This window comes from Mobula birostris, chromosome 3, assembly GCF_030028105.1.
Source record: "Mobula birostris isolate sMobBir1 chromosome 3, sMobBir1.hap1, whole genome shotgun sequence".
Taxonomy (NCBI): domain Eukaryota; kingdom Metazoa; phylum Chordata; class Chondrichthyes; order Myliobatiformes; family Myliobatidae; genus Mobula; species Mobula birostris.
This window is the reverse complement of record NC_092372.1, coordinates 181,330,535-181,474,713: the sequence shown is the minus strand read 5'-3', so window position 1 is coordinate 181,474,713 and position 144,179 is coordinate 181,330,535. Positions and strand designations below refer to the sequence as shown.

Genomic DNA, 144,179 nt, shown 5'->3' with positions numbered 1-144,179 from the left:
CTTTGCAGATGCTCCCGTGCCGAACAGCTGAAAGCTGGACACTATAAAGTACCGGATCAGCCGAGAGTAAATTGCCTCTAATCACCAAGGCCGAGGGACACAGGAAAACAGGGAACCAAAGGGAAACAGGGAGTCAGTGGTCCGGATCGTAACATAAACAAAGTAAATTTAAAGAGACCCCAATCCGGACCATGACATCAACCTTCTATGCTCCAAAGAATAAAGATCTAACTTGTTCAACCTTTCTCTGTAACTTAGGAGATGAAACCCAGGCAACATTTTGGTAAACCTCCTCTGTACTCTCTCAATTTTATTGACATCTTTCCCATAATTCGGTGACCAGAACTGCACACAATACTCCAGATCTGGCCTTACCAATGCCTTATACAAATTCAACATTACATCCCAACTCCTATACTCAATGCTCTGATTAATAAAGGCCAGCAAACCAAAAGCTTTCTTCACCACCCTATCCACATGAGCTTCCATCTTCAGGGAACTATGCACCATTATTCCTAGATCCTTCTGTTCTAGAGCATTCTTTAATGCCCTACCATTTACTATGTATGTCCTATTTTGATTAGTTCTACCAAAATGTAGCACCTCACATTTTTCAGCATTATATCCATCTGCCATCTTTCAGCCCACTCTTCTAACTGTCCTAAATCTCCCTGCAAGTTTTGAAAACCTACCTCATCATCCACAACACCACCTATCTTAGTATCATCTGCATACTGACTAATCCAATTTACCACCCCATCATCCAGATCATTAATATATATTACAAACAACATTGGACCCAGTACACATTCCTGAGGGACACCGCTACACACTGTCCTCCAATCTGACACACAGTTATCCACCACTACTCTCTGGTGTCTCCCATCCAGCCACTGCTGAATCTATTTTACTACATCCATATTAATGCCTAACGATTGAACCTTCCTAACTAACCTTCTGTGTGGAACCTTGTCAAAGGCCTTACTGAAGTCCATATAGACAAAATCCACCATTTTACCCTTGTCAACTTTCTTAGTAACCTCATAAAAAATTCAATAAATTCAACAACCTTTCCTGAAAGACACAAAGCCCAATCCAGTGCAAAATGCCGTGACATAGCTCCCCAAAACAGTAGAGATCATACCCTGTCCCCCAGGCGCTATAAAGGCCAACCTATCCGGTGGTCTCCTAATTATCTGAGACCTCTGTACCTCCTCACCTAACTCGTCAGGCTCAGATGCTACTGGTGATACTTAGGGTCTACTTGGTGAGTTCTCCCTCGATCTATCACTCATGCCCCCCTGCAACTGGGAGCCCTCTGTCCCATGTCCAGGCCCTGCTTCCTCTCCTTCAGGGTCTTGCTGTAACCCAGGCTGCCCACTAATAGCACCCCCCCCCCCACCACTTCACCTGTCTCAGTGGGAGAAGGGCCAGGAGTCTCTGCCTCAATCAATGGGGAGTTAGCGAACGGCAGCATGTACCACACACCCAGATCATCATCCTCTAAATCAGTATTCCTCTCGTGTGCGGGGCCCGGCTCAGCCTCTCTTGCTGTGGGCCCTGCAGTCGCCTCGCGTTTTCGCAGAGTCCTCTTACTAGGTGTAGGCACCAATTTGGGCTCTGAGTCCACCTGCACCTCTTGCCCCAGGGGCAACAAGTGGTTCCAATGGAGGATCTTGACAGGCCATTCCTATCATTTGGTGTCACCCAGAAAACTGGTAGCTTTGGCATCTGACTCTCCACTACATAGGGTGTGGCCACCCAGCGGCCAACCAGTTTGTGCTTTCCAGGTAGCCCCAAATTCCTTATGAGGACTCTATTTCCCGGCAGGAGCTGGGAGAACCTCACGTTTTGATCATACCTCCTCTTATTTCCACGATTCTGTTTGGCGGCCATGACCCTAGCAAATTCAAAAGTCCTTTTCAGCTCTCTCTTCATATCAGACACATGCGTCAGATAAGGCTTTGGCAGTAAGTTGGCCTCGTCAGTCCCAAAACAAAGGTCAATGGGCAACATTGCCTCGCGCCCAAACTTCAGGTAATATGGTGAGTACTCAGTAGCTTCACTTCGAGTACAGTTGTAACAGTGAACCAGATGCCCAATATGTTGACTCCACCTGCTCTTCATGCTGATCTGCAGGGTCCTGAGCATGTCTAGCAAGGTCCGATTAAACCTCTCAGGCTGGGGATCTCCCTGCGGGTGATAAGGCGTGGTCCTCGACTTCTCAACTCCAAGCATGCCTGGTAACTCATAGATGAGTCTGCTCTCGAAGTCCCGTCCCTGGTCACTATGTATCCTCCTGGGAAGGCCATGATAAACAAAATACTTCTTCCATAACACCTTTGCGACTCTAGTCACCCTCTGGTCTTTGCTAGGAAAAGCCTGAGCATATCTGGTGTAATGATCCGTGATGAATAAGGCATTCACCGTGTTGCTAACATCGGGTTCTCTGGACAGGAAATCCATACACACCAGGTCCAGGGACCCTGCACTCTGCAAGTGGGACAAAGGAGCTGCCTGTGTAGGCAGTGTCTTCCGCCATATGCAGCAAATGCAAGATTTAAAGTATTCTTCGAACTCTGACATCAAAAGTACAAACATCAAAAATGCAGAGGGACTTAGGAGTCCTCATGCAATACTCCCAGGAGGTTAATTTACAGGTTGAGTCTGTGGTGAAGAAGACAAATGCAATGTTGGCATTTATTTCAAGGGGAATAGAATATAAAAGCAAGGAGATAATGCTGAGCCTTTATAAGACACTAGCCAACCGCATTTGAAGTATTGTCAACAGTTTTGCGTCCACATATCTCAGAAAGGATATGTTGTCACTGGAGAGAGTCCAGAGGAGGTTCACGGGGATTATTCCAGGAAGGAAGGGGTTAACATATAAGGTGTGTTTGACAGATTTGGGTCTGTACTCACTGGAATTTAGAAGGATGTATGAAGATCTCATTGAAACCTACCAAATGTTATAGAACACAGAACATAGAATATAGAACAATACAGCACAGTACAGGCCCTTTGGCCCACGATGTTGTGCCGACCCATAAACCCTGCCTCTCATATAACCACCCCCATCTTAAATTCCGCCATATAGCTGTCTAGTAGTCTCTTAAATTTCACTAGTGTATCTGCCTCCACCACTGACTCAGGCAGTGCATTCCATGCACCAACCACTCTCTGAGTAAAAAAAAATATTCATCTAATATCCCCCCTTGAATTTTCCACCCCTTACCTTAAAGCCATGTCCTCTTGTATTGAGCAGTGGTGCCCTGGGGAAGAGGCGATGGCTGTCCACTCTATCTATTCCTCTAAATATCTTGTATACCTCTATCATGCTTCCTCTCATCCTCCTTCTCTCCAAAGAGTAAAGCCCTAGCTCCCTTAATCTCTGATCATAATGCATACTTTCTAAACCAGGCAGCATCCTGGTAAATCTCCTCTGTACCCTTTCCAATGCTTCCACATCCTTCTTATAGTGAGGCGACCAGAGGACACAGTACTGGTATGGCCGAACCAGAGTTTTATAGAGCTACATCATTACCCCGCGACTCTTAAACTCTATCCCTCGACTTATGAAAGCTAAGACTCCATAGGTTTTCTTAACTACCCTATCTACCTGTGAGGCAACTTTCAGGCATCTGTGGACATGTACCCCCAGATCCCTCCGCTCCTCCACACTTCCAAGTATCTTGCCATTTACTTTGTACTCTGCCTTGGAGTTTGCCCTTCCACAGTGTACCACCTCACACTTCTCCAGATTGAACTCCATCTGCCATTTCTCAGCCCACTTCTGCATCCTATCAATGTCTCTCTGCAATCTTCGACAATCCTCTACACTATCCACAACACCACCAACCCTTGTGTCGTCTGAAAACTTGCCAACCCACCCTCCTAACCCCACATCCAGTTCGTTAATAAAAATCACGAAAAGTAGAGGTCCCAGAACCGATCCTTGTGGGACACCACCAGTCACAACCCTCCAATCTGAATGTACTCCCTCCACCACAACCCTCTGCTTTCTGTAGTCAAGCCAATTCTGAATCCACCTGGTCAAACTTCCCTGGATCCCATGCCTTCTGACTTTCTGAATAAGTCTGCCGTGTGGTACCTAGTTAAATGCATTACTAAAATCCATGTAGATCACATCCACTGCACTACCTTCATCTATATGCTTGGTTACCTCCTCAAAGAACTCTATCTGGCTTGTTAGACATGATCTGCCCTTCACAAAGCCATGCTGACTGTCCCTGATCAGACCATGGTTCTCTAAATGCTCATAGATCCTATCTCTAAGAATCTTTTCCAACAGCTTTCCCACCACAGACGTAAGGCTCACTGGTCTATAATTACCCAGAATATCCCTACTACCTATTTTGAACAAGGGAACAACATTCACCTCCCTCCAAATCTCCGGGACCATTGCCGTGGACAATGAGGACATAAAGATCCTAGCCAGAGACTCCTCGCCTTGTGGAGCAGCCTGGGGAATATTCCATCAGGCCCCGGGGACTTATCTGTCCTAATGTATTTTAACAAATCCAACACCTCCTCTCCCTTAATATCAACATGCTCCAAAACATCAACCTCACTCATATTGTCCTCTCCGTCATCAAGTGCGCTCTCATTGGTGAATACCGAAGAGAAGTATTCATGAGGACATCACTCACTTCCACGGCCTCCAGGCACATCTTCCCACTTTATCTCTAATTGGTCCTATCTTCACTCCTGTCAAACTTTTGTTCTTCACGTAATCTAAGAATGCCTTGGTGTTTTCCTTTACCCTACTCGATAAGGCCTTCTCATACCCGCTTCTTGCTCTCCTCAGCCCATTCTTCAGCTTCTTTCTTGTTACCCTATATTCCTCAATAGACTCATCCGATCCTTGCTTCTTAAACTTCATATATGCTGCCTTCTTCCACCTGACTAGATTTTCCACCTCACTTGTCACCCATGGTTCCTTCACCCTACCATTCTTTATCTTCCTCACCGGGACAAATTTATCCCTAAACGTCGACCACATGTCCATAGTACATTTCCCTGCAAAAACATCATCCCAGTTCACACCCCCAAATTCTAGCCTTATAACCTCATAATTTGCCCTTCCACAATTAAAAATTTTCCTGTCCTCTCTGATTCTATCCTTTTCCATGATAATGTTAAAGGCCAAGGAGCGGTGGTCACTGTCTCACCCACTGAGAACTCTGTGACCTGACCCGATTTGTTACCTAATACTAGATCTAGTATGGCATTACGCTAGTTGGCCTGTCAACATACTGTGACAGGAATCCGTCCTGGACCCACTTAACAAACTCTGCCCTGTCTAAACCATTGGAACTAATCAGACGCCAATCAATATTAGAGAAGTTAAAGTCACCCATGATAACAACCCTGTTATTTTTGCACCTTTCCAAAACCTGCCTCCCAATCTGCTCCTCGGTATCTCTGCTGCTACCAGGGGGCCTATAGAATACCCCCAATAGAGTAACTGCCCCCTTCCTGTTCCTGACTTCTACGCATACTGACTTAAAAGAGGATCCTGCTACATTACACACCCTTTCTGTAGCTGTAATGGTAACCCTGACCAGTAATGCCACCCCTCCTCCCCTTCCCCACCACCCATCCCTTTTAAAGCACTGAAATCCAGGAATATTGAGAATCCATTCCTGCCCTGGTGCCAGCCAAGTCTCTGTAATGGCCACTACATCATAATTCCATGTATGTATCCAAGCTCTCAGTTCATCACCTTTGTTCCTGATGCTTTTGGCATTGAAGTACATGCACTTTAGCCCTTCTACCTTACTACCTTTACACCCTTTATTCTGTTTCTGTTTCTCTTTCTGTTTAAAGGACTAAAAGGACTAGATAGGATGTGGAGAGTTTAAAAAGGAGATAACCCTATACAGCGGGCAGCGGGGTGAGTGGTAGCAGAGTGTAGGGCTTTGGCTTCAATGGGCTTCGGCGGTAAACGGGAAGAGGCGAGAGCGAGGCACCAACTCTTTTTTTTCTCCCTCCCCACTTCATGAATCAGCCCAGACAGACAGGAGTAGCAGGGCTCTCACAGCTAACGGTACGAGCTAAAGTTTTAAAAAAGTTCATCTGTTTGGCAAAGTAAGTGGGTGAGCAGACTTATTTTTCCTTGTTTCATTCCTGTAGAATTAGGTAGCATGTCTGCAGGGTTAGTGCTTTGTTCAGGGTGTCAGATGTGGGAATCCTGGGAGTCTTCCAGCCTCCCTGATGGCCACATCTGCACCAGGTGCACCGAGATGCAGCTCCTCAGAGACCGTGTTAGGGACCTGGAGCTGCAGCTTGATGACCTACTGCTTATCAGGGAAAGTGAAGAGGTGATAGACAGGAGCTACAGGGAGGTAGTCATCCCTAGGCTACAGGGGTCAGAAAACTGGGTCACTGTCAAGAGAGGGAATGGAAATGCCCGGATAGTGGAGAACACACCTGTGGCTGCCCCCCTCAGCAACAAATATCTTGTTCTAGATGCTGTTGAGGGGGATGACCTGACAGGGGACGCCCATGGTGACCAGGTCTCTGGCACTGAGCCTGGTGCTGTTGTGCAGGAGGGAAGGAGGGAGAAGAGGAATGTGGTAGTCACAGGGGATTCCATAGTCAGGGGAATGGACAGGAGATTCTGTGAGGCTGATAGAGATATCCGCATGGTGTGTTACCTCCCAAGTGCCAGGGTATGGGGTGTATCGGATCGGGTCCAGAATATTCTGAAGGGGGAGGGCGAGCAGCCAGTTGTCTTGGTACATGTTGGTACCAATAACATAGATAGGACAAGGGAGGAGGTCCTAAAGAGAGATTTCTGGGAGTTAGGAAAGAAGCTGAGAAGCAGGACCTCCAGGGTAGTAACCTGAAGATTGCTACCTGTGCCATGTGCTGGCGAGGGCAAGAATAGTAGGATCAGGCAGATGAATGCGTGGCTGAGAGACAGGTGTAGGGGGCAGGGCTTCAGATTCTTGGATAATTGGGATCTCTTCTGAGGGGAAGTATGACCTGTTCAAAAAGGACAGGTTACACCTGAACCCGAAGGGGACCAACATCCTGGCGGGAAAGTTTAATAGAGCTGTTAGGGAGGGTTTAAACTAATTTGGCAGGGGGATGGGAACTGGAATGATAGAGCAGAGGAAGGGGAAAACAGAAATAAATCTAAGATAGTGAGCAGTAAAGATGTCAGGAAAGACAGGCAAGTGATGGGGCAAATTTGTAGCCATTGGGATGAGATGCAGTGCAATAAAGTTGCAGTGAAATCAAAGTGAAAAGTACCAAATACTGGTCTTAAGGTGTTATACTTAAATGCACGCAGCATACGGAATAAGGTGAATAATCTTGTCGTACAGCTGCAGATTGGCAGGTATGATATTGTGGCCATCACTGAGACATGGCCAAGGGATGTGTGTCTCTGGGAGCTGAACGTCCAAGGATACACGGTGTATCGGAAGGATAGGAAGGTAGGCAGAGGGGGAGGCGTGGCTTTATTGGTAAGAAATGATATTAAATCATTAGAAAGAGGTGATATAGGATCGGAAGGTGCAGAATCTTTATGGGTTGAGCTAAGAAATCGCAGGGGTAAAAGGACCCTGATGGCAGTTATTTATAGGCCCCCTAACAGCTGCAGGGATGTGGACTACAAATTACAACTGGAAATAGAAAAGGCTTGTCAGAAGGGCAGTGTTATAATAATTGTGGGGGATTTTAACATGCGAGTGAATTGGGAAAATCAGGTAGGCACTGGATCTCAAAAGAGAGAATTTGTAGAATGTCTGCGAGATGGCTTTTTAGAACGGCTTGTTGTTGAGCCCACTAGGGGATCGGCTGTACTGGATTGGGTATTGTGTAATGAACCAGAGGTGATTGGAGAGATTGAGGTGAAGGAACCATTAGGAGGCAGTGATCATAACATGATTGAGTTCACTGTGAAATTTGAAAAAGAGAAGCCGAAATCTGATGTGTCGGTATTTCAGTGGAGTAAAGGAAATTACAGTGGCATGAGAGAGGAAATGGCCAAAGTTGACTGGAAAGGGACACTGGCGGGAAAGACGGCAGAGCAGCAGTGGCTGGAGTTTATGCAAGAAGTGAGGAAGGTGCAAGACAGGTATATTCCAAAAAAGAAGAAATTTTCGAATGGAAAAAGGATTCAACTGTGGTTGACAGAGAAGTCAAAGCCAAAGTTAAAGCAAAGGAGAGGGCATACAGGAAGCAAAAATTAGTGGGAAGACAGAGGATTGGGAAGTTTTTAAAAGCTTACAAAAGGAAACTAAGAAGGTCATTAAGAGGGAAAAGATGAACTATGAAAGGAAGCTAGCAAATAATATCAAAGAGGATACTAAAAGCTTTTTCAAGTATATAAAGAGTAAAAGACAGGTGAGAGTAGATATAGGACTGATAGAAAATGATGCTGGAGAAATTGTAATGAGAGATAAGGAGATGGCGGAGGAACTGAATGAGTATTTTGTATCAGTCTTCACTGAGGAAGACATCAGCAGTATACCGGACAATCAAGGGTGGCAGGAAAGAGAAGTGTGCGTAGTCACAATTACGACAGAGAATGTACTCCGGAAGCTCAATAGTCTAAAGGTTGATAAATCTCGTGGACCAGATGGAATGCACTCTTGTGTTCTGAAGGAAGTAGCTGTGGAGATTGCGGAGGCATTAGCGATGATCTTTCAAAGGTCGATAGATTCTGGCATGGTTCCGGAGGACTGGAAGATTGCAAATGTCACTCTGCTATTTAAGGAGGAGGCAAGGAAGCAAAAAGGAAATTATAGACCTGTTACCTTGACATCGGTGGTTGGGAAGTTGTTGGAGTCGATTGTCAAGGATGAGGTTATGGAGTACCTGGAGGCATATGACAAGATGGGGAGAACTCAGCATGGATTCCTTAAAGGAAAATCCTGCCTGACAAACCTATTACAATTTTTTGAGGAAATTACAAGTAGGCTAGTCAAGGGAGATGCAGTGGCTGTTGTATATTTGGATTTTCAGAAGGCCTTTGACAAGGTGCCACACATGAGGCTACTTAACAAGATAAGAGCCCATGGAATTACAGGAAAGTTACATACGTGTATAGAGCATTGGCTGATTGGGAGGAAACTGAGAGTGGGAATAACGGGATCCTATTCTGGTTGGCTGCCGGTTACCAGTGGTGTTCCACAGGGGTCCATTTTGGGGCCACTTCTTTTTACATTGCACATCAACGATTTGGATTATGGAGTAGATGGCTTTGTGGCTAAGTTTGCTGATGATACAAAGATAGGTGGAGGGGCCAGTAGTGCTGAGGAAACAGAGAGTCTGCAGAGAGAATTGGATAGATTGGAAGAATGGGCAAAGAAGTGGCAAATAAAATACAATGTTGAATTCATACTCCAATTTGAGAGGGAGAAGCATAAGTCAGATGTATTGTTATCACAATGGAATAAAGGGAATTACAGGTGCATTAAAGAGGAGCTTGCCCAGGTGGATTGGAGTAGGATACTCGCAGGGATGATGGCGGAGCAGAGATTGTTGAAGTTTCGGGGAATAGTTCACAAGGCTCAGTTTAAATATGTCCCAAAGAAGTTGTTCTCAAATGGCAAGTGTAGGCAACCATGTTAGGCAAGGGAAGTTGAGGACTGCATAAAAGACAAGGAAAGGAAGAAAAAGTGAAAGGGAAGTTGGATGATTGGGAAACTTTTAAAATCCAACAGAAGGCAACAAAAAAGCTATAAGAAGGGAAAAGTTGCAATATGAGGGCAAACGAGCCAATAATATAAAGCATGATACTAAAATAAAGAGTAAAAAGGAAGTGAGAATTAATACTGGACCACTGGAAAATGATGTTGGTGTGGTAGTAATAAGGAACAAAGAAAAAGCAGATGAACTTAATAAGTACTTCACATCAATGTTCACTGTGGAAGACACTAGAAGTGTGCCAGAGGTCTGTGAGTGTCAGGGAGCAGGATGAGTGCCATTGCTATTAAAAAGGAAAAAAATTGCTAGGCAAACTGAAAGATCTGAAGCTGGATAAGTCACCCGGACCAGATGGACTACATCCCAAAGTCCTGAGAGAGGTTGCTGAGGAGATAATGGATGCATTGGTCATAATCTTTCAAGAATCACATGATTCTGACATGGCCGTGGAGGACTGGAAAATTACATATGTCACTCCACTCTTTAAGAAGGGAGAACGGCAAAGGAAAGGAAATTAAAACCAGTTAGCCGAACTTCAGTGGTTAGGAGATTGTTGGAGTCTGTTACTAAGGATGAGGTTTCGGGGTACTTGGAGACTAATGATAAAATAAGTCAAAGTCAGCATGGTTTCTGTAAAGGGAATTCTTGCTTGACAAATCAGTTAGAGTTCTTCAAGGAGATAACAAACAGGGTGGACAAAGGAGTGGCTGTGGACGTCATTTACTTGGATTTTCAGAAGGCATTTAATAAGGTGCCGCACATGAGGCTGCTTAACAAGATAAAATCCTTTGGCATTACAGAAAGATATTGGAATGGATAGAGGAATGGCAACAGGCAGGAGGCAGAGAATGGGAATAAAGGGGGCCTTTTCTAGTTGGCTACCGTTGAGTAGTGATGTTCCTGAGCGGTCAGCATTGGAACCGCTTCTTTTCACATTGTTTGTCAATGAATTGGATGAATGGAATTGATTGCTTTGTGGCAAAGTTTGCTGAAGATACAAGAATAGCTGGAGGTGTAGGTAATGCTGAGGAAGCAAGGAAATTGCAGCAGGGCTCAGACAAATTGAAAGAATGGGCAAGAAAATGGCAGATGGAATACAGTGTTGGGAAATGTATGATAATGCATTTTAGTAAAAAGAACAACAGTGCGGGCTATTATGTAAATGGGGAGATGGTTTAAACATCAGAGGTGCAGAGGACTTAGGAGTCCATGTTGAAGACTCCCAAAAGATTAATTTACAAGGTTAATTTACAAGGTTACAAGACTCCCAAAAGGTTAATTCACAGTTGAGTCTGCGATAAATCTCCTGGACCAGATGGAATGCACCCCCGTGTTCTGAAGAAAGAAGCTGTGGGGATTGCAGAGACATTAGCGATGATCTTTCAAAAGTCGATAGATTCTGGCATGGTTCTGGAGGACTGGAAGTTTGCAAATGTCACTCCGCTATTTAAGAAGGGGGAAAGCAAACAAAAATGAAATTATAGACCTGCTTGCATGACATCGGTGGTTGAGAAGTTGTTGGAGTCTATTGTCAAGGATGAGGTTACAGAGTACCTGGAGGCATATGACAAGATAGGTAGAACTCAGCATGGATTCCTTAAAGGAAAATCCTGCCTGACAAACCTATTACAATTTTTTGAGGAAATTACAAGTAGGCTAGTCAAGGGAGATGCAGTGGCTGTTGTATATTTGGATTTTCAGAAGGCCTTTGACAAGGTGCCACACATGAGGCTACTTAACAAGATAAGAGGCCATGGAATTATGGGAAAGTTACATACGTGTATAGAGCATTGGCTGATTGGGAGGAAACTGAGAGTGGGAATAAAGGGATCCTATTCTGGTTGGCTGCCGGTTACCATTGGTCTGTGTTGGGGCCGTTTCTTTTTACATTGTACATCAACGATTTGGATTATGGAATAGATGGCTTTGTGGCTAAGTTTGCTGACGATATGAAGATAGGTGGAGGGGCCAGTAGTGCTGAGGAAACAGAGAGTCTGCAGAGAGCCTTTGATCGATTAGAAGAATGGGCAAAGAAGTGGCAAATGAAATACAATGCTGGAAAGTGTATAGTTATGCACTTTGGCAGAAGAAATAAATGGGCAGACTATTATTTAAATAGGGAAAGAATTCAAAGTTCGGAGATGCAATGGGACTTGGGAGTCCTCGTACAGGATTCCCTTAAAGTTAACCTTCAGGTTGAGTCGGTGGTGAAGAAGGCAAATGCAATGTTGGCATTCATTTCTAGAGGTATAGAGTATAGGAGCAGGGATGTGATGCTGAGGCTCTATAAGGCACTGGTGAGACCTATCTTGGAGCACTGTGGGCAGTTTTGGTCTCCTTATTTAAGAAAGGATGTGCCGATGTTGGAGAGGGTACAGAGAAGATTCACTAGAATGATTCCGGGAATGAGAGGGTTAACATGTGAGGAACGTTTGTCCGCTCTTGGACAGTAATCCTTGGAGTTTAGAAGAATGAGGGGAGACCTCATAGAAACATTTTGAATGTTGAAAGGCATGGACAGAGTGGATGTGTCAAAGTTGTTTCCCATGATGGGGGAGTCTAGTACGAGAGGGCATGACTTAAGGATTGCAGGGCGCCCATTCAGAACAGAGATGCGAAGAAATTTTTTTAGTCAGAGGGTGGTGAATCTATGGAATTTGTTGCCATGGGCAGCAGTGGAGGCAAAGTCATTGGGTGTATTTAAGGCAGGTATTGATAGGTATTTGAATAGCCAGGGCATCAAAGGTTATGGTGCGAAGGTGGGGGAGTGGGACTAAATGGGAGAATGGATCAGCTCATGATAAAATGACGGAGCAGACTCGCGGGGCTGAATGGCTGACTTCTGCTCCTTTGTCTTATGGTCTTATGGTCTTATGGTCTTATGGTCTAAATAAGGCAAATTCGATGTTAGGATTTATTTCAAGGAGAATAGACATAAAAATAAGGAGATAATGTTGAAGCTTTGTAAGACACAAGTCAGGCCGCACTTAAGAGTATTGTCAACAGGTTTTGGTCCCATACCTCAGAAAGGATGTGTTGTCATTGGAGGTAGTCCAGAAGAGGTTCATGAATATGATTCCTGTGGTGGGGTATCCAGAACTAGAAGGCACAGCCTGAAAATTGAGAGCGGCCTTTTAGAATGGAAGTAGATCAGAATTTTTTTGGGCAGAGAATGATGAATCTGTGGAATGCTCTGCCACAGAGGCCACTTGGAGACCAAGTCTGTGGGTATATTTAAGGCAGAAGTTGATAGTTTCCTGATTGGTCAAGGCATCAAAGGATATAGCAAGAAGGCAGGTGTATGGGATTAAGTGGGATCCACGATCAGCCATGATGGAATGATCTAATTCTGCTCCTATGTCTTATGGTCTTATTGCCTTTAGGAAGTCATTTGACAAGGTCCCGCATGGGTGGCTGGTCAGGAAGGTTCAGTCTCTTGGTATTCAGGATGAGGTAGTAAAGTGGATTAGACGTTGGCTTTATGGGAGATCCAGTGAGTGGTCGTAGAGAGTTGCCTCTTTGACTGGAGGCCTGTAACTAGTGGAGTGCTGTAGGGAATGGTGCTGGGTCTTTTGTTGTGTGTTATCTATATCAATGATCTAGATGATAATTTGGTAAACTACATCAGCAAATTTGCGGATGACTCCAAGATTAGGGGTGTAGTGAACAGCGAGGTAGGCTATCATGACTTGCAGAGGGATCTGGAGCAGCAAGAAAAATGGGCTGAGAAATGAGAGATGGAATTTAATGCAGACAAGTGCAAGGTTTTCTACTTAAGTAGGACTAACCAGAGTAGGCCTTACACGGTAGGGCACTGAGGAGTGTGGTAGAATACAAGTCCATATTTCATTGAAAGTGGCATCACAGGTAGAAGGGGTCATAAAGAAAGTTTTTCGCACATTGGCCTTCATAAATCAATGTACTGAGTACAGGAGTTGAGATGTTATTTTTAAGTTGTATAAGAACTTCGTGAGGCCTAATTTGGAGTATCATGTGTAGTTTTGGTCATCACCTTCAGAAAAGATATAAACAAGGTTGAAAGATTACAGAGAAAATTTACAAGGATGTTGAGGTCTGGAGCATCTGAGTTATAAGGAAAGATGGAATATGGTGGGACTGTATTCTTCAGAAGTTTAAGAAGAGATTTGATAGAGATATACAAAATTATGAGGGTTATAGACAGGATAAACGCAAGCAGGCCCACTGAGATTGGGTGGGACTACAGCTAGAGGTCATGGTTTAAGGGTGAAAGGTGAGAAGTTTAAGGGGAACCCAAGGGGAAAGTTCTTCACTCAGAAGGTCATGAGAGTGTGGAATAAGCTGCCAGCACAAGTGGTCCATGTGTGCTTGACTTAAACATTTGAATAAGTACCTGGATAGCAGGAATGTCAAGAGCTATGGTCCTATGCAGGACTTTTGGAGTAGACAGTTTCATTGGTTTTCCACATGGACTAGATGTGCTGAAGGGCCTGTTTGTGTGCTGTATTTCTCTATGACTCTATGACTGTACCAGGCCACGATGCAGCTAGTCAGGATACACTCCACTGTGTATCCACAGAAAGTTTTAGATGACATGCCAAATCTACGCAAACATCTCAGAAAGTTGAGGCACTGTTGAGCCTTCTTTTTGATAGCATTTACGTACTGGTCCCAGGACAGCTCCTCTGCTATGATAACTCCAAGGAATTTAATGTTACTGACACTCCCCAACTCTGAACCTTTAATGAGGACTGGCTCATGGATCTTTGGCTTCTTCCTCCAGTAGATGATAATCAGCTCTTTGTTTTGCTGACCTTGAGTGAGAGGTTGATTGCGTGGCACCATTCAATCTCCCTCCTGTATGCCCATTCATCACCACCTTTGATTCAGCCAACAACAGTGCTGTCAACAAAAATATTTAAATATGGCATTGCAGGGCAAATATTCAGGTTTCCTGGGGGGGAAATATTGGTGAATGTAGTGGCGAAGCATATTGCTGAATGGCAGGCTTTTCTATTATTCGAGGTCGAAATAGACACACATGGTTATTATATTGATACTTATTTATTTCTGCCATGTTTGTTTTTATTTTATGGATAATTTTATGTTTTGTAAGCTATGAGTTACATAATTCCAACACTGACTCAAGGGTTCGGGGTGGAGAAGATGCTATTGCCAATCCAAAATTACCACAGATACAGACTACTCTTCTTATCAGCCAGTTTTATTCTGCCTTATCAAACATCATCCCACAAATAACTCCTTACTTAGAAATTATCTCTGATTGTGTTTCAAGGTAGGGCCTTGATTATGCAACTTCCAAGTGCTTCATTGCAAAAAGGGCTAATTGAGGAAAAGACAGCCTCCACTTCCTCCAACTGTACTCGAAATGAAGCCAGGAGGTTTCACATGAAGTATATTAATCCACACCTCTTATATTCATGCCAAATCATTATATATACTAACAGCATCAATACTTAAAAGACACTTCTCATCATAGGCTTCTAATCACAAACGCAATCCTTTTCCATCACCTCTGCTTCTATTAGCAAGTCAATTTTAGATTTCATTTGTTATCTGGCCCTGAAACCTTCTCAGAGGCCTTAAAGAATTCTCTGTAGATTACATCAACCACATTGCCCTCATTAACAGTTAAGAGATGTTGAGAGGACGATGGACCAAATGTGAGCAGATGGGACTGACTCACTGAGCAACACAGTTAGCGTTGATGAGTTGAGCTCAAGGGCTTGCTTCTAGGCTGTATGATTCTAATGACTCGGAGATTATAATACACCATTACCTCTTTGGAAAATGCATGACATTGATCAGACAGTATATCTGTAAGAAATCCAAGCTAGTGATTCCTCAATAATCCCTGGCTTTCCAAGTAAAGAATAAAACTGTTCTTAAGTTTTTTTCTCCCCAATAACTTACTAGTTATGATATTAGATTTATCATCATTGTCATTATGTGCCATGTCGTGACATGGGTGATCATGGAATTTGACCACAAGAGTTCCTGACAAATTTTTCTACAGAAGTAATTAGCCATTGTCCTCTTCTGGGCAGTGTCTTTACAAGACGGATGACCCCAGCCATTATCAATACTCCTCAGAGATTGTCTGCCTGGCATCAATGGTCGCATAACCAGGAACTGTGATATGCATCAGCTGTTCATACGACCATCCACCACCTGTACCCATAGCTTCACATGACCCTGATCTTCCTGGTCTTTATTAAGAAAGAAGGTGGAACAGTACAGTGCAGGGACAGACCCTTCGATGCACAATGTCTGCATAGTTCATGATGCAAATTTAATAAAATGTTCCCATCTTCCTGCATACCATCTATACCCCTCCATTCTCTGTCTGCTCAGGTGAACAACTGCCATAAACATTGCTATCATTGGTGCTTCCATCACCTCATCCACCATTCTCTGTGTATAAAATCTTGCCTTGTAAACCTCTTTTAAGCATTCCCTTTCTCAGAGTAATGCTGTGCCCCTCTAGAATATGATATTTTCATGTTGGGAAAAAGACTCTGACTATCTGCCTATGTCTCTCAGTATTTTATGTACTTCTAACATGTTGCTCCTCTGCCTTCAGCAATCTCCATATAGCTATAATGCTCTAGCTCAGGCAAAATCCCAGTGAGTGCCCACTGTGTCCTCTCCAGTATAGTCGTATTCAGTACGGGGCAATATTTAACAAGAAGGCAAAGGTGATGAATATGAAATGAAGCAGCTTTTGTTTCTCTGTCTGATTTAGTGCTGTAAGTTTGTCTCAAATGCAGTGTGAAAGCCTCTTGGTCCTCGAGACGGAGGTCTTGGAGAAGTGACTTGGAAGATTGTAACATTGGAAAAGTGAGTCCCTCGTCTCCGTTCTCATTGTTGCAGGAGTGACCTCTCTCTCCCTCGCTGGTGAGAGAAATCTGGAAAGCATGCAGCAAAGCTTCACAAGGAATAGTTAAGTGGACTGGAGAGCTTTAGTTATAAATAGAGGCAGGATTGGATTGGGCATCTTTTTCTATGGAGTGTAGGAGTCTGAGACATAATGTTAGAGAGGTTTTTAAAAGTACTGAGGGACATAGATAAGGTGAAAGTTCACCATCTTTTTCCCAGCATCAAGGAGTTTTAAGTCAAGGACATAGATTTAAGGTGGTAGCAAATTTTTCACACAGAAGGTAGTGGACATATTGAATGAGCTACCAGAAGATGTGGTAGAGGCAGGCAAATGACATCATTTAAGACATTTCGAGAGGTAGTGGACAAGAAAGGTTAAGAGGAGATGGGCTGAACACAGGCAACTGCGACTTGCTCAGGTAGGCAATTTGATTGGTATGGACAAGTGAAGTGACACAGAAATCTTCTGTCTGTGTTCTATGACTAAACTACTCTGAATGCAATGGGTATAGATATGTATATTAAGCGAGTGGGCAAAAGACTGGTAAGTGGAATTTAATGTGGGAAAGTATAGAAGTCATGCAGAGCGGGAAATCAAAAAGCAGATATCTATCTAAATGGAAAGTGATTGCAAGTGAATGAACTGAAGAGAAACCTAGGTGTTTTGCTGCATGAACAACAAAATGCTAGTAGGCAGGATTTGCAAAAGTCTTGGCTTAATTTAAGGACTCTTGTTGTGGACATCACTGAATCATGACTGAAGAATGGTTGTAGTTGGGAGCTGAATGTCCAAGGTTACACATTGTATCGGAGGGATAGGAAGGTAGGCAGAGGGGGTGGCGTGGCTCTACTGGTAAAGAATGGCACCACATCAGTAGAAAGATGTGGCATAGGATCGGAAGATGTTGAATCCTTGTGGGTTGAGTTAAGAAAATGCAAGGGTAAAAGGACCCTGATGGCAGTTATATACAGGCCTCCCAACAGTGGCTGGGAGGTGGACCACAGATTACAACAGGAATTAGAGAAGACGTGTCAAGGGGGCAACGTTATGACAGACATGGGAGAATTTAACATACAGTTCGATTGGGAAAATCAGGATGGATATCAAGAGAGTGAGTTTGTTGAATGCCTAAGAGATGGCTTTTTAGAGCAGTTTGTCATTGAGCATACTAGGGGATCAGCTATACTGGATTAGGTGTTATGTAATGAACCAGAGGCGATTAGGGTGCTTAAGTTAAAAAAACACTTAGGAACCAGCGATCAAAATATGACTGAGTTCAACTTTAAATTTGATAGGGAGAAAGTAAAGTCTGATGTAGCAGTATTTCAGTGAAGTAAGGGAAATCAATGTGGTATGAGAGAGGAGTTGGCCAAAGTAAATTGGAAGGAGCTGCTGGCAGGGATGTCAGCAGAGCAGCAAAGGTGTGCATTTCTGGGAAAAATGAGGATAGTGCAGGGCATGTGTATTCCAGAAATGAAGAAATACTCAAATGGTAAAATACTACAACCATGGCTGACAAGAGAAGTCAAAGCTAATGTAAAAGCAAAAGAAAGAGCATACAACAAGGCAAAACCTTGTGGGAAGATAGAGGATTGGGAATTTCTTACAAACCTACAGAGAGCAACTAAAAGAATCACTAAAACGGAAAAGATGATATATAAAAACAAGCTAGAAAATTAAAGTGGATAGAAAACACATTTTCAAGTATATAAAAAATAAAAGAGAGATCAAAGTGGATATAGGACCACTAGAAAATGAAGTATGAGGGGAAAAAAATGGGGGACAAGGAGATGGAGCAGATGAACTAGATGAGCATTTGCATCTGTCTTCAGTGTGGAAGACACGAGCAGTGTGCTAGATGTTGTAGTGTGTGAAGGAAGAGAAGTGGGTGTAGTTACTATTACAAGGGAAAAAGATACTCAAAAAGCTGAAGGACCTAAAGGTACACAAGTCATTTGGACCAAATACACTGCACACTAGGGTTCTGAAAGAGGTAGCATTAGACATTGTGGTGTCATTAGCAACGATCTTCCAAAAATCATTGGACTCTGGAACGGTGCCAGATAATAGGAAATAGCAAATGTCACTCCACTCTTTAAGAAAGGAGGAAGGCAGCAGAAAGGAAATTATAGACCAGTTAGCCTGATCTCAGGGGTTGGGAAGATGTTGGGGTCAATTGTTAAGGATGAGGTACTTGATGACATGGGACAAGATAGGACAAAGTCAGCATAGTTTCCTTCAGGGAAAATCCTGCCTGACAAACTATTGGAATTCTTTGAGGAGATTACAAGTATGATAGATAAAGGGGATTCGGTGGATGTTGTATATTTGGACTTTCAGAAGGCTTTTGACAAGGTGCCACACATGAGGCTGTTAACCAAGTTAAGAGCCCATGGTATTAGATGAAAGCTACTAACATAGTTACAGCATTGGCTGATTGGAAGGAGGGAGTGACTGGAGATAAAAGGATCCTTGTCTGGTTGGCTGCCAGTGTCTAGTGGTGTTCCGCAGGGGTCGGTGTTGGGCTCACTTCTTTTTATGCTGTATATAAATGATTTAGATGATAAAACAGATAGCTTTGTTGCCAAGTTTGCAGATGATATAAATATTGGTGGAGGAATGGGTAACGTTGAGGAAACAGATAGGATGCGGATAGACTTAGACAGATTAGGAAAATGGGCAAGAAAGTAGCAAATGAAATATAATGTTGGAAAACACATGGTCATGCACTTTGGTAGTAGAAATAAATGTGCAGACTACTTTCCAAACAGGGAGAAAATCCAAAAATCTGAGATGCACAGGGACTTGGAAGGTTGACTTGCAGGTTAAGTCAATGGTGAGGAAGGCAAACGTAATGTTAGCATTCATTTCAAGAGGTCTAGAATAAAAGAGCAGGGATGTAATGCTAAGGCATTATAAGTCACTGGTGAGGCCTCACTTTCAGTATTGTGAACAGTTTTGGGCTCCTTATCTGAGAAAAGATATGCAGGTATTGGAGAGAGTCCAGAGGAGGTTCACAAGGATAATTCCAGGAATAAAAGGGTTATTATACAAGGAATGTTTGATGGCTCTGGGTCTGTTCACGCAGGAATTTAGAAGAATGAGGGGGTATCCCATTGAAATCTTTCAAATGTTGAAAGACTTAAACGGAATAGATGTGGAAAAAGGATGTTTTCCATGGTGGGAGATTCGAGGACAAGAGGGCACAGCCTCAGGATAGAGGGACGTCCTTTCAAAACAGAGATGTGGAGAAATTTCTTCAGCCAAAGGGTGATGAATTTGTGGTATTAGTTACCACATGTAGCTGTGCAGGCCAGGTCATTGGATGTTTTTAAGGCAGAGATTTATAGGTTCTTGATTGGATTGGATGTGGCATCAAAGGTTACAGGAAGATGGCCGGGAAATGGGATTGAGGAGGAGAAAAATAAAGGATCAGCCATGATTGAATGGTAGAGCAGACTCAATGCGCCAAGTAGCCTAATTTCTGCTCCTATGTCTTACGGTCTTATGGTCTGGTCAGGCACACTCAATTTCAACACATATAGAGAAATAGCACAATTTCCTATAGCCTCAGGTTATGATGCCAAGGATGAGAGATGTTATTTTTATGGATGTTCAGGAAGTTAAGTTTGTTTTCTTTGGAATGCTGATGGCTGCAAGGTGATCCTATGAAGAAAGACTTAAAATCATTAGGAGCTCAGAGAGAGTAGATGGAGAGAACCTGGTCTGAGCATCAGAACGATTTGGATCTACAGGATGTAGAATGAGGCTGAAAGACAAAATAATCAATAGTGATACAATTTGTTTTCATGACCAGGGGAGTTGGAGTGGAAGATTCTATTAGAACATTCAAAAAGAAGTTGGATGAGTATCTGAAATAATTCTCAGGGCTATAAGGATGGGGAGATGAACTGGATTGTTCATATGTGGAGCCAGGATGGGTTGAATGTCTCTTTCCATGTTAAAAACATTTTGCAATTCCATAATTGTGTTAATTGCTTGGGTAATATTAAGGTCTTAAAATTTTGGAGAAGATGTAAAATGCAGAATTCAAAGAACTTTCAATTTATTATTTGTATATAGCAAAGCTTTACCAAAGCCATTAATCAATGTACATTCCTTAACTGTAAATGTGTTATATTCACTATTCCTTACAATTTGGGTGTTCAAAATCAAAATAACTTTATTCAGAACCTGAATATAAGTAATTGAACACTTAAATCTGGTCAATCTAATCATATATCTCTTTATCTTACACACAAAATACACTGTTATTTAAGATGAAAGAAGAAAAAGAGAAAAACCAAAGGGCCCCCAAGTAATTAAAAGTCAAAAGTGCAGAGGTTGGAGCTCAGATCTTCCAAAAGCTGATGTGTCTGATGTACTCACGGCGCCAACTCCTATTCACCGATCACCGGTAGGATTTCCCCTCTCGGACTCCATCGAATCACACATTTTCGTTGGAATGAATCCCACAGCTGGTTCTCTTCAGATTCTTCTCTCTCCATCTCTCGCCAAAAAGACCTCGACCCACCCCAGTGTCCATCAGAAAACCTCTCTGCCCAGCATTCTCTAGAACCTTCTCCCAATTCCACCATCATGATTGGATGCATGAACATCACAACCCCTTAACGATAACCCAAACACTACCAGTGGAACACACTGCTTCCACAGAAAACTGCAGCAACTTTACAAAAACCTACAACATTAGCAGTAAAATCTTAACCAGGGTGTTACACTTCAGTTAACTTATTTAGTGCAGTATTGTAAAGTGTTATCAGTAGTAATAATTTATTATATTATCTGAAGAGAGAGAAAACTATAAATTAGAAAAAAACACATTTATACTCTGTCACCGTGGCTCTGCTAGTTGAGTGACTGATTCATAGTGCCAGCAACCAGATTCATTCCTGATCTTGGGTGCTCTGTTACTGGAGTTTTCAGGTTCTCCCTGTGATCATGTGGGTAACTTCTGGGTGCTCCCACATAGGTTCCCCCGACACTTCAATGATGTGTGAGATGATAGGTTAACTGGCTATTGTAAATTGCCCCTAGTCTGAGCTGTTGGTAAGGGAAAGGGGTTTGAAGAGAATTTAGGGAAAATAAAACATAGGATTAATGTAAAGTGGATGGGCCTGAACTCATTGGGTTGAAGGGCTTCTTTCCACACAAAATATTGACAGAATTACCACAGAGGAGGCTGGTTTCCGTGATATACTAAGCTACGTCCAAAACTCTCAGCAGTTTCTTGCAGTCACATGCAGAGCTGTTAATCATCCAGACAGAATGTTTTCTATGTTGCATCAATAATAGTTGGTAAGGATTTTTTTTTGCTTCTCAGTCACAAAAGAATAAGACTTTTTGTTTCAAGTTTATCAATTTCTTACATTTTCACAGCTACCAGCTCGCAGTTTCACAATGCCTTTCATGTGAAGCTGCATTAGTTTGTAGAACTCGGCAGGCATTTTGTGAGCTCTTGATGGCAACATGTTGTCGTAGTAATGATGGAAGAATTGGTTTCCGTTCACGTCCTTGGTGAAGGGCCAAAATCCATACAACCAAACTTCCTCACACATGTCCAATGCTGCACTTATTATTATCAAACCACTGGAAAGAAAACCCTCATTTACACCGTTACCTTTCCAGAATTTACTGATGGATTTCATATACGAAGGATTTAAAAACACTGCCTGTTGTTTCGTTCCAAAATCTTGCAGCGTGTATAAAACTTTAAATGAAGTTGAAGTACAGAATGAAAAAGAAAATGCAGGCAACAGAATAAATGCATCTTCATATGTAGATATATGGTCCATAAATGGTTTTCTTCTTAAATTAAGACTTTTAAACCTGTAATTTAAATAATAGTTTACATTAAGGCCCTGAAGTTCAAGGAAATTATCAATCTCACAAAATATTTTTTGTAAGTGATCAGGGGAACCTGTAAGTAAAGTCAAATTAGCAATCATATGCAGACGACGTAAAATTCAAAATGACAATTCTACATACTATTTACCAGATATATAATTATGATATGTAAAACATAGAATATCACAGGAACATGCGTTTTGGCCTATGATGTGCTATACAAATTAAGATTGTTCCTCCAATCCGAGTGTGGCCTCATCGCTGCAGTGGAGGAGGCCAACGACTGACATGCTGTATAGCCTCTAACTTGATTGCATGGACATCGATCTCTCCAACTTCCTGTAATATGCCAGGTTTCACCTATCACCTACCACCTTCCTCCCCTCCCTCCACCTTATTACTCTGACTTCTCATCTTTTTTTATAATCCTGATGAAGGATCTCAGCCTGAAAATGTATTACTAAAGGTAATAGTAAATAGGATAATATTATTACATGAATTTTTATGAACTGTTCATTCTGGCATAAAAATACGTCAGGAAAGAGGGCTCAGCTGTGTCTTATGGAGGATCTTGGAGATAATATTAGAGATAATATTAGATCCAAAGATGTCCAGAAAAAACAACTTGCTGTTCAGAGTTTAATACAGACTTACAAAAAGATTCTAAGGAAATATTGAGAATCAGAGAGCTTTCAGGGATCAGGAAAAAACTGACTGTAAAAAATTTCATACATATGCAAAGAGGAAAAGATTAATGAAGACTGATGTGAGTCCCCTGCAGTATGAAATTACAGAAATTATAATCAAAAGCAACAGAATGGCTGTATGAGTAAATACATGCTTTGGAATCATCTTCACAAAAGAGGATACATGACTCGTCAGATATTATTAGTTGAATGTGATAGAATGAGCAAAGGGGAGGTGTAACAAGCCATGGATTTTACACCGTCACTGAAATCAAGTGTTAAGGTACAGCAAGCAGTTAGAAATGCAAATAGTACAGTGGCCTTCAATGCAAGACGATTTGGGTACAGGAGCAAGGAAATCTTGCAGCACCATAGAAACTATACTTCTCACTGCATCAGGAAAGCAGCCAACATAATCAAAGATGGAAACTGAATCAAATTTATTATCACTGATATATGTCATGAAATTTGCAGTTTTGTAGCACAAGTACTGTGTAATACATAAAGAAATTACTGATATAATAAGAGATAATAAAAATATAAATAAGTAGTACAAAAAAGATCAAAAAGCGAGGTAGTGTTCAACATGGATTGGGTGTCTTCAGGCTGCTGTTCCTCTTCCCTGACGGTAGTTCTGAAGGTACAGGAGTTAACGAATAAAGTGGCCACTGAGTGTATGTTACTTAACCATGCTATAACTTTGAGGTATTTTAAAGTTAAACGACAAATAACGAATCATTTTGCAAACTGCAGTCAATAAACTTATTATTTAATATAATTTTTCTTCATGTTACATTTCAAACTTTGCTCTTTGATTCACAGTTGACATTTCTCACAGTTTGAAATCTCTTGTACACAAAAGCTGGGTTAATAAGGATTGTCGGTTTGTTATTTAGAATCAATACCGGATTCTAATTTATTAACGGATTATACATAGAATAGTACAGCACAGTACAGGCCCTTTGGCCCACAATGTTGTGCCGACCCTCAAACCCTGCCTCCCATATAATCCCCCACCTTAGATTCCTCCATATACCTGTCTAGTAGTCTCTTAAACTTCACTAGTGTATCTGCCTCCACCACTGACTCAGGCAGTGCATTCCACACACCAACCACTCTCTGAGTAAAAAAACCTTCCTCTAATATCCCCCTTGAACTTCCCACCCCTTACCATAAAGCCATGTCCTCTCGTAATGAGCAGTTGTGCCCTGGGGAAGAGGCGCTGGCTATCCACTCTATCTATTCCTCTTATTATCTTGTACACTTCTATCATGTCTCCTCTTATCCTCCTTCTCTCCAAAGAGTAAAGCCCTAGCTCCCTTAATCTCTGATCATAATGCATACTTTCTAAACCAGGCAGCATCCTGGTAAATCTCCTCTGTACCCTTTCCAATGCTTCCACATCCTTCCTACAGTGAGGTGACCAGAACTGGACACAATACTCCAAGTGTGGCCTAACCAGAGTTTTATAGAGCTGCATCATTACATCACGACTCTTAAACTCTATCTCTCGACTTATGAAAGCTAACACCCCCATAAGCTTTCTTAACTACCCTATCCACCTGTGAGGCAACTTTCAGGGCTCTGTGGACATGTACCCCGAGATCCCTTTGCTCCTCCACACTACCAAGTATCCTGCCATTTACTTTGTACTCTGCCTTGGAGTTTGTCCTTCCAAAGTGTACCACCTCACACTTCTCCAGGTTGGACTCCATCTGCCACTTCTCAGCCCACTTCTGCATCCTATCAATGTCTGACTGCAATCTTTGACAATTCTCTACACTATCTACAACACCACCAACCTTAGTGTCATCTGCAAACTTGCAACCCACCCTTCTACCCCCACATCCAGGTCGTTAATAAAAATCACGAAAAGTAGAGGTCCCAGAACAGATCCTTGTGGGACACCACTAGTCACAATCCTCCAATCTGAATGTACTCCCTCCACCACAACCCTCTGCCTTCTGCAGGCAAGCCAATTCTGAATCCACCTGGCCAAACTTCCCTGGATCCCATGCCTTCTGACTTTCTGAATAAGCCTACCATGTGGAATCTTGTCAAATGCCTTACTAAAATCCATATAGATCACATCCACTGCACTACCCTCATCTATATGCCTGGTCACCTCCTCAAAGAACTCTATCAGGCTTGTTAGACACGATCTGCCCTTCACAAAGCCATGCTGACTGTCCCGGATCAGACCATGATTCTCTAAATGCCTATAGATCCTATCTCTACAGCTTTCCCACCACAGACGTAAGGCTCACTGGTCTATAATTACCCGGACTAACCCTACTACCTTTTTTGAACAAGGGAACAACATTCGCCTCCCTCCAATCCTCCGGTACCATTCCTGTGGACAACAAGGACATAAAGATCCTAGCCAGAGGCTCGGCAATCTCTTCTCTCACCTCGTGGAGCAGCCTGGGGAATATTCCATCAGGTCCCGGGGACTTATCTGTCCTAATGTATTTAAACAACTCCAACACCTCCCCTCCCTTAATATCAACATGTTCCAGAACATCAACCTCACTCATATTGTCCTCACCATCATCAAGTTCCCTCTCATTGGTGAATACCGAAGAGAAGTATTCATTGAGGACCTCGCTCACTTCCACAGCCTCCAGGCACATCTTCCCACCTTTATCTCTAATCGGTCCTACCTTCACTCCTGTCATCCTTTTTTTCTTCACATAATTGAAGAATGCCTTGGGGTTTTCCTTTACCCTACTCGCCAAGGCCTTCTCATGCCCCCTTCTTGCTCTTCTCAGCCCCTTCTTAAGCTCCTTTCTTGCTTCCCTATATTCCTCAACAGACCCATCTGATCCTTGCTTCCTAAACCTCATATATGCTGCCTTCTTCCACCTGACTAGATTTTCCACCTCACTTGTCACCCATGGTTCCTTCACCCTACCATACTTTACCTTCCTCACCGGGACAAATTTATCCCTAACATCCCGCAAGAGATCTCTAAACATCGACCACATGTCCATAGTACATTTCCCTGCAAAAACATCATCCCAATTCACACCCACAAGTTCTAGCCTTATAGCCTCATAATTTGCCTTTCCCCAGTTAAAAATTTTCCTGTCCTCTCTGATTCTATCCTTTTCCATGTTAATTATAAAGGCCAGGGAGCGGTGGTCACTGTTCGCCAGATGCTCACCCACTGAGAGATTTGTGACCTGACCTGGCTCATTACCTAGTACTAGATCTAGTATGGCATTCCCCCTGGTCGGCCTGTCCACATACTGTGACAGGAATCCATCCTGAACACACTTAACAAATTCTGCCCCATCTAAACCCTTGGAACTAATCAGGTGCCAATCAATATTAGGGAAGTTAAAGTCACCCATGATAACAACCCTGTTATTTTTGCACCTTTCTAAAATCTGCCTCCCAATCTGCTCCTCTGTATCTCTGCTGCTACCAGGGGGCCTATAGAATACCCCCAGTAGTGTAACTGCTCCCTTCCTGTTTCTGACTTCCACCCATATTGACTCAAAAGAGGATCCTGCTACATTACACACCCTTTCTGTAGCTGTAATAGTATCCCTGACCAGTAATGCCACCCCTCCTTCCCTTTTTCCACCCTCTCTATCCCTTTTAAAGCACTGAAATCCAGGAATATTGAGAATCCATTCCTGCCCTGGTGCCAGCCAAGTCTCTGTAATGGCCACTACATCATAATTCCATGTATGTATCCAAGCTCTCAGTTCATCACCTTTGTTCCTGATGCTTCTTGCATTGAGGTACACACATTTCAGCCCTTCTACCTTACTGTCTTTACACTGATTATTCTGCTTCTCTTTCCTCAAAGCCTCTCTGTATGTTAGATCTGGCTTTACTGTATGCACTTCTTTCATTGCTCTATCGCTCTGGGTCCCATCCCCCTCGCAAATTAGTTTAAACCCTCCCGAACCATGCTAGCAAACCTACCTGCAAGGATATTGCTCCCCCTCGAGTTCAGGTGCAACCCATCCAATCTGTACAGGTCCCACCTTCCCCAGAAGAGATCCCAATGATCTAAAAATCTAAAACCCTACTCCCTGCACCAACTGCTCAGCCACGCATTCAACTGCCATCTCCTCCAATTCTTACCATCTCTGTCACGTAGCACTGGCAGCAATCCTGAGAACGTCACCCTTGAGGTCCTGTTCTTCAGCCTTCTGCCTAATTCCCGAAACTCACACTTCAGGACCTCATCCCTCTTCCTGGCTATGTTGTTGGTCCCAACATGTATCACGACTTCTGGTTGCTTTCCCTCTCGTACCAGAGACATCCCAGACCCTGGCACCTGGGAGGCGACAAACCACGCGGGTGTCCTTCTCACGTCCACAAAATCTCCTGCCTGCTCCCCTGACTATAGAGTCTCCAATGACGACAGCTCTCCTCTTCTCCGTCCCACCCTTCTGTACCACAGGGTCAGACTCAGTGTCGGAGGCCCTGCCGCCGTGGCTCACACCTGGTCGGTCGTCCCCGCCAAAAGTATCCAGAACGGTAAACTTATTATTCAGGGGAATGGCTACAGGGGTGCTCTGCACTACCTGTCTGCTCACCTTCGCTTTCCCCCCTCTGACTGTCACCCAACGACCTGTTTCCAACAGCCTAGGTGTGACTACCTCCCTGTAGCTCTCATCTATGACTGCCTCATTCTCCCTTATGAGTCGAAGGTCATCCAGCTGCTGCTCCAGATTCCTTACACGGTTTTCCAGATCGCCCAGCCGTATGCACTTCTGGCAGATGTGACTCTGCGGGAGGGGGCGTTCCCCTAAGACTGCCACATCTCACATGAGAGGCACATCACCGTCTCAGGAGACATTGTAAAAACTAACTGCGAGCTAGCTTGTCTTCCACCTCTTCTCGTCGAAGCCTCTCGAGTCAAAGCCTCAAAACTCCACTCCTCCACTGGCCCACTCATGCTCTGAATGGATTGAACTCTGGCAGGAGAACTGGCGAGTAGAGGGGATATTTGAATCAGAATCAGGTTTATTATCACTGGCATGTGTGGTGAAATTTGTTAACTTAGCAGCAGCAATTCACTGCAATATATAATATAGAAGAGGAAAAAATAAAATAATAATAATAAATAAATAAACTAATTACAGTATATGTATATTGAATAGATTAAAATTTATGCAAAAGAACAGAAATAATATGTATTAAAAAAGTGAAGAAGTGTCCAAGGGTTCAATGTCCATTTAGGAACTGAATGGCTGAGGGGAAGAAGCTGATCCTGAATCGCTGAGCGCGTGCCTTCAGGCTTCTGTACCTCCTTCCTGATGGTACACTTATGCATTTTGTAAATAGTTGAAGAATTCAGCTGGTGACCACCCCTTCTCCCAGTGTAGAAGCAGTTCTCCAAGTGGATTTTTTATGATCTTTTCATCACTGACATTTTTTCTCAAGCAGCTAAGAATTCCAACTAGAACTCACCACACAAAACAAACAATTCACAGTTACGTAGATTAGGTCAACGGAGGGCCAGAAGGATAAATCATTGTCCTGCATCACAACTCTTTAACCTCAAAGAGCAAAGATACAGATTTGAAATGAACAAGAGATTAGAGATGTGGAGATCAGGAACAACTTACAACATTCTGGAGGAAATCAGTGGGTCAGACAGCACCTGTGGAGAGAAGTGCTCAGTCAACTTTTCAGGTTGAGACACTTCATCTGGAGTGAAAGATAAAGGAGAAATAGCCAGTGTAGACAGGTAGAGGGAAGGGTTGGAGCAAGAGCTGGCAAGAGGTAGGTGGATGCGGGTGAGGAGTGGTAAAAGGCATATGGGGGAGGGGAAAGTGGAAATAATGTCAGAAGCTAGGAGGTGTAAGCAACACAGTGCTGAAGGTGATGGGATCTGACAGGAAACTGGAACATGGAGTCAAGGGAGGGAGATGAGGAAAGCAGATGGGAATAGTGGGGAAAGGGAACCAGTGGGAGGAATATATGGGTGAAGGAGTGACCATAAGACCATAAGATAAAGGAGCAGAAGTCGGCCATTCGGCCCATCGAGTCTGCTCCGCCATTTTATCATGAGCTAATCCATTCTTCCATTTAGTCCCACTCCCCCACCATCTCACCATAACCTTTGATGCCCTGGCTACTCAGATACCTATCAATCTCTGCCTTAAATACACTCAATGACTTGGCCTCCACTGCTGCCCGTGGCAACAAATTCCATAGATTCACCACCCTTTGGCTAAAAAAATTTCTTCGCATCTCTGTTCTGAATGGATGCCCTTCAATCCTTAAGTCATGCCCTCTCGTACTAGACTCCACCACCATGGGAAACAATTTTGCCACATCCACTCTGTCCATGCCTTTCAATATTCGAAATGTTTCTGTGAGTTCCCCCCTCATTCTTCTAAACTCCAAGGAATACAGTCCAAGAGCGGACAAATGTTCCTCATATGTTAACCCTCCTCTCATTCCCAGAAGCATTCTAGTGAATCTTCTCTGTACCCTCTCCAAAGTCAGCACATCCTTTCTTAAATAAGGAGAGCAAAACTGCCCACAGTACTCCAAGTGAGGTCTCACCAGCGCCTTGTACAGCCTCAATATCATGTCCCTGCTCCTATACTCTATTCTTCTAGAAATGAATGCCAACATTACATTTGCCTTCTTCACCACCGACTCAACCTGGAGGTTAACTTTAAGGGAATCGTGCATGAGGACTCCCAAGTCCTGTTGCATGTCAGAATTTTGAATTCTCTCCCCATTAAAATAATAGTCTGCCCATTTATTTCTTCTGCCAAAGTGCATAACGATACACTTTCCAACATTGTATTTCATTTGCCACTTCTCCCAATCTATCCAAGTCTCTCTGCAGACTCTCTGTTTCCTCAGCTCTACCAGCCCCTCCACCTATCTTTGTATCATCAGCAAACTTAGCCACAAAACCATCTATTCCATAATCCAATTCATTGATGTACAACGTAAAAAGCGGCCCCAACACGGACGCCTGTGGAACACCACTGGTAACCGGCAGCCAACCAGAATAGGATCCCTTTATTCCCACTCTCTGTTTCCTGCCAATCAGCCAATGCTCTATCCACAGATGTAACTTTCCTGTAATTTCATGGGCTCTTATCTTGTTAAGCAGCCTCATGTGTGGCACCTTGTCAAAAGCCTTCTGGAAATCCAAATATACAACATCCACTGCATCTCCCTTGACTAGCCTACTTGTAATTTCCTCAAAAAATTGCAATAGATTTGTCAGGCAGGATTTTCCTCTAAGGAATCCATGCTGAGTTCTGCCTACCTTGTCATATGCCTTTAGGTACTCCGTAACCTCATCCTTGACAATCAACTCCAACAACTTCCCAACCACTGATGACAAACAAACAGGTCTATAATTTCCTTTTTGCTTCCTTGCCCCCTTCTTAAATAGCGGAGTGACATTTGCAATCTTCCAGTCCTCCAGAACCATGCCAGAGTCTGTTGACTTTTGAAAGATCATCGCTAATTCCTCCGTAATCTCCACAGCTACTTCCTTCAGAGCATGAGTGTGCATTCCATCTGATCCGGGAGATTTATCTACTCTTAGTCTATTCAACTTCCTGCGTACTTTCTGTGTCATAATTGTGACTGTGCGTACTTCCCTCCCCTGACGCCCTTGAGTGTCCGGTATACTGCTGATGTCTTCCAGAGTGAAGACTGATGCAAAATACTCATTCAGTTCCTCTGCCATCTCCTTATCTTTCATTACAATTTCTCCAGCATCATTTTCTATCAGTCTTATATCTACTCTCACCTGTTTTTTACTCTTTATATACTTGAAAAAGCTTTTAGTATCCTCTTTGATATTATTTAGATTAGATTATGAGGACATGCAGTCCTCTTTTATTGTCATTTAGTAATGCATGCATTAAGAAATGATACGATATTCCTCCGGTGTGATATCACAGAAACACAAGACAGACCAAGACTGAAAAACTGACAAAAACCACATAATTATAACATATAGTTACAACAGCGTAAGCAACACCATAACTCAATGAAGAACAGGCCATGAGCACGGTAAAAAAAGTTCAAAGTCTCTCGAAAGTCCCACATCTCACGCAGACGGGAGAAGGAAGAACACTCTCCCTGCCATGCCCGACCGAAGACTGACTCTGAGTCGTCCGAAAACTCTGAGCCTCTGACCAGCCCTCCGACACCGAGCACCGAGTACCATCTCTGCCAAGCGCTTCGACTCCAGCCCCGGCCGCCAGCAGCAGGCAAAGCCGAGGATTTGGGGCCTTCCCTCTGGAGATTCTCGATCGCACAGTAGCAGCGGCAGCGAACCAGTCATTACAGAAGTTCCTCCAGATGTTCCTCCGTGCTTCTCACGGCTGTCTCCATCAAATCAGAATTGTGCACAGCCCCTATTTAACAGATACGATATCATTTCACCGAAGAGGCTGCGCGCGCTGCGTTGCACCACCATCTTCTCCTCCCTTGAGGCTAGCTTCCTTTCATAGTTCATCTTTTCCCTCTTAATGACCTTCTTAGTTTCCTTTTGTAGCTTTTAAAAACTTCCCAATCCTCTCTTCTCACACTAATTTTTGCTTCCCTGTACGCTCTCTCCTTTGCTTTAACTTTGTTCTCGTCAGCCACGGTTGCATCCTTTTTCCATTTGAAAATTTCTTCGTTTTTGGAATATATCTGTCTTGCACTTTCCTCATTTCTCGCAAAAACTCCAGCCACTACTGTTCGGCTGTCCTTTCTGCCAGTGTCCCTTTCCAGTCAACTCTGGCCTGTTCTTCACTCATGCCACTGCAATTTCCTTTACTCCACTGAAATATCGACACATCAGATTTTGGCTTCTCTTTCATAAACTTCACAGTGAACTCAATCTTGTTATGATCACTGCCCCCCCCCCCCCCCCAGGGATGCTTCACCTCAATCTCTCTAATCATATCTGGATCATTACAAACACCCAATCCAGTACAGCCGATGCCCTAGTGGGCTCAACAACAAGCTGTACTAAAAAGCCATCTCACAGACATTCTACAAATTCTCTCTCATGAGATCCAGTGCCAACCTGATTTTCCCAATCCACTCGCATGTTAAAATCCCCCACAATTATCGTAACACTGCCCTTCTGACAAGTCTTTTCTATTTCCAGGGTAGAGTGGGTAGAAAAAGGAAAAGAAAGAGTATGTCATCATGTTATAGACTATTTAGGTTGAATATAAGGTGCTATTCCTTTAGTCTGCATTAAGCTACAACCTGGCAATAGAGTAGGCCAAGGAGTGGAAGGGTTTATTAAGGAAAGATGTGGTGGAGATAGATGAACTGAGGAAAATTCAACTTTCCCCTTCCCAATCTGCCTTTCCATTCCTCCTCACCCAGATCTACCCACTGCCTGCTAGCTCTTGCACCATCCCTTCCCTCCACACTTTAATACTGGCTAGCTCCCCTCTCTCTTTCAGTCGAGATGAAGACGACTGATCCAAAACGTTGATTGTCTGTCTCTCTCCACAGAAGCCACCTGAGCCACTGAGTTCCTCAGCATTTTACATGTTGCTAAAGATTCAGATTAGTTTATTGTCATGTACACCTAGGAGCAATGAAATTCCTTGCTTGCATGAACTCATCAAATTCCTAGAGAAGGCAATGATGAAGAAACGAAAATAGAGAGAAAAATTCCTGAAAATATGGGGACTGGCTACAACATACATCTGTTTTCAATTCACAGCTCTTTAATCTTAGATACATTTCTCTTTATCTTTGTTTTTAGCAGCTAAATAAATACATAATGACCTATTCACAATGATAGTTGGATTGGAAGTCACAATATCCGTCTTAGTACCCACATCATCCTTATACTCAACAACAGGAGGCAGATTACACCTGCAAGCAAATACATAAAAAATTATAATTAATATTGCATAATATAAACTTGCCACTTGAATGTACATCATGAAGAACAGCAAGTTAATGGGAAAAAATAAAATAAGCATAAATTTTTCATCAGACTAGCAAAGACGACTGATGTGATAGATTGTAATTTAAATTATTTAACAATAAATGACTCAAATTTTGTAATCATCATTAACACCACATTTATCATTGAATTGGAAATAGGCCTGAGAAAATTCTAGTCAGAGGTGATTTTCAAACCAAATGATTATCTCCAGTAGACCAATGTTTCCGAAGCAAATGCAAGCCACATTTTGGTTCATACCTGAATACAAAGTCAGCCCGATCTATTTCAGTTCCACAACTGCTGTTCGCTAAAATTCCAGCATTTCCAACAACAGAGCAGTGCTTTAGTTTTTTAAATGGTACTGTCTAAACAAAATCATTGACATTGAATTAGATTCTCTCACAATTCTATCATTTCTTAAATTCTGCAGAAAACTGAATTTGCATACATGTAATCAACCTCATGGGATTATTTTATAGTACATTTAAAGGAGGAATACCAGGGTGAGGATGTAGGAAAAAGTCATTTATCCTCATTATGTCTTAAGACTCATTTCAGAGACAAAATTAAGACAAAAAACCTACAAATTATCTGAGTGCAGTTTAAAATAATTGTATTTGAAACAAATTTTATAGGTTATTAACAATTTCTTATATTCAATGCTGTGAAGCAGTCCTCACCATTAAAATGGTTAGCTTAGACAGTGAAGCGTTCTTTTTTACAAGTGAATAATTAATTTTAAAAATGTGATCCAAGACATACATGTTCTGCTGAGATGGGAATTTCACAGGATAATTATTTAATACATTGAATTTATTGCATGCAGCTACAGCTGGGAAGTGAATAAAATGTGTGCAATGGATTCAATTGTGACTTCAGCAGCAACTCCAACCAAAGCACGTTTCCCCTCTCACAACAGGTAGATACCTACACACTTACCCAGTGGATTACATACTTAAAATTTATCAAATAAGAAAGAGTGAAAGTGAAGTGGCAGGAATCAGTAAGATCTACAACAAGTATACAAAATAGAATACAACGCACATAAACAATGCTGGTGAACGCAGCAGACCAGGCAGCATCTATGGGAAGAGGTACAGTCCATGCTTCGGGCCTACAATAATGATGTTGTTTACACATATACAGAAGTATACAAAATCAGAACCGCTCAGACCATGAGAGTGGTATTATTAATGGGAAATAAGCAGACACCAAAGGTCTACAAACAATATTTTGCATTTTACTAAAAGCTCTGTGTCTAGGTCTTAAAGAAGTAGATGTGTGATAGTGGATGCACTGCTCGTGATCTTCTGACAGTTCCTGACTTCTAGGGAAGTTTAAAAATTCAAAGATCACACAGCTTTATAAAGAGTCTGAATTTAGAAAACAGGAAAAAGCAGACTGGTCAGCATAATATGTCATTTGAAAACTTCTAAAGACAATAGTTGAGGAAATGAAGGCTGCTTGGCAAGTATTAAACTAAATTGCTCCAGAGTAAACACTGAATGACAGAATTACTTGTACTTTCTTATCCAGAACTCCTTTCTGATATAACTCCTACAGCTTTCCAATGGGACAAAGCACATTAATTTGTTTCCTACACTCATGGCTGACATGCCCTTCTAGATTTGGGAACCAGTGATCATCTTCCTATAACTAATTTTGTGTGGGATTCGACTCACATTCTGCAACACTAGAGAGGAAGAGAAAATTCACTGACTGAAGCTATGGGGTTGAACAATAGAGAAGACAAAAGGTTTTTATCAGAACTTTCCATTTCATGTCCCTGTCCTGCATTTCCGACCTACTATCAATTGTGGAACAGGTAGCTGCAGATTGTTGAAGTACTTATTGATTCACAGAATGAGGGTGTGCTCCTCTGGTTAGTATTTACCATGTCATGTTAATCAGCTCTTCAGAATTGCACTTCAAAAGGCAAATAAGAACAAGTGTGAAGCAATTTAACAGGACACTCTTTATGAAAGGCAATGCTTGCTTCAATAACATAATAAAAGTCAATAATGTGGTAATGCTTATAAAGTATATTGTAGATATTAACTGATCTAATTCTAAACTTTGAAGGTGTTATTCTCCTATTTGAAGATTAGCTTTTTTTGTCTCATATACATTGAAACAAACAGAGAAAGTCATTGTTTGCGTCGAATCACATCAGCAAGGATTGGGCTCTGCAGCCCACAAGTATTTCCAGGCTTCCAGCACCAACACAGCATGTGCATAACTCTCCCATCTGAACCGAACATCTTTGGAATATGGGAGGTAACAGATCACCCAGAAGAATCTGAAGCGGTCACAGGGAGAACATGCGAATTCTCTACAGACAGCAGCTGGATTCGAAACTCGATCTTACAGATAGCACTCTAACAGCGTTATGCTAATAATTGTGCTATAATGCTACTGTATTCTATACAGTAAAGGCATCCGTTAGTCTTGCGAGACCATGGATCTGCGCCTGGAAAGTCTTCACTCTCCAGGTCGCAGGCCTGGGCAATGCTGTATAGAAGACCAGCAGACGTCCATGCTGCAAGTCTCCCCTCTCCACGACACCAATGTTGTCTAAGGGAAGGGCATTAGGACCCATACAGCTTGGCACCAGTGTCATCGCAGAGCAATGTGTGATTAAGTGCCTTGCTCAAGGAACAACACGTTCTCTCGGCTGGGGCTCGAACTCACGACCTTCAGGTTGCTAGTCCAATGCCTTAACCACTTGGCCACGTGCCCAATTCTATACAATTCATCGTGCTTACATAAAGTTGTTATTTCAATGCATCATAATCTTCCCTTGATATTTTTAGTAGCCAATTTCTTTATGCTTAAGTCAAATTTTTGGCTTCCTTCCATGCAGAATGCACTTGAATTGAAAGTGAAATGTTAATATTCCTTACTAAACATGATGACCACTAAATTCACTCTGCAAGGGTATGTTACGTACCCCGTAACTGGGTTGCCAAACCAGCAGAAATGGACCACTTAGTTGGAGTCTGGATTACTGGAACTAAGAAAGTTTTATTAAAGAAATAAGCAACACTATACTCTAATAGTAAGGATATAAATGCAACAGGTTAGCAATGAATAAACACAAATGTACACGGAACTATGATAATAGGATCAATCAAGCTCTATCGCAGTCTTGGGGTAAATGATCAGTTTCAAGTGACGTAAAGTTCAGTTCAGTTTAGTTCAGTTCAGTTCGCAGTAATCGCTGTTGTGCCATTGGAGAGAGAGAGAGAGAGAGAGAGAACGAATGAATATGCAAATCGGATTCCAAACAGACCTTCAATATTCCTCGCAGTTAGCTTTCGGGCGAGCCCTTTGTAATGTCTTCTGAGGTCACCGACTGTGACCCCTCCGTTCCAGATACGATCGTTCTTCTGCGGTGAACCCGGCACCCAGGCAAGGGCGGACACACACACCGGGTTCCCACCCGACTGTATCTTTCCACCCTGTGCGTCTATGGCTGGTCCCGCGACCAGACCTCCAAACCTTCCACCAACTTGTAGGGGCACACCGCTTCCAGGGTCTCGTTACCTCGTGGTGTTGTGTGTCTGTTGCCTTAGCGAACCTGTCCCTTTTTATCCCCCTGCTGGGGTATCGCCTGTCCATCAAACTTCAAACAGTTCAGGGTTCAAAGCCACCGGTCTCTGACAATACTCGGAACGGTGTCTCCTTTTCGTTAATCCCTCTCGTCTCTCATTAACGTTTCTGAATGTTCCCCCATTGTCCTCTTATCGGCACCAATCTTCTGATAATTTGGTCTGTCGTCACAGGTACTACTAAAGATCCTTGATATTTACACTTGCCTCATGGAGAACTTGTTGGACTAGAAACATTCTGTTTTAGAAAATTAACATGAACAAGCATGAGGTTTCGTGAAAACAGGGCCGATGGAATAAGGAGATATGTGAAATCATCCACCTTGACACACAGAACACAAAACAGTGACCTATTTGGAAATGATTATCTTTAAAGGTACCTTGGTGTCCTTGTACACACGCTATTAAAAGTTAATGTGAAGATACAGCAACCAATTTGAAAAGCAAATTGTACGCTGGTCTTTATTACTAGGAAATTTGAGCACAGGAGCAATGTTATCTTACTACATTTATAAAGGGCTGTGCTGATTCCTCATCTGGAATATCATTTACAGTTTTAGTAACATACCTTTAAAAGGGATGTACTTGCTCTGGAGGGTGTGCAGTTAATATTCATCGAACTTAATTTTCTTGTTGCTGTATGAGGAGTGATTGCACAGATTAAGCTTGTTTTTCTCCAGAGTTTAAAAGAATGAGAGAAGAATTATTTGAAGACTGAAGTATTCCTACAGGACAAGACAGGCTGGATGGAGTGAGGCCATTTCCACTGGCTGAGTAATCAAGTATTAATCTTAGGACTAAGATGAGTAGAAATGTTTTCATCTGCTGATTGTTTATCATCGTCTAGGGCTATGGAGCCTCAGTCGTCAACTTCAGTCAAAAGAATAGATTTCTGAATATTAACAGATATGGGGAAAGGTGTGAGAATGGAGCTGAGGAAGAAGGTCTGCCATGATGAGTAGTGGTGCTGCTTCAGAGGGTCAAACAACCAATTTCTGGTTCTTTGGTTACGTTCTCGTGCTCTCTTGACATTCCATGGCATTTGCATCACGGAATTTCCTGATATCAACATAATACTGCTCATACTGTTCACCATTGACCAGATATCTACTCCGATCATCTAGAACTGGAGTATCCTTTGCCTACCTCCATTTAAATTAACCAGAACTTGAATTGCCAAGAGCTGTGCATTAGTGCTGCCAAAAGATTTTGCTAAATGGAAAACAAACCCTATTCTATGATAAAATACTTTGAGGTTATGTGGTTACAGTAACCTTAAGACAGTAGCTGACACTAGGATAGACTTCCCTTTCTCACTGACCCTATCTGCTACAAGATGAACATTTGCCTACCCAAGATGTTAATTCATGAATGACTCCAATGATAGGTAAGGATTCCTTTCCATACAGCAGTGTTTCAGTAGCAGCCATTTAATACTTCTAAGATAAAAATACTCATTAACAGTAGAAGTAGCCATAAACATTGCATATCTTTCTTTGATCTAAAGCTAGGTTTTCCACTGCTTCTAGTCTGCCACTGTGTACAGCACTCTTCTCCTTCTCTGCTAGCATCTGAACTAGTTGTTTGATTCAATTTTCATGCAATAGTCATAACTTTAAATTACATTCCAGATGTTTGAACACTATTCCTGTTGTTTCATGAACCCACTCTTTCCTGGTGAACCAAGATATTGAGCTGAAATGCTATATGTACATATGAGATAAAACTGCATCAAAAGTTAGTGCCACAATAAAAGTACCTAACACAGAACATAACAGATTGGAATAAACAGATAGTTTACCAGCTAACAATTTCATTATTTATTTCCTGATAACTCTAATAAATAAATTAGGGAGGGCATATCTGCAGTATTGCATACAACATATTTAAAGAAGGAAGTTAATGTATTTGAACCAGTTAAGGTCATTGAACTAATACCACAGGGAGAGCTTGTTGCTTTTTGAGGAAAGCTTGGCCAGGCTAGGCTCATGCCTTATGTATTGACAGGAATTTAAGTTAGATATTTCAGACAAAACTATCTGAAGCCCTCGATTTAAAGTTGCAAATAAAGTTTAGTGTAGAGAAATTTAAGGTGAAGCCTTTTTTGTAGGAAGAAAGAATAACATTCTTAAAGGGATACAAGGGCAGAGGGTCCTGTGGGTGTGGGTCAACACATTCTAGAAAGAATATGCAAGTATTGGAGAGTGTCTGCAGGAGATTTCTCAGCATGGTCCTTGGGATAAGGGACCCATTTCTGGGATGAAAGTGTTTGGCAGGTCACGCAGAACCAGTGTAAAGTGAAAAGAGTCAGTGTTTCTAACTAAGAACCCTTGATCAGAACAGGAAAAGTGAGAAGATAATTAGTAACTGACTTTCTTTCCACAGATGCTGTTTCCAGTACTTTCTGTCTTAATTTCAGATTTCCAACATCTCTAGAATTTTAACCAAAGGGATTGTCTGTGATAAGACCAAAGTTGTCAAGGCAACAATCATCTTAAAAATTGGCATTTAAAAATTGGAACAAAAATACTATAGAGACAAAATGAAACATAAAATATTGAAATAAAGTCACAGGTACATCTTCATCAAAGTCACCTGGAACTGTTAAGATCAGGATTAAGTCCCAAGGATTGTGATATCCTTAATTGGAAAATGAGATGCCGGTTCTCAAACTTACATTAGGCATCATTAGAACAACGTAGAAGTCCCACAGTCTGCAATTGATTTCTCCACAACAGCAGCACCAAATGGAATGAGTTCAACTCGAAGAAATACAAATTAATTGCTGCTTCACATTTAAGGACTGTTAGGATCCATGGGTGGTGGGAAAGGATGAGGTAGAGAGCAAGAGATTCATCTCCAGCATTTGTGAAAATGCTGTGAGAAGTGGAATGGTTGGTAAATTGGAAAAATGAACCAGGGAGTTGTGAACCCTCTGCAATATACAAGATTTTTAAAAATACGTCGCCTCTTACACTGACTCTTAATTCATGCATACTTGAGTAAACTATCACCTACCTTAGGAAGTAGATTGACAACATCTTCTGTAATTTTAAAAATTCTTCGAGGTTCTGCACTATAACTGATATTTGTTCCCAATGGTGAATTGTCCTGAGTGACAATAAACTTTTGACTTGCATTGCAGCATTTCTGCAGCTGTGACCTGGAAGAGAAAACATTGAATCACAGAAGCAAACAGCACAGAAGCAAGTCTTCTTGACCCACCTCACCCAAGCCAACCATTCATCACTCTGTGTGTAAAACTACCCCTCAGTTCTCATTCCAATGCCTTTCCTCTCACCCTGAACCTGTGCCCTCTAGTTCTATACTTTTCTCCTCTGGGAAGATGTACTCGGGACCATTTATTTCATCTATAGCAACCATGATGCCTGTTTCTACTAATCGTTAGACCCATATCCAACGCCTCGACTTTCTTTTTTACAGCTGCGCAGACCAACCATCGCTCTGAGCAGAAACATTTTCACATGGTCTGAAAACTGCACAGCATTTTAATGAAACATTATAAAAAGAAAGTTTCAGCTATGTGGCAACAAACACTATGTGTGCGGGAACATTGTTTTACCGTATCTCTCACTGTCCTACTGCTCAGTGGTAAGACCTATCCTGGTTGGTCCTCCCAAACTGCCACACCTCATACTTGTCTGCTTTAAATTCTATCTGCTGTTTTTCAATCCATTCTCCCAGCTGGTCCAGATCCTGTTGCAAGCTTTGATACTCTTCCTTGCTGTTCATTTTACCCCCAATCTTGATGTCATCCACAGATCTGCTGATCCGGTTAACCACATTATCATCCAGATCATTGATAAAGATGATAAACAATAATGGACTCAGTACCAATCCCCGTGACACTTCATTAGTCGCAGGCCTCCAGTCAGAGAGGAAACCATATACTATCCCTTTCCGCCTTCTCCCGCAAAGCCAATGTCTAGTCCAATTTACAGCTCATCTTGAATGCCAAGTGACTGAATCTCTTGACTAACATCATGTGCAGGACATTGTCAAATGCCTTGCTGAAGTCCACTGCTATGCCTTCATCAACTTTCCTGGTAACTGCCACAAAGATCCCTCTATGATTGTTTGGACATGACCTAACATGCACAAAGCCATGCCGACTATCCCAAATCAGTCCCATAACTCCATAAGATATATGAGCAGTATTCGGCCATTTGCCCATTGAGTCTGCTCTGCTATATCACCATGGCTGACCCATTTTGCGTCTCACCCCCAATGTCCTGCTTTCTCCCCATATCCCTTCATGCCCTGACTAATCAAGAATCTATCAACCTCTGCCTTAAATACACCCAGTGACTTGGTCTCCACAGCTGTCTGTGGCAATGAATTCCACAGATTCACCACTCCCTGGCTAAAGAAATTCCTCTTCATCTTTTTTTCTAACTGAACTCTGCTCTATTCTGAGACTGTGGCCTCTGGTCTTACACTCCCCCACCATAGGAAATATCCTCTCCACATAGACTCAATGGAGTTCTTTCAACATTCGATAGGTTTCAATAAGATCATCCCTCATTCTTCTGAATTGCAGTGAGTCAAGGCCCAGAACCATCAAACACTCCTCAAAGGACAAGCCTTTCAATCCTGAAATCATTTTCCTGAACCTCCCTTGAACCCTCTGCAATGCCAGCACATTCCTTCTTAGATAAGGGCCCAAATACTGCTCGCAATACTCGAAGTGAGGCCTAATCAGTGCTTCAACATTGCATTCTTACTTTTATATCCTAGTCCTCTCGCAATGAACGTTAACATCACATGGCTGAACCTGCATATTAACCTTTAGGGGATCTTACACAAGGACTTCCAAGTCCCTTTGCGCTTCAGATGTTTTGAATTTTCTCTCAACTTAGAAAACAGTCTATGCTTTTATATCTTCTGCCAAAGTGCATGACCATACACTTCCCGACGTTGTAATCCATCTGCTACTTGATGCCCATCTTTCTAATTTGTACAAGTCCTTCTGTAGCCTCTCTACTTCCTGCCCCTCCATCTATCTTTGTATCATCCACAAACTTGCCACAAAGCCAACAATTCTGTCATCCAAATCATTGACATATAATGCAAAAAGAAGCTGTCCCAACACAGACACATATGGAACACCACTAGTCACTGGCAGCCAGATAGAAAAGGTTCCCTTTACTGCCTCCTATTTTCCTCCTGCCAATTAGCCAATGCTCTGTCCATGCGAGGTTCACTCCCTAATACCATGGGCTCTTAACTTGTTAAACAGCCTCATATGTGTTGCCTTGTCAAAGGCCTTCTGAAAATCCAAGTACACGACATCCACCAATTCTCCTTTGTCATGGTTATTCTTCAAAGAATTCCAAAGCATTTGTCAGGCAAGATTTTCCCTTAAGGAAACCATGCTGACTGCAGCCTATTTTATAATGTGCCTCCAAGTACACTGAAACCACATCTTTAACAATTGACTCCAGCATCTTCCCAACCACTAAAATCAGATTAACTGGCCTACAATTTCTTTTTTTCTGCCTCTCTCCTTTCTTGAAGAGTGGAGTAACATCTGTAATTTTCCATTCCTCTGGAACCATGCCAAGATCAATTGATTCTTGAAAGATCATTACCAATGCCTCCACAATCTCTTCGGCCACCACTTTCAGAGTCCTTGGGATATACTATCTGGTGCAGGTGACTTACCTATCTTTAGACCTTTCAGTTTCCCAAGAACATTCTCCCTAGTAATGTCATCCACACACACTTCTGCCCCCTGACACTCTCGAACTGTCTATGCAAATACTCATATATACGGTCTAGCTATTGTCCAATCCTCCGGAATCACATCTGTTGTGAAGGTTGATTTAAATATCTCTCTAAGGACCCCTGCAATTTTTGCACTTGCCTCCACAGGGTCCAAGGGAACACCTTCTCAGGCCCTGGGGATCTGTCCATCCTGATTGCCTCAAGGCAGCAAACATCTCCTCTTCCGTAATCTGCATCGGGTCCATGACTGCGCTGCTACTTTGTCTGTGTCAAGCTCCCGAGGAAATACTGTTTGCCAGAAAGAACTACAGTCTACAAATCAGTAAGTTTAAATGATTCAAGTGGAGCAGAAGCAAACGGGCCTTTACCTTTGTTCTTGCCATTAGGAAGGAGATAAAAGCTGCCATTTTATGAAGGAGCTCTGTGTCTCCCGTTTGTGAGCTGAAGTCTCTTGGCTTGATCACTGTTTTAAAGTTGACACAATTATGCTCCAGGTAATGTGCCGAACTAGGGATAATTTCCAATTAACAAGTGAGGTGTTCTTTAGTTGGATATAACATGCAGGTTTTTGACTCTTGGGGTCTGTATTTGCCCTGCGTGCTTCAATCTGTTTGCTGATTGAGAAGAAAGAGCCATGAATTACCGATTGCTGCTTGCTGGGAAGAGGGCAATAAATGGATGCCGGCTTGGTGCTGAGCCAATAGAAAGGTGTTAAAGGTCAGGCACGTGACCTATAGCCAATGACACTGGAACATAACATTTCAACTGGTAAGGAATGGATATAAAAGCAGAGGTTTTCTGATAAAAGATAGAGATGGCTCTGTAGGAGATTCAACATCGTGGATGTGAGGTGCTCCAAGGACATGCAGATTCGAGATGGGACTACGAGGAACATATGGTCAGCAGCAAAGAATTCTTTTAACTGGTATTACCCTTTCTATTCTTTGACTGTTCATGGAAGGACAGGAATACTTAGTAGGTCTGCACACAGATATTCGTTTGTGTAAGTTCACATGTTCTTCTGTTGAGACAATAAAGGTATTTGTTGGTAGTTACAGATTCTCACTGTGCCTCCTTGATTATTATAACAAGGGGTGGTTCTTGTAACAATACAGATGCAAGAAATCAATCTAACATCTCCCACATCTCTTTCTCTCCAGCATAAATTACCTTTCTGATCTGCCAGTGAACTAATTTTGTCCCTTGCAATTCTTTTGTTCTTAACATACAGTATACTTTGAATCCCTTAGGATTCTCCTTCATCATCATGGCTGCTAGAACAACCTCATGCATTATGTTAGCTTTCTGATTTCTTTCTTAATTATTCTCTTACATTTCTTATATTACTCAAGTTCCTCATTTGCTCCCACCTGCCTATACTTGCTATGCACCTGCTTTTTTCTTAAACAGGTCCTCAGTCTCTCTTGAAACCAAGGGTCCCTAAACCTGTTATCCTTGTTTTTTACTGTGACAGGCACATATAAGTTTCGTACTCTCAAAATTTGGTTTTGAAGGCCTCCCATTTTCAACCCCCTTTTCCCGCTTTCTCCCTGTAAACCATAATCCATTACTAATCAAAAATCCATTAATCTCTACCTTCAATACAAACTTTGACTTGGCCTCCATAGCCCACTGTGGCAAGATGTTCCACAGATTCACCAACTCCTGGATGAAAAGATCCCCCCGAACTCAGTTCTAAAGGATTATCCCTTATTAAAAGAAGCATCACATAATATTGTTTGTAAGACACGTGGACAATGGTCTTGTAGTAACTCATAGACAAACACTGGATGATTCATGTATCATTCCACACATCTATTCCCTATTTTTTCTGAAACAAAGGAGGTTGAGGGGTGACCTTATGAAAGTTTATAAAATGATGTGAAGCATTGGTAAGGTGGGTGGCCATAGCCTTAAACTAAAGGACATCCGTTTATGATGAAAGGAGAAATATTTAAAGGGATCCTGAAAAACAAGATTTTCCACTCTGAGAGTGGTTGCCAGAGGAAGTGGTGGGAATAATTACAGAGACATTTTCAGGTACATGGGTCAGAAAGTTTTAGAGGAACAGTTCAGTTTTAGATGCAGTTCAGTTATAATTCAGCAATACTAAACTTTGCAAATTACCTCAAATTCTTCTGTTCTTCTGTGTTCTTCACCCATTTGCATTTCTGAAGTTGCTTGAACAGTTTAATCAAATCATCCTCAGTAAACCTAAGAGCATAAAATCAAATGATGTAGAGTTGAAAGGTTTGCAGATTCTCATGATATAAGCGACAGGCAAACACAGTAAAAGTACATCTCAATAGTCAGATTTTAAGACTGGGACTACTTAGGTCAAGTGTGTTGCTAAATAAATAAATGAAGAACATTTATTGATTAACTAGTTGAAGCCAGCATGCACCACATATAGGGGAGGAACACTGGCTGGAGTGGTTGGCAGATTTCCGTGAGGGCACCTCTAATAAAGTGCAGGCGTCTCACTGACTGTTCTTCACTGAGCTCTAGATGGTGTGATGAACCCCTCGGTTTATCTTGCTGTGGCCTGTCATTTTTAAGACAGAGTGCCTGAGTGACGTCAGCCGCCGACTTTCTTGGCTCCTGTTTGATTCTTACTAAGAGAGAGAGAGGGGCGGAGCCATGGGACTCTGCAGCTTGTTTTGATTTAAGCAAGGACACTCACTCACACATGGTCTGTCGCAATGGAGTCAGACAATGGAAGGAAGCTGGTAACTAAGGGGTCACTGGTTGGAAGTTCCGAGTGCCCACAAGGGAGGGTTGAGTATTGATCCAGCACATCGATAAGTGGCTATCACGTTGTGTGACTGGGGCAACCTTGTGGAATCTACCTATGTGTTAACCCTTGCCCGGGTGGTAGTTCCTTTTGAAGACAGTACCCCTGTGATAAGCTACTATTGGTGATAGTTCGTAAGTGGATTTGGAACGATGATGGGTAAAACCTACGGCAATTGTTACCCTGTTTTCCACCGTGGAACCTGTGGAATACGATATAAAGGCTTCTCTCGACATTCACCTTGGATTACAAATATCTCTCTCATATCCTTTAATCTGTGGATGAACTGAAATTTATACTTTACCATCAAATTAAAGAGGCTAGGCGTGAGGAGGTTAGTTCACAACAGGGGGATGGGAACCAGTGCAGAGAGACAGAGGGGTGTAAAGTGAGGGTAGAAGCAAAAAGTACTATGGAGAAAAGTAAAAGTGGCAGGCCGACAAATCCAGGGCAAGCATTAAAAAGGGCCACTTTTCAGCATAATTGCATAAGGGCTAAGAGAGTTGTAAAAGAGCGCCTGAAGGCTTTGTGTGTCAATGCAAGGAGCATTCGTAATAAGGTGGATGAATTGAAAGTGCAGATTGTTATTAATGATTATGATATAGTTGGGATCACAGAGACGTGGCTCCAGGGTGACCAGGGATGGGAGCTCAACGTTCAGGGATATTCGATATTCAGGGGGATAGACATGAAGGAAGGGGAGGTGGGGTGGCGTTGCTGGTTAAAGAAGAGATTAACGCAATAGAAAGGAAGGACATTAGCGGGGAGGATGTGGAATCGATATGGGTAGAGCTGCGTAACACTAAGGGGCAGAAGACGCTGGTGGGAGTTGTGTACAGGCCACCTAACAGTAGTAGTGAGGTCGGAGATGGTATTAAACAGGAAATTAGAAATGTGTGCCATAAAGGAACAGCAGTTATAATGGGTGACTTCAATCTACATGTAGATTGGGTGAACTAAATTGGTAAAGGTGCTGAGGAAGAGGATTTCTTGGAATGTATGCGGGATGGTTTTTTGAACCAACATGTCGAGGAACCAACTAGAGAGCAAGCTATTCTGGACTGGGTTTTGAGCAATGAGGAAGGGTTAATTAGCGATCTTGTCGTGAGAGGCCCCTTGGGTAAGAGTGACCATAATATGGTGGAATTCTTCATTAAGATGGAGAGTGACATAGTTAATTCAGAAACAAAGGTTCTGAACTTAAAGAGGGGTAACTTTGAAGGTAGGAGACGTGAATCAGCTATGATAGACTGGCAAATGACACTTAAAGGATTGACGGCGGATATGCAATGGCAAGCATTTAAAGGTTGCATGGATGAACTACAACAATTGTTCATCCCAGTTTGGCAAAAGAATAAATCAAGGAAGGTAGTGCACCTGTGGCTGACAAGAGAAATTAGGGATAGTATCAATTCCAAAGAAGAAGCATACAAATTAGCCAGAGAAAGTGGCTCACCTGAGGACTGGGAGAAATTCAGAGTTCAGCAGGGGAGGACAAAGGGCTTAATTAGGAAGGGGAAAAAAGATTATGAGAGAAAACTCGCAGGGAACATAAAAACGGACTGTAAAAGCTTTTATAGATATGTAAAAAGGAAAAGACTGGTAAAGACAAATGTAGGTCCCCTGCAGACAGAAACAGGTGAATTGATTATGGGGAGCAAGGACATAGCAGACCAATTGAATAATTACTTTGGTTCTGTCTTCACTAGGGAGGACATAAATAATCTTCCAGAAATAGTAGGGGACAGAGGGTCCAGTGAGATGGAGGAACTGAGCGAAATACATGTTAGTAGGGAAGTGGTGTTAGGTAAATTGAAAGGATTGAAGGCAGATAAATCCCCAGGGCCAGATGGTCTGCATCCCAGGGTGCTTAAGGAAGTAGCCCAAGAAATAGTGGATGCATTAGTGATAATTTTTCAAAACTCGTTAGATTCTGGACTAGTTCCTGAGGATTGGAGGGTGGCTAATGTAACTCCACTTTTTAAAAAAGAAGGGAGAGAGAAACCGGGGAATTATAGACCGGTTAGCCTAACGTCGGTGGTGGGGAAACTGCTGGAGTCAGTTATCAAGGATGTGATAACAGCACATTTGGAAAGCGGTGAAATGATCGGACAAAGTCAGCATGGATTTGTGAAAGGAAAATCATGTCTGACGAATCTCATAGAATTTTTTGAGGATGTAACTAGTAGAGTGGATAGGGGAGAACCAGTGGATGTGGTATATTTGGATTTTCAGAAGGCTTTTGACAAGGTCCCACACAGGAGATTACTGTGCAAACTTAAAGCACACGGTATTGGGGGTAAGGTATTGGTGTGGGTGGAGACTTGGTTAGCAGACAGGAAGCAAAGAGTGGGAATAAACGGGACCTTTTCAGAATGGCAGGCGGTGACTAGTGGGGTACCGCAAGGCTCAGTGTTGGGACCCCAGTTGTTTACAATATATATTAATGACTTGAATGAGGGAATTAAATGCAGCATCTCCAAGTTTGCAGATGACGCGAAGCTGGGTGGCAGTGTTAGCTGTGAGGAGGATGCTAAGAGGATGCAGGGTGACTTGGATAGGTTGGGTGAGTGGGCAAATTCATGGCAGATGCAATTTAATGTGGATAAATGTGAAGTTATCCACTTTGGTGGCAAAAATAGGAAAACAGATTATTATCTGAATGGTGGCCGATTAGGAAAAGGGGAGGTGCAACGAGACCTGGGTGTCATTATACACCAGTCATTGAAAGTGGGCATGCAGGTACAGCAGGCGGTGAAAAAGGCGAATGGTATGCTGGCATTTATAGCGAGAGGATTCGAGTACAGGAGCAGGGAGGTACTACTGCAGTTGTACAAGGCCTTGGTGAGACCACACCTGGAGTATTGTGTGCAGTTTTGGTCCCCTAATCTGAGGAAAGACATCCTTGCCATAGAGGGAGTACAAAGAAGGTTCACCAGATTGATTCCTGGGATGGCAGGACTTTCATATGATGAAAGACTGGATGAACTGGGCTTGTACTCGTTGGAATTTAGAAGATTGAGGGGGGATCTGATTGAAACGAATAAGATCCTAAAGGGATTGGACAGGCTAGATGCAGGAAGATTGTTCCCGATGTTGGGGAAGTCCAGAACGAGGGGCCACAGTTTGAGGATAGAGGGGAAGCCTTTTAGGACCGAGATTAGGAAAAACTACTTCACACAGAGAGTGGTGAATCTGTGGAATTCTCTGCCACAGGAAACAGTTGAGGCCAGTTCATTGGCTATATTTAAGAGGGAGTTAGATATGGCCCCTGTGGCTATGGGGGTCAGGGGGTATGGAGGGAAGGCTGGGGCGGGGTTCTGAGTTGGATGATCAGCCATGATCATAATAAATGGCGGTGCAGGCTCGAAGGGCTGAATGGCCTACTCCTGCACCTATTTTCTATGTTTCTATGTTTCTATCTCAAGATTTTAAGCCTGGTGCCCCCGGAGCTCAATAGCTTGGGAGTTATATTTACTCATTTGTATACTCATAACACTGCTAACTTTTGATTATTCTTGTTTAAGTTTCTATATTAAGTAGATACTAATAATGATGGTTTTAACATCAAAACCAGACTCCAGGCGTGGTCTATTGCTGCTGGTTCATTTTAAACCGTTACGGGTACGTAACAATGGGAAAACTGTTCCTACAATCTTGATTATTGAATCCATGTCAACTATCAAGCACACATTTACACTAATCATATAGTAACCACCACTCTTGGATAGGCTGAGAGGGCAATCAGACCTGCAGAAAGAGCCAGTACTTAACTCAAATAATTACAGCATCAAATAAGTCAGATAACTGTACCACAAAGGCAGTTTTGTGACCAAGCTTCAAATTTCATGATGACGTGAAAAGACAAAATGACTTTATGAACTTAAAAAAAAAATCAGGCAGTAAGATAAACAGTATCTCACAGAAGAAATTGTCCATATCCAGGAACAGATAGCAATGGACTTTGCTCAAAACCAAAAGAAACTCGTGGAGTAAGGAAACAACACAATGTCACATTTGTCTGTTGTAAATCTGTCTGCTTAAATCTATTTTCTTCACTAAAACTTGTAGTTGTCTGTCAGTAATAGTTACAAATCTCAACAACAAGTAACAATCATGGTCCTGCTGAAGGGTCTTGGCCCAAAACACTGACGGCTTATTCCCCTTTATAGAGGCTGCCTGATTTGCTGAGCCGCTCAGGCATTATGTGTGTGTTGCACAACTATGGTCATACGAAGTGTAAATTCATGTCCGACAACTTTGGAAATGTCCAACCTATTACTGGAGTGAAGTTCATTCATCAGACGACAAAATGCAGGTAGCATTTCCCATCAAAATAGCTTTTAGCATAATAGTCAGAACAGTAAACTGGCTGACTTCCGAAAGACTATAAAAATAGGAGCAGGATAAGGCCATGTGGCTCATCGAGTCTCTCCACCATTCCATCATGGCTGATTCATTTTCCCTCACAACTCAATTCTGCCTTTGCCTGTGACCTTGATGCCCTGACTAATCAAGCACCTATCAACCTCTTCTTTAAATACACTCAATGATTTGAGTTCCGCAGCCATCTGTGGCAATGAATTCTACAGACACACTTTCTTCTGTCTAAAGAAATTCCACCTATTGAAATGGACGTCCCTCTATTCTGAAGCTCTGCCCTCTGGTCCTAGACTAACCCAATACAGGAAACGACCCCTTCACATCCACCTCTATCTGGGTCTTTCAATATTCAATATGTTTCAATGAGATTCCCTCATTCTTCTAAATTTAGTGAATACAGGCCCAGATCCAACAAACACTCCTCATACATTAACCCTTTCAATAGAGTAATCATTATCATGAACCTTCTCCAGACACACTCCAATGAAAGCAACCTTTTCTTAGATAAGGAGCCTAAAACTCCTAGCGCAGTCTGACCAAAGCCTTATTAAGCCTCAGCATTACATCCTTGCTCTTATATTCTAGTTCTCTCAAAATGAATGCGAACATTGCATTTATGTTCCTTACCACAGAGTGAACCTGCAAGTTAAACTTTAGGGAATCCTGCATGAGGACTCTCAAGTCCTTTTTCATCTCTGATTTTTGAATTTTCTCCCTGTTTAGTAAATAGTCTATTGAATCGCTCTAGCAAAGTGCATGACTATATATTTTCCTGTATTATATTCCATCTGCCACTTTTTGTCTAAGTCTGTCCACGTCTTTCTACAGATTCCTTGTACCTACAAAAACGACTTGCCCCTCCACCAATCTTCGTATCATCTTTAGACTTGGCCACAAAGCCATCAATTCTGTCAAAAAAATAATATTGACATATAATGTGAACAGATGTGGTCCCAATACCATTCCCTGTGGAACACCGCTCTTTGCTTCCTTGCAGTCAGTCAATCTTCTGTCCATGCTGGGATATTTACTGTAATTCCACAAACACTCATCTTGTTAAGCAGGTTCACGTGCGGCAGCTTGTCAAAGGCTTTCTAAAAATCCAAGTAAACAGCACTCACTGACTCTCCATAAGACATAGGAGCATAATTAGGCCATTCAACCCATTGAGATTTCTCCTATATTTTCATCATGATTGATCCATTACTCTCTCAACCCCATTCAATCACCTTATCTCTATGACCTTTCATGTCCCAACTAATCAACCTTTACTTTAAATATACCCAATGACTTGGTCTCCACAGCCACCTATGACAACACATTCTATTTATTCACCACCCCCTGGTTAATGAAATTCCTCATCTCCATTCTAAATGAACATCCCACTATTTCTGAGGTTGTGCCCTCTGGTCCTAGACTCCTCCACTGCAGGAAAGATCCTCTCCACACCAACTTTATCTGAGCCTTTCAACATTCAATAGATTTTATTCAGACACCACAGGCCCCCTTTATTTTTCAGAACTCCAGTGAGTACAGGCCCAGAGCCATCAAACACTCATAGGACAGCCCTTTCACTTCTGGAATAACTTCTTCAAATTCTTCAGAACCTTTTCAAATGTCAGCACATCCTTTCTTTCATCAGAGGCCCAAAACTGCTGACAATACTCCAAATGCTGTCTGACCAGTGCCTTATAAAGCCTCAGCATTACATCCTTGCTCTATAGTCCAGTCTTATTGCAATGAATGCTCACATTATATTTGCTTTCCTCACCACTGACCAAACCAGCAAGTTAACCTTTAGGAAATCCAGCCAAGTCCCTTTGCACCACAGATGTTTGAATTTTCTCCTTTTAAAAAATAGTCTACACTTTTATTCCTTCTAACAAAATCGAAGCCCATACACTTCCTGACACTTGATTCCATCTGCCAATTCTTTGCCCATTCTCCTAATCTGTCTAAATCCTTCTGCTGCCTCCCTACATCCCCAGTACTACCTGCCCCCAACTATCTTGTATTGCCCACAAATGTGACCACAAAGCCATCAATTCTGTCATCCAGAACATTGAAGTATAACATAAAAAGTCGCAGTCACAACACTGACTGCTGCAAAATACCGCTAGTCACTGGCAGCCAATCAGAAAAAGCATTCTTTATTTCCACATTTTGCCTCCATCCAACAAGCCGATGCTCTATCCATGCAAGTATCTTTCCTGTAAAACCATAGGCTCTGATCTTGTTAAGCAGCCTCATGTGCAGCACCTTTTCAAAGGCCCTCTGAAAATCTAAGTGCACAACATCCTCTGATTCTGCTTTGTCTATCACAATCAGAATCAAATTTAACACCTCCGGCATACGCTGTGAAATTTGTTAACTTTATATTAGCAGAAAAATGAAATACATGATAAATATAGGAAAAAAAAACTGAATTACATTAAGTATAATGTGGCAAGCATTTGGTCCATAATGACAGATGAGGAAGCTCCTTTAACTCAACCATCACTTTTATTGTGATAAACACAAAAACAGACTGGGAGCTGTGACCCAGGGAGAGAAACCACTCAGTCACATACAGATGGGGGAGGTGTTTATTACACACGCTGGTTGCAGTCAGTGTGACCCACAAAGACACATGTGAATAACTGTATAATCTGAGCTAAAATGTAACAATAAATGAACTTGAACACCCAACCATAATCCCATGAAAGCATTTTAATGCAAGAACAATAAGTAGATAGATAGATAGATATACTTTATTAATTCCGAGGGAAATTTGGTTTTGTTACAGCCGCACCAACCAAGAATAGAGCGTAAATATAGCAATACAAAAACCACAAACAATCAAACAACAAAATGCAAACTATGCCAGATGGAAAATAAGTCCAGGACCAGTCTATTGGCTCAGTGTGTCTGACCCTCCACGGGAGGAGCTGCACGTTCGATGGCCACAGGCAGGAACGACCTCCCGCGCCGCCAAGTGTTGTATCACAGTGGAATGTGGCCGAAGTCCAACAGTAAAAAGATCAATATCCAGTCTGCAAACTCATTCCTTGCTCGTAATATACCCCGGATTGCACCATCTGTTGTTAACCAGATCAGTAAGCACCCAACTCCTTTACGCTTACCGCTCTCAGTGCACTTCCGGTCAGCCGGAACGGTATTACCCACTGAACTCCTCTTCTCCATAAGTCTCTGCATAAATAGCACTGCTCATTAGGTCGACCACACTCTCCCCACCAGAAGGGTCATATGTCCCCAGCTACCCCAGAGTTCACAACAAAGTTCCTAAGTCCTGGTGGTCGCCGACACTGCTGCCTGGGGTGCTATGGGGTGTCTGTAGCTCACCCAATGGAGGCATTATTTGGTGAGGTAAGAGGCAGGACAGCTGGAGTGTCACATCCTTCCTTCAGCCTTGCTCGGCCGGTGGTAGCCGAGGGCCAATACAGTGTCAATTGATCCCAGTGCACACGACTGCCTTCTGCCACTCGGGTAACTGCACCCTGTGTAACACATTGGAGATGCAGTCGAGCACCTCTCCTGGACGCTTCCAGTGACTTCTAAGCTTGGGGGATAGTCCTTTCTCCCAGAAGGGGCAGTAGACCCATACTGGGGCCCCCACCAGTTACTGCCCCACTGGCACCCCAGACTGGTGGGCCAGCCCCCTCTGGGACGTGCAATCCTTGCAGCAGTGCACAAACAGCTCCACATCATGCCTGTACCCAGACCAATAGAAGCGTTCATGCAGCCTGCCCGATGTCTTTGTCACCCTGAAATGTCTGGCCGCCACCAGCCCATGCACTGACTGCAGCTCTCCAGGAGACAGTCAGCTGCAAGAGATGTCTGTTGCCATCGAGAAACTGCCACCACCAGAACAGCAGCCCGTCACGCACCTCCCACGTGCCCCACTGGTCTCTGGATCCGGGGCCGAGACCTCCCACCACCTCAGCCACCGTCCCATGCTCAGCCATCCCCTCTCCCAGGCCAGCACAGGATCGCTCACCTGCTCACTACACAGCTGCTGGTCTACGGTGCAGAGTTCTACCTCACTGCCAGCTGTCACCTGAAGTGCCACCACAACCGCCTGCCCTTGGTTCCGCTTTGTTGCGTTGGGCCACTGCGGGACGTACTGCACTGCTGCGGGCTGCTGGGAGATCCGTGGTGGTTGTTGCTGCCCCTGTTGGGTTCGCTTTCTGAAGCTGCCCTGCTGGAGAGCCACGGCTTCAGCACTGAGGTAGAGTGTCGCCCACAGCACATCCACACGGGCCCCCCAGCAGCACAGTATGTCCAAGTCAATGATGCAGGACTCCCGGGTGTTGGCTAGCCATACCTTGTGGTCAACTCTGCTTTTCCCCCATTGCAATGTGCAGCCATCTCTTCCCTCTCATCACCGCAGTTGCTGGTGACTGTAGTCAGCTCGATCGCCATTGTTGTCCCAGGTGGAGATGGCTGCTGCATGCTGGAGGCAGATGATGAAGATGATTGACCCAGTGACCAGCGTCCCCCACAACACAGTCCACGTTTAGGCCTCGTTCTTTACCCAAACAGCTCACTTAGAGAGGCAACAATGGAGGGATTCTGCTGGAGTTCTTGGACAGTGCTGCCCCTCGACGTATCCCGATGGCTGCACTGGGCTGTGGAGTGGGGCTGGTGTAGGGCAGTTCCGGGCCACATGGCCTGCCTCACCATACCGGTAGCAGAGATTGCTCCATGGCACACACAGGGACCTGTATCATGGGCTCCTTCTCATCAGTTTCCTCCTCTGCCTTGTGACACAAGCCCAGGCTCGTGGCATGCAGGGTGACGCTGGAACACCTTTGGGAGCTAATAGTGCTTCTGTCCTCTCCACTGCTGCCAGCCGCCTCAGCCAGCCACGATGGTGATGACAGGCAAACACGCTGCTGAAAGTGCTCCAGCCTCAGCACCTTTGCAACGGTGTGGAGTGCAAGCTCTTCCTGGGCTGCAAGAGGGAGCTGGGGGTAGACGCGCCAAGCACCGTGGCAGAGATCTGCTGCAAATGCCTCCGGGCTTTCTCCGATATGGCACCGTTTGCTGCCCAGTTCTTCCCTCATTGCTTCCTCCACTGAGCTCTGCCCGAAACAGTATCCAGTGCCACTACAAGGGCCCTGTAATCATGCCGCTCAGCTGGCATTAAGTTGAGGAAGGCCCACAGGGCATCTCCATCCAGTGCCAGGGTCGAGGAGGGAGATGCCCTGCAGGCCCTCCTCGACCTAACGCCGTCTCAGTCAGGTTCCACCCATTGTGCCATGCGGGAAGTTTGCCTTGTGCCAGGTAAGGCTCCGGGTGGCTGGTACCATTGTATCTGGGGAGATTCAGGTTGGACCTTTCAGCATGAACTGCTGAGGTCTGTTGGTGTTCCTTTTGCTCTGACGGTGTTGATGGTGCCTGCCATGTTGCCCATCCTCCAGTGGCTGCAGCATCTTGGTTCCCTGGTGTGGGCTGCAAGGGAAGTGGGTGATGTGCTTCAATGTGTCCCCTGGGTTGGGGAACCTGGGTACGCTCACCCTGTCAGGGTTCCCTGGGAAGGCACAGTGCTTGGTTCCCAGGTCCTCCCTCTGGGTCCTGTCTTCATGAGCCCGCCTGGGGGTGTGGGGAGGCATACTCCTCAGTCCCTCGACTTATTCCCTGGGTCTTAAGGCAGCCTATCCAATGTCAGAGCTCTTCAAACTTATCGTTAATTTCTAATCCCACTCCTGACACCATTGTGGCGAGCACTTGCTCCATAAGGATAGAGGAAGAATCTCGTTAAACTCAACGACTATTTTTATTGTGATGAACACAAAAACTGACCGGGTGCTATGACCCAGGGAGAGAACCCACTCAGTCACATACAGATGGGAGAGGTGATTATTACACACCCCAGTTACAGTGAGGGTGAAAAAACGAACATGTAAGAACAACTGTATAACCCAGGCTAAAATGTAACAATAAATGAACTTGAACATCCCACCATAATCCCACAAAAGCACTTGAACACAATAACAATAAATAGCACAGATCACTAGGAATGCTGGGGCGGGTTGTTGACCACACTCCCCTCATCCATCCCCCATCCCATCACAATATATCTGTCTATTAAATACTTCAGTTAAAATAAATAGTGCAAAATAATAGAAATAAAAATAGTGAGGTTGTGTTCATGGGTTCAATGTCATTTAGAAATTGGTGGCAGAGAGGAAGAAGTTGTTTCTGAATCGCTGTGTGTGTGCCTTCAGGCTTCTGTACCTCCTTCCTAATGGTAACAGTGTGAAGAGGGAATGTCCTGGGTGGTGGGGATTGTTAATGATGGACACTGTCTCCCTAAGGCACCGCTCCTTGAAGATGTGTTGCATAGTACAGAGACTGGTACCCATGATGGAACTGACTAATTTTCCACGTTTCTGTAACTTGTTTTGATCTTGAGCAGTACCCTCCCCCCATACCAGACATTAATGCAGCCAGTCAGAATGCTCTGCACGATACACTTGTAGAAGCTTTCGAGTGTTTTGGTTGACAAACCAAATCTCTTCAAACTCTTAATGAAATATAGCGCTGTCTTGACTTCCTTATATTTCCATCAACATGTTGCATCCAGATCAGGTCCTCAGAGATATTGACATCCATGAACTTGAAATTGCTCAGTCTCTCCACTTCTGATCCCTCAATGAGGACTGGATTGTGTTCTCTCGTCTTACCCTTCCTGAAATCCACAATCAGCTCTTTGGTCTTGCTGATGTTGAGTGCAAGTTTGTTGCTGTGACATCACTCAACTAACTGATGTATCTCACTCCTTTATGTCTTTTTGGCACCATCTGAGATTCTGCCAACAATGGCTGTATCATCAGCAAACGTATAGATGCTGTTTGAGCTATGCCCAGCCACACAGTCATGGGTGTAGAGATGGTAGAGCAATGGGCTAAGCACTCTAAGAATTCCAACAGATTTGTCTAGCAAGAGGAAACCATGCTGACTATGGCCTATTTTATCATGTGCCTCCAAGTATCCCAAAACCTCATTCTTAATAATCAACTCCAACATCTTCCCAACACTGAGGTCAAGCTATCTGGCCCTTAATTTCCTTTCTTCTGCCTCCCTCTCTTCTTGAAGAGTAGAGAGACATTTGCAATTTTCCAGTCCTCTGGAACCATGCCAAAATGTTTCGATCTTGAAAGATTATCACTAACACCTCCACAATAGAAACATAGAAACATAGAAAATAGGTGCAGGAGTAGGCCATTCGGCCCTTCGAGCCTGCACCGCCATTCAGTATGATCATGGCTGATCATCCAACTCAAAACCCTGCACCTGCCTTCTCTCCATACCCCCTGATCCCTTTAGCCACAAGGGCCATATCTAACTCCCTCTTGAATATAGCCAATGAACTGGCCTCAATTGTTTCCTGTGGCAGAGAATTCCACAGATTCACCACTCCCTGTGTGAAGAAGTTTTTCCTTATCTCGGTCCTGAAAGGCTTCCCCTTTATCCTCAAACTGTGAGCCCTCATTCTGGACTTCCCCAACATCGGGAACAATCTTCCTGCGTCTAGCCTATCCAATCCCTTTAGAATTTTATACGTTTCAATAAGATCCCCCCCTCAATCTTCTAAATTCCAGAGAGTATAAGCGTAGTCGATCCAGTCTTTCATCATATGAAAGCCTTGCCATCCCAGGAATCAATCTGGTGAACCTTCTTTATACTCCCTCTATGGCAAGAATGTCTTTCCTCAGATTAGGGGACTAAAACTGCACACAATACTCCAGGTGCGTTCTCAACAAGGCCTTGTACAACTGCAGTAGTACCTCCCTGCTCCTGTACTCAAACCTCTTGCTATGAATGCCAGCATACTATTCGCCTTTTTCACCGCGTGCTGTACCTGCATGCCCACTTTCAATGACTGGTGTATAATGACACCCAGGTCTCGTCGCACCTCCCCTTTTCCTAATCGGCCACCATTCAGATAATAATCTGTTTTCCTGTTCTTGCCACATTTATCCACATTATCCACATTAAATTGCATCTGCCATGAACTTGCCCACTCACCTAACCTATCCAAGTCACCCTGCATTCTCTTAGCATCCTCCTCACAGCTAAAACTGCCGCCCAGCTTCGTGTCATCCACAAACTTGGAGATGCTGTATTTAATTCCCTTGTCTAAGTCATTTATATATATTGTAAACAACTGGGGTCCCAGCACTGAGCCTTGCGGTACCCCACTAGTCACTGCCGGCCTTTCTGAAAAGGTCCCGTTTATTCCCACTCTTTGTTTCTTGTCCGCCAAACAATTCTCTATCCACATCAATACCTTACCCCCAATACCGTGTGCTTTATGTTTGCACACTAATCTCCTGTGTGGGACCTTGTCAAAAGCCTTTTGAAAATCCAAATATACCACATCCACTGGTTCTCCCCTATCCACTCTACTAGTTACATCCTCAAAAACTTCTATGAGATTCGTCAGACATGATTTTCCTTTCACAAATCCATGCTGACTTTGTCCAATGATTTCACCGCTTTCCAAATGTGCTGTTATCACATCCTTGATAACTGACTCTAGCATTTTCCCCACCACCAATGTCAGGCTTACCAGTCTATAATTCCCCGGTTTCTCTCTCCCTCCTTTTTTAAAAAGTGGGGTTACATTAGCCACCCTCTAATCCTCAGGAACTAGTCCAGAATCTAAAGGGTTTTGAAAAATTATCACTAATGCATCCATTATTTCTTGGGCTACTTCCTTAAGCACTCTGGAATGCAGACCATCTGGCCCTGGGGATTTATCTGCCTCTAATCCCCACAATTTACCTAACACCACTTTCCTACTAACATGTATTTCCCTCCGTTCCTCCATCTCACTAGACCCTCGGTCCCCTACTGTTTCCAGAAGATTATTTATGTCCTCCTTAGTGAAGACAGAACCAAAGTAGTTACTCAATTGGTCTGCCATGTCCTTGTTCCCCATGACCAATTCGCCTGTTTCTGACTGTAAGGGACCTACACTTGTCTTAACCAATCTTTTTCTTTTCACATATCTATAAAAGCTTTTACAGTCAGTTTTTATGTTCCCTGCCAGCTTTCTCTCATAATCTTTTTTCCCTTTCCTAATTAAGCCCTTTGTCCTCCTCTGCTGGACTGTGAATTTCTCCCAGTCCTCAGGTGTGCTGCTTTTTCTGGCTAATTTGTATGTTTCTTCTTTGGAATTGATACTATCCCTAATTTTCCTTGTCAGCCACGGGTGCACTACCTTCCCTGGTTTATTCTTTTGCCAAACTGGGATGAACAATTATTGCAGTTCATCCATGAAATCTTTAAATGCTTGCCATTGCATATCCACCGTCAACCCTTTAAGTGTTATTTGCCAGTCTATCTTAGCTAATTCACGTCTCATACCTTCAAAGTTACCCTTCTTTAAGTTCAGAACCTTTGTTTCTGAATTAACTATATCACTCTCTATCTTAATGAAGAATTCCACCATATTATGGTCACTCTTACCCAAGGGGCCTCACACGACAAGATTGCTAACAAACCCTTCCTCATTGCTCAATACCCAGTCTAGAATGCCCTGTTCTCTAGTTGGTTCCTCGACATATTGGTTCAGAAAACCATCCCACATACATTCCAAGAAATCCTCTTCCTCAGTACCCTTACCAAATTGGTTCACCCAATCTATATGTAGATTGAATTCACCCATTATAACTGCTGTTCCTCTATTGCACGCATTTCTAATTTCCTGTTTAATGCCATCCCCAACCTCACTACTACTGTTAGGTGGCCTGCGCACAACTCCCACCAGCGTTTTCTGCCCCTTAGAGTTATTCAGCTCTACCCATATTGATTCCACATCCTCCCGGCTAATGTCCTTCCTTTCTATTGCGTTTATCTCCTCTCTAACCAGCAACGCCACCCCACCTCCTTTTCTTTCATGTCTATCCCTCCTGAATATTGAATATCCCTGAATGTTGAGCTCCCATCCTTGGTCACCCTGGAGCCATGTCTCTGTGATTCCAACTATGTCATATTCATTAATAACTACCTGCACATTCAATTCATCCACCTTGTTACGAATGCTCCTTGCATTGACACACAAAGCCTTCAGGCTTGTTTTTACAACACTCTTCGCCCTTATACAATTATGTTGAAAAGTGGCCCTTTTTGATTTTTGCCCTGGACTTGCCGGCCTGCCACTTTTACTTTTCACCTTACTACTTTTTGCTTCTACCCTCATTTTACACCCTCTGTCTCTCTGCACTTGTTCCCATCCCTCTGCCACATTAGTTTAAATCCTCCTGAACAACAGTAGCAAACGCTCCCCCTAGGACATTGGTTGAAGTCCAGCCCAAGTGCAGACCGTCCTGTTTGTACTGGTCCCACCTCCTCCAGAACTGGTTCCAATGCCCCATAAATTTGAATCCCTCCCCCTTGCACCATTTTTCAAGCCACGTATTCATCTGAAATATCCTCCTATTTCTACTCTGACTAGCATGTGGTACTGGTAGTAATCCAAAGATTATTATCTTTGGGGTCCTACTTTTTAGTTTATCTCCTAACTCCCTAAATTCACCTTGTTGGATCTCATTCCATTTTTTTACCTATATCGTTGGTACCTATGTGCACCACGACCACTGGCTGTTCACCCTCCCACTCCAGAATGTCCTGCAGCCGCTCAGAGACATCCTTGACCCTTGCACCAGGGAGGCAACATACCCTCCTGGAGTCTTGTTTGCGGCCACAGAAATGCCTATCTATTCCCCTTACAATCGAATCCCCTACCACTATAGCTCTCTCACTCCTTTTCCTTCCCTCCTGTGCCGCAGAGCCACCCATGGTGCCATGAACTCGGCTGCTGCTGCCTTCCCCGGTGAGACATCTTCCCCTACAGTATCCAAAACAGTAAATCTCTTCAGCTACCTCTTTCAGAACCCTGGAGTGTAGTCCAGATCCAGATGACCTATCTACCTTCAGACCTTTCACCTTCCCAAACACCTTCTCCCTAGTAATAGCATCTGTACTCACTTCTGACCCCTGACACTCCTAAGCTTCTGGCATATGGCTAGTGCCTCCCACAGTGAAGACAGATGCAAAACACTCAGCTCATATTCCACTTCCTTATCCCCATTTCTACCTCTCTAGAGTTATTTTTTCAGCCTCTCGCCTCTCTTTCACACTCCATATATCTGAAAAAACATTTGGTATCCTCTGATATTATTTACTAGCTTACCTTCATATTTCATCTTTTGCTTCCTCACAGCTTTTTTAGTTGTCTTCTGTTGCTCTTTGAAAGCTTTCCAATCCTCTAACTTCCCACTAATTTTTGCTATATTATATGGCCCCTCTTTGGCTTTTTTAAATTGGCTTTGGCTTCCCTTCTCAATCATGGTTGTGTCATTCTGCCTTTCGAACACTTCTTGTTCTTTGAAATGTATCTATCCTGTGCCTTCCAAATTGCTTCCAGAAACTCCAACCATTGCTGCTCTGCTGTCGTCCCTGCTGGTGTCCCATTCCAATCAACTTTGGCTACCCGTTCCCTCATGCTTCCGTAGTTCCCTTTACTCACCTGTAATACTGATACATCTGACTATATCTTCTCCCTCTCAAACTGCATGGTGAATACTATCACATTATAATCATTGTCTCCAACATCTTCATTTACCTTAATTTCCCTAATCAAATCCTGTTCATTACACAACACCCAATCCAGAATACCTGATCCCCAATTGGGTTCAATCACAAGCTGCTTTAAATAGCTACCTTGCAGGCATTTTACTAATTCCCTCTCTTCACATTCAGTACCAACCTGATTTTCTCAATCCACCTGCATACTAAAATCCAACATGACATGCATTTTCTAACTCAAAGCTCAAAGTACAATTATCGTCAAAGTATGTATACTATATTTAATATTGAGATTCATCTTCTTACTGGAGTCTGTAAAACAAAGAAACCCTAAAGAACACATTGAAAAGGATCGTCAAATACGCAATCTGCAAAAAAAAGAACAAATTGTTTAAATGATAAAAAGGAAGAAAGTAGCATTACGAATGAGCGTTTATGAAAGTGAGTTCACAGACACGAAGCCAGTCACAGCCAATCCAGAAGCCTGTTAGTCGCAGACCACAGCCTCAGTTCAGCACGGAGACGAGTAAACCTCGCTGAGCAATGAGCTAAACACCAGCCTGTCCCTCGCCTCTGGCCCAGACACCCAGACCTTTTCAATATGACCCGGTGCTTAAATCAACCAAATGTTGGCTAGTTCCTCACTCCTGCACCCAGGCCCTGCCACATCGATACGCTTTCAGTCCTGGGCCTGGCAGTCTCGATTTTGCCCTACCTGACCTTCCAAATCTGGCCCAGAGCTTAAATTGGTCAAACATCGGCTTGTTCCTCACTCTCAGGCCCTGCCTTGCCTTGCCTCGCCTCGGATGCGCTGCTTCAAATCTGCTCCGTTTGCCCCAGCAATGACCATACATTGGCTCATTCCTTGCTCTCAGGCTTTGGCCCTGCCACCTTGATTCATGAAGCATATACACACATCACAACCATCCTGTACAGTAGAGACTTCAGTTCACACCTCAGAAAGGGAAGTTACAGGCTATTGACTGCAGTGCAACTCACACAAAATGCTGGAGCAACTCAGCTTGAAACGGCGACTGTACTCTTTACCATAGACGCTGCCTGGCCTGCTGAGTTCCTCCAGCATTTTATGGATGTTGCTTGGATTTCCAGCATCTGCAGGGTTTCTCTTGTTTATTGATTGCAATGATTGTTTCCAGAATAAAAGTGTTATTAATAAAGTAGTTAGCAATTTTGTTAGCTGCCAGTATCACAAGCATGGTCTTAAATCTTCCATTGTAATTTGCAGTCGACATCCTGGCTACTGTTTGGAGGCCTGTATGTAACTGCTATCAGGCTGTTTTACCCTTGCAGTTTCTTAGCTCTGCCCGAAAGGATTCTACATCTTCCAGTCCTCTGTCATCTCCTTCAAAGGATTTGGTTCCCTTTTTGCCAACAGAGCCATGCCACCCCTCTGCCCATCTACCCGTTCTTTCAATGCCAAGCGTATCCTTGGATGTTAAACTCCTAACTATAATCTTATTTCAGTCCTGACACAGTGATGCCCACAACATCATACCTGCCAATCTCTGATAAGCTGCAAGATCATCTACTTTATTCCCTATACTGAATGCATTTGAATATAAAATTTTCTGCCCTGTATTCATCACCTTTTTTTATTTTGGCCCCTGTAACATTGCAACTCATCCCACTGACTGCAATTTTGCCCTGTCATCAGCTTGAACTTGCTGACAGTCTCATTACACACTGCCTCTGCTTGTATACCCATTCTTGTATGTCCCTGTCCCAGGGACCTGGAAGGCAACATATCATCTGGGCGTCTCAATCACATCCACAAAATCTCATGTCTAATGCTCCTAACTATAGAATCTCCTATCACTGCTGCAGTCCTCTTCTCCCTCCCTTCCCTTCTGAGCCACAGTGCAGAAACCCGGTCACTGTGGGTCCCTCTGGTAAGTTGACCCTCTCAACAGTATTCAAAGTGAGAGGAATAGCCACAGTGGTACTCTGTACTGGCTACCCATTTCCTTTCCCTCTCCTGACAGTCACCCAGTTACCCACCTCCTGCAACTCAGGGGTGACTATCTCCCTATATCTCCTATCTACCATCTCCTCAGTTTCCAATGTTCATCAAGCTCAGGTTCCTTAACACATTCTCTGAGGAGCTGTAGCTTGGTGCATCTGGTGCAGATGTGGTTACCCAGGAGGCTGGAAGTCTCCCAAAATTCCCACATCTTACACAAAGTACACAACACAGCTCCTCCAGCGTTTCTCATTGCACTAACACATGAAGAATGAAGAATGAAGTAGCTCACCAAATACTTATCTCACCCAATCCTGTTTTCTTCAAAGCCTGATGAGCCAAAGACTCTAACACTGGTCCATTCATACAACGGCCTCTCCACTTAATCCTGCGTTAACTTTATTTGCCCTTGCTAATGAATTGCTATTTGGCTGTGCTTCTGGAAAACATCGAAAGCCCACAAACGCTCCATCTTAAATCTCTCTCCACGACCTATGAGTTACTCCTCTCTCACTCCCAATGTAATTGGGCCACCAGAAAACACTAAAAGTCTGCAAAGGCAGTTTTATAAATCTCTCTTCCCGACCTGTGAGTCCCTTTCCCTCTCACTCCCGATGTGATTGGGCCACCAGAATACAGCAAAAGACCTCTAACACTCCTTTATAAATCTCTCTCCCCGACTTGTGAGTCACCTTCTTTCTTACTCCCGAAGTGATTGGACCATTGGAAAAACACCAACAAAATGTGAACGCTCCTTTTTAAATATCTCTCCTCATTTGGGAGTCACCTCCTCTCATGCTCCTGCTTTGATTGGGCACTGGGACAAAGCTGAAAGCCCGCAAACACTGCTTTTTAAATCTCTCTCCCTGGCCTGTGAATTGCCTCCTCTCTCACTCCTGATGTGATTGGGCCACCAGAAAAACTTCGTTTAGACAAAGCACCTTTCCTATGTCTATCCTGCATGTTATTTCCTCAAAGAACTCCAAATGATTTGTCAAGTGAGATTTCCCCTTCAGGAAACCATGCTGCCTTTGCCTATTTTGTCATGTGCCTCGAAGTACTCTGAAACTTCATCTTAATAATGGAGTCCAATATCTTTCCAACCACTGATGTCAGGCTAACTGGCCTATAATTACCATTCATCTGCCTCCCACCCTTCTTAAGATTTTGAGTGATATCTGTGGCCATCAAACTTTACAACTCCTCCCTTGGAGAGTCAGGCACCCTGAGCCAATGGGCTGGTCCTGGACTTATTCCCTGGCAGACTTTACATATTACTATTTAATTATTTATGGTTTTATTACTATTTAATTATTTATGGTGCAACTGTAACGAAAACCAATTTCCCCTGGGGTCAATAAAGTTTGGGTATGACTACGACTATGGCTATTTTCCAGCCCTCTGAATATAAATTCCAGAATCTAGTGATTCCTGAAAATTCATTACTAATGCCTGCACAATCTCTTCAGCTACCTCGTTCGGGACCCTCGGGTGTAGTCCATCTGGTCCAGGTGACTTATCTAATTTCAGCTTCCCAAGCACCTTCTCTTTAATAAAAGCAACTACACTAATTTGTTGCCCCTGACACTTGAATTTCTGGAATACTACTAGTGTCTTCCACAATGAAGACTGATCCAAAATGCTCATTAACTTCATATACCATTTCTTTCTCCTGTATTACTACCTCTCCAGCATAATTTTCCAGTAGTCCAATATCCACTGTTACCCCTTTTTTACTCTCTTATATGTTAAAAAATTTTGGAAATTCCTCTAAGTTCCCACTCCACTCTTTGTTTTATTACACGCATTCTCTTTTATGCTGCTTTTGATTTCCTTTGTCAGCCATGGCTGACTCATCCTCTCTTTGGAACACCTCTTCGCCTTAGGGATATATCTGTACTGTGCCCTCTGAATTGCCCCTAAAAACACCAGCCACTGATGCTCAGTCATCATCCCTGTTAGTGACCCCTTCCAATCAACTTTAGCCAGCAGTCTCTCATGCCTCTGTAATTCCCTTTACTCCACTGTAGTAGAGATTTTATCTTCTGCCCCTTAAAATGCAGGATAAATTCTATCATATTATTGTGTATAGGATGATGATGAGAGGCTTTGATCGTATGGCTACTCAGAGGCTTTTTCACAAGGCTGAAATGGATAGCACAAGAGTGCATAGTTTTAATGTGCTTGGAAGTAGGTACAGAAGAGATGTCAGGGGTAAGTTCTTTTTTATGCAGAGAGTGGTGAGTACGTGGAATGGCCTGCCGGTGATGGTGGTGGAGATGGATACGATAGGGTCTTTTAAGAGACTCGTAGATAGGTACATAGAGCTTAGAAAAATAGAGGGCTATGGGTAACCCTAGGCAATTTCTAAAGTCAGGACATGTTCAGCACAGCTTTGTGGGCCAAAAGGCCTGTATTGTCCTGTAGGTTTTTCTATGTTTCTATTATGACCTTTGCCTCCTAAGGGTTCCTTTATCTTGAGTTTCCTAATCAAATCTGGTTCATTTCACGACACCCAATTCAGAATTGCTTTTTCTTCTGATAGGCTCAACCACAAGCTGCTCTAAAAAGCTATCTGGTACGCATTCTACAAATTCCCTGTCTTGGGATCCAGCACCAACCTGATTTTCCTAATATGCCAGCATATTTAATTTCTCTCATGACTATTGTAACAGTGCCCTCTTTACATCCTTCTTCTACCTCCTGTTCTAATCTACATCCACATCCTGGGTCCTGTTCGGAGGCCTGTATAGAACTCCCGTTAGGGATGTGAAACAGACTATATCATTGATTTGGCACTGAAATGGAAACATATTGTTAGTTCACAGACAGTAAAGATGGCAATCAAACAGCTGGGGTGGGGTGGTTGGTAATGGCATCAATTTCTTATGGATGAAATTTCAGTTTTATCACAGGAGTATTCAAGTGAAACTTTAAGTGGTAAACAGCAGACCGAATTAATTGCCTAAATTGGGAACAGATATTTCCTAGTAACTGCCAGAGTAGATAATATTCAAACTGCACTGCATCTACTATCATGGGCTCCAAAGGAAACTGCCTTGCCCTTGACCTCTACTAGCAACTGCATAGAAGCACACCAGCCACATATTTCACCATGTTCATGTTCATCAAAATAGAACAATTGTTCCAGAGGCAGCCCTCTAACACCTTTTCAGGGCAAGTATTAATGAGAAGAAAATGCTGGCCTCACCACTGTACTCATTTCCTGAAAAATGACTGAATAAAAACAAAAATGAAGTAGATACAGTGGACCACGCAGGTGAGTGGCACTTAAAATTTAAAGTTTTGAAGGCAAGAGGAGATCAATATTTGAACATTACCTTGAGAGCAATAAATTAGTAAAAAAATATTGTTCTGCACTAAGCTACAGCAAGTGTAAGCCAGTCTGTGGGGATTGAGGTCAAATTCTACAACTACAGTACCAGAGTGGACATGAAGGTATGAAGATTGCCTACGTGGAATGTTGAACTATGGAGGAGTTGAAAAAGATAGATTCAATACGAAGGAGAGCAGGATGGGGTAAAGTACCACTGAAGTTTCTGGGCACACATCCAGAGTTCTGGACCATTAATCCATAGGTAAAGCTGAAACCTAACAATGGCATCTGGGGAATTTATAATCTAGAGATTAAATACATTTGGAGTTACAGCTATTCATTATGATGGTGATCATGAAACCATGATCTGATTCATTAATGTCTTAGAGAAGGAAAGCTAGTATCCTTCTTTGGTCTGAAAATTATGTCCCTTGGGATCCAGAATATGGAAGATGCTCATCTCCCTCCCATTTTGAGACCATCATTTTAGCAGCACCATCAACATTCCCTGAACTTCTCTTTTCTTGGAAAAGCAAACATGGACAGTAATGGAGAAAGAACTGGAAAACAAGATCACACCAATATTTTATATTATTGTAATATGACATCATTGCTTTTGCATTCAAATCCTCCTGCAATAAAAGACAAATTGTCTTTCTAACAGCCTGCTGCACCTGCACATTAGCTTTCAACATTTTGTTAAACATTGACAACGAGCTATATTTGAGCATTTTCCTCTCTCTCAACATTAAAAGATATGTACATATTACACTGAACTAATCCTATTTGGCTGCATAGGACCCATATTTTCTTTGTATTTCCTATCGATCTACTTGTTCAAACAGCCTTCGATTATCGTAATTGTGGCTGCAAATATAGAAGCAACAAAGAGCCAAGATAAAGGCTTTAAGGAGCAGGAGGACTATGGTATCCAGGGTTTTGGCTCAAAACATCGACGGTGCTTTTTCCATAGATGCTGCCTGGCCTGCTGAGTTCCTCCAGTATTTTTTGTGTGTTGCTCAGATTTCCAGCATCTGCAGATTTTCCCTTGTTTGGGGTTGCTGTCTTAGGTTCGTTTAAAAAATACCTCATCGCCAATGTTATGTTTTGTAACGTCAAAACATGAAACCAATTCAAAGTATACATGGGAGTCCAAAATGCAAGTCTAACTTTGAGTTTTACTTTAAGTACACGCACACATCATGTGGTAGCATGATGCAATTCACGTATTCATACATGAATTTGGAACTCGCTACAAAGTCCGAGACTGCTGTGTACAATGCATAATGAATTACTGAAATGAACAAGAATGCTTCATCAAGCAGAATACTTACAAGATTATTCTGAATACTACTGAAACATTAAGCACACAACACTGTATATAATAGTTCCTTGCATATTGTGTTTTGTAGGATTGCTTCTACATTTACAGTCTTTTAAAAATTGTATTCTTTATGCTTACTTTGTTTCTTTTTGCAGCATTGTAATGAAATGTCATTCACATGTAAGGGGGTTTTGTCTTTTATGTTACTGCATAGGCTAATTAAAATGGATTCTTTGTTATGTTATACTTGGGAATGTCTCTTTGTTATGTCAAATGCTGAGAAAGTTCTTGTGCTAGCAGCTTGTTTTGGGTTAGAGTGTGATAAGATAATGTACGAACCAATTGGGATAGTTGTTATGTTTTTGGTGTATTTGAAGATACTGTATGCACAGGGTTTTGGGGCAGAAGGCAGGAGAGAGAGAGAGACAGAGGATGGACCGGGTGCTATGATGTCCGCTAACGCGGTTGGAGCCTCCTAAGATCTAATTATTTTACTGCTTCTTTTTTTCACTCTTCTTCCTATTGTTTGTTTTTGTTAGTAATAAATTTACAGATTTGGTTCTCTCATAATCCAAGGGTTTAGGTTCTTAGTCTGTAGTGCAGGTATTTTTTTATATAATTTTCGATTAAAGTTTTTCTTTCTTAATGACGCTGTCCATTTTTCTTTAATTTCTATTTTTATTCTTACTTTCTCTGCTTTTGAAGATAACTAAGTAGAAGACTCGGGGCTCAATTTTGTTTTTGAAAGGTTTGGGGAAGTACTTGGTTCTTTTCGTCTCTTTACATTTCAAGATGGCATTTATGCCTTTCTCTCTCTACGCTGTTTTTTCTATCCAGTTGCGTCATTTTCTTATTGTTTTGATTTGAAAAGTACTAACAATATTAATTGGCACTTGTTATTTTTTTAAATACTAATGAGATGATATTTTGTCCTATGCTTTCAATAACTGTAGCTTTCATTCATTTAGACTAATTTTTTTGGGTGTTTTATTCAGATAAATACATATTTTTTGGGCTGCCTTTTAGGAAGATGGGGTTAGATTTAGTGTTAGCTTGCTTTCTGGCTTCTCTTTGCCTTTTTTCTTGGTCTTTATGGGTGGGGGTTGGGGGTCTTCCTATTTTTAGTCTAGTTTTTTCAAAGGGGCTAACTTGCAACTACAAATATGCCTGAAATATTGTAACTTCCAGTTCCTCTTCAAACCTTTCTTTCCTCTTCCGAGTCATCAGTTTCTACTCTGGTTAACCCTTTACATACCAAATGGTTAACTTTAGTAATATGCATAAGATTATTAACTTTGTTTCGTGGAATACAAATGGTTTAAACTACCGGATTAAACGGAAAATGTATTTTAATATATTCCACAGAATGAACGCTCACATTATTTTTGCATAGGAGACTCATATGAGGAGAGAGGATAATCAGTGCTTTTCTAGGTTTGGCGGGATCAAAAATATCATTCGAACTCGAACGCCAAAGTAAAAGGAGTTTCCATTTTCATAGACTCTTCAGTATCATTTATTCATTATGAAACTATTTCAGACCCAAATGGTAGATTTTTATTAATTACCGGTTTACTTTTTAATAAAAAGTTTGTTATAGTGAATGTTTATGCTCCAAATATTGACCATCTTGTTTTTTTTTAAGTATTTACTTACAGCTCTTCCTAATTTAAATGATTATATGCAGATAATGGGTGGAGATTTTAACTGTTTTCTAAATCCTTTGATGGATAGATCTGCTTCTAATCAGACACTTCTGCTACTCTTATCAGTTCTTTTATGGTTGATACAGGAATTGTGGATTTTTGGAGATTTTTAAACCCTAGGCATAAAGAGTTTTCATTCTTTTCTCATGTATATCATAAGTACTCTAGACTATTTCCTTATTGACTCTTGTTTAATTCCATTTGTTACTGACTGTAACTATGACTCCATCGCAATTTCCGACCATGCACCTTTGAAACTTTCTGTCAAGTTAATGGATACATTTTCTAACAGTAGACAATGGCGGTTTAATTCTATTCTTCTTCAAGATTCAAAATTTGTTAATTTCATTATTCGAAATGTGTTAATTTCATTAAGGATCAGATCAATTTTTTCTTTTCAACAAATGTTATGGAAGAAATTTCTACTGCAATATTATGGGACACTTTTAAAGCATATATACGTGGACAAATTATTTCATATTCTGCTGGACTGAAAAAACGAATGAATAATGAAATACAAATGCTGGTTGATAAGATCAAAGAAATTGACAAGGAATTTTCTACTGCTCCTAGTAAGGAGCTCTATTGATAATGAGTTGACCATGGGCAAGGTAAAAACGTCTCAAAGTTCCGATAGCCTCGTCATCTCACACAGACAATAGAAAGGAGAAACTCTCCCTGCCATGAACCTCCAAGCGCCACAAACTTGCCAATGTCGCACCATTGGAAGCACCCAACCGCAGCGGACTCTGAGTCCTTCCGAAAATTTCGAGCCTCTGAAACCGAGCACCAAGCATCATCCTCTGCCGAGCGCTTTGACACCACCCCGGCTGCTGAGCAACAAGCAAAGCCGAGGACTCGGGACCTTCCCCTCCAGAGATTCTCAATCACACAGTAGCAGCAGCAGCAAAGCAGGCATTTTAGAAATCTCACCAAGTGTTCCTCCGTGTTCTCATGTCTGTCTCCATCAAATCAGGATTGTGCACAGCATCCTACTTGACAGATAACAGACATCACCACCAGAGTGGGCGCTGCGAGCTGCGTCGCGCCGCCATCTTTTCCTCCCACCTAAACATACAATACGAATATGGTTTCGATTGCGTAAATTTTTTGGCTTGACCCAATTTATTTTATCAAGCTCTATTACGTCTAATTTTTTTCTTTCAACCTTCTATTATAGATCAAGCTTTTTCGGTATGGAAAAGGAAGGGTATATTAAGCTTTTGTGATTTATTTTTGGATAACTGTTTCATGTCTTTTGAACAGTTATCTAATAAATATAATTTGCCTAGATCTTACTTTTTCAGGTATTTACAAATTAGAATCTTTTTAAATATTAATTTATCCACATTTCCAGCTTTATATCTGATTAATATTATGGAAAAAATTCTAAGTTTAAATCCTTTTCAGAAGGGTTTAATAGTATCCATTTATGATTTGATTATGAAAATAAATTCAGGTATATCTGATAAAATTAAGATTGAATAGGAAAGAGAACTCCAACTTCATTTACCTATAGAAAAATGGGAAAAATTTTTTGAATTAGTTAACATGTCCTCTTTATTCGCTAAACATGCATTGATACAATTTAAGGTGGCGCATAGGGCACATATGTCTAAAGACAAATTAGCTCTTTTTCTATTCACATATAAGCCCAATTTGTGATAGATGTCACTCTGAAGTTGCTTCCTTGACTCATATGTCTTGGTCTTGCCCTTTCTTGCATAAATATTGGAAAGATATGTTTGATATTATCTCTACCATTTTGTCTGTTAATTTACAACCACACCCTGTACTGCAATTTTTGGGTTACCAATGATGAAGATAGTTACTTATCCCCTTCAGCCTGTCAGATGATTGTTTTTTTAACATTAATGGCTAAAAAAATTATCTTATTGAACTGGAAAGAGGTCAATCCCCCTGCTACATTTCAATGGTTTTCTCAAACTATATCTTGCTGAAATTTAGAGAAAATTAGAAGTGACACCTCTGACCCTTCCATTAAATTTAAAGGAACTTGGAGACCATTTATTTAACATTTCCATATGATGTAGTTTGACCATTTTGAATCCTTTTCTTTAACTTAAAATACACGGATAGAGGAGCGGAGTTAACAACATTAATGATTCTATCCAATGTAATATGTTAGCCTGCCTTTTTTTATAGTTCTCTTTTTTTTAGTTTTATATAGTTTAGGTTAATATCACTTAGGTTAACTAATATGTCTTTTTTTCTTTTCTAATTTGGGGGTTTTATTTTTAGATTTTTTCTCATTTATCCCTCTACCATGTTTAACTATATTTACAGTTTGGGAAACTTTATACATCTGTATTATTACCAATGCTATATTTGTAGTGTCAATTAGTAATAATGTAATTCCAATCTCTGTTCATTAATATTGTTGTTATGTTTATAATTTTGAAAATTAATAAAAATATTGGAAAAGAAAGAATATAGAACAGTATAGAATAGACTGCATGGGCTTATGATAACTAATCACAGATGGCTGTACATGATCCTATGTCTCTATACCCTCCATGTGTCTGTCAATATCAATATCATGTCTGACTCCACCACCACTCCTGGCACCGACCATTCTCTGTGGAAGAAAAAACCTACATTAATCATCTGCCTTAATATTTCCTCTTCTCATTAAATGTCTGTTTTTTCAATATTTCTTATTTCTCACCTGGGAAAGAGATTCTGACGATCTACCCTATCCATTCCTCTCATAATTTTATAAACTTCCATCAGGCTTCCAGGGTCAGGTGTCAGGTTTCGCAATGGGACAACATTTCTGAGGTAGTGATCATAATTCTATCTCTTTACCATAGCATTGGAGAGGAATAGGAATAGACAAGTTAAAAATGTGTTTTATTGAAGTAAGGGGAAATATGAAGCTATCAGTCAGGAACTTGTAAGTATAAATGGCTTTGTCAAAGGCAGGTCATGCCTTACGAGCCTCATTGAATTTTTTGAGGATGTGATTAAACACATTGATGATGGTAGAGCAGAGGATGTAGTGTATATGGATTTCAGAAAGGCATTTGACAAGGTACCCCATGCAAGGATTATTGAGAAAGTAAGGATGCATGGGATCCAAGGGGAAATTGCTTTGTGGATCCAGAACTAGCTTGCCCACAGAAGGCAAGGTGTGGTGGTAGACAGGTCATATTCTGCATGGAGATCGGTGACCAGTGGTGTGCCTCAGGGATCTGTTCTGGGACCCCTACTCTTCATGATTTTTATAAATGACCTGGATGAGGAAATGGAGGGATGGTTAGTCAATTTGTTGATAACACAAAGGTTGGGGTGTTGGGGATAGTGTGGAGGGATGGCAAAGGTTACAGTGGGATATTGATAAGATGCAAAGTGGGCTAAGAAGTGGCAGATGGAGTTCAACCCAGAAAAGTGTGAGGTGGTTCATTTTGGTAGGTCAAATATGATGGCAGAATATAGTATTAATGATAAGACTCTTGGCAGTGTTCAGGATCAAAGAGATCTTGGGTTTTGAGTCCATGGGACACTCAAAGCTGCTGTGCAGGTTGACTTTGTGGTTAAGAAGGCATACGGTGTGTTGGCCTTCATCAACCATGGGATTGGGTTCAACAGCCGAGAGGTAGTGTTACAGCTGGCTCAGTTCTGGTCACCTCACTATAGGGAGGATGTGGAAGCTATAGAAAGGGTGCAGAGGAGATTTACAAGGATGTTGCCTGGTTTGGTGAGCATGCCCTATGAGAATAGGTTGAGAGAACTTTTCCTTTTCTCCTTGAAGTGACAGAGGATGAGAGATGACCTGATGGAGGTATATAAAATGATGAGAGGCACTGATTATGTGGAGAGTCAATGTGGCTTTTTCTCAGGGCTGAAATAGCTAACATGAGAGTGCACAGTTTTAAGGTGCTTGGAAGTAGGTACAGAGGAGATGTCAGGGTAAGTTTTTTTTAGGCAAAGAGTAGTGAGTGCGTCGAATGGGCTGCCGGCGGCAGTGGTGGAGGTGGAAGCGGATACGATAGGGTCTTTTAAAAGACTCCTGGATAGGTACATGGAGCTTAGAAAAATAGAGGGCTACGGGTAACCATAGGTAATTTCTAAAATAAGTACATGTTCGGCACAGCATCGTGGGCTGAAGGGTCTGTATTGTGTTGTAGGTTTTCTATGCTTCTCCTTTACCTCTGACACCCCAGAGTAAATAATCCAAGTCTGTCCAAACTTTCCTATGAGTTAGTAATCTCAAATCCAGACAGAATCCTGGTGCATCTCCACTTCACCCTCTCCCAAACTTCTATGTGCTGCTTGTAATGGGGTGACAAAAACTGACTACTCCGTATGTATCCATACGAGATATCTCCAGACAGAGGACTATCACTATCACTATCTTCAAAATGCTCTCCCACTGAGAGACCTAACACCTGACTAGGTTCATTTTCCAATACCAAATCAAGTACAGCATCTCCTCTTGTAGGCTTATCTACATACTGCGTCAGGAAACCTTCTTGAACACACCTAACAAACTCCATCCCATCTAAACACCTTTCTCTAGAGAGATGCCAATCAATATTGGGGAAATTAAAATTCCCCATCACGACAACCCGGTTATTACTGCACCATTCCAGAATCTGTCTCGCTATCTGCTCCTCGATCTCCTTGTTACTATTGGGTGGTCAATAAAAAACACCCAGTGGAGTTAGTGACCTCTTCCTGTTTCTAACTTCCACCCACAGAGACTCAGTAGACAATCCTCTATGACTTCCTCTTTTTGTTCAGCCTTGATACTATCTCTGATTAGCAGTGCCACACCCCCACCTCTTTTGCCTCCCTCCCTATCCTTTCTGAAACATCTAAAGCCTGGCACTACCCGCCCCTAAGCCATCCAAGTCTCTGTAATGGCCACAACATCTTAGCTCAAAGTACTGATCCACGCTCTAAGCTTATCCGCTTTGTTCATGATACTCCTTGCATTAAAATAGACACATCTCAAACCATCAGTCTGAGTGCATCCCTTCTCTATCACCTGCCCATCCTCCCTTTACGCTGCCTACAAGCTTTCTTTATTTGTGAGCCAACCACCTTTCCTCCGTCTCTTCAGTTCAGTTCCCACTCCACAGCAATTCCAGTTTAAACTCTTCCCAATAGCCTTAGCAAACTTCCCTGCCAGAATATTGGTCCCCCTCAGACTCAAGTGCAACCCGTCCTTTTTGTACAGGTCACACCTGCCCCACAAAAGATCCCAATAATCCAGAAATCTGAATCTCTGCCCCTGCTCCAATCCCTCAGCCACACATTTATCCTACACCTCACTCTATTCCTATACTCACTGTCGCGTGTCACAGGCAGTAATCCCAAGATTACTACCTTTGAGGTCCTGCTTCTCAACTTTCTTCCTCACTACCTGTAGTTCTTTTTAAGCACTTCCTCCCTTTTCTTACCTATGTCATTGGTACCAATATTTACCACGACCTCTGGCTGTTCACCTTCCCACTTCACGATATCGTGGATGCAATCAGAGACGTCCTGGACCCCGTCACCTGGGAAGCAAATTACCATCCGTGTTTCTTTCTTGCATCCATGGATTTACCCATCTGCCCCCTAACTATAGAGTCCCTGCCATCCTCTTCCTTTACCTTTACCTACCCTTCTGAGCCATAGGTTCAGTGCCAAAGGTGCGACCACTGTTGCTTCCCCCAGTAGGTCGTCCACCCTCCCATTAGTACTCAAACAGGAGTACTATTGTTAAGGGGAACAGCCAATGGAGTACTCTCTAGTATCTGATTCTTGTCTTCCCTCTCCTGACTGTTACCCATCTATTTGTCCCCTGAGGCCCCGGTGTGACTACTTGGCTATAGATCCTCTCCTGCACCTCCTCACTTTCACTGACCAAAGGAAAGTCATCGATCTGCAGCTTCATTTCTCTAACCCGGTCCCTATGGAGCTGCAGCTCGAAGCACCCGGCGCAGATGTGGCCGTCCAGGAGGCTGGGAGCCTCCTAGACATCCCGCATCTGACACCCAATACAGAACACTGGCCTTCCCATTCCTATTCTTCAGAAGTAACTTACCTCGCCTCAACCCGTTATCGCTGAAGCCCCGTTTTGCCAAAACTCTCCTGCTCTGACTCCCTCTGCTCTGTTGTCCACTCTATAAAGCTGTTTTCTTTTTAAGATCTTCCCGCTGGTCTAACTCGCTGGTGTCCATGCGCCTGCACAATCGTGCCTCGATCAAACCGCTGAAGGAAAAACTGTCTCCTTTTAAATTCTTCCTGCCGGTCTAACTCGCTGACATCCACACACCTGTGCAGTTGTGCCTTGATCAAACTGCTGAAGAAAAAACTCTCCTGCTTTTAAATTCTTTCCACTAGTCTAACTTGCTGATATTCGCGTGCCTGCGCAGTCATGCCTCAATAAAAAAAATTACATGTTTTATACGTGAGGTGGGAAGGTGAGTAGAGATGAAAGTGCAGACAGGCTTCTGAGAGATCGTCATACACCACAGAAACATAATCAGCCCACCATGTCCACAATGGCCATTGTACCTTTTCTTATGAACTCTATTTACCCACATTAGGTCCTTAGCCTTCTATGCCCCTGTGATCCAAGTGCCTATTTAGATCTTCTTAAATGTTGTGATCATAAACATTGTCATTGTATCTGCCTGAACCATCACCTCAGGAAGCATACTTCAGATATTAACAGAATGATCACTACTAATGCCTCCATATTTCTTCTTTCAGAACCCTGGGGTGTAGTTCATCTGGTCCAGGTGACCTATTTACCTTCAGACCTTTCAGTTTCCCAAACACCTTCTCCTTAATAATAGTAAATACACTTCTGATCCCTGACACTCCATAAGACCATAAGGATTTGATTTTCTTGAATGTCGCTAGAGTATTCCAAAGCGAACGCTGATGCAAAATACTTATTAAGTTTGTTTGCTATTTCTTTGTCCCCCATTCCTACCTCTCCAGTATCATTTTTCAGTGGTCTTATATCCACTTTGTCTCTCGTTTACTAATTATATATCTGAAAAAAAAATGTTTGGTGTCCTCTTTTATATTACTGGTTAGTCAAAATTCTTAATTATTCTGTTCCCTTCTTATGAAATTTTTTAGTTGCCTTCTGCTGATTTTGAAAGCTTCCTACTAATTTTTGCTATATTATATGCCCTTTCTTTTCCTTTTACGCTGTCATAGACTTCCTTTGTCAGCAACGGTTATCTCATTCTCCCTTGAGAATACTTCTTCATCTTTGGGATTTATCTATTCTATGTCTTCCAAACTTCCCCCAGAAACTCCAGCCATTGCTGCTCTGCTATCACCCCTGATAGCATCCCCTTCCAATCAACTTTGGCCACCTCCTCTCTCATGCCTCTAATTCCCTTTACTTCACTGTAATACTGATCTATCTGACTTCATCTTCACCCTCTCAAACTGCAGGATGAATTCTATCATACTATAATCACTGTCTCCTAAGAGATTAAGCATGATGTGCATGTATCACATGGTACAGTGACGACATATGCAATTAATGTATTTATACTCATTTATAACTCATAACTATTAAAATGAACAAGAATGCTTAATCAACCAATATATATAGATTACTCAAACGTTATTGAAATATCAAATACACAACACTCACCCCGCTTAGCTGTAAACGTCAACTCAATATAGAATGCACCTCAACTATATACACAGTATATTGTATAATATAACTGATACATATAGACATCCAAAGCATAACACATTCAGAATTGTCCCATTCAGGATGAAAGATTTAATTGCTGTGGAGGATTTCTTACCCTTGTGGGATAATGTATTTCCTGACGGGAGGATCACGCCACTTGGCAGGTGAGACTTACTTCTGCAAAAACAATCCCAGGCCCTGGGGTCTCCTCCATGGGGGCTGCTGGAATCAACCTTGAGACTTCAGGACTTGGTTCTGACAGCTCTGGACATCTTTCTTCTCCTTTTCTCTCTCTGGATCTACATTGATCCATTTTTCCCTTTCTTATGTTCCTTCTCTCTTTCACACCATTCTCTTTCTTGTTCACAATTTTTTTCTTTATCTTTTCCCTCCTTTTTCTTCTTCTAGATTGTTCATTGTGATCTTGGGAAGGTGCATTTAGTTCACTGGAGTATTCTCTTATTAATCCTTCTATTGCTCCTTCATCTGACGAATTCTGTGTTTCCGTATCTCCATTCATTTCTTTCTTTTTTCATCCAGCTGGGTTTCAGTTTGGTACTTTTGAAATGCCAGTCACATGGAAGGCGGAGTTTAGGAGGGAACTCCTTTGCTTGCATCTTTGGAAACAGCTCTATTTCCATCTTTAATATCTCTATTTTCCCTTTCAGGGAAGACTAGTGGGAGATGGAAAATCTAAGGCTGTGTGCCCAGATACCAGAGATCTTTGGGTACAATGCTTGGAAAAAGCGATGCAACGGACTTTTAACATCATAAACCAGCAAGTTGTTTGTTATGTCTCCCCTCTCACTGTGAAATGGAGACATCTCTTTCTCCCTGAAAAGGGTATGTCCAATGTCAGGTGAACAATGTAATCTTTGGAGTACTGCAAGTGCTGTATGTGTCTTTGCTGTTGCCTTGCTCACGTTTGGGTGCTCGGGGGCAGGTGCCGATGTGTTTTTTTGTTGGTGGAGGGAGGGGGGGGATTGTTGCTTGCTGCCATTTACGCGTGCGAGGGAGGGGAGCTGGGGGGGGACTTTGGAGATCTAACATTTAACTGTTGATCATTCTTTGGGGGCACTCCACTGTTTTCGTGGATGGTTGCGAAGAAAAAACATTTCAGGATGTATATTGTATACATTTCTGACATTAAATGTACCTTTGTCACCTCTGAAACTCATTTTGTGGAATGACTGAAACAGGTGAGCCAGTGGCCCATTGTATTTTAATTAATTTGCCATTCACTTCTGGTGTAAGCCAGATTTCTTGCCTATCGCTAATTTTTACCCTGTAAATCTCAGAACTACACAATCCTGTGACAGTCTCATCATATCAGATTTTTCGTCAACAGAGTCCAGAATAGTGTTCTTTTTGAAACTACATCTTGACTTTTTAGTGCTTTCCCTTGCCTGTGCAGACCATTTATTTTTCTCTGCTCAGTATAGGTTTTTCGTGTGTTTTACTTTGTTGCATTTTAGAACATAAGACCGTAAGACATAGGAGCAGAATTAGGCCATCTGTCCCATCAAGTTTGCTGCGCCATTCAATCATGGCTGATTTTTTTTTCCCTCCTCCTCAACTCCAGTTCCTGGCCTTCTCCCCATAAACTTTGATGCCATGTCCAATCAAGACCTATCAATCTCTGCCTTAAAAACACCTAACAACCTGGCTTCCACAGCTGCATGTGGCAACAAATTCCACAAATTCACCACCCTTTGGCTAAAGAAATTTCTCCACATCTTTGTTTTGAAAGGTCGCTGCTCTGTCCTGAGGCAGTGCCCTCTTGTCCTAGACTCTCCCACCATGAGAAACATCCTTTCCACATCTGCTTTGTCTAGGCCTTTGAAGATTCGAAAGATTCCCCCCTTATCCTTCTGAATTCCAGCGAGTACAGACCCAGAGCCACCAAACGTTCCTTGTATGATAACCCTTTCATTCCTGAAATCATCCTTGTGAACCTCCTCTGGATCCACTCCAATGCCAGCACATCTCTACTCAGATGAGGGGCCCAAAACTGTTCACAATACTCAAGGTGAGGCATCACCAGTGCCTTACAAAGCCTCAGCATCACATCCCTGCTCTTGTATTCTAGACCTCTTGAAATGCTAACATGGCATTTGTCTTCCTCACCACTGACTCAACCTGCAAGTTAACCTTCAGGGTGATCTGCACAAGGACTCTCAAGTCCCTCTGCATCTCAGATTTTTTGATTTTCTCCCCATTTAGAAACAAATCCGCACATTTATTTCCTCTACCAAGGTACACGACCATGCATTTTCCAACATTGTATTTGATTTGCCACTTTCTTGCCCATTTTCCTAATCTGTCTAAGTCCTTCTGCATCCTACCTGTTTCCTCAACACTACCTGCCCCTCCACCTATCTTCGTATCATCTGCAAACTTCACAATGAAGTCGTCTATTCCATCACCTAAGTCATTTATATACAGCATAAAAAGTAGTGGTCCCAGCACTGACCCCTGTGGAACACCACTAGTCACTGACAGCCAACCAGAAAAGGATCTTTTAATTCCCATTCGCTACTTCCTACCAATCAGCCAATGCCCTAACCATGTTAGTAACTTTTCTATAATACCATGGGCTCTTAACTTGGCAGGCAGCCTCATGTGTAGCACCTTGTCAAAGGCCTTCTGAAAGTCCAAATATACAACATCTACTGAATTCCCTTCATCTATCCTACTTGTAATCTCCTCACAGAATTCTAACACGTTCGTCAGGCAGGATTTTCCCCGAAGGAAACCATGCTGACTTTGTATTATCTTGTCCTGTGTCTCCACGTACTCCATCCACTCATCCTTAACAGTTGACTCTAACATCTTCCCAACCACTGAGGTCAGGCTAAATGGTCTATAATTTCTTTTCTGTTGCCTTCCTCCTTTCTTAAAAAGTGGAGTGACATTTGCAATTTTCCATTTCTCTGGCACCATGACAGAGTCCAACAATGTTTGAAAAATCATTTCTAGTACCAGCAGAATCTCTAATGCTGACCTCTTTCAGAACCCAAGGATGCAGTTCAACTGGTCCGGCTGACTTATGTACCTTTTGGCCTTTCAGCTTTTTGAGCACCTTCTCTCTTGTAACAGTAACTGCACCCACTTCTCTTCCTTCACACACTACAACATCAGGCATACTTATAGTGTCTTTCCACAGTGAAGACTGATGCAAAATACTTACTTAGTTTTTTCACTGAGGCAAGGGGAGAAAAAAACCAGAGGACATGGGTTAAGGGTGAGGGGGGAAAAGTTTAAAGGGAACATTGGGGGGGCTTCTTCACACAGAGAGTGGTGGGAGTATGGAATGAGCTGCCAGATGAGGTGGTAAATGCGGGTTCTTTTTTAACATTTAAGAATAAATTGGACAGATACATGGATGGGAGGTGTATGGAGGGATATGGTCCGTGTGCAGGTCAGTGGGACTAAGCAGAAAATGGTTCGGCACAGCCAAGAAGGGCCAAAAGGCCTGTTTCTGTGCTGTAGTTTCTATGGTTCTATGGTTCTATAGTTCATCAGCCATCTTGTCCCCTGTTATTATTTCTCTGCCTCATTTTCCAGCAGACCTATATCCATTCTCATTTCTCTTTTATTTTTAACATACTTATCCACTTTGATATTATTTGCTAGCTTGTTTTTGTATTTCATCTTTTCTCTTCTAATGATTTTTAGTTGCTCTCTGTAGGTTCTTAAGAACTTCCTAATCCCCTATCTTACCACTAATTTTTGCTTTGTTGTCTGCCCTTTCTTTTGCTTTCACAATAGCATTGACTTCCCTTGTCAGCCATGGTTGTACTATTTTACCATTTGAGCATCTCTTCATTTTTGGAATACACATGCCCTGCACTTTCCTCATTCTCCCCAGAAACGCACACCATTGCTGCTCTGCTGACATCCCTGCCAGCAGCTCCTTCCAATTCACTTTGGCCAACTCCTCTCTCACACCACTGTAATTTTCCTTACTCCACTGAAATACTACTACATCAGACTTTACTTTCTCCCTTTCAAATTTCAAGCTGAACTCAGTCATATTGTGATCTCTGGCTCCTAAGTGTTCTTTTACCTTAAGCACCCTAATCACCTCCGGTTCATTACATAACACCCAATCCAGTATAGCTGATCCCCTGGTAGGCTCAATGACAAAACCCATCTCTTAGGCACTCAATAAACTCACTCTCTTGAGATCCAAAATCAACCTGATTTTCCCAATTGACATGCATGTTGAAATCTCCCATGACTATCATAACATTGCCACTTTGACATGCCTTCTCTATTTCCTGGTGTAATCTGTGGTCCACCTCCCAGCCACTGTTGAGAGGCCTGTGTATAACTGCCATCAGAGTCCTTTTATCCTTGCAGTTTCTTAACTCAACCCATAAGGATTCAACATCTTCTAATCCTAGATCACATCTTTTTACTGATTTGATGCCATTTTTTTTTTTACCAGCAAAGCCATGCCACCCCCTTTTGCCTATCTTCCTATCCCTCTGATACAATATGCAACCTTGGACATTCAGCTCCCAACTACAACTGTCCTTCAGCCTTGATTCAGTGATGGCCAGAACATCATACCTGGCAATCTGTAATAGTGCAATCAGATCATCCACCTTATTTCATATACAATGCACATTTAGATACAACACCTTGAGTACCATATTTGCTATCATTTCTGATTCTGCATCTCTAATGTTTTAATACTCAGCCTGTTGGCTGCAACTAAGTCCCATCACCTGCCTGCCCTCCCTGACAGTCTGACTGCACGCTATATTTACTTTTTTACCATCTGTCCTATCCTGACTCCCTTCACTCCGCTTCCCACCCCCCTGCAAAATTAGTTTAATCCCTCCCCAACACCTCCAACAAAGCTGCCCATGAGAATATTGTTCCCATTGGGTTCAGGTGCAACCCATCACCTTTAAACAGGTCATACCTCCCTCAGAAGAGATCCCAATGGTCCAAGAACCTGAAGCCCTGCTTCCTGCACCAGCTTCTCAGCCACACATTTATCTGCCAAATCATCTTGTTTCTACCCTCACTGGCACGTGACACAGGCAGCAGTCCAGAAATTACTACCTGGGAGGTCCTGCTTCTCAGCTTTCTACCTAGCTCTCTAAATTCTCTTTTCAGGAACTCTTTGCTTTTCCTTACATTTAGTGCAGTGGGTGTGATCTATATGGGTTTTAGTGAGGCATTTGACAAGATTCCACATGGTAGGCTTATTCAGAAAGTCAGAACTCATGGGATCCAGGGAAGTTTGGCCAGGTGGATTCAAAATTGGCTCGCCTGCAGAAAGCAGAGGATCGTGGTGGAGGAAACTACAAAGGAACATCTCAGATATTATTGTATCACTTTCCAACAGGTTCCTGGCACTTGAGGACCTTGATATTGAAGACAAGTGGACTGCTGTCAAAGTCAATAAATGAAACTTGTGAAGAAGTGCTGGGAAAAAGGATATTTTGGCATAAGGAGTGAATTATACCAGGAATGATGGAAACAATCAATAAGAGAAGAACACTGAAAGAAAAATGCTAAGTAGAACTAGGAACAAGAAACAAGCAAGAAGTAGAATTAGGAACATTACTGGTCAGGGATACTATTTACAGCTACAGAAAGGGTGTGTAATGTAGCAGGATCCTCTTTTGAGTCAGTACGAGTAGAGGTCAGGAACAGGAAGGGAGCAGTTACTATTTGGAGTATTCTATAGGCCCCCTGGTAGCAGCAGAGATACCAAGGAGCAGATTGGAGGCAAATTTTGGAAAGGTGCAAACATAACAGGGTTGTTATCAAGAGTGACTTTAACTTCCCTAACATTGTTTGGCACGTGATTAGTTCCAATGGTTTAGATGACCAGAGTTTGTTAAGTGTGTCCAGGACGAATTCCTGTCGCAATATGTTGACAGGCCGACTAGGGGGAATGCCATACTAGATCTAGTATTAGGTAACCAACCGGGTCAGGTCACAGATCTCCCAGTGGGTGAGCATCTGGGGGACAGTGACCACCACTCCCTGGCCTTTAACTTTATCATGGAAAAAGATAGAATCAGAGAGGACAAGAAAATTATTAATTGGGGAAGTGCAAATTATGAGGCTATAAGGCTAGAACTTGTGGGTGTGAATTAGGATGATGTTTTTGCAGATAAATGTACTATGGACATGTGGTCGATGTTTAGGGATCTCTTGCAGGATGTTAGGGATAAGTTTGTCCCAGTGAGGAAGATAAAGAATGGTAGGGTGAAGGAACCATGGGTGACAAGTGAGGTGGAAAATCTAGTCAGGTGGAAGAAGGCAGCATACATGAGGTTTAGGAAGCAAGGATCAGATGGGTCTATTGAGGAATATAGGGTAGCAAGAAAGGAGCTTAAGAAGGGGCTGAGGAGGGCAAGAAGGGGGCATGAGAAGGCATTGGCGAGTAGGGTAACGGAAAACCCCAAGGCATTCTTCAATTATGTGAAGAACAAAATGATGACAGCAGTGAAGGTAAGACCAACTAGAGATAAAGGTGGGGAGATGTGCCTGGAGGCTGTGGAAGTGAGCGATGTCCTCAATGAATACTTCTTTTGAGTATTCACCAATGAGAGGGAACTTGATGATGGTGAGGGCAATATGAGTGAGGTTGATGTTCTGGAGCATGTTGATATTAAGTGTAACGTTCCGTTATATTGGCTCGTATATGTCTAGGGGAAATCCCGCCCAGCACCTGCCTCAACATTCCCCTCAGGGTCAGTCGCAGCCCGAATCAATCCCAAACTTCAATCATCAGCCAGCACACCTAGTAAATTTTAACAAATACACTTTATAGATATTACTAATTCTATGACATTAATATGAATTTGATACAGAGAGGAAAGCGATGAAAAAAAAGGCGCCAACACTTATCAAAGTCCAAGTTCTTCGCGCGCTATCGTTGGAGCTCAATCGATTCCTGACGACCATCCGAATCCTGTCGACTCACGGCTCGGGATGACCTGGAGTGATCGACCGGAGCCTCTCCGCATGTCCACCGTCCTCCCCGTCTCTCTTCCGACTTCTCGTCTCTCCGCCATCCTCCCCGTCTCTCCTCCGACTCCCCGTCTCTCATCCGACTCCTCGTCTCTCCTCTGACTCCCCGTCTCTCCTCCGACTCCCCCCAAAAACCCCGTCCACCGTCCTCCCCGTCTCTCCTCCGACTCCCCATCTCTGCCATCCTCCTTGTCTCTCCTCTGACTCCCCGTCTCTCCTCCGACTCCCCGTCAAAAACCCCGTCCACCGACTCCCCGTCTCTCCTCTGACTCCCCGTCTCTCCTCCGACTCCCCGTCAAAAACCCCGTCCACCGACTCCCCGTCTCTCCTCCGACTCTCCGTCTCTCCTCCGACTCTCCCCAAAAACCCCGTCCACCTTCCTCCCTGTCTCTCCTCCGACTCCCCGTCTCTCCACTGTCCTTCCCGTCTCTCCTCTGACTCTCTGTTTTTCCACCGTCCTCCTCGTCTCTCCTCCGACTCCCCGTCAAAAACCTGTCCACCGTCCTCCTCGTCTCTCCGCCGACTCCCCATCTCTCCACCGTCCTCCCCGTCTCTCCTCTGACTCCCCGTCTCTCCTCCGACTCCCCCCAAAAACCCCGTCCACCGTCCTCCCCGTCTCTCCTCCGACTCCCCGTCTCTCCTCCAACTCCCCGTCTCTCCACTGTCCTTCCCGTCTCTCCTCTGACTCTCTGTTTTTCCACCGTCCTCCTCGTCTCTCCTCCGACTCCCCGTCAAAAACCTGTCCACCGTCCTCCTCGTCTCTCCGCCGACTCCCCATCTCTCCACCGTCCTCCCCGTCTCTCCTGACTCCCCGTCTCTCCTCCGACTCCCCCCAAAAACCTCGTCCACCGTCCTCCCCGTCTCTCCTCCAACTCCCCATCAAAAACCCCGTCCGCTGTCCTCCCCGTCTCTCCTCCGACTCCCCATCTCTCCCCTGTCCTCCCCATCTCTCCTCTGATTCTCCGTCTCTCCTCTGACTCTCCGTCTCTCCACCGTCCTCCTTGTCTCTCCTCCGATTCTCCGTCAAAACCCCGTCCACCGACTCCCCGTCTCTCCTCCGACTCTCCGTCTCTCCTCCGACTCTCCCCAAAAACCCCGTCCACCGTCTTCCCTGCCTCTCCTCTGACTCCCCGTCTCTTCTCCAACTCCCCATCTCTCCACCGTCCTCCCCATCTCTCCTCTGACTCTCCGTTTCTCCACCGTCCTCCTCGTCTCTCCTCTGACTCCCCGTCAAAAACCCGTCCACCGTCCTCCTCGTCTCTCTGCCGACTCCCCATCTCTCCACCGTCCTCCCCGTCTCTCCTCCGACTCCCCCAAAAACCTCGTCCACCATCCTTCCCGTCTCTCCTCCGACTTCCCGTCAAAAACCCCGTCCACCGTCCTCCCCGTCTCTCCTCTGACTCTCCGTCTCTCCTCCAACTCCCCGTCAAAAACCCCGTCCGCTGTCCTCCCCATCTCTCCTCTGACTCCCTGTCTCTCCACTGTCCTCCCCATCTCTCCTCTGACTCTCCGTCTCTCCTCTGACTCTCCGTCTCTCCACCGTCCTCCTCGTCTCTCCTCCGACTCCCCGTCAAAAACCCATCCGCCATCCTCCCCGTCTCTCCACCGTCCTCCCCGTCTCTCCTCCGACTCCCCCAAAAACCTCGTCCACCGTCCTTCCCGTCTCTCCTCCGACTTCCCGTCAAAAACCCCGTCCACCGTCCTCCCCGTCTCTCCTCTGACTCTCCGTCTCTCCTCCAACTCCCCGTCAAAAACCCCGTCCGCTGTCCTCCCCATCTCTCCTCTGACTCCCTGTCTCTCCACTGTCCTCCCCATCTCTCCTCTGACTCTCCGTCTCTCCTCTGACTCTCCGTCTCTCCACCGTCCTCCTCGTCTCTCCTCCGACTCCCCGTGAAAAACCCATCCGCCATCCTCCCCGTCTCTCCTCCGACTCCCCATCTCTCCTCCGACTCCCCGTCTCTCCTCTGACTCTCCGTCCCTCCACCGTCCTCCTCGTCTCTCCTCCGACTCCCCGTCAAAAACCCGTCCACCGTCCTCCCCGTCTCTCCTCCGACTCCCCATCTCTCCTCGAACTCCCCGTCTCTACTCCGACTCTCCGCCTCTCCACTGTCCTCCTCGTCTCTCCTCCGACTCCCCGTCAAAAACCCGTCCACCGTCCTCCTCGTCTCTCCTCTGACTCCCCGTCTCTCCTTCGACTCCCCCCAAAAACCCCGTCCACCGTCCTCCCTGTCTCTCCTCCGACTCCCCCCAAAAACCCCGTCCACCATCCTCCCCGTCTCTCCTCCGACTTCCCGTCAAAAACCCCGTCCACCGTCCTCCCCGTCTCTCCTCCGACTCTCCATCTCTCCACTGTCCTCCCCATCTCTCCTCTGACTCTCCGTCTCTCCACCGTCCTCCTCGTCTCTCCTCTGACTCCCCGTCAAAAATCCGTCCACCATCCTCCTCGTCTCTCCTCCGACTCCCCGTCTCTCCTCCAACTCCCCGTCAAAAACCCTGTCCGCCGTCCTCCCCATCTCTCCTCCGACTCCCCATCTCTCCTCCAACTCCCCGTCTCTCCTCCGACTCTCCGTCTCTCCACCGTCCTCCTTGTCTCTCCTCCGACTCCCCGTCAAAAACCCGTCCACCATCCTCCTCGTCTCTCCTCTGACTCCCCGTCTCTCCTTCGACTCCCCCCAAAAACCCCATCCACCGTCCTCCCCGTCTCTCCTCCGACTCCCCGTCTCTCCTCTGACTCCCCGTCTCTCCTCTGACTCCCCGCCAAAAACCCCGTCCACCGACTCCGTCTCTCCTTCGACTCCCCGTGTCTCCTCCAACTCCCCGTCAAAAACCCCGTCCGCCGTCCTCCCCGTCTCTCCTCCGACTCCCATCCAAAACCCCGTCCACCGTCCTCCTCGTATCTCCTCCGATTCCCCCCAAAAACCTGTCCACTGTCCTCCCCATCTCTCCTCCGACTTCCCGTCAAAAACCCCGTCCACTGTCCTCCCCATCTCTCCTCCGACTCTTCGTCTCTCCTCCGACTCCCCGCCAAAGCTCAATCCACAGTCATATCATACAGCATGGTATCGGAAAACAAAACGTTACATGACCACCCATTGGCTAATAGAATGCTGCTATCTCACTCTAAAGTAAAACAAACTGCTAGCGCAAACTCTCTTCAGCGTTTAACACAACAAAGCCGCATTCCCCAGATTAACATAACAAAGACGCCATTTTAAATCTAACGAAAAGGAAGACCCCGTACGCTCTCCCTCCACCAAAAAAAGTCATGCCCTCATGACGTTAACATAGTTCACCAGTGCTCTTTGTAAAACACAAAACCCAACCCAGGTGCATAAAGCAGTGACATAACTTTCCAGGGCTGTAGAGATCACACCCTGCTCTCCCGGCGCTATATAAGTTAGTCCTTCCAGGGGATGCCTACTCCTCTGAGGCCTCTGTACTTCCTCTGCTGACTCTCCCTGTTCAGACACCCCAGGTGACCCCCCAGACCTATCTGTTGGACCTTCCCCCTCACCGGAATCCCTCTGCTCCTGTGAGCCCTCTGCCTCAGGTTCTGGTTCCACCCTCTCCTCCCCCAATTCCGGCTGTAATACAGGTGGCTCTGCAACACCCTCCCTCAGTTCCCCTAACTCAGTGATGGAAGGGCCAGGAGTCTCTTCTCCCGGCACCAGGGAATCAGCGAACGGAAGCAGGTACCACACATCCGAATCATCATCTTCCGATGACGTATCCCTTTTCGGGGTGGAGACCGGCCGCGTCTCCTTCGCAGCCGCGCCCTCGCAGAGTCCTCGTACTAGGCGTAAGCTCCCATTCGGGCTCTGGGTCTATCTTCACCTCTCGACCCAGAGGCAACAGGTGGTTCCGATGGAGTACCCTGAGAGGCCCCTTCCCGTCCTCGGGTCTCACCCGGTAAACAGGGAGTTTCGGCATCTGACTCTCTACCACATAGGGAATGGCTGCCCAACAGTCCGCCAACTTGTGCTTACCCGGTAGTCCTAAATTCCGGATAAGGACTCGGTCTCCCAGCAATAGCTGGATGGACTTTACTTTCTGATCATACCTCTTCTTATTCTGCTGGTTCTGCTTGGTGGCTGCCGCCTCAGCCAGCTCGTACGCCCTTTTCAACTCTCTCCTCATATCGGACACGTACTTTGGATATGGCTTCAAGGTATTTCACCCACTTCAGTCCCAAAACACAGATCAATGGGCAATCTCGTTTCCCGTCCGAACATCAGATAGTAGGGCGAGTACCCCGTAGCATCATTGCGAGTACAATTGTAACAGTGAACCAAATGGGCAATGTGCTGACTCCATTTACTCTTCTGTCCAATCTCCAAAGTGCTGAGCATGTCCAGCAGGGTCGGGGTAAACCTCTCGGGCTGAGGATCACCCTGCAGGTGATACGGGGTGGTTCTGGGCTTTTCAACCCCAAGCATATCCAGTAATTCATGGATAAGTCTGCTCTCGAAGTCCCGTCCCTGATCACTGTGGATCCGCTGGGGGAGGCCATAATGAACAACGTACTTCTCCCATAACACCTTCGCCACTGTAGTCGCTTTCTGATCCCTAGTAGGAAAAGCCTGCTCATATCTAGTGTAGTGATCCGTGAGGACCAAGACATTCGCGGTGTTGCTGGTGTCTGGCTCAATAGACAGGAAATCCATACACACCAGGTCCATGGGTCCCGCACTCTGCAAGTGGGACAGAGGAGCCGCCTGCGCAGGCAAGGTCTTCCTCCTGACGCAACGGCTACAGGTCTTACAGTATTCTTCCACCTCCCCCCTCATCCGGGGCCAATAAAACTGGTCCTTGACTAATCCATAGGTCTTCTCTACCCCTGAGTGCCCAGAATCATCATGTAGTGCCTGGAGCACAGTCTTCCGATACTTCTCAGGCATGACCAGCTGCCAGCGCCGGGGGTGGTCGGGAGGCGACGTGACCCGGTACAGGACGTGGTTCTTCAGCTTCAACCGGGGCCACTCCTTCAGTAGTAGGGGAACGGAGGCATGCTTCGCCTTCTCCATCTGCCCCATATCACCCTGGCTAACCGCATACCAGATAGTGCCAATGCTTGGGTCATCACGCTGAGCCGCCTCGACTTCCTGGGGACTCAACTCCGGCAGCTGCCTGTTCCTCAGAGCAGTCACATTACAGTAAACAGTGGGCAGCGCGTCACCGTCAGCCCCCAGTTGATCTACTGCCCGATCCGTTCCCATCTGTGCTCCTACTTCCCCATTGCTCCCAACTTGACACATGGCCTTTACTCCCTGGGCGGGGACACTCTTCCACTCCTCGGCCGTGCCCGACTCGTCGTGCGCCCGACGAGACAGGGCATCTGCATCGATGTTCCAACTCCCCGGGTGGTACTTCAGGCTGAACTCATAGGCAGACAAGGCTGCTAACCACCGGTGCCCAGTAGCGTCCAGCTTCGCCGAGGTCAGGATATAAGTGAGGGGGTCGTTATCAGTTCTCACCTCAAACTGGGCCCCGTATAGGTAGTCACTCAACTTGTCCACCACCGCCCATTTCAACGCCAAGAACTCCAGCTTGTGAGTGGGATAGTTTCTCTCAGATGGCGACAAACTCCGACTGACAAACGCCACCGGCCTCAATCTGTTGCCCTGTTCCTGGTACAGAACAGCCCCCAGACCATCGTGACTGGCATCAGTGTGTAGAACATACGGCTTCCGGGGATCAGCAAAAGCCAACACTGGGGCCTGTGTCAGCGCCCTTTTTAGAGATTGGAATGCCTCCTCACATTGAGCATCCCACCTCAATCCAAAAGGCTCCCCCGGGTTCAAGTACCCTCCTATCTCCGGCCCTCAGTCTCCCTTCCTCCTCCTCCCCACAGGTGGATAGCCACACAGCAGCTGGTTCAATGGATGACTCATTTTCGCATATCCTTTCACGAATCGCCGGTAATATCCGCAAAACCCCAAAAACGAGCGTAAGGCGCTCACCTTCTGAGGTCTTGGCCAGGTGGTTACTGCGGCTATCTTACCCGGATCGGTGGCCACTCCATTTCGCGAGATTATGTGCCCGACATAACTGACCGACGTCTTGCAGAACTGACATTTATCCAGGGAAAGTTTTAATCCTTCCTCCTTCAGCCCACTCAGCACCTTCAGCAGCCGCTCCTCATGTTCCTTCAATGTAGATCCAAACACTATCAGGTCGTCCAGGTACACTAATACCTCCAGCAGGTTCATGTCCCCCACTGTCCTCTCCATGAGCCACTGGAAGGTGGCTGGGGCCCCTGAGATGCCTTGGGGCATTCGTTTGAACTGGAAAAATCCCAGGGGGCAGATAAAGGCCGTCTTCTCTTTATCGGTCTCACTCATCGGAATCTGGTAATTCCCACTCCGCAAATCCAATACACTGAACCACTGTGCACCACTCAGACAGGCCAAGGCATCTTCCGCCCTCGGGACCATATATTGGTCGGGAACAGTGCGGCGGTTCAGGGTCCTATAGTCCACGCACATGCGTACCTTCCCATTTTTCTTCCTTGCCACCACTATGGGGGACGCATAGGGGCTCCGGGACTCCGCAATAATCCCTGCGTCTTTCAACCTTCGCAAATGCTGCCGCACATCTCCCACATCTGCTGGGGCCAACCGCCATGACCTCTCCCTAAACAGGGTGTCATTTGTTACCCGAATGGTGTGCCGAGTGCTCTTGGAATATCCCACATCAAACTCGCCCTGAGAAAAGACATCCTCTAACTTCAGCATCTTCTCCATCAGTCTGCTCTTATACGCCGGCGGTACAGGGGAATCTTCAAAATTAAAAGCCCCCGCGGTCAGCCGCTCCTCGTTTCCCAATAGTTTTCCTCCAGTGGGCTTCACGGGGGCGCTGGACATCACTGTCACCGGGAACAAGTGCGCGAGGGGCATCCCGCGTTTAAAGGTGATCTCCCGCTCCGTTATGTTCCTTACCATCACCCCCATCCGGCGTGCCTGTACAGTTGAGGGCCTCTGCAATTCAGGTCTCACCAGCGCCCCAGCCGGGAACCGGGACTCCCTTTCCAGGTCGTCGGGGGCGTCTACTAGCAGGGCCTTGCCCGCCAGTACTCCGGGGAATCTGGGGGTCCCCATCACTAATGCCGCCTCCCCTGTCTGTATCACCTTAGGCCTCACCTGAGTGCACCACACCATCCCTCGTATGCACTCAGGATCCAGCCCCTGGGGGTCACTCACTCCTTTGTACACCGCTCGGAACACTGGGTGTACCGAGAGGGTCTCCAGAAAGTTCTCCCCCGCCTTCTTCTCACAGGCACCCAAGAGCCGTCGCACCAGAGGGGAGTTAGTCCCCACTAGCAGGGCAGCACCACCGGTTTCCACCGGGTCCGGACAGATCAACACCAGCGTCTCAAAGGCTTCCGACACTCCCACAACTCCCTCTGAAAATTCCAATCTCACTGACAAGTACCCATCGTATGGGTAATCACCTCACTTATGCCCCAAATCTCCAATGCATTAAACGGAGTTACTGGCAAATGCTTCAGATATTTGTTGTAGAACGACCGGTACAGTAAGGTAACCTGCAACCCGGTGCCAAGGATGGCTTTCGCAAAGATTCCCTCTATCCGTAGGGACACGCTGGAACGGGGTCCCACCAGTCCATCAGGAATTTGGGCTTGTTCTTTCTGGGGTTCCATAGCTGTTTTCTGGGAACGTGTTCCTCCCGAGACTCCAGCACGTTCCCTCATTGAGCCTCTCCTAAGTTTCCCGACACCTCTCCCTTCTTGGTGGCCTGGGGGCCCTCCCCCCTCGGCGCATCTCGTCTCTCACAATCCCTCCGCAAGTGCCCCACTTCCCCACAGCCGTAGCACACCCTTGGCCACTCACGTTCCCGCCGGAAATGCCCCTCTCTCCCACAGTTATAGCACACACTACCCGCCGCCTCTCTCCTCCCGATACGCCCCCCCGGGGACCCCTTGGATTTCTCTGATCTCACCCAGGCTACCACCTCCTGAACCGCTGAAGACCATCCCCGGGCGTCCGAGCCCCCTGGTCGACCTGAAGCACTCTCCTCGGCCCGTACCTCTCTAATCAGCTGTCCGAATGATGGAGGGGGGCTCTGCTTAAATGACTGCCGTACACTCCAAGCCACCCTGTCATCCTCCCGGGAACCGCTACATATCTGGCTCATCCTTAACTTCGCCACTTCGTCCGCCCTCACTACCCCTCGTCGCAGCAACCCCGTAAGCTTCCCTTCCAGCCAGAAAACATATTCTGAGAGCTTTTCCCCCTCTTCTCTGCCACATCCGTTGAAACTCCGCTAAATGTTTCCAGGGATCTCCTGACAGTCCAAACACTCCCTACAGGAAAGCCAAGGGGCGTGCCGCTCTCAAGTCACGGACCACACGGGCCGCCCCGTCCCTTAAGCTTTCCACCAATTGCTGTCTCTTTTCCTCATCCGAAACTGGCCACACCTCTAACAACTGGGATGTATCTTCAACCCAGGTCTCATAGTCATCCTCCCCTTCTGGGGTGGGCCTGGCTCCCGAGAAAATTCTCAGCTTCGAACGGTGCCCCTCAACCCTTCTCGCCAGGGAGGTAATGGCAGCCGTTAACTTGGCACTCATCACGTCCATGGGGGCGGGGCCTGGCCAAACCTTCCCACTCACCCCACCCCCGGGGGCCTCATCTAGCTCCTCCTCCGGCACCTCCTCACTTTCGTCCTCCGGGAGGGTGTAGAGACCCCACGGCCCTGCCTCCCCCTGGACGTGGACTGTCGCTTGTAGTTCCAACGTCATGACGTCGGCACTCGTCCACACCAACATCCAGCTGGCCTCCAGTTCTTTCCCACCCCTTCTAGCTATAAGTTCTACCTGCCCGATACCTTTAATCAGACTCAACCCTCGCACCAGTACATCTGCCGGAATGCGATAATTCACCCCACTTAGCACGCACGCATGATTCACCGGTACCTCCTCCCATTCACACCAACTTACAATCTTACCTCGATCTGTCTCCGCACTACTTAATGCGACGACTAGTACAACTTTATCGAAAGTCCAAATCCAGGACGGTAGCCCCCACTTGTAACGTTCCGTTATATTGGCTCATGTATGTCTAGGGGAAATCCCGCCCAGCACCTGCCTCAACACTCCCCTCAGGGTCAGTCGCAGCCCAAATCAATCCCAAACATCAATCATCAGCCAGCACACCCAGTAAATTTTAACAAATACACTTTATAGATATTACTAATTCTATGACATTAATATGAATTTGATACAGAGAGGAAAGTAATGATAAAAAAAGGCACCAACACTTATCAAAGTCCAAGTTCTTTGCGCGCTATCGTTGGAGCTCAATCGATTCCTAACGACCACCCAGATCCTGTCGACTCCCGGCTCGGGACCACCCGGAGTGATCGACCGGAGCCTCTCCGCACATCCGCCGTCCTCCCTGTCTCTCCACCGTCCTCCCCATCTCTCCTCCGACTCCTCGTCTCTCCGCCATCCTCCCCGTCTCTCCTCCGACTCCCCGCCAAAAACCCCGTCCACCGTCCTCCCCGTCTCTCCTCCGACCCCCCCAAAACCCCGTCCACCGTCCTCCCCGTCTCTCCTCCGACTCCCCACCAAAAACCCCATCCACCGTCCTCCCCGTCTCTCCTCCGACTCCCCGTCAAAAACCCCGTCCACCGTCCTCCTCGTCTCTCCTCCAACTCCCCGTCTGTCCTCCAACTCCCAGTCTCTCCTCTGACTCCTCGTCTCTCCACCGACTCCCTGCCAAAACCCTGTCCACCGTCCTCCCCGTCTCTCCTCCGACTCCCCGCCAAAATCCCGTCCACCGTCCTCCTCGTCTCTCCTCCGACTCCCCGTCAAAACTCCATCCACAGTCATATCATACAGCATGGTATTCGAAAACAAAACGATACATAACCACCCATTGGCTAATAGAACTCTGCTATCTCACTCTAAAGTAAAACAAACTGCTAGCGCAAGCGCTCTTCAGCGTTTAACACAACAAAGCTGCATTCCCCAGATTAACATAACAAAGACGCCATTTTAAATCTAACAAAAAGAAAGACCCCGTACATAAGGAAGAGGAAGTGTGGAGTTGTTAAAATACATTAGGATGGATAAGTCTCCGGGGCCTGACGGAATATTCCTGAGGCTGCTCCATGAGGCAAGGGAAGAGATTGCTGAGCCTCTGGCAAGGATCTTCATGTACTCGTTGTCCACAGGAATGGTACCAGAGGATTGGAGGGAGGTGAATGTTGTCCCCTTGTTCAAAAAAGGTGGTCGGGATAGTCCAGATAATTCTAGGCCAGTGAGCCTTCCGTCTGTAGTGCGAAAGCTGTTGGAAAAGATCCTTAGAGATAGGATCTATAGGCATTTAGAGAATCATGGTCTGATCAAGGACAATCAGCATGGCTTTGTGAAGGGTAGATTGTGTTTAACAAGCCTGATAGAGTTCTTTGAGGAGGTGACCAGGCATATAGATGAGGGTAGTGCAGTGGGTGTGATCTATATGGATTTTAGTAAGGCATTTGACAAGATTCCACACAGTAGGCTTATTCAGAAAGTCAGAACACATGGCATCCAAGGAAGTTTAGCCAAGTGGATTCAGAATTGGCTTGCCTGCAGAAGGCAGAGGGTGGTGGTGGAGGGAGTACATTCAGATTGGAGGATTGTGACTAGTGGTGTCCCACAAGGATCGGTTCTGGGACCTCTACTTTTCATGATTTTTATTAACAACCTGGATGTTGAGGTAGAAGGGTGGGTTGGCAAGTTTGCAGACGACACAAAATTGGTGGCGTTGTGGATAGTGTAGGAGATTGTTGAAGATTGCAGAGAGACATTGGTAGGATGCAGAAGTGGGCTGAGAAGTAGGAGATGGAGTTCAACCCGGAGAAGTGTGAGGTGTGTGATGAAATACCAAGTTATCAGAAGATTGATGCTGATGAGAGAGATAAGAGAGACAAAGGGAGAAGCGGTCAAAATGTTAATGAAAGAGGAGAGAGATTAACGAAAAGAGACACAGTTCCAAGTATTGACAGACTGGTTGCTTTGAACCTGAACTGTTTGAAGTTTGATGGACAGGCGATACCCCAGCAGGGGGATAAAAGGAACAGGTTCGCTAAGGCATGACACACCACAAGATCACGAGATAACGAGACCCTGGAAATGCGGTGTGCCCCCACAAGTTGGTGAGAGTTCGGAGGTCTGGTCGCGGGACCGACCATAGACAGGGTGAGAAGGTACGATCGGCGGGAACCTGGTGTGTGTGTCCGCCCTTGCCTGGGTGCCGGGTTCACCGCGGAAGAACGGTCGTATCCGGAACAGAGGGGTCACAGTCAGTGACCATAGAAGGCATTAAAAGGGATTGCCCGAAAGCTGACTGCGAAGAACGAAGGTCTGGGTGAATCAGAATTTGCATATTATCTCTCTCTCTCTCTCTCTCTCCAATGGCACAACAGCGATTACTGCGAACTGTATTCAGCTGAACTGAACTCTGCGTCACTTGAGACTGATCATTTTACCCCTAGACTGCGATAGAGCTTGATTGATCCTATTATCCTAGTTCTGTGTACATGTGTGTTTTATCATTGCTAAACTGTTGCATTTATATCCTTACAATTAGAGTACTGTGTTACTTATTTCTTTAATAAAACTTTCTTAGTTCCAGTAATCCAGACTCCAACTAAGTGGTCCATTTCTGCTGGTTTGGCAACCCAGTTACGGGGTACGTAACAGGTGGTATACTTTGGAAGGACAAACTCCAAGGCAGAGTACAAAGTAAATGGCAGGATACTTGGTAGTGTGGAGGAGCAGCGGGATCTGGGGGTACATGTCCATAGATCCTTGAAATTTGCCTCACAGGTGGATCGGTTAGTTAAGAAAGCTTATGCAGTGTTAGCTTTCATTAATCAAAGGATAGAACTTAGGAGTTGTGGGGTAATGATGCAGCTCGATGAAACTCTGGTTAGGGCACACTTGGAGTACTGTGTCCATTTCTGGTCGCCTCACTATAGGAAGGATGTGGAAGCATTGGAAAGGGTGCAGAGGAGATTTACCAAGATGCTGCCTGGTTTTGAGAGCATGCATTACAATCAGAGATTAAGGGAGCTAGGGCTTTACACTTTGAAGAGAAGGAGGATGAGAGGAGACATGGTCGAGGGATACAAGATATTAAGAGGAATAGATAGAGTGGACAGCCAGCCCCTCTTCCCCAGGGCACCACTGCTCAATACAAGAGGACATGGCTTTAAGGTAAAGGGTGGGAAGTTCAAGGGGGATATTAGAGTAAGGTTTTTTACTCAGAGAGTGGTTGGTGTGTGGAATGCTCTGCCTGAGTCAGTGGTGGAGGCAGATTCACTAGTGAAGTTTAAGGGACTGCTAGACAGGTATATGGAGGAATTTAAGTTTGGGGGGGTTTATATGGGAGGTAGGGTTCAAGTGTCAGCACAACACTGTGGGCTGAAGGGCCTGTGCTGTGCTGTACTATTCCATGTTCTGTAAAGCAGAGGCACACGGGGAACATGAGAAGGTGCACAAGGAATTAAGGAGAAACACCAAGAGGGACAGGAGAGAGTACATCAAAACCTTTGTCTCCCAAGCAGAAGAATCCTCAACAAATGGGTAATGTGAAAGAACTGCAGGATTCTACCTAGAAGCTAACTGGCAACTTCAACCAGATTAATACCTAAATGAAGGATAAAGATGGTACTGTCATAACTAAAGAAGTCGAACAGCTCCAACGCAGGGTACAGAACTTCAATGAGCTTCTGAACAGACCACCTCCTCTGGAATCTCCCTTAAATCCAGAATTACCATTGGACTTGAATGTCAACTGTGTCAAGCCATCAAAGAAGGAAATCATGCAGGCAATCAAGAGGCTAAAGTCAGGAAAAGCAGCTGGCCCAGACTGCGAACCACCAGGGGTGTTGAAGGTAGACCCTAAACAGATATCCGGTACACTTAGCTCTGCAACATCTGGGACAAAGAAGAGATGCCACAAGAATGGAAGTAAAGTCACATAATAAAGCTTCCAAAGAAAGGAGAGACTAAAATTTAATGAAGTATACCATTAATGCCTGTGGTTGGAAAGTCGCTAAACAGAATTATTCTGCAACACCTTCAACAAGTTGTTGACATAACATTAAGGAACCAGCAGGCTTTAGGAAAGATTGCTCTTGACAGCTACATTCAGAATAATCATAGAAGTCAATCGAATGGAATACTTCTCTCCATGTCGACTTCATTGACTACGAGAAAGCCTTAAGTACCACAGAAATTTATCAATATCATCAGGAACTCCTACAACAGCATGTGAAGCAAAGTTATACATGCAGAAAAATGGTCAGAAACCTTCAATGTCAATACTGGGATGAAGCATGGTTGTTTGATGGCTCCTTTTCTATTCCTGTTCGCAATAGGCTGGGTTATGAAACAGACAGGTGAAAAATGAAATGAAATCCATTGGACTATGTCTGCAACTTGATACCTGCGGGTTGGAGATGATCATCTACTGTCCAGCTCTAACCAACAGATGCAAGAGAAATCAACACTCTTGACTGCTAACTCCACCAATAGATTCATAGTCATGAGAAATACAACCCTGGAAGAAGTGACTTCCTTTATCTATCTTGGTAGCATTGTGATTATATATGGTTGGACAGATGCGGATGTCAATGCCATGATCAAAAAGGCCAGTGTTGTTTTCAACATCTTGAAGAAAGTCATTATTATCAAGGAAAACCAAAATCAGATTCTTCAACTCAAATGTCAAAACAGTGCTTCTACATGGCCATGAAACCTAGTGAAAAACAAAGAAAACTCTATAGAAACTGTAGGCTTTCATCAGCCAGTGCCCAGGAAGAATCCTAAAAATCAGATGGATTGACAAAGTAACCGACCAGACACTGTTGGAAAACTCCAACAAGGAATCCATAGAGGTACAAATATGCAAACAGGAATGGAGGTGGTGCAGTGACCCACTTTCTACGCAGGCGAACCGCCTCACAAAATGGTGTGTGCGTTGGCAGAGAGGCCAGTCCCAAAATGGCGCTGGGCCTTCTTCTTCACCTGCAAGGGGAGAAAGCCTGCGTGCGGGAAGAGACTTTTGTAATGCACCTCTGACGTCATTTCCGCCCAGAGAGGGCGAAAACGGAACCATGTAAAAGCCAGTGCCGCGAAATTTGAATAAACTAGTCTCGAGTGCAACTTACAGACCGCGTGTCATTATTTCTAGCTCTGTGTGTAGCACATCACTACATTGGTGACCCCGTTGGTCCAAACGGGATTTGGACCAAAGATGATCAACTCTTCTTCTGTTCACGCAGTTTCGCTAAAACTGCCATCTTTCTGGATGCTGCAACCATGCGTGTGGTTTGACCAAGCAGAAGCCCAGTTCCAGATTTGGCAGATGTTTTCTGATTCCACACGTTACTATTACGTGGTGAGCTCCCTTGACCAGGAGACAGCCGCCCAGGTTGAGGATTTCATACAGTCACCCCTGGAAGAAGGCAAATATGCAGCATTCAAAGCGATGCTCATAGAGACCTTTGGCCTCTCACAGCGTGAGCAAGGTGCCCGCTTGCTGCACCTGGATGGTTTGGGAGACAGGCCGCCGTCAGCATTAATGAACAAGATGCTGACCCTGGCTGAAGGACACAAGCCCTGCCTCATGTTTGAGCAGGTGTTCCTAGAGCAACTGCCCGAGGACATACATTTGCTGCTGGCCGATGCAGATTTCAGTGACCCCCAGAACATGGCAGCCTGGGGAGAAATGCTGTGGAAAGTCAAGAGGGAGAGTGGGGCGTCCGTCGGGACAGATTTCCAAGCCATGCGCCCTACAGCAGGCCAGACCGGGCACGGCAACAGAGCGCACACAATCCAGAGGCAGGAGTGAGGAGGCCAATGAACAGTGGTGTTTCTACCACCAGTGGTGGGGCACGGAAGTCCGCTGTTGTCGCCCGCCCTACAAGATCCCGGAAAACGCCAGGGCCAGCTGCCACTAATGGCTACAGCGGCTGGCCATCAGGACAGCCTCTTGTACGTCTGGGACAAACAGTCGGGACTCTGCTTCTTGGTCGACACCGGAGCGGAAATCAGCGTCTTACCCTCGACGGGATACGACACTTGCAACAGGGAGCCGGGACCCACCCTGAGGGCCGCAAACGGCAGCACGATACTGACCTACGGCACCCGCACATTGCAGCTGCGGTTCGGCGCCAGCTGGTTCACGTGGAACTTCACACTGGTCGCCGTGGCCCAACCACTCCGGGGGGCGGACTTCTTGCGAGCTTACAGCCTGCTGGTCGACTTGCAAGGGAAAAGACTGGTCCACGCCAAGACTTTCCAGACGTTCTCCCTGGGTGAAGTCAAGTTGCCGGCCCCACAACTGGACTCCATCACGCTGTCTGACAACGAATTCACCAGAATCCTGGCGGACTTTCCATCGGTTCTGGCACTGCAGTTCACGGCAGCCATACCCAGACACGGAGTACAGCACCACATGCCGACCCAGGGACCACCCCTCCACGTCCGCACATGAAGGCTCCCCCCGGACAAGCTCCGCCTGGTGAAGGAGGAGTTCAAGAGGATGGAGGAATTGGGGATTGTACGGCGGTCCAACAGCCCATGGGCCTACCCCCTGCACATGGTGCCCAAAGCAGCCGGGGGCTGGAGACCTTGTGGCGACTATCGCAGACTGAACGAGGCTACAACTCCAGACCACTACCCGTGCCGCACATACAGGACTTGCAGAAAACCTATATGGGGCAAGATTCTTTTCCAAAGTAGACCTCATCTGGGGATACCATCAAATCCTGATACACTCTTACGACATCCCCAAAACAGCACTCATCACCCGTTCGGCCTGTTTGAACTCCTCCGAATGCCATTCAGCCTGAAAAATGCCACACAGACGTTCCAGCGGCTAATGGACGCGGTGGGACGTGACCTGGATTTTGCGTTCATCTATTTGTACGACATCCTCATAGCCAGCAGTAGTCGTCAGGAGCGTCTGTCCCATCTCCGCCAGCTCTACTCCCGCCTGAGTGATTTCGGCCTCACGATCAACCTAGCCAAATGCCAGTTCGGATGCGACACCATCGACTTCCTGGGCCACAGGATTACCAAAGATGGGGTGACACCTCTGCCCGCCAAGATAGACGCGATCCGCCACTTCGCCCAGCCCAACGCAGTCAAAGGCCTGCAGGAGTTCGTTGGTATGGTGAACTTCTACCACCGCTTCATCCCCTCAGCAGCCCGTATCATGCACCCTTTGTTCACCCTGTTGTCGGGTAAAGGCAAGGGTATTACTTGGGACGAAGAGGCCGCAGCCACTTTCATTAAAGCCAAGGAAGCCTTGGCAGATGCTGCAATGCTGGTGCATCCCAGAACAGATGTTCCAACCGCCTTCACAGTGGACGCATCCAACACAGCAGTCGGTGGGGTGCTGGAGGAACTCATCGAGGGGCGCTGGTAACCCCTGGCATTCTTCAGTAGGCACCTACGGCCACCCGAACTCAAGTACAGAGCCTTCGACCGGGAGCTGTTGGCACTATATCTGGCAATCCGGCATTTCAGGTACTTCTTAGAAGGCAGGCTGTTCACCGCGTTCACGGACCACAAACCATTGACCTTCGTGTTCATGAAGGTGTCCGATCTCTGGTCGACCCGCGAGCAGTGACATCTGTCCTACATCTCCGAGTACAAGACGAACATCCAGCATAGCTCGGGAAGGACAACGTCATGGCAGATGCACTCTCCAGACCAGCTATCCAGCCCCTGTCCCGGGGTGTGGACTATGCAGCACTGGCGGAGGCGCAGCAGGTAGACGATGAGATGCCCAGCTACAGGTCCGCAGCCTCAGGTTTGCATTTGCAAGACTTCCTCGTAGGCCCAGGTGAGAGGACCCTTTTGTGTGACGTGGCTACCGGCCAACCTCGCCTCATCGTCCCGGCAGCCTGGTGGCAGCGAGTTTTCAACTCCATACACAGCTTGGCACACCCATCTATCAGGACAACCATCTGGATGGTCTCCAGCAAGTTCGTATGGCACGGACTTCACAAACAGGTCAGTGAATGGGCCAAAACATGCACGTAGTGCCAAACGGCCAAGGTACAGCGGCATACCAAAGCCCCGCCGCAGCAGTTCAAACCCACCCACCAGAGGTTCGACCACATTCATGTGGATATCATGGGGTCCCTGCCAGTGTCACGAGGAGCACAGTACCTCCTAACTATGGTCGATCGGTTCATAAGATGGCCAGAGGTGGTCCTGCTCACCGACACCACTGCCGATTCCTGCGCCCGAGCGCTGATTGCAACCTGGGTAGCACGCTTCAGGATACCGGCCCACATTATCTCCGACAGGGGCGCCCAGTTCACCTCCAGCCTGTGGTCGGCTATGGCCAACCTTTTAGGATCGCAGCTACACCACACAACTGCCTACCACCCACAGTCGAACGGACTAGTGGAGCGCTTCCACTGTCACTTGAAGTCGGCTCTTATGGCCCGCTGAAAGGGCCTAACTGGGTGGACGAACTTCCCTGGGTCCTGCTTGGAATCCGCACAGCGCCCGAAGAGGATCTGAACACCTCGTCGGCTGAGCTGGTGTACGGCGCACACCTGGTCGTCCCAGGAGAGTTCATACAAGCCTCAAGGGGGCAAGAGGAAGAACCCGCATCAGTCCTGGACAGACTACGCGAAAGGCTCGGCAACCTGGCCCCCGTACCAACTTCACAGCACAGACAGATCCCAACCTGCGTACACAAAGACCTGCAGAACTGTAGGTTTGTATTTGTACAAAGGGGCGCACACTGGGCCCCACTACAGCGGACGTACGAGGGGCTGTTCAAGGTGATCAGGAACAATGGGGTCCACCTACGTTCTGGACATTGGGGGGAAAGAGGAGCTTTTCACGGTGGACCAACTCAAACCAGTCCATGTGGACGTGGCGCAGCTGGTCAAGGTTCAGGCACCGCGGCGCAGAGACAGACCGCCCAAACAGAGACTGATCCAGACTGTGGACATTGGGGGGGGGGGGGGGGGGGGGGTGTATCGCCGGTTCTTGGGGGGGGGGGGGGTCGGGTTATATGGCAACCCACTTTCTACACAGGCGAACCGGCTCACAAAATGGTGTGCGTGTCGACAGAGAGGCCAGCCCCAAGTTGGCACTGGGCCTTCTTCACCAGCAAGGGGAGAAAGCCCGCGCATGGGAAGAGACTTTTGTAATGCATCTCTGCTGTCATTTCTGCCTGGAGAGGGCGGGAACGGAACTGCGTAAAAGCCAGTGCCGCGAAGTTTGAATAAACTAGTCTCGAGTGCAACTTACAGACTGCCTGTCATTATTTCTAGCTCTGTGTGTAGCACATCGCCACAGTGGATTGGCCACGTATTGATGAAACCAAGCAACAACATCACCAGGCAGGCATTAAAATGGAAAAAAAAAAGAAAAGCTGATGAAAGGTATGAAAAAAACTAGGTAATGATAGCGATCTAGTAGATAATAAGGCTAGTAGGAAGGAGCTTAAGAATGAAATTAGGAGAGCCAGAAAGGGCCACGCGAAGGCCTTGGCAGACAGGATTAAGGAAAACCCTAAGGCATTCTACAGGCATGTGAAGAGCAAGTGGATAACACGTGACAGAATGGGACCAATCAAGTGTGATAGTGGAAAAGTGTATATAGAACCGGATGAAATAGCGGAGGATGACTTACAGCGGACTTAAAAGCTTTAGCATATAAACATTAAGAAAAAGGATGTGCTGGAGCTTTTAGAAAGCATCAAGTTGGATAAGTCACCAGGACTGGACGAGATGTACCCCAGGCTACTGCGGGAAGCGATGGCAGAGTTTGCTGAGCCTCTGGCGATGACTGTTGCATCATCATGGGGATGGAAGAGCTTCTGGAGGATTGGAGGGTTGTGGATGTTGTTCCGTTATTCAAGAAAGGGAGTAGAGATAGCCCACGAAATTATACACCAGTGTGTTTTATTTCAAAGGTTGGTCAGCGAATGGAGAAGATCCTGACAGGCAGGATTTATAAACACTTGGAGAGGCATAATATGATTAGGAATAGTCAGTATGGCTTTGTCAAAGGCAGGTTGTGCCTCACGAGGCTGATTGAATTTTTTGAGGATGTGACTAAACACATCGATGAACATAGGGCAGTAGGTGTAGTGTATATGGATTTCAGCAAGGCATTTGATAAGGTACTCCATGCAAGGATAATTGAGAAAGTAATGAGACATGGGATCCAAGGGGACATTTGTGGATCCAGAACTGGCTTGCCCACAGAAGGCAAAGAGTGGTTGTAGATGGGTCATATTCTACGTGGTGGTCGGTGACCAGTGGTATGCCTCAGGGATCTGTTCTGGGACCCCTTCTCAGGAGGATATTGGAATATGGTTTGAGAGCCCAGAGGATTGTAACTCAAAAAAGTTTAAAAACTACTTATCTAGTGGAACAGAGGGCCTTAGATGGGCAGAATTTGTTAGGTGCATTCAGAAGGATGTTTTCCTCAGCTGAGGGATCTAGACTGGATGAATCACAATTTCCAAATTAAGTATAATCCCTTTGGAACTCAATGGCTGAATCTGGAAAATTTGTTGAAGATCGAAGATCAGTCATGATCCTGATGAATGGTTGAAAACATTTGAGAGGCATATTAGTCTTTTCCCACTCTCTTTCAGATATGCTTCCAGTTTAAGATGGTACAGATGAAGCACAGCGACTATTTCCCTGTAGCAAATAAAACAAAGAATACTACTAACTACTTTGTTAATCACACTCTTTCTTGTAAATGATCATTGTAATCAATAACCTGTAACTTCCTTTTCAGAGCTGTGCTTTCAAACTGCCTGTATCACCTGGCATTTTTGTGGTGTGAAGTCTCAAAGGTGAAGAATGGTTGTGGTATGATGTGTACGGACAGAATCAAGGCGGTGAGACCCAGGCCTGAAGGCAGGAAAGGTTTGTCCATTGCTGGAGTGGATTTGGATGCTGAACTGAGAAGAGGTGAATGGAGATGAGGCAGAGTCAAGGTGATGGGGCCCAGGAATGAGGAAAGACCAGAGGTTTGATTGATTTAAGTGCTGGGCCAGATTGAGTGTTGGTGCCAGAGGTGAAGGTCAAACCCATTCAGCTGGCTGCTCCGCGAGGTTCACTCGTCTCTGTGCTGATCTCAACCCGTGGCCTACAAACGGGTTTCTCGATCAGCTTGTCGGCCAGAAGAAACTGCTATTTGTAGGTCTGACCAATAAAGCACAGGGAAAGCAGACAAACCAATTGTCTTTGTTTCCCCCCATTCTGTGAACTGATTCTTACTCTGGAACAATCTAATTAGAACAATTCAATGCGGACACAAGGAACTTCAGGTAATGACTTACTAAATCTGAGACCATTCTCAGATGAGTAGCTAATTATTATGTAAAATACCAGACCTACCAAAGAAACAATCTGTAATCTCATCAAACTATGTCTGGGTCACTACACTTAACTGCTTTGGACCAGCCAGAGTTGAAAGACACAAATACACAAGGCTGGGTAGGGCAGAACCATGAAACAATGTTGGTTGTAGCCCTGTACAAGAACCAGCAAGAAGGTGGACCAGGTAGGTCAGGTGACCTTGAGCCAATGGGACAGAGATCCACCAGTTCAATTCATTAGAAACACTATAAGAGTCAGGAGCTCCAAAGACGTAGCAGCGAATACACTCTAGCTACCAGAGACCAAACATTTCAAATAGGGAGGACCCCGTGGACACATGGTGACCAGTACCACAAGGAATGCCTGGCCAGCATAGACTGCTTTCCCGCGTAATACCTCTTCTCTTCATTGACTGTTCATGGAGCATCAGGGCTTCTAGTGGGGTGCACACAGGTAGTTAGTTTGTGAACCCACATGCTTTTTACTTGAGGCAATAAAAGTTACTTGTCGGTAAATACAGATTCAATGATGGTATCAGGACTCACCAACATGGAAGTGTGACACAAGGTGGGATGAAACTGGAAGACCTCTAGTGAGTGGTAGGGTTGGAGGCTGCCCTGTTACCTTTTTATAGGACACAAGAGGATCCCAAGCCACTAATGTAAATAACGCAAATTGGGAGATACAAGGTAAAATTATCCTCAGTGGATTCACAGGACATTCACAAGTGGGAGATGTGAGTGCACCATTGGAAGTAAGGATAGGACGCATAGCATCGGAACATTCGATAGTGTTGGTGGAATTACCCTGGGATCAGGAACATATACTGGGGAGTGATTACATGGCCGAAGCGGAGCTTTGTTCTGACTCAGTTAATTGTATGATTTGGTAGATGCCAACTGGCACGAACAAAATATAGATCCCAGCAGGAGGATATTGGGATTGAGTATGCACAATGGGTAAAGTGTGGATAAAACTGGAGGAGATGAGCAATGATCAGAAGGTGCATCAAATTATTGCACAGAATTGAGGAGCATTTGCAAGGCACAAGCACGACTGAGGAAGGATGACTGGTAGTGTGCACATACAAGGTTTAGACACCAAACCACAAAAGCAATATGGGTCTCCCAAAAAGCAGAGGAAGATGTAGGTAAGATAATAGAGAGTTTGGTACAACAAGGGGTACTGAGGCCTGTAGTCTCCATTAATAACTCACCTATATGGCCAATGAGGAAACCAGATGGTAGTTGAAGCTTAACAATAGACTAGAAAGCGCTGAATAAAGTAACCCAGTTAACAGCCCCAGCTGTAGCAACTAATCTGGAGACAGTGGTCAAACAGAATGAAAGAGCACAATGGTTCACAGTTTTAGACATAAATAATGGATTTTGGTCTAACCCACTAAAACGAGAGTGTCAATACAAGTTTGTATTTACGTTTCAGGAACTTTCTTGGATTGCCCTACCACAGGGGTTCCATAACTCCCCATCTATATTTCACCAGAGCATTGGCCAAGGGTAAAAGCGGTTTTCAAAACCTGAGTGCTTGGTACAATACAAAGATGATCTACTTCTGCAGACTGAAACCAAGCAGGAACATTATCAGTTATTGACAGAGTTGTTGCAATTAATATTTGCATTGGGATTAAAGGTAAACTGTTAAAAAGCAAAGGCGATGAAACAAGAAGTTTGTAATTTGGGAATAATCTTGACACTGGGAAAAAGAGAAATTGATAATCAAAGAGTAGAATTGGTTATGAAACTGCCTATGCCCTGAGACCTGAAAGGGCTGCGGTCCTTTCTGGGGACTGTAGGAATCACATTGATGGATTTTCCACAAACACGGCTCCTTTAATGGAATTACTGAAAAAGAATGTTGCATGGGAATGGAAATCAGAACACACCCAGGCCATCACAGCTCTGAAGCAAGCTCTGGCCACTGTGCGTACTGTAAAAATCCCAAATCCGAATGAGTCATTCTCATTGGAGATGGCTACAACTGATACCACCCTCTCAGCAGTGCTGTTACACGAGATGCATGGGAAGTTCAGACCAGTAACGTATGCATCGTGCATGCTCTCACCAGTCGAACAGGGGTATATTGTATGTGAAAACACTTGCTGGCAGTTTTCTGGGTGGTACAACATTTCGCCTACATAGTGGGACTTAATCCACTTACATACTGACAGAACATACCCACATACAATTACTGCCAGATGGAAGGATTAAAGATGGCGCAGTAAGCCAAAACAGAATTGCTAGAATGGGCGTTGCTGTTGCAAGGGAGAAATATTAGTGTAAAATGAATAAACGTTACTTCATGTTAGCCGAAAACCCGGTATACCAAGGAAGTGAACATGATTGTCAAGTTATGAGAGCAAATGATCGCAAGGGTCCATTTGTGTCAGAACAAAGAGGAGGGGGTGAAAGCAGATCAGATAAAGTAATGCCTGAGAACAAAAGTACAAAGGAAAAAGAAAAACCTTATTTTAAAATTTTTGTACATCGCTCCTCATCAGTACAGGATAGTGAGAAGAGAACTGGGTGTGGCATATATGTAGAGGATGAACATGGTCAGGAAAGGTATAGTATAGCTTTAATGTTACACAAAACCATGAGTGCACAGGCAGCAGAAATGGCAGCTGTAGCATATGTTGTTAGCCACCCAGAACGTTTTCTGCCAGGGTCAGTCTTACACTCTGATAGTATGTATGCTTGGAACAGTCCTACAGAACATTTGCCTCTGTGGGAAGCCAGAGGGCTTGTTTCCTCTGACAGGAAGCCCCTCCCATCTGCTACTTTATTACAATATATATTTGAGGAGGCAAAGGGAAAAAGTATGGAATCATGAAGGTGAAATCCCACTCCAAATCATCTCCTGAGGAAAATAGAAAGGCTGACGAACTGGCAAAGCAAGGTACTTTATTTGGGCAGGAATGGCAGCCACAGATTGGGGATATTGGGAGGCAGAAGGAACAACAGATTAAAGTTATGGATTTAACAAAGGATCAGAAGCAAGATATATAGGAATTTTTAAAATTATCTGAAATATACAAAGAGTACTCGGGAGTGCTTGTCAAAGATGGAGCTGTACTTCATGTCATGAAGGAAGTTTTGGAAGGAAGAAACCAGGTGATCTATTGGTACCATGATCTATGGGGGCACCAGGCACTCTGGAAAAGATCAAGGAAGTGGACTGGTGGCTTAAGATGAAGAATGATGTAGAGAATTATGTCAACATTTGTGTACAATATAATCCTGAGAGAAATGTAAAGGAAGGAGCCCTTTGACACACCAGACCAGTGGAAGGGCCTTGGACTAATTTGCAGATAGATTACATCGGTCCCTTACTGCCCACCTGAGGATGGTACAAATATATTCTATTAGTAATAGATGGGAGGAAACTTTCCCGGCTAAGGCAAACACAGCAAAGGCCACCGCAAAAGTCTTATCAGGAAGGTTATTCACTCGCTGTGGGCTACCCCAGAGTAACAAACCGGAACAAGGCACACGTTTCACGGCCCAGATAATACAAGATGCCTTGGCACTTTTAGGGATGAAGCAGAGATTTCATGTACCCTATAGACCACAGACTAGTGGAATTTTGGAAAGGATAAAACAAACACTACTGTGACAAAGGCCCGTCACGGACTACAGACGGCACATGGCGCACTCGGTAAAACATTCATCCCCAGCAGTAATAGTGACTGGGTCTGAACCAGAGCTGCTGCATGGAGCTGTCTCATATAGAGGCAGCAGCAACCTGCACAGGTGTGCTGATGGTGGAGGATACCATCTTTAATTGGATAATTGAGTTAATTAGCTTTTGGTTGGTCTAGGGGGAGGGGCTTAGCAGTTATAAGCCTCAGGTTACCAAGGCTTTGGGGTAGGTGGTAATGCACCATTAAGCTGACTGACTGACTGACTGACTGACTGACTGACTGACTGACTGACTGACTGACTGACGGACGTTCCAGAAGTTGAGTGAAGAAGGGTTGACAAAGATTGATATTTCTGGAAATGTAGATGAATTAAACAGTCAGGTAACTTCAGCAATTATCATGGCAGCAGAAGGACCTATACCTAGGAGTAAAAATAGGATGAATAGAAAACTGGTACCATGGTGGACAGAGGAATGTTGTCAGGCTGTAAAAAACAGAAATAGAGCATTCAGGCTAGTTAAAAGAACCCATAATATGCAGCATTTGGTTCAATATAAGAAAGCACAGGCAGTGGTGAGAAGAACTATATGTCAAGCTAAAAGGGCAAGTTGGAGGAGTTTTTGTGACAAGGTAGGAAGAACAACACCTGTGGGAGAGATATGGGGAATGATTAAGAGGATGGGAGGAGATAGAAGGGAATGGGAATATCCAGTAATGATATCTGAGGAGGAAACTGCAGTCTCCAGTAGGGATAAGGCTGAGGTCATGGCCAAGTCATTTGTATTGATACAAAGTTCAGAAAATTTGTCTGAAGAAGGGAGAAGAAGAAGGGAAAGAATAATGAGCCAACACCCAGGTGTGTTAAGCAGGAGGGAAGGAACAGATGATATAATTGATGATCCATTTACATTAGCAGAAATGGTGAGAGCAATAAAGAGATCAAGACCAACCTCCCCAGGGAAAGATCTGATATGCTCTGTGATGTTAAAAAATCTAGGAGAAGGAAGTTGCTGCATTTTTATAACAGAGTGTGGGAGGAGGGAAGATTACCAAGTACATGGAAAGAAGAAGAAGTAGTAATTCCAATAAGGAAGCCTGGCAAGGATCTGTCAAAACCCACTAGCTACAGACCAATTGCATTAACATCAAGTATATGTAAGATAATGGAAAGGATGATAACAGAAAGGTTATCATATGAGCTTGAGAAAAGGGGAATGCTGGCAAGTTCTCAAGAGTGGTTTTAGAAAGGGAAGGAATTCCATGGACTCGGTGATAATGTTAGAGACTGAAATAAGGAAGGCCCAGGCAAATAGAGAGTCAGTAGTGGCAGTGTTCTTTGACATTGAAAAAGCCTATGATATGATGTGGAAGGAAGGATTATTAATTAAACTGCACAAGATGGGGGTTGGTGGGAGAGTTTTTAATTGGATTAAGGATTTTTTGTTTGGTAGAAAAATTCGAGTTCAGATTGGATCAGAATTATCAAAACAGTACATAGTGGAAAATGGCACACCTCAAGGTAGTGTGATTAGCCTGTTACTTTTCATCATTATGATCAATGATGTCTTCACAAAGGTACCAGTGGATATAGGTAGGTCACTGTTTGCGGATGATGGGGCCTTGTGGAAAAGAGGCAGGAACATGGACTACATAATCAGGAAACTACCATACATACATACATACATACATGTATATATGTTATTTTTCTTAAAGAATTGACCCACAGTTTTTTGTGACAACTACAAAATACGATTGCAAAAATGGCGCAGCAACATGGCAGGTAGTTTTGCCTTAATGATAATAAGGAATACAGTGGCATCTTCAAAAGGTTCCACCCCTTATAAACTCAGGATGAGAAGGGACATGAGAGTATTAGAGGAGTTGTTAGCATTAAATTTGTCAGAACCTGAAATCGATGGGATGGGTACAACAGTTGCTAGAGACAGTACTGTAAGAGGCCAGTTGCGTGGCAGCCCACCAAAGAGGAAAGAAGAAGCAAGAAAGTGAAGCCTGCCTAGCAGCACACACAAAATGCTGGAGGAACTTAGGCCAAGCAGCATCTATGGAAAAGAGTACAGTCAACGTTTCGGGCCAAAACCCTTCGTCCAGTCCTGCTGGTGAATACACTACAGTTAAGGAGATTGTTAAGGAATACATCCAAGTAGCTTGTATTAGAATGATTCAATGAGTAAATATCGAACGCAAATATTGCTATGAAATTTGAATTTGAACCACAAAGTGATATTAGAATAGAAGGTGATGGTATGCTGAGAAAAGAAAAAGTTTTGATCGAGGCATGACTGCGCTGGCGTGTGTACGTCACGAGTTAGACCGGCGGGAGGAATGCAAAAGGAAGACAGCTTTATAGAGTAGAGGGAGTCAGAGTAGAGGGCTTTGGCTCAATGGGGCTTCGGCAATAACGCAGCGAGGTGAGGTAAGTTACTTGTGAAGAAAAGAAACAGGAAGTATGTCTGTGAGGCCAGTGTTCTGTACTGGGGGTCAGATGTGGGATGTCCAGGAGGCTCTGAGCCTCCCAGCCTCCCGGACGGCCACATCTGCACAGGTGTGTCGAGCTACAGATCCTTAAGGATTTGGTTAGTGAACTGGAGATGCGGCGTGATAACCTTTGTCTGGTCAGGGAAAGTGTGGAGGTGATAGGGAGGAGCTATAGGCAAGTAGTCACACTAGGAGCCTCGGGGGACAGATAAGTGGGTAACAGTCAGGAGAGGAAAGGGCAAGAGTCAGATACTAGAGAGTACCCCAATGGCTGTCCCCCTTAACAATAAGTATTCCTGTTTGAGTACTGTCGGAGGGGCCAACCTACCTAGGCAAAGCAACAGTGGCTGCATCTCTGGCATACGGTCTGGCCCTGTGGCTCAGAAGGGTAGGGAAAGGAAGAGGATGGTAGCACTGATAGGGGACTCTATAGTTAGGTGGCAGACAGGTGATTCTGAGGATGCAGGAAAGAAGCACAGATGATAGTTTGCCTCTCAGATGCCAGGGTCTGGGATGCTTCTGATTGTGGCCACGATATCCTGAAGAAGGAAGCTGAACAGCCAGAGGTTGTGGTACATATTGGTACCAGTGACATAGGTAGGAAACATAGAAACATAGAAAATAGGTGCAGGAGTAGGCCATTCGGCCCTTCGAGCCTGCACCGTCATTTATTATGATCATGGCTGATCATCCAACTCAGAACACCGCCCCAGCCTTCCCTCCATACCCACTGACCCCCGTAGCCACAAGGGCCATATCTAACTCCCTCTTAAATATAGCCAATGAACTGGCCTCAACTGTTTCCTGTGGCAGAGAATTCCACAGATTCACCACTCTCTGTGTGAAGAAGATTTTCCCTAATCTCAGTCCTAAAAGGCTTCCCCTCTATCCTCAAACTGTGACCCCTCGTTCTGGACTTCCCCAACATCGGGAACAATCTTCCTGCATCTAGCCTGTCCAATCCCTTTAGGATCTTATACGTTTCAATCAGATCCCCCCTCAATCTTCTAAATTCCAACGAGTACAAGCCCAGTTCATCCAGTCTTTCATCATATGAAAGTCCTGCCATCCCAGGAATCAATCTGGTAAACCTTCTCTGTACTCCCTCTATGGCAAGGATGTCTTTCCTCAGATTAGGGGACCAAAACTGCACACAATACTCCAGGTGCGGTCTCACCAAGGCCTTGTACAACTGCAGTAGTACCTCCCTGCTCCTGTACTCAAATCCTCTTGCTATAAATGCCAGCATACCATTCGCCTTTTTCACCGCCTGCTGTACCTGCATGCCCACTTTCAATGACTGGTGTGTAATGACACCCAGGTCACACTGCACCTCCCCTTTTCCTAATCGGCCACCATTCAGATAATAATCTGTTTTCCTATTTTTGCCACCAAAGTGGATAACTTCACATTTATCCACATTAAATTGCATCTGCCATGAATTTGCCCACTCACCCAACCTATCCAAGTCACCCTGCATCCTCTTAGCATCCTCCTCACAGCTAACACTGCCACCCAGCTTCCTGTCATCTGCAAACTTGGAGATGCTGCATTTAATTCCCTCATCCAAGTCATTAATATACATTGTAAACAACTGGGGTCCCAGCACTGAGCCTTGCGGTACCCCACTAGTCACCGCCTGCCATTCTGAAAAGGTCCCATTTATTCCCACTCTTTGCTTCCTGTCTACTAACCAACTCTCCACCCACACCAATACCTTACCCCCAATACTGTGTGCTTTAAGTTTGCACACTAATCTCCTGTGTGGGACCTTGTCAAAAGCCTTCTGAAAATCCAAATATACCACATCCACTGGTTCTCCCCTATCAACTCTACTAGTTACATCCTCAAAAAATTCTATGAAGTTCGTCAGACATGATTTTCCTTTCACAAATCCATGCTGACTTTGTCCGATCATTTCACCACTTTCCAAATGCGCTGTTATCACATCCTTGATAACTGACTCCAGCAGTTTCCCCACCACCGACGTTAGGCTAACCGGTCTATAATTCCCCGGTTTCTCTCTCCCTCCTTTTTTAAAAAGTGGAGTTACATTTGCCACCCTCCAATGCTCAGGAACTAGTCCAGAATCTAACGAGTTTTGAAAAATTATCACTAATGCATCCACTATTTCTTGGGCTACTTCCTTAAGCACCCTGGGATGCAGACCATCTGGCCCTGGGGATTTATCTGCCTTCAATCCCTTCAATTTACCTAACACCACTTCCCTACTAACATGTATTTCGCTCAGTTCCTCCATCTCACTGGACCCTCTGTCCCCTACTATTTCTGGAAGATTATTTATGTCCTCCTTAGTGAAGACAGAACCAAAGTAATTATTCAATTGGTCTGCCATGTCCTTGCTCCCCATAATCAACTCACCTGTTTCTGTCTGCAGGGGACCTACATTTGTCTTTACCAGTCTTTTCCTTTTTACATATCTATAAAAGCCTTTACAGTCCGTTTTTATATTGCCTGCCAGTTTCCTCTCATAATCTTTTTTCCCCTTCCTAATTAAGCCCTTTGTCCTCCTCTGCTGAACTCTGAATTTCTCCCAGTCCTCAGGTGAGCCACTTTCTCTGGCTAATTTGTATGCTGCTTCTTTGGAATTGATACTATCCCTAATTTTTCTTGTCAGCCACGGGTGCACTACCTTCCTTGATTTATTCTTTTGCCAAACAGGGATGAACATTTGTTGCAGTTCATCCATGCAACCTTTAAATGCTTGCCATTGCATATCCACCGTCAATCCTTTAAGTGTCATTTGCCAGTCTATCTTAGCTAATTCACGTCTCATACCTTCAAAGTTACCCCTCTTTAAGTTCAGAACCTTTGTTTCTGAATTAACTATGTCACTCTCCATCTTAATGAAGAATTCCACCATATTATAGTCACTCTTACCCAAGGGGCCTCTCACGACAAGATTGCTAATTAACCCTTCCTCATTGCTCAAAACCCAGTCCAGAATAGCCTGCTCTCTAGTCGGTTCCTCGACATGTTGGTTCAAAAAACCATCCCGCATACATTCCAAGAAATCCTCTTCCTCAGCACCTTTACCAATTTGGTTCACCCAATCTACATGTAGATTGAAGTCACCCATTATAACTGCTGTTCCTCTATTGCACGCATTTCTAATTTCCTGTTTAATGCCATCTCCGACCTCACTACTACTGTTAGGTGGCCTGTACACAACTCCCACCAGCGTCTTCTGCCCCTTAGTGTTACGCAGCTCTACCCATATCGATTCCACATCTTCCCGGTTTATGTCCTTCCTTTCTACTGCGTTAATCTCTTCTTTAACCAGCAACACCACCCCACCTCCCCTTCCTTCATGTCTATCCCTCCTGAATATTGAATATCCCTGAACGTTGAGCTCCCATCCCTGGTCACCCTGGAGCCATGTCTCTGTGATCCCAACTATATCATAATCATTAATAACAATCTGCACTTTCAATTCATCCACCTTATTACGAATGCTCCTTGCATTGACACACAAAGCCTTCAGGCGCTCTTTTACAACTCTCTTAGCCCTTATACAATTATGCTGAAAAGTGGCCCTTTTTAATGCTTGCCCTGGATTTGTCGGCCTGCCACTTTTACTTTTCTCCATAGTACTTTTTGTTTCTACCCTCACTTTACACCCCTCTGCCTCTCTGCACTGGTTCCCATCCCCCTGTAGTGAACTAACCTCCTCACGCCTAGCCTCTTTAATTTGATTCCCACCCCCCAACCATTCTAGTTTAAAGTCACCTCAGTAGCCCCCGCTAATCTCCCTGCCAGGATATTGGTCCCCCTAGGATTCAAGTGTAACCCGTCCTTTTTGTACAGGTCACGCCTGCGCCAAAAGAGGTCCCAATGATCCAAAAACTTGAATCCCTGCCCCCTGCTCCAATCCCTCAGCCACGCATTTATCCTCCACCTCATCGCATTCCTACTCTCACTGTCGCGTGGCACAGGCAGTAATCCCGAGATTACTACCTTTGCGGTCCTTTTTCTCAACTCCCTTCCTAGCTCCCTATATTCTCCTTTCAGGACCTCATCCCTCTTCCTACCTATGTCATTGGTACCTATATGTACCACGACCTCTGGCTCCTCACCCTCCCACTTCAGGATATCTTGGACACGATCAGAAATATCCTGGACCCTGGCACCAGGGAGGCAAACTACCATCCCGGTCTCTGGACTGCGTCCACAGAATCGCCTATCTGACCCCCTTACTATCGAGTCCCCTATCACAACTGCCCTCCTCTTCCTTGCCCTACCCTTCTGAGCTACAGGGCCGGTCTCTGCGCCGGAGGCACGGCCACTGTCGCTTCTCCCGGGTAAGCTGTCCCCCCCAACAGTACTCAAACAGGAGTACCTGTTGTTAAGGGGCACAGCCACCGGGGTACTCCTTATTACCTGACCTTTCCCCTTCCCCCTCCTAACCGTGACCCACTTGTCTGCCTCCTGTGGCCCCGGCGTGACCACCTGCCTGCAGCTCCTCTCTATCACCTCCTCACTCTCCCTGACCAGACGAAGGTCATCGAGCTGCAGCTCCAGTTCCGTAACGCGGTCCCTAAGGAGCTGCATCTCGATGCACTTGGCGCAGATGTAGACGTCCGGGAGGCTTGTAGACTCCAGGGCCTCCCACATCCGGCACCGAGAACAACAAACTGCCCTCACACTCATACTGCCCCTCTCCTCAAATAACAACAGAAAATGAAAATGAATGCCAAACCTCCCTCGCCTCGCCTGTTTCCGCCTAAGCCCGTTGAGCCGAAGCCCTTAAGTCTTCACTCTGCTCCCGGCTCACTCTGCAGCCCGCAAACTCCGCTGCCCGCTCTATGAGGCTCTGTTCCTTTTAAATCTGCCGCGCTGCACAGCCCGACGTCACACGCCTGTGCAGTCCCACCTCTCAGAACGCCGTTGGAGAAAAAAAATAACGAAAATTTCAAAAATGTCTTTCTCGGCACCCCCACTCAGACTCTCAGACTCCTTCTTCGAAGAGGTAGGTGGTCCTGAAAACAGACTACAGGGTGTTAGGAAAGAAGCTGAGAAGCAGGACCTCAAAGGTAGTAATCTCAGGATTGCTGCCTGTGCCACATGACGGTGAGTATAGGAATAGCGTGAGGTGGAGGATAAATGCATGGTGAGGGATTTGAGCAGGGAGTAGGGATACAGATTTCTGCATCATTGGAACCTCTTTTGGGGCAGCCGTGACCTGTACAAAAAGGATAGGTTGCATTTCAACATGAGGGGGACCAATATCCTGGCAGGAAGGTTTGCTAAGGCTATTGGGGAGAATTTAAACTAGAATTGTTGGAGCCATTTAGTCTATCGAGTCTGCTCCGCCATTCAATCATAGGCTAATCCAACTCTTCCAGTCATCCCCACACCCTTGCTTTCACCCCGTATCCTTTGATGCCCTGGCTAATCAAGAACCTATCTATCTCTGCCTTAAATGCACCCAATGACTTGGCCTCCACTGCCGCACGTGGCAATGAATTTCATAGATTTACCACCTTCTGACTAAATATTCATGGTCTCGTCCATCGATCCGTATTCCAGGTTTTCCAGTTTTCCCTTGTCCTGTTGTGTGTCTTAATTGAAGCACATGGTTCTGATTTTGGGCTGCTACATAAATAGCTCCTGGGTTCAGCTTCAATTACTGGACTGTTCCCTTCCCTTCTCCTTCCTCCTGGAGCCCTGCCTGAACCCTTGCCTGTACAGCTGTCAAGTTCAACCGCCGGAGCAAGACAAGGAACTGTCTATCGTTGTTTTGAACTGTCTCTGTATTCACCGTTCACTAGGCAGGTCTGGCTGTTTGCTGCTGCCTAGTGTTGGGAACTGTTTCTCTGTGTCCACACCTTTGCTAGGTAGGTCTGGCTGTTTACAGCTACCTAGTGTTGGGAACTGTCTTGTCGTGTTCAGCATTTTGTGTATGAGTCCCGGCCCTACGTCCTGTTCCCAAGGAGGGGTCTCTGTTTTCCTGTCCCTGCGTTCCGGTCTCTCCCTCGGCCAAGGCCCTGCGTTCCGGCTTTGTGTTCCGAGGTTCGTTTCCTCATCAGGCCACATCAGGTCTTCGCCTAGTTCCGAAGCCCGAGTCAAGACCCAGATTCTGGATCCTTGTCCAGTCTCTGGCTCAGAGTCCGAACCCAAGCCTCGTTATGTCCTCACCTTGAGGAACCCAAGCCACACCCAGTCTTGCAGCCACGTCATGTCTTCGCCTAGGTCCGAGGCCGAGTCAAGACCCAGGTTTCGGGTCTTTGTCCAGTCTCTGGCTCGGAGTCCTTGTCCAGGTTCCAAGTTCCTAGATCCTCGTCCAGGGCCCGCTTTCCTAGTCAAGTCCTAGCCCAAGTCTGTGTTCTTGTCCCAGCTCCTAGTCTGCATCCAGTCCCGTCCCTACTCTAGTCCTGTTCCGAGTACTTCAATGTCTGTCTTGCATTTGGGTCCGCTCCCAGCTGCCCCCTTATGACGCTAACTGAGATTTTTCTGCATCTCAGTTCTAAAAGGACGTCCTTCAATCCCGAAGTCCTAGAATCCCCTACCATGGAAAAGAACTTTGCCATATCTAATCTGTTCAGGCCTTTTAACATTCAGAATATTTCTATGAGATCCCCCCCTCATTCTCCTGAACTCCAGGGAATACAGCCCCAGACCTGTCAGATGTTCCTCCTATGATAACCCTTTCATTCCTAGAATCATTTTTGTGAATCTTCTCTGAACCCTCTCCAATGTCAGTATATCCTTTCTAAAATAAGGAGCCCCAAACTGCACACAATACTCCAAGTATAGTCTCGTGAGCGCCTTATAGAGCCTCAACATCACATCCCTGCTCTTATATTCTATACCTCTAGAGATGAATGCCAACATTGCATTCTCCTTCTTCACCACCGACTCAACCTGGAGGTTAACCTTTAGGGTATCCCGTACAAGGACTCCCAAGTCTCTTTGCATCTCAGCATTTTCAATTCTCTCCAATAATAGTCTGCCTGTTAATTTCTTCCCCCAAAGTGCATGACCATACACTTTCCAACATAGTATTTCATTTGCCACTTCTTTGCCCATTCCCCTGAACTATCCAAGTCACTCTACAGGCTCTGTTTCCTCAAAACTACCTACTCCTCCACTTATCTTTGTATCATCGGCAAATTTAGCCACAAATCCATTAATACCATAGTCCAAACCATTGATATACATCGTAAAAATCAACAGTCCTAACACCGACCCCTGTGGAACTCCACTGGTAACTGGCAGTCAGCCAGAATAAGATCCCTTTATTCCCACTCTGTTTTCTGCTGACCAGCCAATGCTCCACCCATGCTAGTAAATTCACAATAATACCTTGGGCTCTTACCTGGCTAAGCAGCCTCATGTGCAGCACCTTGTCAAGGGCTTTCTGGTAATCCAAGTACACCATGTCTACTGCATCACCTTTGTCTACCCCGTTTGTAATTTCCTCAAAGAATTGCAATGGTTTGTCAGGCAGGATTTTCCTTTCAGGAAGCCATGCTGGCTTTGGCCGATCTTATCATGTGCCTCCAGGTACACCGTAATCTCATTCCTAACAATCGATTCCAACAACTTCCCAATCACTAATGTCAGGCCAACAGGTCTATAGTTTCCTTTCTGCTGCCTCCCACCCTTCTTAAAAAGCAGATTTTCCAGTCATCCGGTACAATGCCAGAATCTATCAATTCTTGAAAGATCATTGTTAATACCTCCGCTATCTCTCCAGTTACTTCCTTCAAAACCCGAGGGTCTAGGAAATTTATCCACCCTCAGATCATTAAGCTTCCTTATCAGCTTCAGTCATAATTTTCACTGCACAAACTTCACTTCCCTAACACACTTGAATGTCCAGTATACTGCAGACATCTTCCACTGTGAAGACTGATGCAAAATACGCATTCAGTTCCTCTGCCATCTCTGCATCTCTCATTACAATATCTCCAGCATCATTTTGTATTGGTCCTACATCTACCTTCGACTCTCTTTTACCCTTTAGATACTTAAAAAAAATTTCTAGTATCTTCTTTGATATTAGTCGTCAGCTTCCTCTCATAATTCATCTTTTCCTTCATAATGACCACCTTAGTTTCCTTCTGCAAGTTTCCTTAAAAGCCTCCCAGTTGTCTATCTTCCCAGTAGCTTTGGCTTCCTTGTATGCCCTCTCTTTTACCTTTACTTCGGCTCTGACTTCAATTGTCAATCACAGTAGTGTCCTTCTTCCCTTTGAAATTTTCTTCTTATTTGGAATATATCTGTCTTGTACTTCTCTCATTTTTCGCAGAAACTCCAGCCATTGCTACTCTGCTACCTTTTGTGCAAATGTCCTTTTCGAGTCAACATCAGGCAGTGCCCCTCTCATGCCACTGTAATTTCCTTTATTCCACTGAAAGACTGACACATTGGATTTTATTTTTTCCCTCCCAAATTTCAATGTGAACTCGATCATATTGTGATCACTGTTGCCTGAGGGTTCCTTAACCTTAAGCTCTCTTGTCACCTCTGGATCATTGCACAACACCCAATCCAGCACAGCCGAACCCCTGGTGGGCTCAACAATAAACTGTTCTAAAAAGCCATCCCTTAGACATTCCACAAATTCTCTCTTGAGGTCCAGTACTGGCTTGGTTTTCCCAATTCACTTTCATGTTAAAATTCCCAATGATTATCATGACATTGACTTTCTGACATGTCTTTTCTATCTCCTGCTGTAATTTGTAATCCACATCCCGGCTGCTGTTTGGAGGCCTGTATATAACTGCCATACACTTGCCATTTCTTAACTCAACCCATAGAGGCGCTACACCTTCCAATCCTATGTCATCTCTTTCCAATGATTTAATATCATTTCTTACACACAGAATATTATTTCTTATATCATCCTAATACCTTTGAAAAAAAAAGGTATTGTGCCTTATTCACTGTGCCTAGTGGCTCTGACATCCACCGTCATGAAGTACTTCGACAGGCTGATCATGGCACACATCAACTCCAACTTCCTGGTCAACTTTGGCATAAGACAAATCACTGACCACTAAAGCATGTTTATGGCAAACACTATCACTCATCTCTGCAGAAGTAATGGCACCTACATTGTTTATTGACTACAACTCCATCCTTAATCACCTTTGTTTACAACTGTTGTGGTAATTTAACTTGTTCTATTATTTAATTCAATTTAAAACATTTTTTACATGATATCAAATTGTACCACAAGTCATTTGAAAATTTATCAGAATGCATTGAAAGAAGATGAGGGACTCAAGAAACTGAGAGGTTCCCCGGTAAGCAGTCAAAATTTTATTTTCGTACCAAAACTGATATTTATTTCTAATCCATTCTATTGGGTACATTATTGCTTTTCTTCCATAACAGGGTATCAATGAGATAATTATGCCCATGTAGCAGAAGAGGGTTTAGAGATCCTAGAAAACAATTGATGGGAAAGGGCATAAAGACATCCATTCGTCTGAGTATCACTTTTGATATCAATCTAGAATTATGAATCAGAACTCCTCTGCACTCTTTCCATGGAGGTTTCCACCCCACTGTTAAAGTTAGGAACACATCTTTAAATGATCCAATTTTATTTGTCCATTGCAATCCATCTTATTTCAATATAATGGTTTAGTTTATATAATCAGAGATGTGGAACTCAGAATTGAAAGTTTTGTTACCTTTTGGGTTTAAGTGTGAGGATTTTGGCTATTTCCACACATTCTGGTGAATTCATTTCCTTTTGATCAGTCCATATCTGTTTCTTGATTCTATAATAAAAATATTAAAAATTGGCTTCATGAAAAGTATGAGAAAGGAGTTCAAAACCAAAAAACTTAGTGTAGTAGAACTGTTATTCTTCTTAACCGAAACAAGGCAGCAATAATCCAATCTCACATAGAAACATAGAAAATAGGTGCAGGAGTAGGCCATTCGGCCCTTCAAGCCTGCACCACCATTCAGTATGATCATGGCTGATCATCCAACTCAGAATCCTGTACCAGCCTTCTCTCCATACCCGCTGATCCCTTTTGCCACAAGGGTCATTTCTAACTTCCTCTTAAATATAGCCAATGAACTGGCCTCAGCTGTTTCCTGTGGCAGAGAAGTGCACAGATTCACCACTCTCTGTGTGAAGAAGTTTTTCCTAATCTCGGTCCTAAAAGGCTTCCCCTTTATCCTCAAACTGTGACCCCTCGTTCTGGACTTCCCCAATATTGGGAACAATCTTCCTGCATCTAGCCTGTCTAATCCCTTTAGGATTTTATACGTTTCAATAAGATCCCCCCTCAATCTTCTAAATTCCTGAGAGTATAAGCCTAGTTCATCCGGTCATTCATCATATGAAAGTCCTGCCATCCCAGGAATCAATCTGGTGAACCTTCTTTGTACTCCCTCTATGGCAAGGATGTCTTTCCTCAGATTAGGGGACCAAAACTGCACATAATACTCCAGGTGTGGTCTTACCAAGGCATTGTACAACTGCAGTAGTACCTCCCTACTCCTGTACACGAATCCTCTTGCTATAAATGCCAGCATACCATTCGCCTTTTTCACCGCCTGCTGTACCTGCATGCCTACTTTCAATGACTGGTGTATAATGACACCCAGGTCTCGTTGCACCTCCCCCTTTCCTAATCGGCCACCATTCAGATAATAATCTGTTTTCCTGTTTTTGCCACCAAAGTGGATAACCTCACATTTATCCACATTAAATTGCATCTGCCACGAATTTGCCTACTCACCTAACCTATCCAAGTCACCCTGCATCCTCTTAGCATCCTCCTCACAGCTAACACTGCCGCCCAGCTTTGTGTCATCCGCAAACTTGGAGATGCTGCATTTAATTCCCTTATCCAAGTCATTAATATATATTGTAAACAACTGGGGTCCCAGCACTGAGCCTTGCGGTACCCCACTAGTCACCGCCTGCCATTCTGAAAAGGTCCCATTTATTCCCACTCTTTGCTTCCTGTCTGCCAACCAATTCTCTACCCACATCAATACCTTACCCCCAATACCGTGTGCTTTAAGTTTGCACACTAATCTCCTGTGTGGGACCTTGTCAAAAGCCTTTTGACAATCCAAATATACCACATCCACTGGTTCTCCCCTATCCACTCTACCAGTTACATCCTCAAAAAATTCTATGAGATTCGTCAGACATGATTTTCCGTTCACAAATCCATGCTGACTTTGTCCAATGATTTCACCGTTTTCCAAATGTGCTGTTATCACATCTTTGATAACTGACTCTAGCAGTTTCCCCACCACCGATGTTAGGCTAACTGGTTTATAATTCCCCGGTTTCTTTCTCCCTCCTTTTTTAAAAAGTGGGGTTACATTAGCCACCCTCCAATCCTCAGGAAATAGTCCAAAATCTAAAGAGTTTTGAAAAATTATCACTAATGCATCCACTATTTCTTGGGCACTCTGGGATGCAGATCATCAGGCCCTGGGGATTTATCTGCCTTTAATCCCTTCAATTTACCTAACACCACTTCCCTACTAACATGTATTTCGCTCAGTTCCTCCATCTCACTGGACCCTCTGTCCCCTACTATTTCTGGAAGATTATTTATGTCCTCCTTAGTGAAGACAGAACCAAAGTAATTATTCAATTGGTCTGCCATGTCCTTGCTCCCCATAATCAATTCACCTGTTTCTGTCTGTAGGGGACCTACATTTGTCTTAACCAATCTTTTTCTTTTCACATATCTATAAAAGCTTTTACAGTCAGTTTTTATGTTTCCTGCCAGTTTTCTCTCATAATCTTTTTTCCCCTTTGTCCTCCTCTGCTGAACTCTGAATTTCTCCCAGTCCTCAGGTGAGCCACTTTTTCTGGCTAATTTGTATGCTTCTTCTTTGGAATTGATACTATCCCTAATTTCCCTTGTCAGCCATGGGTGCACTACCTTCCTTGATTTATTCTTTTGCCAAACTGGGATGAGCAATTGTTGTAGTTCATCCATGCAATCTCTAAATGCTTGCCATTGCATATCCACCGTCAACCCTTTAAGAGTCATTTGCCAGTCTATCTTACCTAATTCACGTCTCATACCTTGAAAGTTACCCTTCTTTAAGTTCAGGATCTTTGTTTCTGAATTAACTATGTCACTCTCCATCTTAATGAAGAATTCCACCATATTATGGTCACTCTTATGCAACACATCATGCACCTTTCACCAACTACTCATGGGTAGTTAAAAGCTAACTACACCTTAGCTTTTGCATAAATAAGACTTCAACTGTATAATTCGAACCTTGTCTTAAAATCCTTTTATATCTCTATAATCTCCCACACTGCTCCAACTCTCAAAGATAATTGGGATCTCCAATTCTGTTATCTTAAACATTCTGCATTTGATTTCTCCACTAATTGTCACATCCTCAACTGCCCATGCTCCAATTTCTGAATTCCTTCCTTTCTTTCTTTCTTTCTTTTTCAATCTTTTTATTAATTTCAAAATATAGAAACAACCTTCCTTAATCTTCATTTCTGGTTCTCCCTTTCTTTGTTAACATTCACATTAAAACCTAAATCTTTGATTAAACTTTTGCATATCTGCCCTAATATTTCTATAAAGTGCAACATTTAAGTTGTTACACTTACGTACCTATTAATAGTACATACCAAAAAAGAAATTAGCTATTTGCAACAGCAGTATAGTACATTACAAACATGACAAAGATAACGTAACATAAAATTAAATGAACATAATTTATACTTAATTTATATTACAAAATAAAGCACCTGTAAAGAAATTTCAGGATTTTATTTTCAGCTGAACTGTAGCATCGAAGGAGATGTCCTAGTCCGTAGCCTTCAAGAAAATGCATTTGTCCCACAATAACTCAGTGATCATTCACCCCATCATTTATGGGTAGAATATTTTAAGTGGTCTGAAAACAAAATGCTTTCATGGGATTTGTAACAGTTATAAGAGGGTTATATGGCAATATAGAGACTGACTGTGCAATGGGTTTCTCCAAAGACCACAAGCAGACAATCGGAACAGCATATTTGTATGAATGAAATGCCTCCTCCAGTAATGTAAGTATATGTCAAGTTTCTTTGAGGTCGAAGAGCGGCAGCAAGGATGAAAGTGTGATATCACACTAAGCGCCACAACTAAACGCAGGAAACAGAGGCTATGTGAACCTGCTGTGCCTGCTCCGCCATTGACAAAAATACGGTTGATCTTTTAACCTCAAGATCATTCTACAGTTGTTCTATATCCCTGATTTCCTAAGAATATATTTGATGTTTATCGCTGGTGAATTCGACGAACTTGTAAAGAAACCTATGGACTGCAGTTCAACTGATCCTTTCCCGTTGCACAACTAGTTGGCCAATGTTTCACATTTAAATTTTACAAGGATGCTTTAGAAATTAAAAAAAACTGACTAAAACTAATTGAAACAATTTGTTCACAAAAAAGTTCAATACCGTTGTAAAGTGGTCAGACCAAATTTCATTTGTTGAGATAACTTCAGTATATTTCCATGTACCAATTTAATTATCGATACTATCAACGGACTTCTCTGAAAAATTATTCTCCCACGTTTTGGAAAATATGTCAAATTACTTGCAAATCATTTTTCCGTACCTGAACTTATTTGTCTGTTCTCTTCCCATCCAAAAGACGAAGCAGGAGCAAACGGAAGAAACTACAAGAAGGAAATACCCTGATTTTGAGTTCATGGCTGATCCCGCAACGATCAGAGAAACTCGACAGTCTCACTTCCAGTGTGACTCTACTTTCGTTATAGCGGTCGGTTCACCCAGTGGTTCCGCCCACTTATTGCGTGTTTTAACAATAAACAGCCAGAGAGGAGAGTGTAGCAACACACAACCTGCTGGACAGCTCAGCAGCTCCAGCTGCATTTGGGGAAGGGTGAATGATGGGAAGAGTTGAAGCAGAACCTTGACCCGAAACCCTCCCCCAGAGGCTGCTCGATTCGCTGAGTTCTTCCAACAGGTTTGTTTGCTCTAAAAACTTAATATAATCGGTTCTCATGTTCTGGTTCCCCGGTTCTCAACAACATATTATTTTTGGCGTTAGTTGGATGTGACTTTTGGATAAACCCTCATTTGCAACAGTGTTTCCCGACCTTGCTCAGATTGCTGACTGAATCTTAAAATAAAGTGTAATCAATCCTCGACACCAATACAAGTCACTAAATTTGAACAATTGCAGTTTTGAAATCCCTGTCGTTGGTCAACCTCTGTACGCGTTACAGGTATTTTTTCCAAGTTGACCGACGCCTCCCAGCGCAGAGGGACGGACATTTATTTTCCCACTCTTTATGCCATCTTCCACGGCCGAGGGTGCGTGAACAGCCACGCCATTAGCTTCTCCACTGTATGCATGGGCTCAGCTCCATCGATAAACTCGTGTGGACTACAAACTCTTCTGAAAGCAGTTTGAATCTTTCAGCAGTTTTCACATTAGATTTTCTCGTCCATAAAATCATTCGTAACCAGAAGAGTAATTACCTGCCCTGCAGCCCATTCTATACTCTGTTGGGAATGACGCTAAAAATAAACATATATATGTGGCTTCTCAAGATCTGTTTATACTTAAAAACAACAAAAAAAGGCAGTTTCTGGAAATCTGAAATAAAAAATGGAAGATACTGAAAGTACTGTGCAAGTCATAAAAGGGATAAAGAAGGGGAGAAAGTTAGAGTGAAGTATGGAGAACATAGTGAAAAGGCCAAGGATGTTTTCATGAACTGCAGGGAGTTGGTTGTCACTTATGATGGACCTTCAGTTTTCAGAGACTGAGAGGCTTAAAAAAAAGTTCAGTTTCCTTGCAAAACTGCATGACCTTTCCAAGGCGGCAGAGTTGTTGTTAATAAAGTTAAACTTTAACAAATATTCTTTGCTGAGCTTTTTGTTTTAAACAGAAGGTGTTCCAGTATTTAATGTCAATTCCAAGTAGCAATCGATTTGAATTTGGAAGCGCAGCTTTGCAAAGTAAAGTGACTAGGGGACTTGTGTTCATTAGCCAGACACAAGAAAATAAGGTTACTGTATGTCACTGAACACATCAAACATGGTTACATGTTGGGGTGTTTGTGCACTTAAGGGTTAGCCTTCACAGCATTAATTGTGAATGTTTGGGATATCTGTCACTTGAGGTTTTTCAGCAACATCTGTGTGAGTTGTTTTGAGCTGCCACCATTTTTGGATGGTCTGTGTTGACACCTCACAAATCTATTCTCCTCTGCCCCTCTGCCCCCGATTTCTAAATGGACACTGAACCAATGAACACTACCTTACTACTTTTTATTTCTGTTTTTGCACTACTTATTTTAATGTAACAATTTAATAGAAATATGTAGTGTATATACTGTGGCATGCAAAAGCTTGGGCACCCCTGGTCAAAATTTCTGCTACTGTGAATAGCTAAGCGAGTAAAAGATGAATTGATTTCCGAAAGGCATAAAGTTAAAGATGACACATTCCTTTAATATTTTAAGCAAGAAAACTTTTTTATTTCCATCTTTTCTTTTTTTATTTTGAAACTGTAAAAGGGCCCGAAGCAAAAGTTTGGACACCCTGCATGGTCAGTACTTAGTAACACCCGCTTTGGCAAGTATCACAGCTTATAAATAGAACATAGACATAGGATAGTACAGCACAGTACAGGCTAAATGTAACTCCATTATTTCCTCTATTTATCATATATTTCATTGTACTGCTGCTGTAAAGTTAACAAATTTCACAGCAGTTTAGTATCTGTTTTCCCTTGCTTTGTGGCCCTTCAAGGCTTGAATGTTGCAGTTTATTAATAAAATATTGTTCTAAAATATTGTTTGACCGCCTGCTCTACAATACCTGACTGGATGGATGAAGCAGTGTTTGCTTGCCTGAATTAAATCATCTGTTGACATGAGCACATGATCCAGAAACAGCAGGAAGCCATCTGCTCACCACTTTCAACCAAATCTGTCTCAGTATAGCAATCCCGCACCAGTCAACCTCCTCCCTTAGAGCCCCAAATTCAAGAGCCTGAATGCTCAATGGATACTTAACTTAGGGCCGTAACTTCCTGTTCCAGGAAGTCTTGCACTTCGAGCTCCAGTCATCTCTATTTCACATACTGAGCCAAGAATGCGTTTGTCATCTCTCTCTCTTGACTGAATGAACTCTGACCTGGGCTGCTGCTAACTGAGATGCACAGTGTGAGAAAGGAGGAAGGTCACAGAAAGGAGGTTATAGACCAGTTAACCTGAGCTCAGTGGTTGGGAAGATGTTGGAGTCAATTGTTAGAGATGAGGTTACGGAGTTCTTGGTGACACAGGACAAGATAGGACAAAATCAGCATGATTTCCTTGCCTGATGAACCTGTTGGAATTATTTAAGGAGATTACAATTAGGATAGATAAAGGCGATGCAGTGAATGTTCATATTGGACTTTCAGAAGGCCTTTGACAAGGTGCCACACATGAGACGGCTTACCAAGTTAAGAGCCCAAGGTGTTACAGGAAAGGTACTGGTATGGTTAGAGCATTGGCTGATTGGTAGGAGCCAGCGAGTGAGAATAAAAGGTTCCTTTTCTGGTTGGCTGCCAGTGTGTTCTGCAGGGGTCAGTACTGGGACCACTTCTTTTTATGCTGTATATCAGTGATTTAGATGACAGAATAGATGGTTTTATTACCAAGCCTGCAGATGATACGAAGATTGCTGAAGAGGAAAGTTGTGTTGAGGAAACAGGTGGGTTGCAGAAGGACTTAAACAGATAGGAGAATGCGCAAGAAAGTGACAAATGAAATACAATGTTGGAAAATGCATGGTCATGAACTTTGGTAGAAGAAATAAATGTGCAGACTTTTTTCCAAACAGGGAGAAAGTCCAAAAATCTGAGATGCAAGGGGTCTTGGGCATCCTTGTGCAGAACACCTGGAAGGTTAACTTGCAGGTACAGTCAGTGGTGAGGAAGTCAAATGCAATGTTAGCATTGTTTTCAAAAGAATCAGAATCAGGTTTATTATTACAGGCATGTGTCATGAAATTTGTTATCTTAGCAGCAATACATCAATGCAAGTCATAATAGAAGAAAAAAATAATAAGTAAATCAGTATATGTATATTAAGTAGATCAAAAATCATGCAAAAAACAGAAATAATATATATTAAGAAAGTGAGGTAGTATTCAAGGGTTCAATGTTCATTTAGGAATCAGACAGCAGAGGGGAAGAAGCTGTTCCTGAATCACTGAGTGTTTGCCTTCAGGGTTCTATACCTCCTACCTGATGGTAACAGTGAGAAAAGGGCTGGAGGTCCTTAATAATGGATGCTCCCTTTCTGAGACACCAGTCTTTGAAGATGTCCTCGGTACTTTGTAGACTAGTACTCAAGATGATGCCGACTACATTTACAACACTCTACAGCTTCTTTTGGTCCTGTGCTGTAGCCCCACCTTCCCTGCCCCGAACCAACAGGTGATGCAGCCAGTAAGAATGCTCTCTATAGTATTTCGATTGAAATTTTTGAGTGTATTTGTTAACATTCCTAATCTCTTCAAACTCCCAATGAAGTATAGTTGCTGTCTTGCCAACTTTATAACTGCATCAATATATAGGGACCAGGTTAGGTCCTCAGAAATCTTGACACCCAGGAAATTGAAACTGCTACACAAGGAGATCTGCAGATGCTGGAATTTTAACCAGCACACATGGTGAATGCAGCAGGCCAGGCAGCATCTACAGGAAGAGGTACAGTCGATGTTTCGGGCTGAGACCCTTCGTCAGGACTAACTGAAAGAAAAGATAGTAAGAGATTTGAAAGGGGGAGGGGGAGTTTTGAAATGATAGGAGAAGATAGGAGGGGGAGGGGTGGAGACAAGAGCTGGAAAGTTGATTGGCAAAAGGGATATGAGAGGATCATGGGACGGGAGGCCTAGGGAGAAAGAAAAAGGGAGAGGGGAAGCCCAGAGGATGGGCAAGGAGTAGAGTGAGAGGGACAGAGGGAGAATATATATATATATAATAATAAATAAATAACGGATGGGGTACGAAGGGGAGGTGGGGCATTAATGGAAGTTAGAGAAGTCAATGTTCATGCCATCAGGTTGGGGGCTGCCCAGACAGAATATAAAGGGATGTTCCTCCAACCTGAGTGTGGCTTCATCTTGACAGTAGAGGAGGACGTGGATACACATCAGAATGGGAATGGGATGTGAAATTAAAATGTGTGGCCACCGGGAGATCCTGCTTTCTCTGGCGAACAGAGCGTCGGTGTTCAGCGAAATGGTCTCCCAGCCTGTGTCGGGTCTCGCCAATATATAGAAGGCCGCATCTGCAGCATCGAAGGCAGTATATCATCACAGCCGACTCACAGGTGAAGTGTCGCCTCACCTGGAAGGACTGTCTTGGGCCCTGAATGGTGGTAAGGGAGGAAGTGTAAGGGCATGTGTAGCACTTGTTCCGCTTACAAGGATAAGTGCCAGGAGGGAGATCGGTGGGAAGGGATGGGGGGGACGAATGGACAAGGGAGTCACATAGGGAGCGATCCCTGTGGAAAGTGGGGGCGGGGGCGGGGAGGGAAAGATGTGCTTAGTGGTGGGATTCCGTTGGAGGTGGTGAAAGTTACGGAGAATTATATGTTGGACCTGGAGGCTGGTGGGGTGGTAGGTGAGGACAAGGGGAACCCTATTCCTAGTGGGGTGGCGGGAGGATGGAGTGAGAGCAGATGTGCATGAAATGGGAGAGATGAATTTGAGAGCGGAGTTGATGGTGGAGGAAGGGAAGCCCCCTTCTTTAAAAAAGGAGGACATCTCCTTCATCCTGGAATGAAAAGCCTCATCCTGAGAGCGGATGTGGCAGAGATGGAGGAATTGCGAGAAGGGGATGGCATTTTTGCAAGAGACAAGGTGAGAAGAGGAATAGTCCAGGTAGCTGTGAGAGTCTGTAGGCTTATTGTAGACATCAGTAGATAAGCTCTCTCCAGAGATAGAGACAGAAAGATCCAGAAAGGGGAGGGAGGTGTTGGAAATGAACCAGGTAAACTTGAGGGCAGGGTGAAAGTTGGAGGCAAAGTTAATGAAGTCCACGAGCTCAGCATGCGTGCAGGAAGCAGCACCAATGCAGTCATCGATGTAGCAAAGGAAAAGTGGGGGACAGATAGCAGAATAGGCTTGGAACATGGATTGTTCCACAAAACCAACAAAAAGGCAGGCATAGCTGGGACCCATACGGGTGCCCATGGCTACACCTTTAGCAATTGAAACTGCTCACTCTTTCCACTTCTGATCCCTCTATGAGGATGGGTATGTGTTCCTATGTTTTAGCCTTCCTGAAGTCCAAATCAGCTCTTTCATTTACTGATGTTGAGTGCCAGGTTGTTGCCAGGTCTAGATTACAAGAGCAGGGATGTGATGCTGAGGCTTTATAAGGCACTGGTGAGGCCTCATCTTGAGTATAGTAAGCAGCTTTGGGCTCCTCTTCAAAGAAAAGAAGTGCTGGCGTTCGAAAAGTTTCAGAGGATGTTCTCAAGGATGATTCCTGGAATGAAAGGGTTATTATTTGATGAACGCTTGATGGCTCCGGGTCTGTACTCACTGGAATTTAGAAGGATAAGAGGAGATCTCATTGAAACCTTTCAAATGTTGAAAGGCCTAGACAGAGTGGGTGTGGAACGGAAGTTTCCCATGGTGTGGGAGTTTCAGAGAAGAGGACACAGCCTCAGTGTAGAGGGGTATCCATTTAAAACAGAGATGCAGAGAAATTTCTTTAGCCAGAAGATTGGAGCAGGGGCAGGGATTAAGATTTCTGGATCATTAGGACTTTTATTGGGGGCAGGTGTGACCTGTACAAAAGGACGGGTTGCACTTGAATCCCAGAGGGACCAGTATCCTGGCGGGGAGGTTTGCTCAAGCTATTAGGGTGAGTTTAAACTAGAATTGCTGGGGGGTGGGAACCGATATGAAGAGACAGAGGAAGAGGCGGTTGGCTCACAACTAGAGAAAGCTTGGAACCAGTGCGAGAGGGAGAATAGGCAGGTGATAGAAAAGGGCACGCTCAAACCGATGGTTTGAGATGTGTCTATTTTAATGCAAGGAGTATCATGAACATAACGGATGAGCTTAGAGCGTGGATCAGTACTTGGAGCTATGATGTTGTAGCCATTACAGAGACTTGGATGGCTCAGGGGCTGGAATGACTACTGAGAGTGCCAGGCTTTAGATGTTTCAGAAAGGACAGGGTGGGAAGCAAAAGCAGCAGGGGAGTGGCACTGTTGATTAGAGATATTGTCGCAGATGCAGAAAAGGAGGAAGACACGGAGCGATTGTCTATGGAGTCTCTGAGTGTGGAAGGTAGGAACAGGAAGGGGTCAATAACTCAACTGGGTGTTTTTATAGACCACCGAAGAGTAACAGGGACATAAAGGAGCAGATAGGAGACAGATTCAGGAAAGGTGGCATGATAACAGGGTTTTCGTGATGGGAGATTTTAATTTCCCAAATATCAATTGGCATCTCCCTGGAGCAAGTGCTTTCGATGGGATGGAATTTGTTAGGTGTGTTCAGGAAGGTTTCTTGATACAATGTGTGGATAAGCCTACAAGAGGAGAGGCTGTACTTGATCTGGTATTGGGAAATTAACCTGGTCAGTTGTCAGATCTCTCAATGGGAGAGCATTTTGGAGATAATGATCGCAGTTCTATATCCTTTACCATAGCATTGGAGAGGGATAGGAACAGACAAGTTAGGAAAGCATTTATTTGGAGTAAGGGGAAATATGAGGCTATCGGGCAGGAACTTGGAAGCATAAGTTGAGAACAGATTCTCAGGGGAAAGTACAGAAGAAATGTGGCAAATGTTCAGGGGAGCTTTGATGGAGTTCTGCATAGGTATGTTCCAGTGAGACTGGGAAAGGATGGTAGGGTACAGGAACTGTGGTGTACAAAGGTTGTTGTAAATCTAGTCAAGAAGAAAGGAAGAGCTTACGAAAGGTTCAAAAAACTAGGTAATGATCGAGATCTAGAAGATTGTAAGGCTAGTAGAAAGGCGCTTAAGAATGAAATTAGGAGAGCCAGATGGGGCCATGAGAAGGCCTTGGTGGACAAGATTAAGGAAAACCCTAAGGCATTCTACAAATATGTTAAGAGTAAGAGGATAAGATGTGAGACCAATCAAGTATGACAGTGGAAAAATGTGTACGGTACCGGAGGAGATAGCGGAGGTACTTAATGAGTACTTTCCTTCAGTATTCACTTCGGAAAACAATTTTGGCAATTGTAGGGATGACCTACAGTGGACTGAAAAGCTTGAGCATGTAAATGTTAAGAAAGAGGATGTGCTGGAGCTTTTGGAAAGCATCATGTTGGATAAGTCACCAGGTCCAGACGAGATATACCCCAGACTACTGTGGGAGGCAAGAAGGAGATTGCTAAGCCTATGGCGATGATTATTGCATCATCATTGGGGATGGGAGAGGTTCTGGAGGATTGAAGGGTTGTGGAGGTTGTTCGATTATTCAAGAAAGGGAGTGTAGAGATAGCCCAGGAAGTTATAGACCTGTGAGTCTTACTTCAGTGGTTGATAAGGTGATGGAGAAGATCCTGGAGAGGCATTATATGATTAGGAACAGTCAGCATGGCTTTGTGAAAGGCAGATTGTACCTTATGAGCCTGATTGAATTTTTTGAGGATGTGACTAAACACATTAATCAAGGTAGAGCTGTAGATATAGTGTATATGAATTTCAGCAAGGCATTTGACAAGGTACGCCATGCAAGACTTATTGATAAAGTAAGGACGCATGGGATCCAAGGAGAAATTACTTCGTGGATCCCGAACTGGCTTGCCCACAGAAGCCAAAGAGTGGTTATAGATGTGTCATATTCTGCATGGAGGTTGGTGACCAGTGGTGCGCTCAGTGATCTGCTGTGGGATCCCTACTCTACGTGAATTTTTAAATGATCTGGATGAGGAAGTGGAGGGATGGGTTAGTAACTTTGCTGATGACACAAAGTTTGGGGGTGTTGTGGATAGTGTGGAGGGCTGTCAGAGATTACAGCAGGACATTGATAGGATGCCAAACTGGGCTGATTAGTGGCAGATGGAGTTCAACCCAGCTAAGTGTGAGGTGGTTCATTTTGGTAGGTTAAATAGGATGGCAGAATATAGTATTAATGGTAAGACTCTTGGCAGTATGGAGGATTAGAGGGATCTTGGGGTCCAAGTCCATAGGACACTCAAAGCTGCTACACAGATTGACTGTGTGGTTAAGAAGACGTATGGTGCATTGACCTTCATCAATCATGGGATTCAGTTTAAGAGCCGAGAGGTAATGTTGCAGCCATATAGGACCCTGGTCAGACCCCACTTGGAGTACTGTGCTCAGTTCTGGTCACTTCACTACAGGAAGGATGTGGAAACCATTGAAAGAGTGCAGAGGAAATTTACAAGGATGTTGCCTAGATTGGGGAGCATTCCTTATGAGAATAGGTTGAGCGAACTTGGCCTTTTTCCCTTGGAGCGATGGAGGCTGAGAGGTGACCTGATAGAGGTGTATAAGATGATGAGAGGTATTGATCATGTGGATAATCAGAGGGTTTTTTCCCAGGGCTGAAGTTGCTAGCACAAGAGGACACAGTTTTAAGGTGTTTGGAAGCAGGTACAGAGGAGATGTCAGGGGTAAGTTTTTTATGCAGAGAGTGGCGAGTGCGTCGAATGGGCTGCCAGTGATGGTGGCAGTGGTGGATAGGATAGGGTATTTTAAGAGACTCCTGGATAGGTACATGGAGCTTAGAAAAATAGAGGGCTATGGGTAACCCTAGGTAATGTTTAATGTAAGGACATATTTGGCACAGCTTTGTGGGCCGAAGGGCCTGTATTGTGCTTTAGGTTTTTGTATGTTTCTGTGTTTCTAGAAGTTGGTGAATTTGTGGAATTTGTTACCACAGGCAGCTGTGGAGGCCAAGTGTTTGGGTGTATTTAAGGCAGTGATTGATAGGTTCTTGATTGGACATGGTATCAAAGGTTACGGGGAGAAGGCCGGAGAGTGGTGCTGAGAGGAGAGAAAATGATCAGCCATGAATGAATGGTGGTGCTGACTCAAAGGCCCAAATGGCTGAATTCAACTCCCATGTCTTGTGGTCTTATGGGTTTTACACCATCTGGGAAGTGGAAGAGAGGCAGCAGATCAAATACTTTGCCTGTGTCACACGCTCTGTGCTGGATTGCCCTGTGCGATTCAGGACCCTCGCAGCGGACTGTGGCAGGAATGCGGAAGCACTGCTGGCCCATTACCACCACTGCTTCTGGGAGTGCTTGAAAGAAGAACTCTAGGCATCGACCTCAAAAGCCTCGTCACTCTGGCTCTCCATATTGACAAGTGGCTTATGGAATGATCCTCCAAATCATCATCCAGTAACCAGGCCCATTCCCAGTCCCATTTCCAGAACCATTTCCGGCTGCAGGACCCTCATCAGCTATGTTTCCAGTTGGAGAGAGCTCCCTTCACACCTCCCACCCCCTAAGAGTGTGAGCATCAGTGAAGAAACAATTTGGGCATCTTATACAGAGCACCCACTTATCAAATAATCATCGTGTCTGGGAAACAGCACCAACAGAGAGAGACAAGGGGTATCCTAACTGATAAACTCCCCCTGGCCCCTCATTCCAGCACCATAACCTGACCCACTCAGCCATCCTCCACATTCAGGCAGCTGTATGTGCACAAGAGATGCCCTCCCCTTTTCTGGACTGGACTTTGTGTGTGTAGCTTGGCCTTACTACTGAGACAACATCTTACCCCTTCAGCATCACAGCCAATGATGGACCTCCCTCGGGGTCTGGGATGGCCAGAGCCCACACATGGCCTGTGCACCATGAATATTGGAGAGAACCATGAGTCCATTCAATTCACATGTTCAACTCACCCAAGCTCCTCTCAACTTGTGTTACCACTGGCTCTCCTGTCATGACCCTTACTTCAACTGGTCACCTGGTTCACTGCTGAGTTGGGGACTCGCCTACCTGAAACCTCAGTTGAATTCACACCGTAAATCCATGGAGTCAGAGGAACCCTTCGACCTCACCAGACTCCCACAGGACTTAGCCATCCCCTTCAGTAAAAGGGAAACCAGCACTCTGCCAACTCACAGACCACACGACTCACGATTGACCTCCTCCAAGGCACAACCCCTTCCTGAGGTGGTCTATTCCCCTTCTTCCCTCCTGAGACCCAAGCCATGAATGACTACATCACTGGAGTGTTACAACATGGCTTCATTTGACCATCCCAGTCCCCAGCCAGTACAGGATTCTTCTTTGTCAAAGAGAAAGAAAGTGGTCTCCGGTCTTGCATAGACCACTGTGGATTAAGATACATTAAGAACGTACCCTCTCTCCTTGATGGATAGTACATTCGAAGCACCCTACTAGGCCTCTGATGGATGAAGAACTGAGTGTTACAACCTTATCGGCATTCAAAAGGGGGATGAATAGAAGACGGTGTTGATAACACTTGCTGGCTGTTACTTGGTGATGCCTTTCACACTTTCCAATAGTCCAACTGTTTTTCAAGCTTTAATTCACAAAATCCTCCAAAGCATGCTACACGGGTATGTGTTTGTCACCTTTGACGACATCCTCGTCTTCTTTAAGGACCCCCAAGACTACGTCTGTCACGTTCTTGAAAAGCAAAGGTACTGCAAATGAATGAAATGACAGTCCAGTACCCCAGTCATTTCCTTCTTGGGTTATGTCTTGTCATCTCAAAGCACAACCATGGATCCCGAGAAAATGTGTGTTATCATTGAATGGCCCAGACCGTTCTCCATCAAACAACTACGGTGCTTCTGCGGTTTTTCCAACCTCTACCATAGTTTCATCAGAAAGTACAGCCAAATCAGCACTTCTTTCTCCTCCCTCACCAAGTCACCTACCTCTGAAATAACCTGGCCCTCTGCCTTAGACTAGGCCTTTGAAGAGCTTAGAGACCTTACACCACCACCATCTGAACACCTCAAGGCATTTTGTGGTAGAGGTGAACGCATCTGACGTGGATTCTAGGCCATCCTCTCCCAGAGAGGATTAGACGGGAAGACCCTTGTGCCTTCTTGCATAAGTTCAACTCTACGCAGTCCTGTTATGGAATGGGAAACGGAGCTACTCACCATTAAATGAGCCTTGGAGGAATGGAGACACTGTCTAATGAGAACCATCGAACCTTTCCTGATCTGGACTGACCACCAGAACACCAGGAACATTCAGCAGACCTGTCAACTCAACCATATCAGGCTCACTGGGCCTTCTTCCTCGAGAAATTCAACTTCAGCATATCCTACTGACCCAGCTTCAAGAACACAAAGGTGGAAGCCTTGTCACGACAGTTTGACATGGCAGAAATGGAGGTGGACCCACAGCCCATCATTCTATCCCCTCTGATCCTTGCCCCAATCATCTGGGACCTTGAAAACCAGATCTGACAGGTCTGAAAGTCCTTCTCCAGGTTCCAAGTTCCTTGTTGCTTGTCCAGGTCCCGCTTTCCTAGTCTAGTCCTAGCCCAGGCCCTGCATCCTAGTCTCGTCCAGAGCCTGTGTCTTGTCGAGCGTTGTTTCTTTCCCTCTTCCCTTGCTTTCTTGACTTACCTAGTCCTTTTCCTAGTACTTCAGTGTCTGCTTCATGCATTTAAGTTCACTCCCAGCAACCCCCTCACCCCCCGTATGACACTTACGAATTGTAGATCAGAGTTCTCAGGAACATATTCCCATTTTTTTTTTGTAGTTTATTTTTTACTGAAGTTCATCGTCAAACAAACGTTTCCATAAAATATATTTCAGATTAAAGTGTCGTCATGTAAAAGTGTTTTCTTTTCCCCATATCTAGTTAGAGCAGATCTCCGTTCACTTCATGGTAATTTGCTATCACTTTTCAAAGCCATGATCTCTATTTGTATAACAATTGATTTGTCCCCTTACAGTGGTCTTACACAATAACTGCATTAACCAGAGCAAGGTTTTGTTCTAAGGCAGTCAACTTCTCTTCTGTTGGGGTGAAATTAAATGAGGCATAGTTTATGAGGGCTTGTGTTTCTTTTCCCTCATTATAGCAGATGGCTACAGTGGTTTTTGGAGTAACAAAAATTCACAGAACAAGAGATTTTGTAGGATCTCTTGTCCGGGTGTCTATTGCTTGCTGAACTGCATTCATCAATTTCTCTAGTGTCCCATAACCTTCTGGGGTAAAAACAAAAGATTCTTTATTTTTCGGTGTACATCTGTCATATAATGGTTTTGACGACTGAGCATGGACAGGACTGAATGCCTAATTCAATATGACTAGAGTTGATTCTGAGGGTTTTTGGATTTTTAGATATCAAGTTCAAGTTGAATTATCACTCAACCATACGTGAATGTGGCCAAATGAAACAGCGTTCCCTCAAAATACATCAACAACAGCACACAGCAGAGATAGAACATATGGTTACGAATTCAGAAAAACATACAGTCACAATGAAACAAAATATAGCCCAAGTCCCTCAGTGTCCAGTTTGTTCTTCCATCAAGCGAACACTGGAGGGCAGCACTATGCCCACAGAGGACTCCCCTCCACCTTGGCATTTCCTCCCCTGGACAACTTCAACATGGCTTATGTCAACCCCTGCCACAACCAAGGTGATTACCTCCCAGACACCCTCCACTCTCTTGGTAAAAAACTTGCCTCTCACATCTCCTTAAAAATTACTCTCTCTCACCTGAAATGCTTGCCATCTGGTATTAGGCATTTCAACCCTGGGAAAATGATACTGTCAGTCTACTCTGTCTATGCCTCTCATAACCTTATAAACCTCCATCAGATTTTCCCTCAGCCTCGGGTGCTCCAGACAAAACAATCCAAGTTGTCCAGCTTCTCGTTATAGCACATGCCCTCTCATCCAGGTAGCATCCTGGGTAAACCTCTTCTGCACCTTCTCCATTGCCTCAAAATCCTTACTGTGACCAGAACAGTATGAAATACTCCAGTTGCAGCCTAACAAGAGTTTTACAAAGTTGTGACATACTGTAACTTCCTGAATTTTGAACTCAGTGCCTCGACTAATAGAAGCCAGCATGCCATATGCCTTCGTAACCACCCTAACAAACTGCGTGGCCACTCTTAGGGAGCTAGGAACTTGTACTCCAAGATCCTTCTGCTCAACAACACCGCTAAGGGTCTTGCCCTCAACAGTGTGTTGTCTCTTTACATTTGACCACCAAAAGTGCAGCACTTAGCCGGGTTAAACACCATCTCCATCCATATCTATATCTGATCTATAGCTCATTGTATTCTTTGTCAGTCATCTATGGTATCTACAACACCACCAATCCTCATATCATATGCAAACTTATTAACCCTTCCATGTATATTTTTATATCCATCCCAACATAAAAGCAGAGGTCCCGGTACAGATCCCTGTGAAACACCATGAATCACAACCTGCAACTGGAATAAGTCCCTTCAACCACCATCCTCGGCCTTCTCTGGACAAACCTGTTCTGAATCTAAACGACCAATTCACCATTGATCCCATGCATCACAATCTTCTGGATGAGCCTCCTGAGGGACATTGTCAAACATCTTACTAAAATCCATGTAGACACATCCGCAGGTCTACTTTCATCAATCACCCTTGCCACCTTTAAAAAAAACTCAATCAAATGAGTAAGGCACAACTTGCCCTGCACAAAGTCATGCAGGCTCTCCATTATTAGGCCACAGTTTTCCAAATGCTCATAAATTCTACCTCTAAGAGTTCTCCCCAGTAAGTTCCCTACCACTGATGTGAGACTTTATAGTTCCAGGATTATTGCTGGTTCCCTTGTTGAATAATGGAACAACATTAACTACTCGATGGTCCTCCAGGACCTTACCTGTGTCTGGAGGGGACACAAAGATATTGGTCAAACCCCCAGCATTCTCTTCACTTGCCTCTCTCAATAACCGAGCCATCTCCCATCATGCACCGGGGACTTATCCAAGTCCCTCCTGGATGCACCCAACACTACCTTCCCCTTTACTTCAAATTATCTCGCATATTAATACTCTCGGCACCGATCTTTTTATCCTCCACGTCCTTCTCCTTGGTAAATACTGACGTAAAGTATTCATTAACAACCTCACCCTCACCCTTTACATCCAAACAAATGTTCCCCCTTTATCCTTGAGTGGTCAAAGTTCAAAGTGCAAAGTAACATTTATAATCAGAGTACATATGTGTCACATACGATGCTGAGGTTCTTTTTCTGTAGGTTTTGTTAGCAAATCTATAGAAAAGTAACTGTAAACTATAAACATCAGGAACTGTTAACTGTAAACAAACAGTGCGAATGCAGATAATAATAAATAGCAATAAATAACGAGCATGAAATAACAATATAACAGAGTCCATAAATGACTGTAGCTATCTCCTTTTGTTTAAGAGTCTATGGTTAAGGACTAGTAACTGTCTTGAACCTGGTGGTGTGAATCCTGAGGCTCCTGTACCTTCCACCTTATGGCAGTAGTGAGAAAAGAGCTTGGCCTGGGAGGTGAGGATCTCTGATGATGGATGCTGCTTTTCTATGTGACAGGTCCAAGAAAGGTCCTCTGAGATAATGACACACAAGAATTCAAAGTTACTGATTCTTTCTACCTCTGACCCCTACCCCCTCCCACCTCCCCCCTGCCGTTATTCTCTTATTCCTGATGTATGAATAGAATGCCTGCCTGACAGGGACCTTTGATGATGCCTCCTACATTCCCTAAATCCCTTTTTGAGTTATTTTCTTGCTTCTTTATAATCATCCAGGATCCTGTTCGATTCTAGTTTACAGACATTTCCTTTCTCTCCTTGACTAAATTCATCACCTCCTAGTGAATACCATTAAACGCTCTTCATGTGACAATCCTGGAATCATTTTCTCAATCCTCCTTCAGACTCTTTCCAATTTCAGCACATCCTTTCTATGATAAGGAAAACAAAACTGCTGACAATACTCCAAGTGAGGCCTCACCAGTGTAAAGTCTCAGCAGTACACCCTTGCTTTTATATTCTAGTCCTCTTGAAATAAATGCTAACATTGCATTGCCTTCCTCCCCAGAGACTCAACCTGCAAATTAACCTTTAGGAAATCCTGCACAAGGTCTCCCAAGTCCCTTTACACCTCAGTTTTTTTTGTACTTTCTCTCCATTTAGAAATTAGTCAACCCATCTGGTCCAGGTGACTTATCTACCCTCAGAGTTTTTCAGTTTCCCAGAACCTTCTCTCTAGTAATGGTAACTTCAGACACTTAATGACCACTGACACCTGGAACTACCACCATACTGCCAGTGTCTTCCACAACGAAGACCGACACAAAATTCATATTCTTTTTTTCCACCACTTTGTTGTCCCCCATTACGAGCTCTTATAAGTAGCAGTCCCAACACCGAGTCACCACTTGACTGGTAGACAAGTTGTTGGAGATGAACCTGAGAGGCAGGATTTATGAGCACTTGGAGAGACATAATCTGATTAAGGATAGTCAGCATGGCTTTGTCAAGGGCAGATCATGCCTTACGAGCCTGATTGAATCCTTTGAGGATATGACTAAACACATTGATGAAGGTAGAGTAGTGGATATAGTGTATATGGATTTTAGTAAGGCATTTAATAAGATTCCCTATGTGAGGCTCATTCAGAAAATAAGGAGGCATGGGATCCAATAAGACTTTGCTTTTTGGATCCAGAATTGGCTTGCCCACAGAAGGCAAAGGGTGGTTGTAGATGGTCTGCATTCTCCATGGAGGATGGTGACCAGTTTTGTTCCGCAGAGATCTGTTCTGGGACCCCTCCTCTTTGTGATTTTTATAAATGACCTGGATGAAGAAGTAGAAGAGTGAGTTAGTAAGTTTGCTGATGACACAAAGGTTAGGGGCATTGTGGATAATCTGGAGGGTTGTCAGAGGTTACAGCAGGACATAAGTACAATGCAGAACTGGGCTGAGAAGTGGCAGATGGAGTTCAACCCAGATAAGTGTGAAGTGGTTCATTTTGGTAGGTCAAATTGAAGAGAGAATATAGTATTAATGGTAAGACTCTTGGCAGTGTGAAGGATCAGAGAGATCTTGGGGTCCATGTCCATTTGACACTCAAAGCTGCTGTGCAGATTGACAATGTTGTTAAGAAGTGTGTTAGCCTTCATCAACCATGGGATTGAGTTTCAGAGCCATGAGGTAATGTTGCAGCTACATAAGACCTTGGTCAGACCTTGGCAGTCCTGCCAAAGGTTTTCGGCCCGAAACATTGACTGCACTTTTTTCCATAGAAGCTGCCTTGCCTGCTGAGTTCCTCCAGCATTTTGTCTATGTTGCTCACTACAGGAAGGATGTGGATACTATAGAAAGAGTGCAGAGGAGATTTTCATGAATGTTGCCTGGATTAGAGAGTGTCTTATAAGAATAGGTTGAGTGAACTTGACCTTTTCTCCTTGGAGCAACCGAATATGAGAGGTGACTTGATAGAAGTGTATAAGATGATGAGAGGCATTGATCGTGTGGCTATCTAGAGGCTTTTTCCCAGGCTGAAATGGCTAACATGAGGGGACATAGTCTTAAGGTGCTTGGAAGTAGGTACAGAGGGATGTCTGGGTAAGTTTTTCACACAGAGTGGTGAGTGTGTGGAATGCTCTGCCAGTGACGGTGGTGGAGGCAGATATAATAGGGTCTTTTAAGAGACTCTTAGATAGCTACATGGAGCTTCACAAAATAGAAGGCTATGCAGTAGGGAAATTCTAGGCAGTTTCTGGAGTAGTTTACATGGTCAGCACAACATTGTGGGCCAAAGGGCCTGTAATCTGCTGTAGGTTTCTAGTTCTATGTTCTATGAGTCCTGTGCAACACAATTAGTCTTCAGCAACCAATCAGAAAAGACTCCCCATATTCCCTCTCTGGCCCTGGCATCTAACTTCTTTATCGCTATACTTTCTGACCCAGTGTTCTGATTCCCATCCTCCTGCCAAACTAGTTTAAACCCTCCTGAGGAACACTAGCAGACCTCTTGGCCAGGAGGTTTGTTGCAGTTTAGTTACAACACCAATTTAGGTGTACCTCGTGTACAGGTTACCCCTGCCCCAGAAGAGGGTCCAATGATCCAAAAACCCGAGACACTGTCCCCTGCGCCAGCTCCTCAGATACTCATTCATCTGTACTGTCATCCTATTCCTGCCCTGACTTGCACGTGGTTTTGAAGCTTGGTTATTACTCCTGAAGGGAAGATGGTGTTGAATTCTATGCTGTAATCGATAAACAGAAGCGTGGTGTATGTCCTGTGGTTGTGTAGGTGGTCCAAAGCAGAGCAAAGAGTCAGTGAGATTCCTTCCACTGTTGACCTGTTGTGGTGGTATGTGAATTGTAGTGGGTCAAAGCTCTTGATTGGGCAGGAGATAATTCTAGTCAAAACCAATCTCTTGCGGCACTTCATTACAGGGGATGTGAGTGCTACTGGATGATAATGGGTCGGTAGAAATGGTACCTTACTTCAGTGAGGATTTGAACACACCTTTAAATTGTTCTCTCTTTTTATTTCTTCTGGAAGAGAGATCAGAATGTCAATTTCAGCAGTCTGATGCAGTCACATCAATTTTGAATGACAAGTTTAGGAGAATTTAGCTGCATATATGAATTGTTTAACTTTAGATAGAAAATAAGAATCATTTCTTTGATGGCTTTTTCTCAGTATCAATGTCATACTTCACATGAAAGTGGATTCGGAAAACCAGGACAGTACTGGATCTCAAGAGAGAATCTGTAGAATGTCTAAGAGATGGCTTTTTAGAATAGCTTGTTGAGCCCACTAGGGGATTGGCTGTGCTGGATTGGGTGTTGTGCAATGATCCGGAGGTTCAAAGATTTAAAGGTAGAATTTAATGTCAGAGAAATGTATACAATATACATTCTGAAATGCTTTTTCTTTGCAAGCATCCACGAAAACAGAGATGTGCCCCAAAGAATGAACAACAGTTAAATATGAGAACCCCAACATTGCCCCCCAGCTCCTCCCTCCCGCATGTTAGCAGCAGCGAGTAACCATACAAAAGTACATCAGTACCATCACGGAGCCCAAGCGTGTGCTAAGCAATAGCAAAGACACAGACCAAAGTTACGCCAAAGGCTTTGCATTTCATCTGACATTTGACAAACCACAGGTTCTCTCTCTCCCTGGCAAAGAAGAGGGAGTTGTCCCCCATTTTCACAGCAAGTAGGAGACATAACAACAACCCACTGGTTTACGATGTTAAAAGTCCGTTTCATCGCTATTTTCGAGCTCTGTGTCAGCAGCTCGCAAAGACCTTGGGTGTTCGGGTCCACAGCGAAAGATTTTCCGGCCCTCCGGACGACACACGAGTCTCTTGCCATGACACCGACCCTCTATCCAGAGCCCCGAGATCTTAGGCTTCTGAACACAATCGAGACTTTCAGGCCAAACCCTTGGCATGTCGAATAATGGCCAGTCATGCAACCCCGAGAATAGGTCCCATTCCGCAAAAAAACAAAGCCTGCATGTAACTCCACGTCAGGGTCTTCAAAAGAACTCTGAAATGGGAAAAAAGGATATTAAAGGTAGAAATAGAGCTGTTTCCGAAGATACAAGCAAAGGAGTTGCCGTTACGCGCCATTACCTCCCTAAGCTCCGCCTTCTAAGGTGATAAGAGAGCTTAAGGTTAAGGAACACTAAGGCAACGGTGATCACAATATGATCGAGTTCACTTTGAAATTTGAGAGCGAAAAAATAAAATCCAATATGTCAGTATTTTAGTAGAATAAAGGAAATTACAATGGCATGAGACAGCAATTGGCCAAAGTTGACTGGAGAGAGCCACTTGCAGGAAGGACAGCAGAGCAGCAATGGCTCAAGTTTCTGTGAAAAATCAGGGAAGTGCAAGACAGATGTATTCCAAATAAGAAGAAATTTTGAATGGAGCAAAGACACTACCGTGGCTGACAAGTGAAGTCAGAGCCAAAGTAAAAGCAAAAGAGAGCACATACAAGGAAGCCAGAGCTAGTGGGAAAATAGAGGATTAGGAAACTTTTAAAAACCTGCAGAAGGAAACTAAGAAGGTCATTAGGAAGGAAAAGATGAATTATGAAAAGAAGCTGGCGACTAATGTCAAAGAAGATACTAAAAGCATTTTTAAGTATATAAAGGGTAAAAGAGAGTCGAGGGTAGGTATAGGACCAATACAAAATGACGCTGGAGATATTCTAATAACAGATGCAGAGATGGCAGAGGAACTGAATGAGTATTTTGCATCAGGCTTCACAGTGGAAGATGTCTGCAGTATACTGGATATTCAAGAGGGTTAGAGAAAAGAAGTTTGTGCAGTGAAAATTATGACTGAGAAGGTGCTCAGGAAGCTTAATGGTCTGAGGGTGAATTAATCTCCTCGACCTGATGGAATGCACACTTGGGTTCAGAAGGA

General features: G+C 44.4%; 1 protein-coding gene across 1 annotated transcript; it reads right to left on the bottom strand.

Annotated features, from left to right (window-relative positions):
- Positions 1-32,789: 32,789 nt before the first annotated feature.
- On the bottom strand, positions 32,790-124,470 carry LOC140194762 (alpha-2,8-sialyltransferase 8E-like). Its single transcript, XM_072252033.1, has 6 exons — positions 124,349-124,470; positions 120,419-120,508; positions 44,518-44,604; positions 39,661-39,805; positions 33,290-33,396; positions 32,790-32,955 (listed from the first exon to the last, which is right to left on the bottom strand). Exons 1-6 carry the CDS (start codon positions 124,441-124,443, stop codon positions 32,811-32,813), a joined length of 669 nt encoding a protein of 222 aa, XP_072108134.1. The 5' UTR covers positions 124,444-124,470; the 3' UTR covers positions 32,790-32,810.
- Between the last annotated feature and the right edge of the window lie 19,709 nt (positions 124,471-144,179).

What these genes read in the sequence shown, in the direction of transcription:
- LOC140194762 (XM_072252033.1), bottom strand. Translation starts at nt 124,443, where the DNA reads ATGAACTCAAAATCAGGGTATTTCCTTCTTGTAGTTTCTTCCGTTTGC. An exon ending in GAAGAACAGAAGAATTTGAG is followed by an intron (nt 39,806 to 44,517) that starts GTAATTTGCAAA and finishes TTTCTCTTCCAG; the next exon opens with GTCACAGCTGCAGAAATGCT. An exon ending in CGGGCTGACTTTGTATTCAG is followed by an intron (nt 32,956 to 33,289) that starts GTATGAACCAAA and finishes ATTTGCTTGCAG; the next exon opens with GTGTAATCTGCCTCCTGTTG.